At 36.5% G+C, this 142627-nt stretch overlaps 15 protein-coding genes, 2 long non-coding RNA genes and 1 other non-coding gene across 23 annotated transcripts; 13 read left to right on the forward strand and 5 right to left on the reverse strand.

The window, feature by feature from the left end:
- Positions 1 to 3958: 3958 nt before the first annotated feature.
- Positions 3959 to 6278, reverse strand: LOC130985740 (gibberellin 2-beta-dioxygenase 8-like). Of its 2 annotated transcripts, none has more exons than XM_057908845.1 (4): positions 6033 to 6278; positions 5167 to 5618; positions 4623 to 4944; positions 3959 to 4549 (listed from the first exon to the last, which is right to left on the reverse strand). In XM_057908845.1, exons 1-4 carry the CDS (start codon positions 6138 to 6140, stop codon positions 4307 to 4309), a joined length of 1125 nt encoding a protein of 374 aa, XP_057764828.1. In that variant the 5' UTR covers positions 6141 to 6278; the 3' UTR covers positions 3959 to 4306. The 2 variants fall into 2 exon arrangements, with proteins under 2 accessions (XP_057764828.1, XP_057764829.1); XM_057908846.1 differs by having other exon boundaries at positions 5167 to 5399; positions 6033 to 6175.
- An 11861-nt stretch (positions 6279 to 18139) lies between these two features.
- Positions 18140 to 21876, forward strand: LOC130985761 (chaperone protein dnaJ 50). Of its 2 annotated transcripts, none has more exons than XM_057908879.1 (10): positions 18140 to 18408; positions 18519 to 18581; positions 18680 to 18746; positions 19073 to 19132; positions 20071 to 20121; positions 20257 to 20337; positions 20497 to 20609; positions 20826 to 20943; positions 21106 to 21232; positions 21527 to 21876. In XM_057908879.1, the coding sequence occupies exons 1-10, from the start codon at positions 18290 to 18292 to the stop codon at positions 21628 to 21630; spliced, it is 903 nt and encodes a 300-aa protein (XP_057764862.1). In that variant the 5' UTR covers positions 18140 to 18289; the 3' UTR covers positions 21631 to 21876. The 2 variants fall into 2 exon arrangements, with proteins under 2 accessions (XP_057764862.1, XP_057764861.1); XM_057908878.1 differs by having other exon boundaries at positions 18169 to 18408; positions 20497 to 20636.
- Positions 21877 to 21985: 109 nt separating this feature from the next.
- Positions 21986 to 28696, forward strand: LOC130985745 (tyrosyl-DNA phosphodiesterase 1). The gene is made up of 16 exons (XM_057908852.1): positions 21986 to 22362; positions 22454 to 22636; positions 22762 to 23043; positions 23122 to 23286; positions 23461 to 23521; positions 24003 to 24079; positions 24156 to 24413; positions 25117 to 25206; positions 25871 to 26005; positions 26549 to 26698; positions 27447 to 27550; positions 27673 to 27726; positions 27836 to 27926; positions 28111 to 28188; positions 28286 to 28433; positions 28507 to 28696. Exons 1-16 carry the CDS (start codon positions 22345 to 22347, stop codon positions 28602 to 28604), a joined length of 1992 nt encoding a protein of 663 aa, XP_057764835.1. The 5' UTR covers positions 21986 to 22344; the 3' UTR covers positions 28605 to 28696.
- A 7124-nt stretch (positions 28697 to 35820) lies between these two features.
- Positions 35821 to 38398, forward strand: LOC130985773 (protein translation factor SUI1 homolog 2-like). 4 transcript variants are annotated; one of them, XM_057908895.1, is made up of 5 exons: positions 35821 to 36081; positions 37451 to 37523; positions 37656 to 37861; positions 37937 to 37990; positions 38073 to 38398. In XM_057908895.1, the coding sequence occupies exons 2-5, from the start codon at positions 37487 to 37489 to the stop codon at positions 38115 to 38117; spliced, it is 342 nt and encodes a 113-aa protein (XP_057764878.1). In that variant the 5' UTR covers positions 35821 to 36081; positions 37451 to 37486; the 3' UTR covers positions 38118 to 38398. The 4 variants fall into 4 exon arrangements, with proteins under 4 accessions (XP_057764878.1, XP_057764877.1, XP_057764876.1 ...); XM_057908896.1 differs by lacking the exon at positions 35821 to 36081 and adding an exon at positions 36784 to 37034; XM_057908894.1 differs by having other exon boundaries at positions 35854 to 36081; positions 37937 to 38398.
- Positions 38399 to 40033: 1635 nt separating this feature from the next.
- LOC130985771 (uncharacterized) lies at positions 40034 to 40906 on the reverse strand. Its single transcript, XM_057908891.1, has 3 exons — positions 40870 to 40906; positions 40628 to 40790; positions 40034 to 40554 (listed from the first exon to the last, which is right to left on the reverse strand). The coding sequence occupies exons 2-3, from the start codon at positions 40719 to 40721 to the stop codon at positions 40130 to 40132; spliced, it is 519 nt and encodes a 172-aa protein (XP_057764874.1). The 5' UTR covers positions 40722 to 40790; positions 40870 to 40906; the 3' UTR covers positions 40034 to 40129.
- A 3252-nt stretch (positions 40907 to 44158) lies between these two features.
- LOC130985762 (probable xyloglucan endotransglucosylase/hydrolase protein 8) lies at positions 44159 to 45782 on the reverse strand. Its single transcript, XM_057908880.1, has 4 exons — positions 45195 to 45782; positions 45002 to 45102; positions 44726 to 44928; positions 44159 to 44655 (listed from the first exon to the last, which is right to left on the reverse strand). Exons 1-4 carry the CDS (start codon positions 45409 to 45411, stop codon positions 44253 to 44255), a joined length of 924 nt encoding a protein of 307 aa, XP_057764863.1. The 5' UTR covers positions 45412 to 45782; the 3' UTR covers positions 44159 to 44252.
- A 1778-nt stretch (positions 45783 to 47560) lies between these two features.
- Positions 47561 to 47640, forward strand: TRNAL-UAG (transfer RNA leucine (anticodon UAG)). Its single transcript has one exon. It is a non-coding gene; the product is annotated as a tRNA-Leu (tRNA).
- A 21350-nt stretch (positions 47641 to 68990) lies between these two features.
- Positions 68991 to 70521, forward strand: LOC130985758 (thiamine thiazole synthase 2, chloroplastic). The gene is made up of 2 exons (XM_057908876.1): positions 68991 to 70156; positions 70232 to 70521. Exons 1-2 carry the CDS (start codon positions 69266 to 69268, stop codon positions 70382 to 70384), a joined length of 1044 nt encoding a protein of 347 aa, XP_057764859.1. The 5' UTR covers positions 68991 to 69265; the 3' UTR covers positions 70385 to 70521.
- Positions 70522 to 75013: 4492 nt separating this feature from the next.
- On the forward strand, positions 75014 to 77064 carry LOC130985747 (pentatricopeptide repeat-containing protein At4g21170). The gene has a single exon (XM_057908854.1). It carries the CDS (start codon positions 75044 to 75046, stop codon positions 76790 to 76792), a length of 1749 nt encoding a protein of 582 aa, XP_057764837.1. The 5' UTR covers positions 75014 to 75043; the 3' UTR covers positions 76793 to 77064.
- A 73-nt stretch (positions 77065 to 77137) lies between these two features.
- Positions 77138 to 78409, forward strand: LOC130985760 (probable dolichyl-diphosphooligosaccharide--protein glycosyltransferase subunit 3). The gene has a single exon (XM_057908877.1). It carries the CDS (start codon positions 77258 to 77260, stop codon positions 78290 to 78292), a length of 1035 nt encoding a protein of 344 aa, XP_057764860.1. The 5' UTR covers positions 77138 to 77257; the 3' UTR covers positions 78293 to 78409.
- A 2065-nt stretch (positions 78410 to 80474) lies between these two features.
- LOC130985777 (non-specific lipid-transfer protein 1-like) lies at positions 80475 to 81168 on the reverse strand. The gene is made up of 2 exons (XM_057908899.1): positions 80758 to 81168; positions 80475 to 80605 (listed from the first exon to the last, which is right to left on the reverse strand). The coding sequence occupies exons 1-2, from the start codon at positions 81084 to 81086 to the stop codon at positions 80599 to 80601; spliced, it is 336 nt and encodes a 111-aa protein (XP_057764882.1). The 5' UTR covers positions 81087 to 81168; the 3' UTR covers positions 80475 to 80598.
- Positions 81169 to 84746: 3578 nt separating this feature from the next.
- On the reverse strand, positions 84747 to 85260 carry LOC131025479 (non-specific lipid-transfer protein-like). Its single transcript, XM_057955274.1, has 2 exons — positions 84939 to 85260; positions 84747 to 84781 (listed from the first exon to the last, which is right to left on the reverse strand). The coding sequence occupies exons 1-2, from the start codon at positions 85258 to 85260 to the stop codon at positions 84747 to 84749; spliced, it is 357 nt and encodes a 118-aa protein (XP_057811257.1).
- Positions 85261 to 98768: 13508 nt separating this feature from the next.
- On the forward strand, positions 98769 to 101830 carry LOC130985772 (CRIB domain-containing protein RIC10-like). The gene is made up of 5 exons (XM_057908892.1): positions 98769 to 99285; positions 99585 to 99696; positions 99777 to 99874; positions 99964 to 100048; positions 101148 to 101830. Exons 2-5 carry the CDS (start codon positions 99636 to 99638, stop codon positions 101363 to 101365), a joined length of 462 nt encoding a protein of 153 aa, XP_057764875.1. The 5' UTR covers positions 98769 to 99285; positions 99585 to 99635; the 3' UTR covers positions 101366 to 101830.
- A 507-nt stretch (positions 101831 to 102337) lies between these two features.
- On the forward strand, positions 102338 to 105693 carry LOC130985746 (COBRA-like protein 10). Its single transcript, XM_057908853.1, has 2 exons — positions 102338 to 103148; positions 103348 to 105693. Exons 1-2 carry the CDS (start codon positions 102608 to 102610, stop codon positions 104748 to 104750), a joined length of 1944 nt encoding a protein of 647 aa, XP_057764836.1. The 5' UTR covers positions 102338 to 102607; the 3' UTR covers positions 104751 to 105693.
- On the forward strand, positions 105026 to 105693 carry LOC130985770 (uncharacterized). The gene has a single exon (XM_057908890.1). The coding sequence runs from the start codon at positions 105026 to 105028 to the stop codon at positions 105581 to 105583; it is 558 nt and encodes a 185-aa protein (XP_057764873.1). The 3' UTR covers positions 105584 to 105693.
- A 4264-nt stretch (positions 105694 to 109957) lies between these two features.
- On the forward strand, positions 109958 to 111158 carry LOC130985780 (uncharacterized). Its single transcript, XR_009089080.1, has 2 exons — positions 109958 to 110251; positions 110866 to 111158. It is a non-coding gene; the product is annotated as an uncharacterized LOC130985780 (long non-coding RNA).
- Positions 111159 to 115204: 4046 nt separating this feature from the next.
- On the forward strand, positions 115205 to 116405 carry LOC130985779 (uncharacterized). The gene is made up of 2 exons (XR_009089079.1): positions 115205 to 115498; positions 116113 to 116405. It is a non-coding gene; the product is annotated as an uncharacterized LOC130985779 (long non-coding RNA).
- A 14529-nt stretch (positions 116406 to 130934) lies between these two features.
- Positions 130935 to 132672, forward strand: LOC131025481 (uncharacterized). The gene is made up of 2 exons (XM_057955275.1): positions 130935 to 131763; positions 132659 to 132672. The coding sequence occupies exons 1-2, from the start codon at positions 130935 to 130937 to the stop codon at positions 132670 to 132672; spliced, it is 843 nt and encodes a 280-aa protein (XP_057811258.1).
- Positions 132673 to 142627: the final 9955 nt, after the last annotated feature.

Consider the following 142627-nt stretch of genomic DNA (forward strand, 5'->3'; position numbering starts at 1 on the left):
TTTCACTTGTTGATTTTGCATGTAGAGTTTGAACTTGTGACAAATGAGCTAAATGTTGTACCTCCAAGAACTTGAAAACGAAAATGAGCTTGTGAGAATTGAGCCTTTGATTGTCATACATTTACAATCTCATTTTGTTCTTGAGTGTAAATCATTTGAGCATGTGTGTTGATCTCTAGAACTTGCCATGAGTCCTCTCTTGAAAATAAAAGTAGATGTGTTGTTAATATTGAAGTGATTTAAGGCCATCCTTGTTAGCCACTTGACTTAAATTGTGTCCAAATTCTCATATGATCCTAGTTTACCCTCTTTGTGCCTTGTAGCATTTCTTTGAATTAACCAATGATGGGTAGAACTTAGATTGTTAGTGGTTACTTGGGAAATGATTGAAATTGCTTATCAAGCTTTGATTGAGTGAAAATCACTAGTCCCCTATGAGCAAGAAAAAGAAAAAAAAAAGAAAAAAAAATGAAAATGAATGTGAATAAAAGAGCATAAAGGGGAGTGATTTGCCTTTTGAATCATATCATGATAAGTATCACTAAGGGTGAAAAGAAGAAATGTGGGGATATTGGTTTTTGATTGATTAAAAAAGAGAAATGGTGAATTTGACTTGTTCATTGTGATTGTTAGATTGTGGAATATGAGTCATTTGCCTAAAAACACCTCACCTCACCAAAGAGCCCTCATTACAACCTTAAGAAAAGCCCTTGTTGATCATTATTTATAACACATTGAAGTATAGAGAGTTAGGATAAATGGCAAGCTTATGGTAGATTGCATACATTGTTTCAATTTGAGTGCAAACACGCCCAATCTAAACACTTGAGAGTTGAGTGCATCATTGAAACATCCACATTTGTGAGGATTCAAGCTTGGAGGCCATAATATTGAACTCTTCATCACTTGTGATTTCTTGGAATGCATTTCTACTTGTGATACACTTTTGAAAGATTTTTGAAATTGTTGAAGCCCTTGAAATGACACCAATTCATTCTCACATGTTTGTTATCTTTTATTTCTCTTCTCTTTGTTGTTTGGGGACAAACAACGCTTTAAATTTGGGGGCTTGACAAACATGGTTTTCGTACCTCAATTCCACATGATTTGTTGTCATTTTCCTTCATGTTTTGTTTGCCAATGCGTGTTTGTACCATAATGTTGAGTTTTATGAAGATTTGATGTCTTGGTGTAGTTTTGGAGTAATTTCAGGAAAAATCAAGGATTAATTGGAGGATTTTGAAGATATGAGATTGAAGTACGTCTCGAGAGGAATCCGTGAACGCAAACGGCGACCAAATCCGAGTCCGGACGAGGGAGAACGGAGCAAAACGAGCGGACTGTGCAAAACGCCCAGTACCCCGCGGTCACCACCCGCGGCCGCGGGGTGGGACCGCGGGTCAGCTGTTCCCGACTCCAGGAGTCACCCGCGGTCACCACCCGCGGCCGCGGGGTGGGACCGCGGGTCCCCTGAGCATCCCCCACGTTTGAAGGCCGCGGACGCGGGCCGTGACCGCGGGAAAAGGGCGGGGCTTCCCCCAAGTGGGCCCCAGACGCGATTTTAGCCCCAAAACTCCATTTTTCCCTTCTTTTCTAACATGATTCACCACACACACCCACTTCATCTTCCCCAACTCTCCAATCCCAAACCCTAGCCTCCATTCTCTACCATTTTTTCTCTCTTCCACACACAAGAACAACACCAAAATCAAAGAAAGAAGGGGAAGACTTGGAAAGGAGCTCATCAAGACTACATGATTGAAGATCAAGATTATAGGATTTGTCTATGAATCTCTATCTCTCTATATCTTTATTTATGTTTTCTTATGACTTGAGATTTGCTTTTATTATGAATATGCTTGGCTAAAATCTCTTATCTTAGGGATTAGATTAGATGGATTTGTAACCAGGGGGCTTAGCCCACTGGCCACCGGATCCTCACTTAAGTGAAGTGACCCGGGTTCGATCCCTCTTGGGAGCGAATTGGAGATTGGAGATATAAGGTGGATTTTGGTGAATGGGAGAGATAAGGTGGTTCTTGGAGTATATGGGGAACGTATTACTAACATCTAACATGACTTTGCCCGATCAAAAAAAAAAAAAAAAAAAAAAAAAGATGGATTTGTAATGGATTGATTTCTTTGTTCTATATATATCTTGATTGTGCTTATTGTTATCTTTTCAAGTCCTAGATTTATCTCTTGTATGATTGGTTGGCCACCTTTTGTGCATTTCTAATTTGTGATTTGAATCGGGAGAGGATAATTACAATAGATTAGGAGTTTGATACATATCATCTCAATAAACCGGGAGGTTGAGAGTTGGGTGAGGGCTTGTTGATCTTTTGTGCTCTTGGGAGTTATAGGTTAGAAATTGACCGGGGACGGCAATTATGACCCGTAATCTACTGTTTTAGTCGTCCGGGAGGGGGCTAAAACTAGTGGGGAGATCGCCCTAGATAAGTAGGCCATATCAAGATTAATATTGCTTTAGATTGAAGTTCATTACGATCCATCGAAATCTAGTCCCTAGGATAACTTTCATTCGAGTCATTCCCCAATTTATTAACTAAGTTTATCTTGTTGTTATTTTATTTACTTGCTTTATTTAGCTTTGTTTTAGTTCTCAATATCTCTTCATCTTTGGTTTGTCTAAATAGATTGAAAACAACTTATTAATAATATTTAGAAGTTTAAATTCACCAATCCTTGTGGAATACGACCTTGCTTCCATATATTACAACTACCCGTATACTTGCGGCGTGGTGAAAATATTAGCGAACAGTGGACAAAACAATAACTAAAACTGAATTGAAATAAAAAAAAAGGCTATATTAATGTACAAAGATTCAATTAAAAAGAAGTAGTCCATCCGTCTACATAAAATTAATGTACTCATTTTTAAATGATACGAGTTTTAATAAAATAATTGAGTGTGTTGTAAGTGGAAAAATGGTCTCACTTTATTGTGAGCGAAAAATTTATCAAAAATAAACTAGATACATTTATTATGGACGGACAAAAATGACAAATTTGATAAAATATGGACGAAGGGAGTACTACATTTATTTATGAAAAGTTTAAAATTATGGTATATTTTGGATTGATACGACTCTTAGCACAATAGTTAGTGAATATGTTTGTGGTGAACAAATTAATGATCTCGCTACATATGATGGTATTTTGGATTATTGATACAAGTCTTAGCACAATAGTTAGTGAATATGTTTGTGGTGAACAAATTAAGGATCTCACTACATATGAAATAAGCGATTGATGTTGAATTAAGTGTGAACTATAAATAATTTTTTTATAAATAAAATGTATATTTATAAAAAATAAAATATAAGGATAAAAGGTGAAATTGTGTTCTAAAAGAAAAAAGATACTATACTAATATTAATGAACGTCAATAATGATAAAATCACCATATTTTTGGTGAGGGGAGCGAGCAGAATTTCCAATAGGAAAATATTGTTTTTCACATGCAAAGAGTAATTTAATTCTATTGATTTATATTTTTTTTGATAAATTTATAATATTAAATAAAAAATTAAAAAATTGTGTCACAGCAGACTCAAACTCAAGACTTTGATTTTAGGCATTAATCCCTTGCCGCACGGATGTTGATTCACATTTTAATCATTTATCCATTGCATATTTGATATACAAATCAGGTCCAGCTGGAAAGTCTGGCGTATTTGCAAGTACTTTCTAAAACACTTGTCCATGAAGCCCCGTACCATTACCAATAAACTGGAATTGAACTTTCGTTAGTATTGAGAAATCACTTATATATCTTTGAATATTTAAAGATTGACCGTTTCTTTTTCTTAAAGGGATAATTTTAATATTCACATGTCGTCTTGATTGAATATTTTATTTTTAATAGTACGATTTCTCTAATCCACTCTTTTAATGGGATTAAAATCAAACAAAACCAGCTTAAATAATAGAAATAATTGAAATATCTCAAAGTTTTATTTTATCTAAGTAAACAAGAGATAAATATACTATTTTTATCTATCAAGACTAATCTTCCAAAATAAACTTCCATCAGCGTTTTGGAAAAAACAAAAAGAAATCACTATTGATGATAAATATGTGGAGGCCACATTGGGGATTTGGGGATCTTAATTAGGGCACAAAAATAATTAATAGCGAGCAGCAAGTAGTTTAATGGTCATAAAGAGCATATCTGAGTCTCTAGTAATTAGGTGCAACAAACCACGGCCTGCTTAATCCTTAAATACCATGCTGTTCTGTTTAATTAGTCTAACTAATTACTTGATCAGAAGATACATAATCTATTGAGTGGGTAAGAGGAACCTCTGAAGCCCTACTTTGTGCCCAATGCTCTGAACATCCACCTCGATCTGCTTCTTGTATTCTCCGAAGCTAAAACTTCGGTAAACGGCGCCTCCAATTTGGGCGCTCTGTATAACCGTGTCTCTTGGTGGACACAAGAAATAAGCCGCGGAGAATCTCTCCTTCACCGGATTCGCCACCACGCGGTGCTCCACGCTCTTGTACAGGTTGTTGCTCCATGCCTCAACCAACACGTACAATAATTAATAAAACGTTTCCTGATTTTAATTCTATTATATAGTATTCATTAATTACCTGAAACAGGTCGCCGATGTTGATGATGAGGGCATGCGGATTGGGTTTAACGGCGATCCATTTTCCGTCTTTGAGCAGCTGCAGTCCTCCGACGTTATCTTGGTGTAGTAGAGTGAGGAAGGAAGTGTCGGTGTGAGGCATCAAGCCCATTATGTGACTGTAGGTTGGGCACGCCGGGTATCTGTTCAAACGGAGGTAGCAGCTCTTTGGAAGGCACCTTTCTTTGAAAATCCCAGTCTCCCCACCCATTTCCTCCGCCAATATCTCTGCCAACTCTTTTGCGACTTCACAAACCGCCAACGCGAATTGCTCCATGCTCCACCTATACAAATCTCATCACTTATATACTCCGATTAATTTCAACCTACGCCTAGGGCATGTATGTATGTTTGGCCTAATTATAATAACAAGCTAGGCGCCACTCTTTCTAAATATACAGCAAAATGTACGTACCACAAAATTAGGTTGTTTGTCATTGTTCATTATTGATTGAAACTGGTACGGATGCCTTGAAAAACAAACAAACGAAGATAGTTTTAAAAACCTGAGGCTGTTTTGGGCGAGGGAATCCAATATATCTGTCAACTGCACATGAAAGGCCTCCGACCAAGATAGCTGCTCAAGGCAAGTAGGTGAAGGCGTCCCCCATCGATAACTTCCAGCAGACAAGTTCAAATCTTTCAAGGCTTTCTTCTCTTGGAATGGCTTCCTCAACAGCTTCATTTGCTCGCTTCTCATTTTCTCGACCACGTCCACGGGGACTCCGTGGTTAATAACCTGGAAGAAACCCCATTGTTGCGAAGCTTGAGCAATCAGCTTCTTGCATGCCTTCCTCTCCGCCTCTCCCAGCTCTAACTGCTTCATATCGATTAAGGGCAGCTCGCACTCCTCCACAACCAACATACTGTTTTGCACTGTGTCGCCCACCTTCTCCAGCAGATTCTTGTAAGCTATCTTGAAAGGTGGATCAGCTGATGATTCGCTCATTCTCACCGGCTGAAATTAGCGACTTACGTTCTTTATATATATATAAAATATGTGACCTCCTTAAATTAATTAACTTCTGCATCAATTACTTATATCTATGCCAGCAGTTTGATTAATTAACAAGTCGAATTAATGCGGAGAAGAAAAAAGTTAAAGAGCTCAAAATTTCATGAACATATGGATGAAAATAAGAGCACACTAAAAGTAATTATGAAAAAAAGAAGATGAGGAAATACATTTTTCATTTGCTCATTTCAAGACTTTTGATTTCTCGTATTTGCTTTTCAGTTAACGAGTAAATCTTGAATTCAGGTGGTAATTATATATCATGGAAATTAAAGAGGAAATACATAAAGTTTAAACAAATAAAGTTCAGTTTACACACACACACACACACATATATAGATATATAAGTTTGCTTACTTGGTTGGCGCAGCGCTCTGAGTTGCAAACAGGCACCAACATCGTCGCCGAAGTAGTAGTCTTGGGAGATTTTGTTTGGGGCTCTTGCACTAGAATTTGGTTCTGCATTTTCTAGGGCACCAAATATCATCAGAAAGTTAACATGGAAACAGTCAATTTTGACAACTACTAATTGATGAACTCTAGCTCATCCTTATCAAGAGAATCATGTCATTTTCAACGACTATACATATATCAAGTTGCCATGGGGATTTATTTCCATCACGAACGACTTAAATAAGTAATAAAATGCAATCACTACACTGTACATATATATACATACTTCTTGTGCAGGCTGAATAAGAAAAGTAATGGTGTATGACTATTGTCAAGGAAGATTTGGGAAAAAGTCATCATAAATTAAGTTTTCGAGGAGAGCCAAAAAAGAAGAAGAAAGAATAAAAATGAGCGCAAATGATTAAGAATCTGTTAATGAGAGCAATACGCGGCTCATAACATAATCACTAATTGATCAGGAAATGCTGTTCAACCTTATTCAACTCTAAATTTAAATTAACTAACCTTTTCAATTATAAGAGTCAAAATGGGAACCATCAATCTTCTTATCACCACCCTCTTAACTGAAGCATGATCATTTACCAAGTCGATGTATGATAGACATGATAAGCTAACTAGGTTGCACTCATATTCATACACATATTAGCTTGTATATTTGCACATTGTGGTCTTACGCTTGAAATTTTAAGCGAAAGTGATACAAAAATTCTTCACATATGCTAGCTAGTTATATAACATAAGTTATATTCGTTAGATTTTTTGAGATAGAGAATTCCGACGTAACTACCGAAATCTAAGGTCAAGATGAAGATCATAATTCGCAGTGATTGAACAAGACAAATCAACTAAAAAAATATAGAGGATAAAATGTCGTTTTCAGTTAGAAATATCTGAAACACCAATGTCAAGAATGAGTGGCCACTACGAGCAACCTAGGGTGTAGTCATCCCTCGTTTCAAATCAATTGGTACAAATTTTAGATGCGTTTGTCTGTTATTAAAAATTTCAATTACACGTACTAATGTTCCTTAAAGAATATATACGAAGTTGTTAAGATATACTCCCTTCACCTCTGTCAAATGTATCAATAGGTGGGCGACACGAGTTTTAAGAAATATTTGATAGATAATGTAATGAGTGGAAAAAATTAGACTCACAACTATTTAGGTAAGGAATAAAAATATAAGAAGTTGTATAAGGTCATGTTCCAAAATAAATGCAATACATTTTAAAAGAATGAACGAAAATGATACACTTCTTAGGGACCGAAGGAGTATTTAATTGATATTGTTTCACTAGTCTATCTTACTCAAGATATATAGGTATTTAATTAATTGGCATGGACTATCAATTTATTACTCCTTCATTCCGCCATATATAACTATAGTACTTTGGCTGGACGTGGGTTCTAATAAAAAAAATTGTAAATGTATTTTTATAAATGTGAATTGTTGAGGTTGAATTAAATGTGTGCCAACATTGATATTTTTGTAAATAAAGGAATATTTGTAAAAGTAAAGTATAAGGGTAAATACTGGGGTCATGTTTTTCAAAACCAACGTTTCACGCGCCCATGATTTGGAAAGGTTTGATTTAGCTCACTAAGCGGAAGAAGAGCAAGAAACTCCCTCTTCCGAAATGGATTAGTTTACTTAGATTTCTCAGCCTCGGCCCTATATCTTACATACATATTCTATTTTACTTCCCATCATCCAACTAGAAATATTATAAGAGAATCAATCTCTGACGCCCCATGCTTTCTTGTTGTTTTCCGGTCTTTCTCATTAAGACTAGGCAGAAGAAGCATGCAAAGGAAATTATTAGTATATTTTTGGCTAAAAATAATAAAAATGTTATAATTATAACAGATCGGTAGGGTAATAGAGAGAGTAATATTTTGAGAATACAACGTTGGATCAAGAAAGACCATAAATCAATTTAAATTCACCAATTATCAAGTCTTCCTAAACATAGAATCCAAATGACTTTTAGCATCCCTAAATATTGATTGATATATGTCGTGTCAAGAGTTAGATCAATTAGTCCATCAAAAAAAAAAGAGTTAGATCAATTAATCCCTAGCTATAGTAATAGATACCCCAGCATAGTGATGCATACCATATCCCACCTGCAGCTGAAGTTTCTTTTAATTGGTTGTTGGAAAAAGTCAAATTCCACCATGTAATTGAGAGAGGGACTGAGAGAGGGACAGATTCATAAAGAGTGTCGGACCCAACTGTAATAACCGGCATATATAGCATCTGAATCCATGTCGGCACGGACTACTCGTGGCCATATGTAAGAAAATAGTCCTTCGTCACATGCTTAAACCTCAAATCCCACGTGATGTAATGCGCCACATCCGAAACTTCAAAGAGGACTAGCACGAGCCCCTTCGAGGGAATTCATGTGCTTCCCCTACATGTATATACCCCACTTCGATTTCATCTTTAAAAAAAAAAACTTCGATTTCATCTTTTAGGCACTATCCCCTTTGTACTTTTTCTCATAAATTCTCATTAAATTTTGCCTCCTTTTATATTGGACTTACTTCTCTCACTTGTGAATTGTGATTATCATAGCATTTCATTTGCAACAAGACAGGACATTCATCGTGGATCTTAATGATCGAATGACTAAAAATGTACTCCCTCCGTCCACCAAAAATATGCCACTTTACTTTCGGTACGGGTTTTATTAAAATGTGAGTGAAGTTGGTAGTGGAGTAAGGGTCCCACTTTAAATGTGAGTGGAATGGTGTGGACCCTATTACTAAAAATGGATGTGGCATATTTTTTGTGGACGGACAAAAAAGGAAATTGTGGCATATCTTTAGTGGACGGAGGGAGTATATATTAATTATTTTCATTCATTCAATTATCAAGATATACGGTATAAGCATCATCTTGCTGGATGAATGAATCACATGAGTTAGAATTCTAGAAAGATGGAATATTCTAATTTTTCTGAGTACATTATACATTATTATAGATTAAAAACATTAATTACAATGCTTTTCAAATTTTTACTAAAAATATGATTCTCAATATAATCGCACTCTCTCTCTCTATGTATATACGCCATCAACTATATGTATAGTAGGCGACATGTAGGCTTATGCGGTCACACGTTCAATCCAAGGAGCATTATTTGATGACATCCTGCCCTACCAAACCACTCCCCATTTCAAAATGAACATGAATTGACGGTAGAAAAGGCCAACTCTTTAGTACTGTGTAGTTTTTTAATATTTCCTCCTCACATAATAACCAATTAAAGTCTCCAAACTAAATACCTCTTTTTTCACCTGAATTTAACATTTTTCACAGACGTTAATTTCCTATGTGACACTGCGCGGTCCCAACCAAAAAAGCGGGAAGTAATAAAGAAATCGCGTTTTGGCATTTCTCCTATACTTTCACAGACATAAGACGACAACATTTTAATTAAATCGATTCAACATCAGTCAAAAATCGAAGAAGCAAGCTATAAGTATATATTTTCTTAAGCATGCCATATATTTATACAGGGGCCGCTCCAATGAGACCCCTTAATTTTAGTGAGATTTAGGGCACGATCTGGTACATTTATTTTATCAATCCTATGCCATGATTTGTATAATAACGACGTACTCCATATATATATATATATATATATATATATATATATATATGAAGTACGTGGTTATTATACAAATCATGTTTATCATATAAAAATAGTCTATTATAAATCCGCTATGAAATATTATGAATTCAAATAAATAGAATTTTTTGCCATCTATGAAATATGAACCCTATAATGTGAATTTATTTAACAATTAAAATCATAAATTCACTGTAAATCTTCACGATCTAAGAGTTGAAATAATTCTTCTTATTTTTATATGATAAATATATGAACTCATTCTTCCCAAAAAAATATCTGAACTCATTTAAACCATATATGTATGTGTGTGTGTATAGCTAGCTGGGAATTAATGTTCCGAAAAGAAGGTGCATAAGTAAATATATAGTTTTTTTTTTTAAAGGTATGCATAAGTAAATAGTTAATAAACCATACCTCACCTCGATGGGCAGCAAATTCATCTTTTTGCCCGAAGAAATAAATTGAATATTGGAAAACAAATTACACAATAGAGATTAGATGAAAAAGGCTAATGGTGGTCTGAAGGAATTAAGCTAGACTTCGTTTTATTTATAGGAATAGAGATGCATATACTGATAAGTGGTACATTCCTTCAATTTTATTTAACACTTTTTGCCTTCTTCTTTACACGGAAAGAAAATTTAGTCCGATATTGCAATAAAAGTTATTTATATTATAAGCTATAGAATGGAAATTAATTGCGTGTAATTTAGGGTTTAATGTTCTCTGGTTAAGAGGATTCGGTCCAAAATCAACTTGTCAAATGTCATTTCGGCCACATGATATCACCTATTTCACATTAAATTACAGTAAAATTTAAGTTGTGTACATGTGCGATAGACGGAATTTTAATTGTTTTGCTTCAAATGAGTGATTTTTAGGATGCATATAAACCTTGGTAAATTAATAAAATTTGCATTCTGTCAATCAATTATACACTAATATTATTTATTGATTCAATTACTTTTAAAATTCGACCATATCGTACATTAGACATGTGGATTAAAAGATGCAGCTCTTTTTTTTTTATATACAAGAATGATAGGGGGGAACTAACTTACAAGAACATTTCCGCTAGACAAATTATCGCCAAGGTATGGCACTGACCTAGTCAGACCCTTGCAAGACAGTATATGACATATTATGTGTACATTTTTATGAGTACTGTTAAATACACATAATATGTGCACACATAATACCCTTGAAAATTTATTACCTAATTTAAAATTATTAACATTACTAAAAGATTCTAAGGATTTTTTGTTTCTTTTTTTACTTCAACAATTTTGAAACAAATGATTGACATGCCCACTAATCACAATCCTATCTATTGACATTAGAAACATCAACGGGAAAAGTATATATATAATACTAAGAATCTTTTAAAATATAAATCTTTTCACTAATCATGATCTATCCATGATATATTTTTAAAATAAAAATTCATTGATACGACTTATTGTTTTTACATATCTCTAAAAAACATCATAATATTCCTCTAATATTTAATTGTACCTATAATACTTTTTGTTTTGTTTTTCTTTTCATTTTCTTTTTCATTTTTGTTTTAATTTGTTTTGTTCTTTTTTTATATATATATTTACATTTTTATTTTCACAATTATAGTAATTCCTTTATATTTTATTTATTTTGAATTCATTAAATTTATTATAATGTCATTTGTTTGAGTAACTGAACGTTGTGCTCAACGTATGATATTATTTTTATAATTATAACTATTTTTTATATTTTTTAATTTGTTATATCAAATTTACTAATTTATTATATAATATATTGTCTTATAGTATATTTTTTTTAGTTATCGATCGATGTACTCAACATATGACATTATTCCGAAAATTTTATAATCATACATTTATATTTTATAAGTTTTATTTTAGTTTCACTAATTTATTATGATTTGTTCATTAACCTATACTTTTATGAAATAATCAAAGAATGTAGTTAACATATGGTTCTAAATATTTTAGCAATTTTTCCTATTTTTTATATATTTTATTTTAACTTCGCTAATTTATTGTAATATAATGTCCTAAATTATAATTTCATTAGTGATTGATCGATGTGTCATCATATGACATTATTTTTGCTATTAGTAATTTCTTTTAATGTTTTAATTTTTTATTTCGAGTTCACTAGTTTATTATGATATATTGTCCTATAATATATTTTTATTAGTTATCGATCACTATTCGGCAAGGTGACAAAGGATTAGAATAATACATGATTAAATATAACTATAATATAAGATTGATTGATTGATTTAATTTTTTAAGTGTTTTTTATTTATAATTTTTTATTTTAAATTGTCTTCAAATTATTTTATAAAATATTTTTTATTTTTTCAGAACTTAAATTGCATAGATGTATTTGTTCAAATTAATATACTACTATTAAATTTCAATTTATTATTTTTTATTTTTTTACTATATATAATCGAACAATGTGTGTCACTCTTCTTAATTCTATATCTATGCATATTGATATTCGGTTATTTGGAATTCAACTTTACTAATGTGTAATGTTGTTATTTCGCTATATATACTATAATTTTATATAATAGTCGAACAATGTGGCTACGAGACTCTCTATAGTGTTAGTATAGGACTGTAAATGAACTAAGCTACTCGTAAGTTATTCAAAGTTTGGTTCAATAAAAGCTTGTTCTAACTTGTTAGTATGAAGTTCGTAAGTTAAACTAGTCAAGTTTGAACAAGGTAGTATTTGGCTCGATGAGTGATTTACCAATAAAATATAATTAGATATAACTCATAGACTGACTATATTCTTTAATTATTATTATTACATTAGAAATAGAAATGAATTACTATATAATTTTGAGAAAAATATCATAAGTTGACCGGATTGATGGATTAAATCACACTTTGAATTACTATAATTATAGTCATTTATTCATATTTTCTAACTTTTATTTTAATTTCACTATATTTTTTGTAATAGACTATAATATTAAATAATCAAAGAATGCGGCCAACTCACAGTTATAATAAATCTTTTTTATTTTGACACTAAAGTAATGTCATATAGTATAATTTTGCGGAGTAATCAATCGATATGCTCACCGTGTGATATTATTATAACAATTTTAGCCATTCATTTGTATTTTCTAATTTTTTTATTTCAATTTCACTAATTTCTTATAATATAAAGTACTATAACATATTTGTAAGAAGTAATTGATCGATGTGCTCAACGTACGGCATTATTCTCACAATTATATTCATTTCTTTGTATTATATTTTAAATTCAATATTTATAATTTCTTATAATGTATATATTATAATTTTATAATTTAATCAATTGATTTGGTCTCTTAATCAATTGATATTGTAAATGTAAGCCATTAATTATTATCACAAATCTAATCAATGATTAGGTATCATATTGACAATAACTTGTACACATATAATTGAATGAGTAAATTTAAGCATATCATAAACTAAATTAAAAATAAATGTTACAATAAATTATTTTGGAATTTTAATAACAGTGAAAACAAAATAATTAAATTAATGACAAAAATAATAAACTACATAAAAAACATGATGAGAAAATAATAAATCACATAAACAATAATAAACCACATAAGTTGAATGAGTAATGCGTATATATTGCAGTGCATATAATGATATAATCCATAATTAGTTGAATGGATAGATAAGATGAAGATTACTATATTGTAATAATATAATTTTATAATCAACATTAGTTATATTAATTTATAGAAATAAAATCTTTTAATACTAAGGAAAGAGTATAAACTCAATATTATTTCCTTAATTACTGTAAAGGGTAACTATGTAAAATGTAAACTTCAATTAAAATGAATTAATTACTCAATATTTGGAAATATTGAAAAATGACAAAAATATCCAATTATGTACGCACATATTATGTGTATTTAGCATTTTCCTTTATTATAATATCTTATTTGATTCATAAATTTTGTTTGCTTATTATAGAAAACTTTGTATGCAGAGGTGTGCATCGGCTCATAACCGAACCAACCAATGCCTATTTTTTGAAATTGAAATTGAAATCAAACCGAACAAGGAAAATGAAACTGAGATGATCGAAAAACCTATTGACCAACCTAAATTGAACCATCAAATTTCGATCGATTTTGATCCCTTTAAAAGAAGTCTTATTTATGAATAAAAAATCTTATTTGCCCTTAATAAAAGTCTTATTTATATTTAAGCAAAGTTTCATTTACGAATAAAAGTCTTATTTGGTATTGAAAAAAGTCTTATTTATTTTTAAGAAAAGTCTTATGTGATTTTATGAAAAATATTAATTACATTTAAACAAAGTCTCACTTACGAATAAATTTTTTATTGCTATTATGAAAAGTCTTGTTTACATTTAAGCGAAGTCTCATTTATGAATAAAAAAGTCTTATGTAATAAGAAATAGTCTTATTTGATTTTATGAAAACTCTTATTTACATTTAAGTAAAATCTCATTTAAGAATAAAAGTCTTATTTACTCTTAAAAAAATATTATTTCAAACACAATTTTTTGTGAAAAAAATAAAAGTATGAACAAAAGTCATTAACGAATAAAAAGTCTAATTTATAGGATATGGATAAAAATATGAACATAAGTTTCAGCAAGGAAAAAAATATGGATAAAAATGCATTAGGATCAAACTTAGGATATTTAGATCTACAAACAAGCGACATTATCCATTAAGCTACAAAATCTTTGTTGACTCTTATTATAAATTTTATTTGTAAAATTAAAATATAAATTACGAATAAATATAGATAAAAGCATGGAGAAAGGACTTCAATTGGGGGTTGAACTTTAGATTTCTAGTTTCATCAATCAATGCATTAGAGCACCCGCAACGCGGGTACTCGAGTGGGTACTCGAGGAGAGGGAGCCGGTCGAGGAGCGCGATGCGGGGGGGAGCTCCTCGAGGAGTTCTCGAGTTATCGGGTATGCTCGAAGGGGGGAATGAACCCAATTAAAAAAAAAAAATTGGAAAATTCGAATTTTATTCGAATTTTGACTGCACCTCTTCGATTTGCGCACCTTTGACCGACCGTTTTCAATTTTTTTTTCCTTCTTCTCCTCTTTAAAAAACCCCACCTTCTCCCCACCATCTTCACACCTCTTTTTTTTAGGTGTTTTAAAATTTTTATGTATTTTTTTTTATGTTTTAAGTAATTTTAAATTTTATGTTTAATCCAGTATTTAACTATTACAAAAATATGCAATAAAATTTAAATGAAAAACATAAAATCAAAACTAATATTATCAAGTAGGCTATCAAGGAACCCCAATGCAGCACTACCTACTCAATAACACAAACACTATCAAGTAGGCTATCAAGTAGACTATCAAGGAACTCCCATTGCGGATGCTCTTATCCATTTAACCATAAAGGACAATTTTTTACACGTAAATTTTGTATACACCTCGCTGCGTCAAAAGTGGCCCCACTGACCGTATCTTTGCTACAGTCGCGCGGGACGGGAGTTCTTCTGATTATTTAAAAGTACAAGTATATCATTCATGTATTAAAAAAAGGTAGAACAATATAGGTAAGTTATTAAATGGCAAAAAGTATAATGACAAATCCCTCGAAAGAAAAGGTAAATGACCAATTAAAATAATTGCAATAATTCAGATCATGAATTGTGATGCAAAAGCTCCCCTGATACGGAGATATTCTACATTATAAAAAAAAAAACACTAATTGCAAGCAACAGGAGAAGTTTGCAGTCACAACCTCGCTGATATTACAATTACAGAATAAAAGTAGGAGTCAGACAAAAAAAAAAAAAACACTAACTGCAAACAATAGGAGAATTAAGGTTGCAGTCACAACCTCGCTGATCACCTCCTCCTCTAGTCGCCACCGCCTCCGACCTAGCCGCCCACCTGACTCCGCTAGGTTAGCTTTATTTTGCTCCTAGTTTTTGTGTAATATATAGTGCTCGAATTTTCTTTATTACTTTTGTTGTTGTTCAATACTTGAGTTATTGCGCATGGTTGTATTAAGAGGGTGTTTGGCTGAGCTTATAAGCTCTTTAAAACAGCTTATAAATTGTTTAGGAACTTATAAGCTCCTTCAAAGTGTTTGGCAAAATAAGTTCTTGAAAAATTAATAAGCTAGGTACAAAAATAAGCTCTAAGAGCTTATATCTCCCAAAAATGGCAACTTATTTCCATATATCATTCTAATTTCATCTCTTTTTAATTTTTTCTCTCTAACTTATAAACTAAATTATCCAAACATTTTCACAACTTATAAGCTCTTAAGAAACTACATCTTATAAACTCTTCAAACATCTTATAAGCTCTTTAAAATAAGCTTAGTCAAACACCCTCTAAGAGTTCATTAACATAGAAAATATTACTTCTTTCCTCTACAAAAATAATCTTAGAAGAAGACGACGTAAGTGCTAATAAAAATAGTTGAATGTGTATATATATATATTGTGAATTTAATAATGATAATTAATTGTATTGTAAGTGGAAAAAGAGCTCCATCGTGTGATAGAAAAATTTCAAAAGTAGAAATGAATTAACTTTTGTGGAGTTTTAAAACGGTAAAAATGATTGTCTTTTTATGGACGGAGGGAGTACTACTTATTAGGATGTATGGGTGGCTGCTTAGGGGTGTGAGCATCGGTTCGGTTTGGTGCAAAATCGAACCAAAAATCTAAAATCGAAAATCGAACCGATGGTTAAAATTGAAACCGAACCGCACCAATTGGGGGTGCCAAACCGAATCGAAACCGAACCGGTAAAATCGTCGGTTTTGAACCGGAAAAAACCAATTAAAATAATGTAAAAATATAAATATATAATTTTCAGATAACCAATTAATATATTAGTATAAAATATATAAAATATAAATATATAATAAAATATTATAAAATATAAATATATAAACCAATTAAAAATTAGAAAATTAATTATATACTATAAAATATAAATATATAATAAAATATTAATATTTATCGGTTCGGTTCGGTTTAAAACTGAACCAAAAACTGAAAACCGAAATCGAACCGAAACTTATTTGTTTTTAATTTTTGGAACCGAACCAGTGGAATCGGGACCGAACCGCACCGAAACGATTCGATTCGGTTCGATTTTGCATTTCGATTTGGTTTCTGCTCACCCCAACTGCTAGCATGCTACATTGGTAAATATAGATAGCACAGGCTTGAAGCTGCCTCAATTATTTTCCTCCATTATCTACACGATGTTGTGGTATGTAAAATGTTTGTGTAATACAAGCTGTCTTGATGTTTTTCTTTTTAGGTTGCGTTCTCTTTTGTTGTAAATTTATCATGGGAAAAGGAAGGGTAAACAAAATTTCACCCTTTAAATCCTTCATTTCATTTCCTACATTTAATACTTGACCCTTACTCATTCCTCATTTACACTACAAATGAGGGATAATATTATCCCTCCAAAAATAGTGTGATAATATTAAATTATGTTATTCGATTAATCAGTTAATTGATTATTCGTCCCGATTAATCAAATCAGTTAACCGAATAATAATGTTGTGCAAATCGAACCGTTAAGCAAGACTACTACACGTCATGGGCAGCAAACAACTGATTCTGCTCTATAAATTAAGCAAATTGGAAAAGGTAAAATAAAATTCTATTCAAGAGCTTGAAATTGAAAATATGCGAAGTACATTGATTTCAAAAATGGCTCTAGATTCCCTCAAAAAAAAAAAAAAAATGGCTCAAGATAAATGAAATTGGGTCCATCAACTGATAGCCCAATGCTCATATTTTGTCTTTTTTCTTCGTGGCCCAACATCAACTGTCTAGTCATAGGGAAGTTTCTATTAATGTGATCAACAACATTATCTGAAAAATTGGGCCCAAAATAGTAGGTATCCAGCACATTTCTTATAATAGATTAACCACATGAGTTATGGAGCCCATTTTTTTATTTTAATAATGAGATATGGAGCCCATTTTTTGATGATAGATTTAGGAGATGAGGTGTGGAGCCCATTTTTTGATATTAAAATTAATAATTCTATTTATTTATAAATTTCGTATCTATAATTGAAAATTCATCGTGCTCAGTGTATCAAAATAGATGATTTTTTTGACTTTGGAGAGGGAGAGCCGTGAGGTGAGGTTTGAACTCTGGACCTCAGAGTTTGTAGAAGGAGTTCGCACTTGTCCCTTGGGACATCAAAATAGATGATTAAATAAGACCTCTTAATTTTAATTTTAATAATATTAAAATAGCTTCCTTCAAAAAAATAATTTCACAATATCTATGATATAATGAAGTTGATTAGAATTATGTTAAAACACGGTTAAAAATTGTCGCTACATCACATGGTCTTTTTCATGGAAATATATTTTGATGCAAATATTCCGGTGAAATATAATGGAGGGAGAGAGAGAGATTTATTAAGGAGGATATAATCGTACTTTCACTTTGTGGAAGGTATGCGCCAGTAACAAATTCCCAGTTCTGGGCGCAGATCCTTCTCCGAGTCAAAACGGCGGCTAATGGAGCCGTTAGCTTCTATCCGCTGGAGCTTTTCCACATTAATCTTCCTGGTCTTCCTCCTCATTCAACCATCTCTTTCGATCTACTGCGACGAGGATGATTGCTACGATCTTTTAGGGTACGCAATTGTTGCTCTCGCATTCCTCTCTACGCATCCCCTCTCTTCATTTTCGCTTATTATGTATGGATTCTTTCTTATTTTCTCTCCGAATTAAATTGTAATTGAAGGGTCACTCAGAGTGCCAATGCCTCCGAGATCAAGAAAGCTTACTACAAGCTCTCTCTTAAACAGTAAGTCTTTTTTAAGAATTTGGCTTTTTCTGGCTTGAATCGTTAATTTGTTACTTCTTATTGATTACTTTATCTTGTCAATTTTGATTGCCGTGCAGTCATCCGGATAAAAATCCGGATCCCGAATCGAAAAAGTTTTTTGTGAAGATTGCAAATGCTTACGAGGTACATTCAGATGTTGAAGTCTCAATGGATTGTATTTAATTTAATCATTTGCTTACTTGGCTATTTGAATGCCGTGCAAATACTTGAGTTTTGAGGTTGATATTTGTGGTATTACTTCAGGTGAAGCATATATTTCTGTGTTTCTCATGGTTCTGAAGCTATTTTAACCTATCAAATTGAGAGAATAAGAATAAGTCACTGAGTTTACAAATTAAGGTTTTCTCAGGATGTAAAACTGTTGTTCCTAAAATGCTTTCCTGCAGCAGTTCTATTTGAGTTGATAGTAAAGTAATTCACAGTTGCACTCACTTCTATTAGTTTTCCAGATATTGAAAGATGAAGCCACGAGGGAGCAGTATGACTATGCAATTGCACATCCAGAAGAGGTTTGTTTGCTCCTTTCTGATCTCGTGAATCTATAGTGGATCCCTGTTCTTGTGTTGGTTGGGATGCATCATGCATGCAAAAGGTTTTAGTTGATCATAGTTTACAATACCTATTGTTTTGAGTGTGAAAGTGAACTCTTGTCTCCTTATCAATTCTTTGAGTTGAAGATCTTACATCATTTTAGGGTAGTAATCTATGAAAGGTTCAATGGTTCTATGATATTTTTTAGTGCATGTATAGAAGAGGCTTGAGCATTCACAGGACCACTGCCATTCTATTCAGCACCATAAATGTTGAATCAACTATTAGTTAAAGGAATCAGATTTTTCATTGTATGCCATGTCGATTGAGTTTCTTGGATTTATGTCTCCCTACATCAACAGAAGGTGAACTAAATTGCCTCGGACATGCAGGATTGCATCAGTGTATCAGTTATCTTCAATTTCTGAACATCAGCTTTTCATTTTGTCTGTGTATTTGATTGATGTTTATAACAGTTGATCAGACAGTCAGTCATTTGCCAATCTTGGGTTTTATATCACCTTTCTCTGCCTTGTAATTCACAATATTTGTTATGTGCCTTTTTTTTCCCCTTGTCACCCCACATTTGCTTTTTCTGCCAGCAACATGCCAAATTCAATTTCTGTCATTACTTTGACTTCTATATATCTCATCATGTAAAATTACCAAGAAAACTAATTTTTCGTTGGAAACATATCATTATTTGTTATTACTGCTCTTTCCCTTTCTCTTTGATACATGCTTGAATGCTCAAAAGGTCAATAATACTCAGCGTATTTGATGATGAAATTATTGTCATTAATGTAATCCACTACCAGAAACTAACTTTTTTCTCTTTTATACTTTCGTAATGTTTTTTTTTTTTTTTTTTTTTAAATTGATATGCATCAGTGCTAATTCTTTACTCCTCGTTTAGGTATTCTACAATACGGCAAGGTACTACCATGCTTACTACGGCCATAAGACAGTAAGTTACTTTTATTGATGTATGTTTAGTTTAGTCCTGCTGTTACAGATTGGCCCTAGTATTTGAATTTTGAACTTGATTTATCTGTAATGCTTCCATCAAGCATATTGGATGTTAACTATTTCCTTTTCCTAGGATACTCGTGCTGTCCTTGTGGGTCTTCTTCTGATTCTCTCAGGATTTCAGTATCTTAACCAATGGACAAGGTATAACCAGGTAACTGAAGTTATATATGTGATGTAAAAGGTCATCATTTTGTTATTCATTTTACTGGAAGAAATGCTGTCACTGCCTATATTAAAGCTTAAAGCATTAGCTACTAAAAATTATTGCTTCAATCTCTGCCGCTGATTCTATATTGTTTTCTTGTTTTAGGCCATTGACATGGTGAAGAAGACTCCAGCGTATAAAAATAAGCTAAAAGCTATGGAACTTGAACGCACTGGGGGAGTAACAAACAGGAAGAAGGGTAACAAGCAGATTAACAAGTATGACTTGCCTTATATTGATTCTATGTTAGTTGTGCGGTCAGCAGATCTCTCTATCCTATGATTTTTCTTTCTTTGTATCATAAATGAATGCTTATCCTGTTCGTTCTCTGGTGGCCCTATAGCTTTGTTGCTAATGTTGTGGAAAATATCTCGTCAAAAGAATTTCTTTTGCAGAAACGATCCAAGTTGAAATGCAGTTCTCTTTCTTTGTAGGCAAATGGTGGAGGATCTTAGCAAGGAACTTGAACTGCAGATAAAAGGAGCTGAAAAGCCTTCTCTTTGGGAACTTCTCGCTATTCGTGTCATTTTACTGCCTTACACTGTGGGAAAGGTTATTTGTTGCAGTTACCTTTCCTTATATATGTTATATGGAAAAACCATTAGCAGTATTGGCAAACCTATTTAATTTATTCATTATTGTCCTCTACTAGAGTTGACCTAAAGCACAACTAGAAAATATTGTTAAATATATATTGATTCATTTTGTATACAGCTGTTACTATGGTATGGGCATTGGTTGTGGCGGTACCAGGTGAAACGAGAACGATATTCGTGGGAAGATGCCTCCTATCTTACTAGAAGATCTCTTGGGGTACCTTTTGACTCATGGAGAGACATAGGTAGTGATACTTTGTCTGATAGTAATCTTCCTCTTGCTTTTATTCCCTGGCACATAGCTATGAGTTTAGTTATTACTAGAAGGGCTACTGTAGATATGGTTTATCTGCCCGTTTTGAGTTGTTCTCACCTTTCTGCAAATTTGATTTGGAAATCTGATATAACATGGCTATGGGTTGTGTTTTGCATTCTTGATACCTAAGAGAACAAATTGACTAGTATTGAGGTTTAACCACTTTTGATTTGAAGCGATGATTCTAATAGTGAGCTAACTTGAGTTTGGGTGTGTATCACAGATGAATCAAGAAAGGACGATCTTGTCCAAAGACGTCTGTGGGTAAAAGCCAACTTGGACAGCTACCTCGCTGAGATGAGGAAAGAATCAAAGCGCCGAAGATAGAGTTAAGATACAATTGCAGCGTTGGTTGCCCAGAGCACTGGGTTTTGTTTGTTCTGATTTACTTTGGAGAGAATTTTGGTGGAATGTTTTGATGGTGCATGTAGCAATAACCTAATCCTCATTATATATACAACACACCCCCCTAATTAATATACCAACAAGTTAATCGCCCTACAGGTTACTAAAATTGTTGTAAAATCTCCTGATGACAATAATTTGAATTTGATGAGCAATACGCTTTTTGCATCGTGGCGTCATTAGTGTGCAGTTTTTGCAATACTCTACAATCAAGGGGAATTGTTATTTCTTGGTTAACATTTCCAGACACTAATTGATTGATACTTTAATCGACAGCCAAGCTGTTTCACAGATCGTTACCATCCTAATTCAGTCTTACAAATTTCTCTAGGCCAAATTGTGTTGATAATTGTTACAGTTAAACGTAGTCTCGTTTCACAGAAAATTATTGAATTAGAACAATAGAGCCGGCCATTAACATAATGATTTCAGTATGGATTGATTTGAAAATAAAAGAAATAACATTCCCCACCGTTGGTGTTCTTTGGACATCTTGAAGTGAGGAGTGAGGAGCAGTCATCTTTTCCCCAATCCTACAACCCTATTTTTTTCTTTTTTTCTTTTGTAGGTTTATTAGAAATATTTTTATTATTTTCTTCTGCATGCTCTTGACCACCTTAAACCCGGAAATCAACTATGGCCGCTGCTCCACCGGTACACAAACACAATCGTTTCTTCGATTATTGGGGTTTTGTATATATAATTTTGAGATTATCGGCTGATAATTTTCGTTTGGTTTGGCAAGGGTGGGTTCTTGGTGCCTTTAAATGGTAATTCGAAGGAAGGCAAGTGTTCAATTCCCAAAATTGTACTTTCACAGGACACCACTTACATAGGGCGCGACATCATTCCTGTTGCTGATAAGCGTCTCAGCCGGAGACATATTGCGGTTACCACCTCTGCTGATGGCTCTGCTCATATTCTCGTCGTACGTCTCTCTCTCTATCTCTAAATATATGCAAATATTGATGCCTCGACTGCTGCTACTTGAAGCTTTGACGTTCTGCACATTCTCATTTTTGTCTGTTAAATATTCAATATTGAATAATATAGGAAGGATCCAACCCGGTTGTCGTACAATCCAAAGGTCAAAGAAATAAGCTTTCGTCTGGAGCAAAATGGAAAGTTCAAACTGGTGATGTTATAGAATTAATACCTGGGCATTACCTTTTCAAGTATGTTGCTGCCAATGATACTATGGAGGGAAGGACGCCAACTATTACTAGAGAGAAAAGGCCTTCAGGTGAAGAAAGTAGTAAGGGCAAACAGCTTGCTCAAAGTAGGAAGAGAATGCACAGAGTTCCTGAGGAAGAAGCACGGACTGAAAACTCTAATGTACTGCCTTTCTTTTTATGGCTTACTGACCTACATCTAAAACTGTTATTTTCAACTCTTTCTGGCCCTGGTCTGCAGGATGTGCTGCAGCATAGTAATCAAGAGCCCAACACTTCGTTTGAGGGAATAAGGAATTTTCAAATTTCTAAGAATAAGCTACCTTTAACTTTTAGGCTATTGCGAGTGAAAGAATTGCCAGAATGGGCAAATACTAATGCTGTTTCCATCAATGATGTGATTCAGGTAAAGTTCTACAAGCTTTAGAGCACAGTAGTCAACGTGTCTCTTGTTAGAATACGATCATGCAATAGATTTATTTTGTGTACATTTGCTAACCCGCGATCCAGGAAGCTTGGGTTTAGGCTGTTCCATCACCATCTGGATGATACTCAAACTTTTTTTTTTCTTTTTTTGAAGGGGAACGTGCTTATGGCTGTCTTATCGAATTATATGGTTGACATTGATTGGCTACTCTCTGGTGGGTGTTTATTGAAATGACCTTGCCAACTGATTGTTGATATTCATTTTCCCTATGCAAGCTCTACGAATGTCCCATCTTTGTATTTATATTATCCGAATGATGTGCCTGAACAGAAGGTAGTGGTACAAGACATTGTGCAACAAGTAAAAGGAACAACATATGTAGTTTATGAGCTTAATATGATAGCATCTTGGGATTGTTAGTTTGTTTATTCTGTTTTTATCCTGCTTATGTGACTGATTAAAGCAAATGCAATTCATGATTGGTCGACTTAATGCCATTTATCATGTCCATTGACTTCAATTATGGATTAGTAGCAATAATGATGTGGATCCAGTCCACTAGGTTTGCAGACCATGGGATGATTGTCACATTTTTATCCTTTGAGGGATTTTGCCTATGCCCTTCTTTTCATTTTCGAGATTGTGTTATAGCTTTCGTTTCTTGTATGCTGATTAGCTTATTTACATTTATGAAGAATGTCCGATGCTTAAAAAAGTCCACCATGTACTTGTCATCCATGGGGAAGGTGATGGTACCCTTGCACATATGAAGGTTGACTTATCTCTTATATAACTTTTGATGGAGTGGTGTTGTATTTGATTCAACTTAATTTTCTCATTCTTCCTAGATAAAGAAGCCTCCTAACTGGATTCTCCACAAGCCTCCATTGCCCATCTCATATGGAACACACCACTCAAAAGCAATGCTTCTTGTCTATCCTCGAGGAATACGCGTTATTGTACATACTGCAAACTTGATATATGTTGACTGGAACAACAAAACTCAGGGTTTGTGGATGCAAGATTTTCCATGGAAAGATCAAAACAGTACTAGTAAGGGATGTGGATTTGAAAATGACCTGGTTGAATATCTGGGTACATTAAAGGTATTGCTGCATAGGGTGTTCAGTAGCTCCTGTTATATGTGAAGTACTAGATAATAATTGTGAAAAAGCTGGTTATGGTCTTCCACCTATTTCCTGAGGTGATTATAATGATTCAAAGACCTTTAAAGTTTCCGTCGGGACTTACAGCAGTTGTTCATTGAGAATTTGTCTCAAATTACTACTTTGTTTATGGATGAAAACTAATTTTTTAATCTATCTTCCCGTACAAGATGTACTGTAAAGTGTAAAGTAGTATATGCTTTATTGCTTACCATGTTCTAAGTTCCTAGCTTAAGCGTTGCTGTTGTCAGGTTGATCTTGCTTTTCAAAATGTATTTCAAACTTAAATAACCAACAGTAGTGGAGTTTGTTGCTTGAGGGGTTGGAGAACATATATTATGAGGGACAACAATGTGTCTGCTTAAGATAGCACAAAGTCAACTCTTCTCATTTACTTGTAAAGCCAATTTGAAAGTGATACATTACTGACTTGACTTTTATTTCTAAGAATTTTGTTACCTGCAGTAGCCATCCTATAATGGAGAATTGAATTTGTTTCAACTGCCTTTGACTAAGTTCAAAGTGTTCGGACTAACATGTTATTCTGCTTTTGGATTCAAGGGACATGCCTAATAATTTTGTTTCCATGAACTTGTGCCCCTATTAACCATGTGATTCCATTCTATTGTTTGTGTTTTTGCAGTGGCCTGAATTCAATGCTAATTTACCGACTATTGGCAGCTTCAGTATAAATCCCTCTTTCTTCAGAAAATTTGACTATAGCTCTGCAGCGGTAATTATGTTTTTTAAAAAATTCAGGTCATATGGTGTCTGAGGATTGCTCTGAGGGTTGTGTTTTGAGTCCTTTAAAAGTTATCTTCATTTGATTGATGATTTGATCTATTTGTAACTTTTCTATAGCCTCGAATCCTTAGATATCATTTGATTTCTAGATGCAATCATGATGCTCGATATTCACTATTTTTGTATGCATTTGATTTGCTCCAGTTAAATTACAAAAAAGGAACACTACACTGTGCTTTGCATTCATGTATCATTGCTGTTGATTGCATATCTATTATCTCCAGAGTGACGCATGTGTTCGTTTTAAGCGATTCACTTTTCGTCTAGTATATTTCAGAGATGATTTATAGGATTACTAGTTTCCTTGGTTTTGGGCCACAATTTCTGAGATTTACTAGTTTCCTCAAAAGGGCCTGAAAACATCCATTAAACCTAATAATAATAATAATAATAATAATAATAATAATAATAATAATAATAATAATAATAATAATATTGTTATTATTATTATTATTAAATTATTGTTTAAGCTAGATTATATATATTTTCCGGATTGTCTGACGTTAGCTCTTTTATGTAAACTTTGACATTTTTAATTTTGAAGCTGTACACTGTGTTGACAATGGGATGCTAAGAATAATTTTATCTGCCAGGTTAGGCTCATTGCATCTGTCCCTGGGTATCACTCTGGCTCCCATTTGAGTAAATGGGGACATATGAAACTAAGAACTGTTCTCCAGGAGTGCACATTTGAGAATCAGTTTGAGAAATCTAATCTTATCTACCAGGTAACAATCATTCATCTTGCATGTCCAGGAAGCCCATATTTATTTCAAAGTGTGTTATGCATTTGATTGTTATGTAGGTAACAAGATCTTCTCCTACATGACATCTGAAATGTCAAACGTACAATTATGCTATGTGTTAGTAACTGAGATTCCAGGAATAATCTTTTTAGAGATTGTGCAGCATCAGTCAATGCAGAGATTGAATCTTGGATGATAGCAGTAGCACATATGAATTGGAACTAAAAGCATATGGGTTCTGTTAAGAAATCTTAAATTGTGTCTGGAGTCGACATTGGTTATTTTTTTATCTAAGCTGCCAGCAGTTACCTGGCTCCATTATGCTTACTGAATTGTGTTCTCTCATTGTTTGGACCTACACAAGTTATAAATAAGTTGAATTTATTGTAGCTGCGTTTGGTCCTTCCTGTTCATTAAGAATAAATGCATTGACTCGTACATTAGTATTGAATAATGGAGAAAGTGTCCATGCATCTGCTCCACTTCTAATATTTTATGCTGTTGTGCTATTGCCTGCTGTTGTAGTTTTCTTCACTAGGTTCGTTGGATGAGAAATGGATGGCAGAGCTAGCATTTTCAATGTCGGCAGGAATGACACAAGACAAAAAGCCATTGGGTCTGGGGAAGCCCTTAATAATATGGCCATCAGTTGAAGATGTCAGATGTTCGTTGGAGGTAATGCGAGCATGTGTTACCTGCAATACACTTTCCAGGTTTAAAAGTTGATGGAAAAATGAATTGATTAAAACCTTTACGCATTGTAATTTTAAAATGATGGTTAATTATAGGGAGTTCACGAATGCAACTAAGTTCCTTGAAAAAGTAATGAAGTATACATGATAAAATCTAACAAAACAAAACTCCCTTCCTTACTCTATCTCAAGACCAATCTGTGATAGTGTAACTGTTCTTGGTATAACATGATATATCAGAGTTAATGACATTCTTCATTCTTTTACCTGGTTGTTCAGGTCTGCTGTTTTGAATTTCTAGGATCCTCGGCATGTACCTGTTAGATATTAGAGCACTGCCACCTGTTCTCTTAGACCTAGTTGATAAATAGATTTTCTATAGTAAATGATGATGGAAACTTATATGCTTAAGGAGCTGTCCCTCATCTAAATTAGATTCTGCTTTTTGTAGAACACATTGTTCTATACAATTCCCTTGTTTACTTCGATGGATTGAAACTTTGGGATATCCCAAGGCCCTTGATTATTTCTATCATTGAAACTTTGGGATATCCCATTGAAAGGGTGGGATTGGAGAAATCCTACTCTTGAGGATAAAAATACTCAATCATGCATCTTATCAAGCATGCAAAGTAAACGCCTCCTTAGAGGTATAAAGATCTACATAAAACTTCATTGCTTTTTCACTTTTGTTATTAGTGACATTGTCTATGTATATCTTGATTCTCAAGGGTTATGCAGCTGGAAATGCCATTCCAAGCCCTTTAAAGAACGTAGAAAAACAGTTCCTAAAGAAGTATTGGGCAAAGTGGAAGTCAAGCCACGCAGGTCGCTGGTATGAATCAGTATGCAACTGTAAATCGATATCCCTGTGCAGCGCTAGTCGATGGATGTAGTTATTCAATTTCTGTTTGTGCATTGATTGGGTACATATACTCACATTTTGAACTGTTGCAGTCGGGCAATGCCTCATATAAAGACATTCATGCGTTATAGCGGGCAAAACCTTGCGTAAGATTCCATGCCAGACTCAATTTTGAATAAGTGCACACTTTTCTCCTATCATTGCATGTCTGGCTTTTGGCTATTGAGGACGTAGCTGTTATGTTTTCTGGAACAGGTGGCTACTGCTTACTTCATCAAACCTCAGCAAAGCTGCTTGGGGAACTCTTCAAAAGAACAACTCTCAACTGATGATCCGTTCATATGAGGTAATCATATTTCTTATGGATGACTACAATTTTTTGAAGTTAAAATGGTAAAAATGCTGAGGTTCCCAAATATGCTGAATATTATTTAAAACTGCTAAATGTTGCATCCATATGTCAGTTTTAAATAATTAATTCCTGTTTCACTTGCATGAAATGACCCTTGTTATTCTGTGTGCCATTGTAGCTAGGAGTGCTGTTTTTACCTTTTTCCAGGAAATACGAATGCAACTTTTCTTGTATAGATGATGGACCTCTTTCAAAGGTATAATTTCTTAGGGTTATTATATATTTGTCTGGTAACACTTGAAGCTGTGCTCTGAAGCTAGGTAGGGGAAGGAGCTTATTTTTCTGGCTTTCAGGATGTGTTGGCGTCTTCAGGAAGTTCGGAAGTGAAGCCAACAAAACTGGTCTCCCTAGTTTGGAAAGGAGACGAAAACAAAGAATGTGGTGAAGTCATTCGATTGCCCGTGCCTTACGAACTTCCTCCAAGGCCATACTCATCTGGAGGTTTGTCAAAGCTATTTCATACTGACTGAGAGAGCTATATATATGTATCTATCTAACCACCTTTCAATTACAGATGTACCCTGGTCCTGGGACCGTCGGTATACTGAGCATGATGTGTACGGTCAAGTTTGGCCCAGGCAAGTAAAGCTGTATAGCTCTCAAGATCTCTGATCTGCTCTTGTTTTGTGTTCAATGGAGATTTTAGCTACGGTTAGTCTGTTCAAATCATTTATTAATTTATTAAAGATGATCAATCTTCACCATCTTGCTTTGCGTCTGTGGTCTCAGTTTTGAAAATAAAGAGAAAAGTATGAAACAGCTTAGAAGGTAATCACTATATAATTGTGGTATGAGTAATGGTGTATTCATGCTAGAGTGGTGATGCAAACCAGTCGTTGGGTTGACAGAACACATGCAAGTCTAACAATGGTAATAAATACCAGCTTTAGAAAAACAAAGATAAATTATACCCACTAAAATTAAAATATACTCCCTCTATCCCTTAAAATTATTACATTTATATTATTTTTTGAGTGTGTTCGTCAAATATATCCATTTTCTATATTTTGATACTACCTCACATATAATTTGGACAATTGTATCCTTACAAGTTACACTTATTTACCCATGATCAACTTAATAATACGCTCACCTGCTCAATCTAGCATCATGTGTGTGAGCGTTTTGAGCAATAGTTCAAACTATTGCTCGAACGCTCGATCGTGTAGAGCAATAATTCAACTCACATGCTCGATTGAGCGTCGAACATCGAGCGTATGAGCGTGTCGAACAATAGTTCAATGCTCTACATTTGAACTATTGTGTGTGAGCATGTTGAGCATCGAGCGTTCAAGCACATCGAGCAATAGTTCAACGCTCAATTTGACGGTGGTGGTGGATTTGTATCACTCATCAGCCTGTAGTAGTGGGGTCCTTTTTTTATTTAATTTTATAAGATAATCAATTTTGAATTGAAATAAGGGTAAAATAGTTATAACAGGTAGAGTTTATATATTTTGTAAAGGGTTAACAAACTATATTTTTTATTTTTGAAAATGAGTATATATCATTTTACCTTTAAAAAATATATATTAAATTTTTGCTAGCATAGTAGCATTGTAACTCCTCGAATTAACATTGTTAATTAGGATTTTACTTGTTATAATCCAAGAGCACCATTTGCCCCTATTTCAACGTATGTAACGGTCCAGAAAAAATTTTTTAGATACAAAATAGATACTCCACATCAAATAAATATAAACTATTGATAAAAAAAGTTAGGGGTTATTACCAGAAAATACATATACTTTGTCAATTTTCTGGTTTATATCATGACCTTATAATTTGGCCAGAAAATACATCAATTTTCAATTTAATAGCAATTATAACATGACTTTATAGTTTGGCCAAAAAATACACCAAGTTTCAATTTATTCTCAATTATAACATGACCTTGTAATTAATTTAGTATAATAATATCAAGTTTAATACATTAAATATTTTTAATTTTCTTTTCATCTCACAATATACTATATATAAATACATATATATTTGATAAATATACATCTATATGTAAATAATATATAATATTATTTACTTTTTAACATAGTTTCTATTATATATGTACGTAATTTTTTTAATTGGTCCTAATATTTTATAATTTCACAATTTAAATAAATAAATACTTATTATATATATAATATATTAATAGAATATTAAAATCAAATATATATATATATATATATAAACAAGATATTATATTATGAAATAATTATTATGAAATAATTAATCATCTAACTTAATTTTTATAAAAATTAATCAATCAATTAAAAATATTTTATACATAAAAATTTAATATAAATACAATAAATATTAATACATCTATGATGAAAAATAATCTAAATAAGGTTATGTTATAATTGAGAATAAATTAAAATTTGGTGTATTTTCTGGCAAGACGATAAAGTCATGTTATAATTGCAATTAAATTGAAAATTGATGTATTTTCTGGCCAAATTATAAAGTCATGATATAAACCAGAAAATTGACAAAGTATATGTATTTTCTGGCAATAACCCCAAAAAGTTAATATAAACTAGATAAACAACTAAATAAATGAAAATGCAATCCACATAATATTTATGGAACTTGAAACAATGATCTCTTATAAGGGTGCGTTTTCTTTGGTTGTAAATTTATCATGAGAAAATGAAGGATAAACAAAATTTAACCCTTTAAATCTTTCATTTCTTTTTCACATTTCCTACTTGACCTTTACTCATTCCTCATTTACACTACAAAGAAGGGATAATATTATCATACCATTTTTGGAGGGATAATATTATCCCTCATTTGTAGTGTAAATGAGGAATGAGTAAGGGTCAAGTAGGAAATGTGAGAAAAGAAATGAATGATTTAAAGAGTTAAATTTTGTTTATCCCTCATTTTCTCATGATAAATTTACAACTAAAGAGAAAGCACCCTAAGGGAAGATTATAGTGCTCAAGTTTATCATTTGGATTAGGCCTCCGTCGTGCAGAAATTAGAATGGAAGAGAAATTGTGTGAAGAATGAGCGGCCGCTGTTTTCTTAATTTCCTATATGGAGTAATTTTTTTTTTTATAAGAGTAATTTTTTTGTTAAGCCTACATTAGTTTAAAAACGAGGACCTTTTTTATTATCATTATTTTTATTTGAGGTAACTTGTGCATTGTTTTCGAAAGAGCAGAACTTTAAAAGTTATTTGGATTTTTCTATGGATTTATTCGGTAAGTTTATGTGGATTTTTGTTTGTTGGGACACTAGTTTAAGTTTCAGAAATTTTATTTGAAAACATTCTTGGTTTTATATTATATAAATGATTCTTTATGTGAAAACATTACCTAAATAGGAATGTGTTGTATAATCAATCCATTCTAATTTTCCTCAATTTTCATTCATTCTTATTTTTTTTAATTTTTAATCAATTTTCATATCCAAAAACTATTAAATATCTAAAAATCATTATATAACTTTTTTACTTTAAAATAATTTTATTAAATTCTCTATTTTTGTGAAAAATAATTCATGAAACAAAAAATACATTAATAATTTCATAAATTTATATTTTAATAGACTCCGTCGGGTCACTTACTAGTATAGTACTATAGCTTATATGATGGTGACTTGGTGAGTGTTGTTATGATTTCTGACAATTATATAGCTTTTTTTTTTTAGAATAACAATTATATAGCTTATTAATTGATGCATATATGGAAAAAGGCGAGAAACCTACGTGAAGCTCGTACCATCAAAGTAATGGTTGAAATAAAATTATATACTTATTTAACATACATTTTCTTAATTTAGATAATCAGCATAAAAATGTTTTGCTAACAATGGACAATGGTTGCCTCAAAATACATGCCCCATTAATTTCTTATGAACTAAAATTAGCGTCTAACCCGTCGAAATTCGACGGAAATTATTTTATGTTATTTTTATTATTATAGCATATGAAATAATTTATATATAAATTATTTGTTTAATTAATCTGATACGATCAAATTAAATTAGTAGTACAATATTTGAAATAATATTAAATATAGGTTGTGATAATAGAAATACATTTTTTATATAAATATTCATTTGATGAAGTTTATAAAAAAATTGATGTGGGATTGAAGATTTTAGAAGAAAAAAATATGTAAAATTAAAGTATGATATGATGTACGATTAATGTGTCGCATCTCTTGTTAATCGTATATCGATAATATTTACTCCATCCGTCCCTCAAACAGTTTCCTCTTTTTTCTATTTTGGTTCATCCCCAAACCTAATTTTGAAAATAATTTCACTAATTATTACTTTTACAATTCCACTTTTTGTGGGACTCGTTCTCCACTTTTACTACTATCACTCTTATAATTTCACTTTTTGTGGGACCTATTCTCCACTTATCAAATACATAACTAACTTTTATTAAAATCTGTGGCATCCTCTCTTAGGAAGATGTTTGGGGGACGAAGGGAGTATTCAGTTTGTACAAATTCTTTGAATTTGACGGATAAGAAATAATTTAATTAAACATATATCATCTAAGTATCATCTCATATGGACATAATAAGACCAGATAATCATCTGAAACTCTAAAGACCACATATGACATTTGAATGTCAAAATTCTGAAAATCATATTCTCTGGAGTTTGAAATACCATACCTGACTTTTGAGTATCATTTTGTATGGAGCTTGAAGATTATAACTTACTTGTGAGTATCATTTTGTCTAGAGTTTGTGAAACTATAATTAAGTTATGAGAATAATCTCGTTTGGCGCTTGACATGCCGTCTCTGACTTTTGAGCACCCTCTCGTGTGGAACTTGAAAAATCACAACTTAGTTTTGAGCATCATCTTGTCTGAAATTTAAAATGCCATAACTGAGTTTTGAGCATTATCTTGTCTGAAGTTTGAAAGATCAAAACTGACTTGTGAGCATCATCTCGTCTAGAGTTTGAAATATCATAATTGAGTCTTCGTAATCTCGCCTGTTACTTATGAGCATCATCTCTAAAACTTGAAAGACGAAAATTGAGTTATGAGCATCATCTCGTCTCAAACTTTAAACAACATCGTCAAATTTGAAATCATATTCAATCATCTATAATGATCAACTCTTTAGTAAATGGAATTCTAACAGCTTAAATAATACTCCCTCCGTCCGCCAAGATTATGTAAAATTGCTTGGGCATAAGATTTAATAAAATTGATGATGATTTTGATATAGTGGAGAAATGGTCCCACCACTTTATAAGATGTGTGGTTGAGATTGAATTTAGGGTGTGTTTTTTTGTAAATAAAGAGTGTTAATTAGTAAGGATAAAATATTAAAAATGGTGGTGGGACCATTGCCTTAAAAGGAAAGTGACATAATCTTGGCGGACGCCCAATATAGTAATTTTTACATAATCTTGGCGGACGGAGGGAGTAGTAATAATTAAAATTTTAAATACTCCCTCCGTCCATGAAATAGATATATATATACAAAAATATATATAAATAAATAGATATGCACACAATACATAGATAATTAGTCATTTAAATTAGTAAATTAAAACTATCTACATATATGTGTAATATGTATATATATATATATATATATATATATATATATATATATTTATATATAGTTAATTGTTTAAGTAATTACATCTATATATAAAAATATTATATATATATATATATATTAATTTGTGAGTATGAAGTGATAAACTTAAACTAATATTATATAATAAAATAATACAAACATAAATTTTTTTTAGATATGGAAATTGATTAAAAATTTAGAAAAAAAAATAAGAATGAATGAAAATTGAGGAAAATTAAAGTGGTTTATTTTGCTATTATATATAAATAGATATTGATTCAAATTCAATGTCTCTTTATCAAATTATTTATTTTAATAGATCATTAATAACATTTATAATCAAAAACTGAAATTTTATATATCCTGTTTTTGTTTTTATCGACCCTAACAATCAATCATTAAGTAATAAATCTGATGAAATCAAATGCTAAAAATAATTATGTTCCAAATATATGTCTTTCCTGTACCACCATATCCATATAGAAATCAAAATTCTCCTTCACTTTTATCAGCCGCCGTCATTATTGTTTCATAAAACATTCTTTGTTCTTCTGTCAAAGAGGGATATAGGTTAGCGTGCTCTTGTTTCATTTATTCTATGTTGTAAGACATCTCTTCTAATATCTGTAGATTTTCTGAATTAGATATGACAGTTTCATTTGGTAACGGCATGCCAGGAAAATTGACTAAACTGATGGAATTAGCAATAAGCAACTAATCTGTCAACTGCAAATCTGTTTAATAAAAGTCATTAGAGCAATGTAATATCTAAATCAAAACTATAAACTATAAATCTTAGATAAATTGATGCCGAGTCAATATATGGCTCCAGTAGTTAGTATTTAATGATATACAACTAAATATTAATAAGATCATATTATGTTTAGTTCAAAATATTAATATTTTTTTTTCTTACTTTGTGTATGAAACTGTCTTTACGTACTATTATTTTGGGTATTAAACTTATTAGTACAATAGATTAATGTTCTTTGAAATTGATGCTTAAATTTTTATTTTGATGAGTAATATATTGATTCAATTCAATATCTCTCTATCAAAATATTTATTTTAATAGATCATTAGTAACATTTATAATCAAAAAATAAAATTTTATACATCCTATTTTTGTTTTTATCGACCCTAACAATCAATCATTAAGTAATAAATCTAATGAAACCAAATGCTAAAAGTAATTATGTTATCATTTGTAGGATAATAATTCGTCCCTCACTAATATCCATTACATCAATTTCATTAAACAAATTAGATCGAAAAATCTTCAAGTTGATCACTAAAATCCTTTTTCTTTCTAATTTTTACTATATAATGTATTTTCTAAATTCGGTTATATCCCAAGGTGGGTTATATCACGTCAAGTTATTTTTAGTTTATATAATGCAAACAGAGATGAATAGATAGGTTCGAATAATTTTGGATGAGAATAGTTCTAATTGAATTTTATTAATGGTTATTTAATAAAATTAAGAGATATGGAAAATTGTTGGAAACGTTGATTAAAAATTTAGAAAAAAAATAAGAATGAATGAGAATTGAGGAAAATTAGAATAGAGTGATTATACGATGCCACGTAGGATAGAATTTATTTTGCTTTTATATATAGATACGCGTGTCTTAACATTTAAAAAACATACGCTATTTCTTTTTTTTTTTTTGAGAAAAACATACGTTATTTCTTAAATGAATAAGGGTTGTCGTAATTAAATGAAAGGTTAACGACCAATAAAGAGATTTTTTAAATATTAGTCCAGAACTATAAATAACCATTTAATTAACTTATTCAAATTTTATCTTTATTATATGTGTACTTATGTATTATTGCATTTAATATATATATTATTTAAACCAATAACTTGGTTTTATTAATTAAATTACAATATCTAGATTTTTTTTCCTTCTGAAAAATCCTCTTTAATTTGTGAATTTAATGATCATATTTCTTTACACAAAAGGGTAATAAAAGTTTAGAAAACATTAATTTTTTGAAGTTAAAATGAAAAATAGTTCCTCATCAAAAAAGGAAACATATTTAAATAACGAAGATTAAAATAGAATATTTTTCTAATATAAAGTTCATATCATTTTATTGTATAGTTTTTTTTTAGCAGTAAAGTTAAAAATAGAATAAGGGATGCAAAGTTCATACTTTAATGTAAAATAGTATCAATAAAATATGCAATCCAACAAAAAAAAAAAAAGAAAAAAGAAAATATAGGTGACGACTGACTGAAGCTGAGCCAACAATTGTTGAGCCCGATGTTGATTGAGGAGCACATTTCATCCTTATTTAGTAATTTTCAAATGAATTATTTGTTTTCCCAATGCTGCAACTGCGTTCCGTTCCCTTTAAATATCACATATAATGCATATAGACATATATATGTAGAAAGAGAGAGGAGAAAGATTGTCATTCCCCCTTCTATATCTCTCGCCTTCTCTCTCTCTCTCTCTCTCGATATTTTTTGCCTCCGATTTTCTCTACCGAAACGTTTCCCTATCTGATAGGTAATTCTGTTGCCACCCCGATTATTTCTGTATGTATTTCGTAGTCTTTCATTTGTATTATTGTGGTGACGCCTTCATTCTTATGCATTTGTTTATTCAATCAATTGCTTGAATGCCATATTTCCTGGAGAATCGACCTATTCTTGAAATTACGGTTTTCTTGATTTCTTGTTTCGATCACGTCTAGTTAAATAGAAACTTGAATGCGTATTATCGTTGAGCGCCCTCTTCTTTAGGATAATACTGGAGAAGGAGAGCGGAAGAAACGCTTAAATTTTTCAAACAATAGCACCTCTGATGACACGTTGTTTATTCTTTTACATATATCTTTGTTTCGGTCCGTGGAATTTTTCTTTCTAAACTCAAATGTTATGATTCTTTCTTGGAGTGAATCATGAGGATATTGAGAATCGTTGCTGTTTTGAGGAGATAGCGGTGCGCGTGTATTGATTATGAACATGATGGATGCTATCATCAGGCTTTCGGTTACTGTCTAGAGTCGACATGCAGAACCATCCTCATGAGGATATCAATTGCGGGGATTCCCATTTTCTGTTGATTGAGTTGTGTGCTGAATAATAATAGATCATGTGCTAGCTAGATGTTGATAATGTTGTTGAAAATTGCAATGGCGCTATGTGCAAAATACTGAAAAGGTTCATCTTTTAGACCTATGTGAAATAAGTGGTCTTGATTAGCCTCCTTCAAGATAAGTGTTATCTGTGAAGCTAGTGAATATGTCTGATAATAGACTTGCAATCTTGACTATTCATGGATTTTGGACATTCTATAAGTACTTAATGTTGATTACTTGCAATATTTCAGCTTTTAGCATGAACATGCCAATATGAAAAAGAAAAACTAATGGAACAAAAAGTTGAACTGGGGTTACTGTATTTCTTTTGAAGGTTTTTTGTGGTCCTTATGTTCGCAGGAAGTCGAAGTTCCAATTGGTGTGTGTTACTATACATCTCTTAGCTCAAATTTGTTATGTCTTAAAGCTGTCTCAATATTTTAGTGCCATTGATGTATTGCCTTTTTCTGTTCATTTGCTGTGAGCAGAAGTCCCTTCACTGTTCTAAACAAACCAAGATATAGTAAGGCTGTTCATTTAATTAGAAGGAAATAATGCATCTTTATGGCTAATTCTGTAAAGGCCACATGAAGCTATTTCTTAAAGTTTCAAGTGATCCTATTGACAAATGCCTACATTGTACAGCCTAATGGAAAGATACATTTTGTTTGATTTTGTATAGCAGACATAAGGACCTGTTTTTACTAATATTTTGTGCGTATATCATTATGAACTATTGTTACTTGCTCATATAAATCAGTTGTTTCCATCTTTAACAATGTTTTAACATGACAGTGTTGGACTCGTTGAACTCTCCGTCAGTTAAGTTTCATGTCTGATTTTGAAGTCCAAATCCCTGGCTCCTTTGGTAAGTCAATTTGTTTGCAGTTTATTGTATACATGTAGATCTTTTTCTCCCCCTTTTCTTTATTCTTATGTTATTCATATTCATTCTACCCTGTTATTGTTCTCTATTCATTGCCCTGATTTTGTGTACCAGATCCTTTTGCCGAGGCAAAAGCCGAGAACTCGGGTGCAGGGTCAAAAGAATATGTGCATATTCGCGTCCAGCAACGCAATGGTAGGAAAAGCCTGACAACTGTCCAGGGTTTGAAGAAGGAGTTCAGCTATAACAAAATTCTCAAGGACCTGAAGAAGGAGTTTTGCTGCAATGGTACAGTAGTACAGGACCCTGAGCTAGGCCAGGTCAGTATTCTCTATCACATTTGCTTCTGCTTTTATTCTTTCTGTTTTTATCCTGTAATGTGTGGTGCGTTACAGGTTATACAACTCCAAGGCGACCAGAGGAAGAATGTCTCGACGTTCCTTGTTCAGGTATCTCTTTATATATTTGTTTCTCAAAATAACACTTCTTATAATGTGTGAAGATATATATGTTTCTCCATGTTTATCTCAGGCAGGCATTGTGAAGAAAGAACACATCAAGATTCATGGTTTCTGAAAAATTGCAGCAGCAGCAGCAGCCACCGCCGAAACTGAACTCCCTATGTTTGCTGCTGCGTAGCCTGCTTTAACGAACAGCCTCGACGACGCTTTGTCTAATCATAAACTGATAGCTCTTCTGTTTTTTCCTTTTGTGTGTTTGTGTGTGTCTGGATGTTGTATATTGCCACTCTGCTATTGTATAGAGAGGTTACTGTGCTCTCCATGCAATTTCTGCAGGCTCAGGACATGCTACCACTCTTTATCTTCTTCATATAGCAAGATTATGGTTTCACCCTTGTGTATCCTGTGCATCTTCATTTTACATCTTAGGTCTCACCTTTTTTGTGTTATATCAATAATATTTGTGGTGTGCCCCAAATGTAAATTCCAGTATCATCTTCTTCTATCCTGCAATTTTCGACGATTTTTTCGTCGATTCCCTTATTAAATTTTCATAATTAGGGAGTGTTTGGTTTTGATGGTAGAATTAATAGATTTGGAGAATGTTTAAATAATTCATTCAATTTTAGGGTTATAAATAATTATGCAATTTGATGATTAAAATATGGGTCAAGTTATCATGTTAATTAAACACTTAATTAAGATAAATTATTTTATCAATCATATTTTATAACTCAAATCAAATGCATCACTTATAAATAGTTTGTATGTTTTATTTTTAGACGTTATGACAATTTACATTGGTAAAGAATACATGAAGGACAACATAAAATTGTAACGAGTCGAATTGCGTAATATGTGTAAATACTATTCTCTTCGTTCCAACGAAATTGAGTCTCATTCCTTTTTAGGACGTCCCAACGAGGTTGAGTCGTTTCCTTTTTTTAACAAAAAAAAAGGCAATTTAAAGCTTTAATTAACAAAATTAATTACACCCCTTATTTTTTGTTAATTAACCCAATTAATAAATAAATTATTTTCAAAATAAATAAATAATTATTTATTAATTTCAAAATTAATAAATACTAATTTATAAATAAATAATTAATTTAAAATTTTCAAAATAATTAATTATAAATAAATAATTCAATTATAAACAATAGATAAATAAATAATTTTAAAAAATACTAATAACTCATAAATATAAATTAATTTTTTGATTTAGTAAAATTTTAAAAATATTAATTATATAGATAATCACTTAACCACAAATCTACAAACATACTTAAACAACTAAATACCAACTCTTTAATTCTTGTGCCCAGAAAAAACGTCTCAACTTTGGCGGGACGGAGGGAGTATAAAACACCGCACAACTGAATAATGGTTGAAAATAAATCATTGATTAGTAAAATAAATTGTAAAATCGATCCAAAACTTAAAAGTTAATGAATACTCGACTATAATTAATTAAATATCTAAACTAACCAATGAAGTCTAGCTCAAGTGGCAAAAGTGAGGCACTCAAAGACTTTTCTTTGTGAGAGATCTTGGGTTCAATCTCATCTGCGTGCGGTATAGTTTTCCCACTTTTGTGTAGGTAGTGGTCCCACTTACGTGCGGTTATTTTCTCACCTTTATATGGTGTAGAGATCCCGCATGCGTGCAGGTAGCTTATTTAATTATATAATAGATACATTTTGAATGAGAGATTTTTTGGGCAGAACAAGTGCAAATAGGGCATAATATTGTTGCATTTATCTAGATAAGTATCAAATCACAAGAGTTTTGAGCATGAAGCAACCGGACTACAAAGTCAAAGTTCTGAAGTGAAGTTACTCAAATATTTCAACCATTTATCCAAAGTATCGTGCAAAATTCAGTAGCATTGGACGGAAGGTCCAGGATAGAAATAAACACAATAAGTGGACAGGGGCGGATCCAGGAATTTTGTTGGGGGGGGGCTGAACTTGCACGGGGTCCGGGGGCGGTAGCCCCCGGTTTTTTTTTTTGGGATATAATATATAGTAATTAATAAATAATTGTTTTTTTGTCATTAGATTAACAACAATAATAAAAACCTACAATAGTTTCATTCATTACCATGTCTATTACATTACAAATAATCTATGAATAGACACTTGGCGAACCCGAGCTAGTCGTCTCTGTTTGAGAAAGAAATGACAGTTGATTTCGACGTGTACTCATTGACTGAAAACGTTGCAAGATCTTCTCGTTGTCAATAGTTGAGAAAATTTCCTTCTCAATATACACGACCAAACTGTCATTCATCCACTCATCTTTCATACGGTTTCGCAAATCAGTCTTAACAATCTTCATTGCAGAAAATGCTCTCTCAACAGAAGCAGTAGCTACGGGTAAAACCAATGTCAACTCAATCATTCGAAAAACCAATTGAAAAACTAAATGATTACCACTTTTAACCATTTCCTGAGCAAGACTTCCCAAATTGGTAATTGTTGAAAATCGAGAATCATTCCGAACAAATGCTATGAAATTACGGAGTTGTTGTGGAAGACATAGACAATCACCTAAAGAAACAATGCACAAAATGCACATTAATAATGAAATCAAGAAGTAATTGTGGAAATAATAAATAATCACCTGGCCCAAAGTCTTCGGGATATAAAGTAGTGAAACGCATGAGTTGATCAATGTTGAATTGGGAGAAATTATTTCTCGGATCAAGACACGCCATGCATCTAAGCAAATTAGTGCTAGCTTCGGAAAACCGAGTGTTTAGCTCTTGTATTGTTAGATCAACAACCTAAATATTAAAATTTACTGATAAATAAAAATTTAAAATAAATGAAATGAATCAAATATTTAAAAGCACAAAATAATACCTCATTAAAAATCTCCACACGATAATAATGATCATTGGTGATGTTTAGAAAAAAAACGTTCCATTTCCTATAAAAAAATAAATTAATCCAATTTAGCATTCATAACCAACAACTCAGAAATATACAATTCGCTAATTCACAATTTTATTCCACTGAAAATTGACTAAAAAGTATCAACTGTATTCAAATTTCAAAAAAAGCAAAACTATAATCTAATCGGGTAATGGACAAAAAGCACAAATGTATTCTTCTAAAAACAAACTCAAATTCCACTCAAAAGTCGGCTAATTGACAAAAAGCACAAATCTATTAGCAAAAATAAATTCCACTCAAAAGTGGGCTACCCTTGTCCGGACCTCCACGGACCACTACCATTCACAAAAAGAAAAAACAAACTCAAATTCTTATCTAATTGAAAAACATAGGAAAATTTGGGGGTTTACAAAATGAAAAAAAATTCAAACAAAAGCAGCGGACGCCGGACCAGCGGTGGTACCTCAATCTTCTCGACGCAGTAGACTGGAAGCGGCGGTGGTTCAATCTCCTCGACACAGCGGCAGCGCGGAACGCGAGCGGCAGTTGACCGGTGGTGCCGGAAAGGGGCGACGCCGCGACTGGTCTGGAAGCGGCGCTCAAATTTGGGGGAGTTAAGAGGTTAGGGTCTCTGTCCCGACTAGGGCTGGAAAAATATACCGAAAACTCGATATACCGGCCATACCGTACCGTAAAATATCGGAAAATACCGAATTTAAGGTATACCGGTTTTTTGGTAAGGTATGATACCGTACCGAAAATTCACGGTAAGGTAAAGATATGGATTTTCCAGATACCGGGGTATACCGGTGTATACCGATACCGCGGTATATACCGGAAAAATCAATAAATACCGTATTAAAGGTATATACCTGAACACGGTATGATACCGTATTACTGGTATACCGAATATTACTGTATATACCGGTGATGCGGTATCATACCTTATTCTAGTATACCTTAATATTCCGTATATACCGGTAATAAAGTACAATACCTTATTCTGATATATCAAAATCTATAGTTTTAAAATATATAATATATATTTTTATATTTATATTTTTAAAAATATTTATAAATTTTATAAAATGATGTCTATATTATGTGAATATATACAATTGTACATGAATTTATAAATATCATCAAATGATACAAAAACAAATAAAATATAGTATATAGTATAAGTCATACAATAAAATAAAATTGTTTATTTTGATATTATAGTATAGTTATAATATATAACTAAAATTATTGTTTTACAATAGATTATACATCTAACGTATATTAGTTGCATATATAATAGCATAGTTATAATATTAGTATTATATTATAAATAATATTACGTCTAACATATAAATTAGTATGTAACTTATAACATCTATATAATTTACTATATATTACATGAATGCATATAAGTATGCGAATATAAATATCATCAAATGATATAAAAGTGAATAAAATATAATATAGTATGTAAGTTATATAATTTAATATAGCTGAATTATTTATATTGATATCATAACACAGTTATAATATAATATTCTATATTATATAACTAAGATTATTGTACAGTTATAATATAATATTCTATATTATATAACTAAGATTATTGTTCTACAATCAATTGTACATCTAACGTGTAACATCTATGTATATAATAGCATAGTTATAATTAGTAATATTGATATTATATTATAAATTAGATTACATCTAACTTACAAGTCTCGTATAACTTTACATTGATATCATTAATAATAAATGTATTATTTTTTGTTTATTTGTGATATATTTTAATTATTATGTCATTATTATATTTATTAAATATTATTCATTATCTAAACATGTTTTAAATAAATAAGTTATCAATTTTTTACCGTATTGAATTTTTTCGATTTGGGTAATACCGATTATTTTGGTATACCGTTAAACTGCGGTATACCGTGAAAGTACGGTATACCGAAATTCGGTAAGGTATACCGAAATAAAGGTACGGTAAAGGTTTTGTATTTTTTCCATACCGTACTTAAGGTATACCGAACTAAGGTATACCGTAGGTAAAGGTAAGGTAAAGGTATGGATTTTCTTCATACCGGAGGTAAAGGTAAGGTATAAGGTATGATCGATTTATTAAGGTATACCGTACCGTGCCACCCCTAGTCCCGACTCCCGTTTGTATTTCTATTACAGATTATTTAGTTTATTAATATTTTTAATTTCTATATTTAAAAAAAAAAAAAAAATCAAAATTTGGGGGGGCTCTAGCCCCCCCTGGATCCGCCACTGTAGGTGGACGTGGTAGGATTGTCATGTGCATGCAGAAGGTGATGCTGCCATCCATGAAGAGGCTGATAAGGTTAAACATTTACCTTATCCACAAAGATTCGAATCTACAGAGATTATGCCTGAAAGATATAGAAAAATCGTGAGGAAGAAGACTCCTTGATTCAGCCGACTTCTTTGGGCTAAGCCTTCTCAAATTCTGATCACATCTATAAATATTGCATGACTGCAAGCCAAATGTGGACACATTTAGAGGCTACTGCCGTAGCTTTAATTCGAGAGTTTGTGAGGAAGTAAAACTGCCAATGTTTGCATAATAGTTTATTTTGTAGTTCATATTTTGTACGACACTTTTAGCCGTAAGTAATACTTTCATCTCATAAGTTTTATTTCAATCTTAAGTATATTTTTTGTTCATTTCATTTATGTTTAAGTAAATTTATAAGTCTAATTTGAACGGTGATCGACGATTCTAGAAAGTAAGAGAGAGAGAGAGACGGACGTGGAGTTTGGAGGGAGGTGGATTGATAAGACAGAGAGAGAGAGAGAGTCCGTTTAAGGGAGATAAGTGGGGATAAAATGAAAAATCTAGTCAACTAAAGACAATTTTATATTTTAATCCTAAAACGATTATATAACTTGTATATTATAAATTAGGGTTATAGAAATTATCCTTAAAAAAAAATAAAAAAAAAAATAAGAGGCAACATTTCCCTCTTTAAGTATTTGCCGACGAAATAAGAGAGAAAACGCCCTCCAAAAAGTAGCAACATTTGTTGAGCCTGAGGCTTGTCTAAGTTGTCTTGGTAACCTATTCCCTTCTTTTCCTTTCTCCTTTAATTTTCGTATTGTGGCAGTTTGTTTTACTGAAACTATCTGACTATATTTCTGATTGCGCGCTTCTAAAATTCGTGGTACATGGTCAAACTCTTACATGTGATGCACAATATATAGTAGCAAGTCAGGAAGCATTGCATGTTGAGAATTCATAAGTTTGTATTCCAACCCTTGAGACAATGGAGTATACATATAAATTGAGTAATTAATTAGTAAATCCTGAAAAGAAATATTTAGGCCCAGGGACTTAGCCAACACTCCTGAGGCAACTCGGGATACCTCTGAGTATCCTTGCAATAATCATAAATAACAAGGTTCCTCTGCACCCACGCATAGTCCAGCTTCTGATCATCGTTGAGGTGCCACGCCGCGTACTGATCCCACCAGTGCTCCGTCGTGGTGGCGACGCAGGCCGGGTAGGGGTCCTCCCACTTGCACCCCTCCGCCTTGAACTCCTTGTAAGACGACACGAACGGCGCCTTCTTCCAGTCCGTCTTCTCCAGCCCTCCCCGCGTCGCCCAGTCGTCCGCGTTCCAGATGCTCGAGAACAGATACATCGCCTTCTCATTCGGGAAGAAGTTGTTGCTGTAGTTCGCATTCTTGTACACTCTCACCGCCACCGCGTCCACGAACCACCTGTTTTCCGCACCCATCCATTACATCCTATTTGCTTCATTTTCGGATTAACCAACACAACACTACTTACACTAATTGATGGTTATTCCAAAGAATGGAGTAAGTGTGGAAATCCTCCGTCGGATCGAACCACAGGCTGTGTCTCATCTCCCGACCGCCGGTTCCGTTCTTGTACACGTTCGTCTGGATCACGTAAGGCTGCCCGGTCCGGTTCCCCAAGAACTCGATGTCCACCTCGTCCCTCTCCGGCCCCGCCGCGTTTTCCGAGCACATCTGCGCATTCTCATCGCATCGTCAACCGCTATTCTAGAATATCAAGAAACAAGCCAATTAAATCTAGACTTACGTAATAAGCAGTGACGACTCCGGCGGAATCTCCTCCGACGAGCTTCAGTTTCATGCTGAACCACCCGAATCTGTATTTCTCTTTCGTCATAAACCCGCAACCTTTCAAGATCAAGCATAGATTAGGACATAACATTGATGAAGGTGATATTAATTTAAATGCAATAGATCATGTGAAAGTTATTAATTTATACCTGCATCTTCATCGAGGGATAGGTGCCAGATCTGCCCGTCTTCAGAAGTCTTGAAGTTCTTTGCCGGGCAGCTTTTGCTGAAGTTATCATCGAACGAGCCTTTCAGGTCAGCTGCCCGTGAAAATGGAGTGGTGACGATGACGCCCACCAGAAATGCGGCCGACAAAATAGCGCTTCTCTCCATTTTCGAGCCTCTCGGAAACAGGGATGCTTTCATGCGCTCTCTTCTTTAACCACATTTGAAATGTCTAATTATACAACTGGATACTCATGAAAATAACCATATTCTATTGTCGGCTAATATGATCCATATATTATATCAGAATCAATTATTTGGAAAAGTTTCACTGTTATACCGAGAGTAGAAATTCCAATGGAAACATTTAAATTTGATAGTGAAGAATAAAAAGGTGGGGTTGTGGCCAACATGTTGCATGAAAGAACGTGAGGACATTTGATTGGTGTTTATATTAATCAGAAAGTTCTTGGGTTTGACAACTGGAATTGTTGAGGACAGACACAATAGATCTACATCGGTTATTTAAGTGTTGCACTTTTCTTGCAGTAAAGAATGGTTGGATCGAGTTCATCTTAAATGAAGGGATTGGGGCATCTACTTATCTTTTGACTTTCCTGTTTGGGCTCTGTTTTTATTGACTTTTCGTGTTTAGAAGCTCTCACAATTAGAGTTGTCAACTGGGCTGGGCCAGCCCGGCCCGGCCCAGGCCCGGTTGAGCCCGTAAGGAGTTAGGCCCAACCCAGCCCAAGCCCACATTTGAAATGGGCCGGTCCTGGGCCGGGCTTTTTATAAAATATCGAACCCAGCCCGAATCAGGACCACATGTCTAGTGGGCTTGGGCCTCAAATGGGCCGGGCCTCACATGGGCTTATGTTGGGTCGAGTATGATGGGCTTATACTGGGTTGTACTTCGAATGAGCTTCAGTTGGGTACGAATGAGCTTTCAATTTTAGATTGTTTCAAATTTGTAATCGTTATCTTTAAATTATTTTGAGCTTATTTATTTCCTATTCAAATGGTCCTTGTCAAAATAGAAAACTAATTATAATCTGGATCATATAAATAATGTGCACGTTCATATATGGACAACCACTAAATTTTAATAAATTTAATATTTTAATAAGTTTGAATAGAAGATTGAATTGGAGACGTATTTGAATAGGAAATTAAATAGGTTTAATATTTTAGTATTGCTAAATTGTGTAGGGAATTGAATATTGAATAAGAGGAATAAATATATAAATAATATTTAACCTAAATTATCGGGCTTGGACCGGTCCTGGGCTGGGCCTGGTCCTGGTCCTGGGCCGGGCTTGGGCTGGGCTTCTAACGATCCTGGTCCTGGGCCGGGCTTGGGTTTGATAAATAGCCCAAATGGAGCCCATTTCAAAGGGCTGGCCCGGCCCAACTAACCCATTCGATCAAGTGGGCTGGTCCTGGGCCGGCCCATACCGGGCTTGGGCCGGTTCGGGCTGGGCCGGCCCGGCCCAGTTGACAACTCTACTCACAATTAAAGTTCAGTGAATATTGAGTTATATAGTTTTGCCATAAATGTACCAAAACTTTGGTTCGAACAAAGAGATAGGGTTAAGGTTAATAATTCCATCATCGATTACTTAGGAAGTTACAAATTATACTTTGAATTATCTAATGTGTTAGTACAATGAAACACACTTCATTGGAAATATATTTGCAGTCTGCAAGATTGTACTCCCTCCGTCCCAGCTTTTGGTATTCAGTTGAGAACGACACGAATTTTAATAAAATTATTGATTATTGATGTGTTGTGAGTGGAATAAGGGTCTCATATTTTATGTGAGAGTTAAAATAATTAAAGTGGAGTAAGGGCCCCACCTGCTTTTACTAAAAAATAGAAATGGATATCAAAATGTAGGACGACCAAAAAAGAAAAGTTGGATACTAAAAGTTGGGACGGAAGGAGTATTATGTTAATGTATTCTCGTGACTATTTTCAGAGTCGAGTCTTATTTTTGAGTCTTGATAGAAGATGACATATATATGTTTAGTCTCCATCATGAGGGGAAATAATTGAGGATCTTTAACGGTGTTGGTGTCGGTCACAGAGAAGGGTAGATTACATATCATATGACAGTTTTTATCCATCTTCTTTCATTTGGAATTTAGTGGACACCGAATAGATTATAAAAATTGTATAATGTGTTGGACTAAATTTGCATTGGTTGGAGAAGTGTGCGCGATCATTAATTTACTTAGTTTGACATGCCAAACTCTCACATGGCCAACAGCAGAAATTCACGTGTCACAGATGTCGGTGCACAACAAAAGTTAAGTGTAATATAATGTCTTAGAAAATTTATAACATTCAGACAGTTTGGCCGAGTGGTCTAAGGCGCCAGATTTAGGCTCTGGTCCGAAAGGGCGTGGGTTCAAATCCCACAGCTGTCATTTTTTTCATTCAAATTTGGAGATTTAAATTTTTCATGATTTAATTTAATTTTTCCTTATTGAATCAGTCACTTTTTTCATTCAAATTTGGAAATTTAAATTTTTGATGTTTTAATTTAATTTTTCCTTATTGAATCAGTGAACAAAGTTAACTTTTTGGAGATTTAATAACTATTTTTATTCTACTTTTACTAAAGAACTTTTTTTTTTCTTTAAGAAGCCATAGGGGCTCTTCAGTATAAGAGAGATGGTGCGCAACTTGGGGTCCACTTTTTAAGAGCTCATACAAGCTTTCTACTAAAGATGCTCTAACACACTCAACCAATTTCTTTAACTCATACAATTATGAAATTTGGTCAAAATTTGGTGGACGGAGGCCAGGGATGTAAACGAATCGAATCGAAATCAAATTAAATATCACTGAATTCGATTCATATTCGTAAAATTAATTACATATTCGAATCGGTATTCGAATATCTTTTAAATCTTATTTACTATTCGTATTTGATTCGTGAATACTCAAATTGAATCGAATATTCATTCTATTTTTTACAAGTATATTTTAAACAATATAAATCAAATATTCGATTAAAAAATTCCTACTATTTGATTCGACTTCTTATTGATTTTAATCGAATCGAATATATTCAATTCACAATTTTGATAAAAAAATATTCTAAAGTAATATTTCAGATAAAACATTTTCGTTTGAATTATATTTGGAATTAAAGTTTTTTAAAGCTTTGATTATTATTATTGTTGTTCATTTTTATCTAAATAAATATTCTTTTTTTGATTATTTTATTTTATATCTATTTTATTCTTTATTTTTAAAATATAAATATTATATATATATATATATATATATATATATATCAAATGTTTTCGAATACCGAATCAAATATCTTAATTCTTGAATCGTATTTGATAAGTCGAATACCAAATCAAATCAAAATTATTTGATTCATTTCCATCACTAACAGAGGGAATATATATTTATTTTACTTAAACTAAAGAAAGAAATAGGGAAATAGGGAATGAGATTCTACTCTAGAATTCCTATTTTTACTTTTGGTTAAGAAACTTATAAAACTGAAGAAATAGATGTAGAAATTGGGGGATTTAGATTTATAGTTATAGTTTTATTTTTATTTTTATTTTTATTTTTATTTTTATTTTTAATCAGGATATAAACTCTATAAAAATGGAAGGAAGAGTTGTAGAAATGGGATGTAGAGTTAATTTTATTTGACTTTTATGAGTTGGGAAATAAAATTAGATAACGAAAGAATGTGATGTTGAAATAGCGACCGTTGATCTCTTGAAAGGTAATGAATGTCACAAAACTACAAGACATGTGATTTTGATGAATTAATCGCAATTAAGGATAGGACGAGTCATCCAATTAACTTTTCCAAACTTATCACTCATTGTTGCAAAACGTGTTGAATTACATTTATCCCCGCCCAAAAGAAGCATGAAGTGGGTCGAAGGAAACTATAAAAAAGTGGATTTAATATCTAGAGATCCCAAGTTCGTAACTGGAAGCCTGGGAGGACAACAATAAGAAAATAGTTTAATGATATTTATGATCACACGGGCTCGTAGTCTATAATTAAACCCATATGCTTTTCTAATTGAATTCAGTGAAGGAAATGGGCTCATGAGCCCAAATTGCAAACCCCTAATAAACATCAATCAAGGAGCACTATAATAGTATAATTAAAACACAAAAATTCATGTGATATCGACTTTCCAATGACACTACTTCAACATATAAATGACACTTTAAAATGTTAAAATATCATTTGTATATTAAAATAGTGTCATTAAAAAGCCGATTTTACCGTGAAACTGGTTTCATAGGAGACCACCTGTAATTAAATTAATCTAGGATAGTTATTTAAATAGCCTCAAACGGTAGTTCATGTACAATTTGCATTCAAAGTGGACTAAACAATGAAATGGGTTTGTGGGTTCATGTTGGCATGAATCCTACAATTACGACGGAAAGTTGGTTACGTCTAGATTGATATGCATTAATAACTTGAAATTAAAGCACCTGTAGAATTCTCAACAAAATAGTACTCTCTTCGGCCCATTTGAAATGTCTCAAAAAAAAAGGGCACGAGAATTAAGAATTATGTGATAAAAGTGTAAAGTGAGACATTAATTTTAAATAGAACAACCCAAAATTAAGAGCAATTTTCTTTCTATTTATAGATTGGATCATTTCAAATAGGACAATCCAAAATAGAAAATGAGACATATTTAAATGGGACAGGGGGATTATAAAGATAACAAATATAATGAGCGTAAAATATATGGCTTATCCAATCAATCGGATTGATTCAAGTGAGCAAGGCAAGAGTGATTAAGCGTTGTAAAATGAAAGGTGATGGTCGTACAAGCTAACGGGGCTAATCGGATTATTGGAACCCTAGAAAATTGAGAGAGTAGAAGCGAAGCTGAAGAATGGGGAATGCATAAGTAAGATTGTATGTCAGTGGGAAAATGAATACAAGTGATTATGGATGTCCTCTGTCAGACCAAGTTGGCTAATATATATGACGGGTGAAGGAGGCGACGACTAGAATTTATTTGGAACGTGCCTTCATACCTTAACTATTCCGATTCTTTTGAATCAAATCTCCCAAGACTCCCATTAATTTGACTTCGTCATCAAGTAACCGCTACTTCTAGGGTTTTATCTAACGGACTTGTGTGTCCCTTATATATGGCTTGGTTTGCACCTTTTCATATGAAAATATTATGAGCCGTTTAACCGGGTAGACCTATTGGGCTGCACGTTAATTGAACTTGCACGGATTTTGCCCACTACAATTTATCCTGCATTTTTTAGTTGAAAGTTTATAATTAGAGAGTTGTTAGTGCAGTTGAAACTCAATCGTGGGCCTCCGTTAAAATTTGACAATATATATATATATATATATATATATATATATATATATATAAAGTGGATCATGTAAATCATTTTTCTTAATATAGTATATTGTTTTAAAAAAATATTACCAAATAAATTTTTCGGCGTCGTATTTTTGACTCTGACTTGGCACGTTGGAGTCACTTGTAAATGTATGCTAACTTCATAAATTGCTTTACACACGAGAGTCCAGCAACTGCGAGTTAAATCAGAAATATATTGTTGGAATTTTGATCTAGTGATAAACAAGTATTGAAATATTAGGGTATTCTACTAATTCAAAAAAATCTGATAGTTTCTTAAATACTTTGCGTTTTAAGCTATAGGACAAAGGCCCAAAATTATATATCAAGTGTAGGTTTCCGTCTTAATAATAATCGTAAGTTTTCCTTATTGGGATGTCCTAATAATAATGACTTGTTTTCTTTTTAGGCTATAATTAAGATTTAATTGAAGTTGCTAGTTAACCCACAAACCTTAACTATTTTCTCTCTTCATCCTAATTCATCTGCCGCTTCCTCTCCTCTTGGCCGTCCCATCTCTCTTTCTACTCATGTTTGCTGCCACCTTACATCTCTCTTCTTCTGTCGCCTCACATCCTCTTCTTCGTCGGCACCACACGCCTCAGATCTCTGCCTCAGGGAGTGTGTCTGCTTGAATATATGGGATTGTACTCAGTTGAAGATTTGTGTGCAAATTTTGAAGCTTGAATTGAGTCGAAGATTTTGAAATGGATTGAAGCTTTAATTCTATGCAGATTTTGAAGCTTTAAACAACAATTAGCTTTATTAATAATCTTTTTGAGCATGTGGGCCATCACTTTTATCTTCTTAATTTAACTTTTCTTAATTTTCGTGTCGAAAAGAAACAGGCCATAATTATTGGGACGGATGGAGTAATATTTTATTTTGTAAGAAATTAGATACCCCTCCATCCCACTATAAGTGACATATATTCCGTTTTGGGTCGTCCCACTATAAGTGTCATGTTTTCATAAATGAAAAAATTTAACCCTTAAAAAAGTGTAGGCCCTACCACTTTTAACCAATTTACACATTTTCTTTATTTCCCGTGTCGAAAAGTTTTGAGCCACTTATAGTGGGACGAATGAAGTATTAATTTTTTTTGTAAGTTAATTGGGAAAAATAGAGATGCGAATTTTTTTGTGTCCACTTTTGGTATTTAACGTAACCAACACCTAAATCTATAAAGGGAAAACATAAAATTCTACCTAATCGAGAAGGCTGGAAAGAGTAAAAATAGCTGATCGGAAACCTTGCACGAGAAAGAAAACAACTATTGTATTCGAAAATATGAGATAGCGTAAGTCACAGTACACGAGCTCGGGCCCTATTTATAGATTTACAAGCGGAGGGGTAAAATAGTAAAAACATCTGCGGTGCATGTGTCTTGCGTGATGGAAGGGTACGCTGGTAATTTCGATAATATGCGGGAGACCTTCCCGCGCGTTTGTTGGCTCCTCTGATGGAAATGTCTTCTCTGGCGAAGGCGTCTTCTCTGGTGATGTTGACATCTCTGGTGGAGGTGATTCTTCTGGTAAACACGTCTTCTCTGGCAAGGGCGTCTCCTCTGGCGGTAATGACTTCTCTGGCGTGAAGGACTCCTCTGACGTGGATGACTTCTCTGGTGTGGAGGACTTCTCTGAGGATGGTGACTTCTCTGATGGAGTTGACTTCTCTGATGACGATGACTTCCCTGACGATGGTGACTTCTCTGGCGAGTGTATCTCCTCTGCCATATTCGTCCCGCCAATGGGGTCGATTCCTCTGATTCGTATTCCTTCCCTACTCTGCACATATTACTCCTCATCAACCACTCCCCCCTCTAGTCTGGTTGAACCGGGTATTCTTCGTGTTCAACCATTGTAGTATTGTTAAAGCTGGTGCTATGATGTTTTCCCTGATCCCTGCAAGTCATAAAGATATAAACACTCTAATATTTTACGAAAATAAAGGTAAGTCCTGTAAGTTGCTCTCTGGTGTTTTTGTCACTCCCCCCCTGGTCTGGCTAGTTCACTTCTGGAATAGTGCAACTAGTCAGAGGATCCGTCCGCGTGGATGACGTCATCCGCATTAAATGCCTGCCCAGTCTACAGTATTTTCCCCGTACCCCGAGGTCACTTTTTAATCTTCGCGTCTTTTCGCCTCTCCGTAGAAATCCTCATCCGTTGATTTTTTCCGTATGCCACGTGCCGTTCATCCCGCGTGCTGGTGGTTACCCGCGTACAATTTTACTTAGTCGATTCGAACTCCCACTTTTCACTATTCTTCTTCTCCAAGCTTTCCGAACGATTTTTCTGCATTTTCCGGCGATTTCCTCACTGTTCCGGCATCCTCCCGCGACCCTTCCGCTCCAGATTTTACCGTCCATCTTTCTCTGGCCTAGGTAACTCGCGCATCCTCTTCACCGCAATTTTGTGTTTAATCGTAGCGTAGTGGTATAACTGTTGGTGCTCTGATTGAGCGTGTTAGAAACCCTAGGATTGGCATTTCCCATCATGGCCTGCACCTCCGCCCCTCAACCCTCTCGCTCGCCTTCTCCTTCTGCCCGAGACCCTTCATCTTCCTCCCCTTCGCAGCAAGATCTCGAAAATCTTCCTTCCCCCTCTGTTTCTGAGGAATCTCAAACTGCGCCCCCTCCCCCTCCACCTAAGAAAAAGGGGAAGAAGACCCCCCAACCCCCCAAAAGTGTTCCTCCATCCCGTCTTAGTGTCGCGGAGGTGGAAAAATTGAGAAGCAAATGTAGGCGTCCTGAAGGATTAAAGTTCGAGGCCTTCTCTAAGGGTTCAACGCCTCCCGAGAACCTTCGCCATCCCAAGGTGATAGTTGTTTGGAAAGCCCAGATAGATGCTGGTTTAAGGCTCCCTCCTCCTACCTTGCTGGTCGATGTTTGTAATTATTTTCACATCCCTTTCTTTCAAGTCGCCCCTTCTGCTATCCGAAGGCTATATGCCTTCCATGTTTTGTGCCGGGCTCACGGTGTTGGGGACACCGCAAAACTGTTCTGTCAGACCCAGACCCTTCGCATGCAGGGCAGTCCCCTGTATAGCTTTGCAGCTCATCCAAAACATCCTACTACCTTTCTCTCCTCTTTGAATTCTTTCGATAAGGGCTTCCTGAAGCATTATTGTTATGTGCGCACCCTTTTCGGCACCTGGCGCGATTATCACGTTTTGGAGCTGGAATGGCATAAGCTTCGCACTACTTATAAACCGGCCTCTCCCGAGGTCCCTTCTACCCGTGACCAGAGTATTATAGCCCACCTTAACGCTATGAACAAGGCCCAGCCCCTAGACTGTAGGTACCTTGCTGAGAATAATTCATCTCTGGCATACAATGGTCTATTTCCCCTGTACCCAGAGAAATCAGTAGGTAAAAAATATACATTAAAAAACATATTAGCTTTTGTTACCCTGATTTTAATGTTATGAAATTTTGGTTTGCAGATATGTCTTGGAGGCGCAAGTGTGGGGACAATTTGCCCGACATTCCCTCTCTTGCTGGCAGCGGGGAACATGGCACAGGTGGTTCTGCTTCCGGGACAAATCCCTCGGAGCAGCCTACTGGGGCCAAGCTGACCCCTATTCCTCCTGTAGTTGAAATCCCAGAGGGGAATGTGGAAGCCTCGCGTCCATTTGACACGGAGGAAGTTGATGCGGGAGCCCTTGTTCATAGGGGTAGACGCTCCAGCACTGGTGATGCCGCTGGCACCTGTGAAGAAGATATCCAAATCGTGGATATTACTGATGAGGTTCCTTCGCCCGATTCAGCTCCCGGTGCCCCCCTTGCTGAGCTTTCGAAGAAAAGGAAGAGGGGCTCCCTAATCTCTGTAGGTGAGAAGGAGAAACAGGAGGGCCTGAAAAAGGCCGGCAAATCTTCAGAGCCAGCAAGGAAGTCTGCTGGTGGTGTAAAGATTCTCCCCTCTGCTGGGGACAAGGGCAAGGGGCCAGCTAAGAAGTCAGCTGGTGGTTCTAAGGTTCTCCCCTCGGCCGGTGGAAAGGGTAAGGGCAAAGCTGTGGTGCCCTCGGCTGATGAACCAGAGGATCTTGTTCCTGGGCCGATTTCGAGTTTATCGGGGCAGGAATTGATTGATGCCTTGATAGCTCGTGTCCACTCAAAGGACCAAGAGAAAATGGAGAAGCTGTCCCGACCGGCTTTAGCTACTCAGCTCTGCCGGTTGGCTCTTCAGGTATCCTGCATCTTATACTCTTTGTTAAAAATTTTAAATTACTAACCTTTTATTGTTTTGTTGGAACCCATTTTATTTTCTTGCAGGTGGAGTCGGGGATGTGGGGGGCTGTTAAATGCATCCATGACTACGAGGTGGCAGAGAAAGAGAGAGAGAAGGAACAAGCGGACGTTGCCAAGCGTGATGATGCTGTCGCTGGGGTGGTGGAACGCCTGAGTAAAGCTGAAGCGGAGATTACTGATTTGAAGGCCCGGCTAGCTCAAGTAGAAGTAGAGAAGTCCTCTCTGGTTTCTGAATTGACCAGAACAACTAAAGAAAGCCATGCGAGCCTTGCCAGGTTCAAGGCAGAGTATGAGCAGGCCTACAAAGGAGCCCGGCGCGACTGGAAAAAGACATCTGCAGAAGCTCAGAATCGCGCTTATATCCTGGGGGTACGAGATCAGCGCCTGGAGTATTTCCTGTCTCCGCAAGGTCAACACTTCCTGGGGGTGATGCTGGAGGGCACTCTGGAGGCTTTCAAAAAGACTCCCGAATACCTGGAGGATTTCGGACCCCTTTTTGCTTACGTGATAGAGCGTACTGCTACAAAAGCATTGGAGATGGCGGGAGCCACCCCAGAGCAACTTGCTACTCTGAACCTGCACGCCTTGATGGACAACCTCAAGGATGAGGAGATAAATGCATTGATGGGGATCCCTGCGAATTATCCAAGGAAACCGGAATGGTGGTACCCAGTGCTGGAGAAAGCCATTCCCTATTTTACTCTCGGGATTGGATTTGACTCGTTGCCCTCCGCACCCATGTACATGCCTGCTTTCTCTGCTTCTCTGGTGCGCTTTGTGAACCAGCTGCGAGATCCCTCTGGCAAGACCACCCGGAGATTTTCTCAGTTCAGCATGGAGCCTCCCCTGCCCTCTACCTTGGCGCCTTCCGCTTTTTCCGACTCTGCCTCCTTCTCTGCTGCGGTGGACCAACTGTTTGAGCTGTATCGAGATGAGAATCTGTATGTGCAGGAGGCTGCGAAGCTGTTGGATCTGGGAGCTCGTCTTCCGAAAGTGAAGAAAGCTGGCATGCTGCCAGTATTTGCAGGGGGAGCCTCTGCTAGCCAGACCTCCGCAAGTGGTGTCCCTCTTTTGGTCTCCTCTGCCTCTGTCCCTGCTTCCTTTACCTCCCCTGCAGATGCCTCCGTCCCTCCTGCCTAACTTGATGACAAATTTTGTAATTTTTCTAGTTTGTATAAATTGGATACTTACTTCTCGTTTTGGGGTGTATAGCTCTGCCTCACTGGCATATTTATGTGAAGTTTTTTCCTTGCTTGTGCCGCTTTTCTCCCTTCGTTCTTTACGTTGTTCTCACTGCTCATTGATGTTTGAGTTTATATTCCCGTCTTTCCCCTGCTGATTTGAATTGACTTGTTATGCTTGTTGTTGATGCTTCTCTGATCCCCTCCCTTGGGATTTCTTTTAATTTCTGCTATAAGGATTCCGTTGACTCCTCTAGCGAGAATTGTGATGACTCCTCTGGCGAGGATTGTGATGACTCCTCTGGCGAGGATGGTGATGACTCCTCTGGCGAGGATTGTGATGACTCCTCTGTCGAGGATTGTGATGACTCCTCTGTCGAGGATGGTGATGACTCTTCTGTCGAGGATGGTGATGACTCATCTGTCGAGGATTGTGATGACTCCTCTGGCGAGGATTGTGATGACTCCTCTGGCGAGGATTGTGGTGACTCCTCTGGCGAGGATAGTGATGACTCCTCTGGCGAGGATTTGGTTGACTCTTCTGGAAAGGATTTCACCGCCTCCTCTGACGAGGATTTGGTTGATTCTTCTGGAAAGGATTTCACCGCCTCCTCTGACGAGGATTTGGTTGATTCCTCTGGAAAGGATTTCACCGCCTCCTCTGACGAGGATTTGGTTGATTTCTTTGTTAGCGATTTCGTGCTTCCCATCCAAGCTGTTTCCCATCCGCGCTGCTTCCCATCCAAGCTGCTTCCCATCCAAGCTTGAGCACTCTGCGCGGAGCATGGAAGACCCGGGGGGTGCAACCAACTTTCGCGGCTTACGATTAAATAGTAACCCTCTGCGTGGAGCATGGAAGGCCCGGGTGGCACGACCAACTTTCATGGCTTACGATTAAATAGTAACCCTCTGCATGGAGCATGGAAGGCCCGGGTGGCACGACCAACTTTCACGGCTTACGATTAAATAGTAACCCTCTGCGTGGAGCATGGAAGGCCCGGGTGGCACGACCAACTTTCACGGCTTACGATTAAATAGTAACCCTCTGCGTGGAGCATGGAAGGCCCGGGTGGCACGACCAACTTTCACGGCTTACGATTAAATAGTAACCCTCTGCGTGGAGCATGGAAGGCCCGGGTGGCACGACCAACTTTCACGGCTTACGATTAAATAGTAACCCTCTGCGTGGAGCATGGAAGGCCCGGGTGGCACGACCAACTTTCACGGCTTACGATTAAATAGTAACCCCCTGCACGGAGCATGGAAAACCCGGGGGGTGCGACCAGCTTTCGTGGCTTACAGTTAAAGCAACCTCTGCGCGGAGCATGGAAAACCCGGGGGGTGCAACCAACTTTCGCGGCTTATGATTAAGTGTTATCTCTGCGCGGAGCATGGAGGGCCCGGGCGGCACAACCAACTTTCGCGGCTTACGATTGACAGGAACACCCTGCACGGAGCATGGAAAACCCGGGGGGTGTGACCAACTTTCGTGGCTTACGGTTAAAGCAACCTCTGCGCGAAGCATGGAAAACCCGGGGGTGCAACCAACTTTCGCGGCTTATGATTAAGTGCTATCTCTGCGCGGAGCATGGAGGGCCGGGCGGCACAACCAACTTTCGCGGCTTACGATTGACAGGAACACCCTGCACGGAGCATGGAAAACCCGGGGGGTGTGACCAACTTTCGTGGCTTACGGTTAAAGCAACCTCTGCGCGGAGCATGGAAAACCCGGGGGGTGTAACCAACTTTCGCGGCTTATGATTAAGTGCTATCTCTGCGCGGAGCATGGAAGGCCCGGGCGGCACAACCAACTTTCGCGGCTTACGATTGTCAGGGACCTCTGCGCGGAGCATGGAGGGCCCGGGTGGCACAACCAACTTTCGCGGCTTACGATTGTCAGGGACATTCTCTGTTCTGGTTGGGTGTAACCCCTCTGCTCTGGTGAAGCATGATTCCTCTGTTTTTCCCTTGGCTTGCTGAGAAGCAATTTTTGAATTTAAAAATTGGGACCTACGGGTATACACCCTACTCCCCCCTCTGGTGACATGTGCAATACTCCGTTATGAACATGTTGGCCCAATTATTTCTTACTCCCTTCTTCGGCCCATAAGTTCGTGCGGGCCCATTACCCCTTAGCCCATTTCTTAAGCCCCATACTGCCTCTATATATATCCTCCAACCTTCGCGATTTAGGTTACAATTCCCTCATTTCTTTTCCGCCGCCCCAAACTGCTCTCTTAAACCCTAGATCTGCCGACATTTTGCCTCCCTAGATCGGTTGTAAAGCACTCAAGTAAGGGAAGTTCCCCTCTGAACACTCACATCCCTGAGGGCTCCGCCTTTTCCTCTGTACTTCTGGTGCAGATCCCTAACTTTGTGGTTGTAATGAGCGGACTTCCCTTGCTTGAGAGCGTTATTACCAGGTTTCCCAGATCTAGACGTTGGTCCTCCAGATCTGAGCGTTGATTCCTCGGATTTGGGCGTTGATCCCCCGGATCTAGTCATTGGTTTGCCCCTTTTCTGTATTCCTTCTCTGTAGCATTTTGACGTGTTATTTTTCTGGATATTCTGCAGGCGTGTGGTGGAGCTGAAGCAGATCTGAGAAATGAGCATGTCCCGGTAGCGAAAGAGAACTCGAAGTGTTGGATCATGGAAGAAGAGACGTCCATCCCTGATGCTTGCTTTCCCTTTGACCTGCTAAGAAGCAGTTTTTGTATTTGTTTCTCCCTTGTCCTGCTAAGAAGCAGTTTGCATTTTGAATTTAAAAATTGAGGATTATGGGTATACACCCTACTCCCCCCTCTGGTGACATGTGCAGTGCTCTGCACGAACATGTTAAGTAGCATATGTAATGTAAGAAAACGAGAATTGAAATAAACAAACACAACACCAGGGAATTCCCTAGAACCACATATCTGTTTTATTGATATTATGGCCCCGGACCTCGTTAAAACCCCTGTGGGGAAAAAGAGTATCCGGTCTACAAGTGATTACTCCTGCTAAGAAGCAGTTATACATAGAACTTTTTGAGTGTGTTTATATTCCATGGTCTGGGGAGAGCTCTGCCGTCTGAATCCGACAATATGTACGCACCGCCTCCCAAGACCTCTGTGACGATGTATGGCCCTTCCCAATTGGCCTCGAACTTGCCCACCGCCTTTAACGCATCAGCTCGCTTGAGAACCAAATCGCCCTTTGACAATTTCCTCACTCTGACCCGTTTGTCATATCCCGCTTTGATGATGCCTTTGTACTTGGCCGCTCTGATACGGGCTTCCTCCCGCTGTGCTTCCACCAAGTCCAGCTCTGCTCGGCGGAGCTCCTCATTGTGCTCAGTGTTATACGTGGTAATCCGATATGATTCTAGTCGTGCCTCTGCTGGTATCACCGCGTTAGATCCGTACACCAGCGTGAATGGTGCCTCCCCTGTTGCCGTTTTTGGACTAGTTCGGTAAGCCCAGAGAACAGTGTCCAGTTCTTCCACCCACTTCCCTCTGCTCTGAGTTAGCCTCTTCTTGATTCCCTCACATATGGTCCTGTTAGCTAATTCCACTTGTCCATTTGCCTGTGGATGAGCCACTGAGACAAACCTCTGTGTAATATCCATTCGATCACAGAAATCCGCGATCCTCTGCCCTGTAAATTGAGTCCCATTATCAGACACAATGATTCGTGGTACTCCGAATCTGCAACAGATATTCCTCCAGATAAAGCGTTCCACTGTAACTTCATCGATCTTGCTCACAGCCTCAGCCTCGACCCATTTAGAAAAATAGTCTACTGCCACAATGAGAAAGCATTTCCCTCCAGGTGCTGTAGGCAGTTTGCCGACTATATCAATGCCCCATTTGTCGAACGGACAAGCAGCATACATGACCCCCATGGGCTCCCCTGGTATGTTGATTCTCCCGGCATGCCTCTGACAAGCTTCACACTTGCGGACGAACTCTCTGGCTTCCTGGTTGATATGAGGCCAATAGAACCCGGCCCGGATAATTTTGCGTACAAGATCCCGAAATCCCGTATGCCCACCACAGCAACCTGCATGAATTTCTTGCAAAGCAAAATTAGCTTCCTCTGGAGATAAACATTTTAGCAAAGGTTGAGTGAAAGATCGTTTGAAGAGTTGATCGTTGATTAGACAGTAATTCTCATAACGGGCCCTCTGGTTGGACTCTCTGCTTAGCCGCTCCCCTGTCTTTAGGAAGTGTATGATCGGAGCCCGCCAATCATCCCTGATCTCTACCGAGAACACCTGCGAAGTCTCCATCTCTCTGGTATCACAGAGTAGAATAATCTCATCACTCCAAGTTTGCTCCACCGCGCTAGCCATTCGCGCCAGTAGATCCGCTTTTGTATTCTCCTCCCGTGAAATCTGCTCGAGCTTGAATTCCATGAACTTTTCTTTCATTCCGTTAATTTTGGTGTGGTACGCTTTCATCCTCTGATCTTTGATATTGTATCCTCCTGAGAACTGTTGAGCTACCAGTTGAGAATCTGTCCTGATGATGACACACTCGGCCTTAAGCTCTGACAAGATATGTGCCCCTCTGACCACTGCCTCATATTCTGCCTCATTGTTAGATAACCGGCAGGTGAATTTAATAGCGAACTGATATGTTCCGTATCCTGGCGAAGTGATATATACCCCGATTCCACACCCTTCTTTTGTCACTGATCCATCCACACAAGCCACCCAGAACTCTGGTATGGGACGGCGAGTTGTTTCTTGTATGAAGTCTGCCAATGCTTGTGCTTTGATTGCTGTTCTCGGCTCATATTCTACATCATATTCCCCTAATTCCACGGCCCATTTGACCATTCTTCCCGACAAATCCGGGCGCCCCAAAACTTGCTTGAAGGGAAGAGACGTGCGTACTATCACTCGGTGTGAAAGGAAATAGGGCCTCAACTTTCTGGCCGTGACTATGACTGCCAGAGCAGCCTTCTCAATCTCTGTGTAATTCTGCTCAGGCCCTTGTATGATTCTGCTGACAAAATAGATAGGTCTCTGATGGCTTCCCTCCTCTCTGATTAGCACAGAGCTGATTGACTCCTCCCCCATAGCTATGTATAAATACAACGTTTCCCCCGGAACTGGCTTGGTCAGAGTTGGGAGTTTTGCTAGGTATACTTTAAGATCCTCAAACGCCGCTCGGCATTCTTCTGTCCATAGAAACTTGGTTCTCTTCCTCAACACTTTGAAAAACGGCATGCTTCGTTCCGCCGATCGCGATATAAACCTGCTCAAAGCAGTGATACGCCCATTCAGAGTCTGCACCTCCTTGATTCCTCTGGGCGGTGTCATTTCTAAAATAGCTTTGACCTTGTCGGCGTTGACCTCAATCCCTGCTGGCGTGACCTTATACCCCAAGAATTTCCCTGTTGTGACCCCAAAAGTGCACTTGGCTGGGTTCAACATGAGTCTGTGATCTCTGACTACTGTGAAGATCTCTTCCAGATCAGACACATGATCCTCTGCCCTGTTACTCCGTACAAGCATATCGTCTACGTACACTGAGATATTCTTAGCAAGCTGCTTTTTGAAAATTTTCTCCATCATCCGCTGATACGTGGCTCCTGCATTCTTCAGACCAAACGGCATACTCTTCCACCCATATACTCCACAGCAGACGGCAAAGGCCGTTTTGGCGATGTCTCCCCTGTTCATCTTTACCTGATGATACCCTTGGTACGCATCCATCATGGATAATAAGGCACATCCTGAAGTGGAGTCCACCAATTGGTCAATCCTCGGCAGAGGATAGTGGTCCTTCGGACAAGCAGCGTTTAAATCTCTGAAATCCACACACATCCTCCAGGTGTTTGTTTTCTTGGGTACCATCACCGCGTTTGAGATCCATTCTGGGTATTGTACTTCCACAATATGCCCAGCTTTCAATAGTTCATAGACCTGCTCTCTGATGGCAGCGTCCTTTTCAGCCCCAAAATTCCTTGTCCGTTGCTTTACCGGCTTGACCTTAGGGTCCACGTTGAGGCAATGCTCCGCCAATCCTCTATCGATTCCCTTCAAATCTGCGGTGCTGAAAGCGAACACATCCGCATTTCGCCGAAGACAACCAATGAGCTCTTCTCTGACTTGATCACTCATGGCCGATCCAATCTTAGTCTGGAAACCCTCTTTCCTTGGAAATAACTCTATCATATTGCAAACATCGCTAGTGGACACCAGCGCGGTTTTCTCTGTGGAGTCTCTGTCTTTTAATAAATCCGCCAACTCTTGGCGTTCCTCTGCTGGGGCATGCACCTCGCCCACTTTCCCCTTCTTCCGGGCGTTCGACCCCTCTGTCCATCTTTCCCTTTTCTGCCCCGCTGACTGTGTAAGCATTTGCACGTGGCATGCTTTTGATGTCGTTTGATCGCCACAAACTTCTCCCACTCTTCCACCCTCGATTGGAAACTTCATTTTTAGGTGAAACAAAGAGATAACTGCCCTGAACGCCGTCAAGGCGGGCCGGCCGAGTATGACATTGTACGAGGGTTTAGGCATATCCACCACTAAGAACCGTACCATCCTTGTTTTGTTGCCTGCAGCTGTATTGCCAAGAATCAACGGCAGCTCTACATACCCCAGAGGCATGACCATCTCTCCTCCAAACCCAAACAGAGGAGCATTTGTCGGCTCAACATGAGCGTTAATTCCCATATTTTGGAGACATTCCTTATACAAGATGTTTACAGCGCTGCCCGAATCCACGAAAATACGGTGAATAATGCAGCCGGCAATGTCCGCCGTGATGACCAGCGCATCATCATGCGGATACATTAGTGTGCGTGTATCCTCTGCTCCAAAGGTGATTGCAGGCTCTTCTGCTGCATTCGTAATTTCCATGACCCTTTTAGGATAGTACCCTGTTTTTACTGCTCTGACGACTTGTTTTTTAGCCCGATTTGATGTGGGCATCCCGTTCTCCCCACAAATCATGTGAACTTCCCTTCTATACGGGGGGGGGGGAGGAAGAGCTTGCCTATCTGCCCCCTCTCTGCGATTATCCTGGTTGTCATCAGGCCTGCGATCTCTGTTGTTGTTCCCCTGTTTTCGTCGCTGATCTCGGTTATTTCTTTGATCCCTCTGATCTCGCTGATCTCTCTGATCCCTCTGATCTCGCTGATCTCTCTGATCGATCCTCCTCTGACCTTCATTTCCCCTGTCAATGAGATGGTCGAGATATCCCTGACGCACCAGTAACTCCAATTGGTGCTTAAGGTGTCCACAATATTTCGTGTAATGCCCGAAGGAATTGTGATACTCGCACAACTTATTGTTAGGCCCTTCCTGCGGCGGCCCAGTCCGGTAGGTCCCCGGTGCCCTAAAGAACGGCTGATCCTTTATCAGATGAAAAATTTCTTCTTGTGGTTTATTCAAGGGTGTGTACTCGGTGAACCGCATCACCTCATTCACAGTGCGCTGTTGTTGAGGCGGCATTCCACCCTGGGGTGGTAGTACCCTGGGAGGCAACCCTCTGAATGGGGCCCTATCTTGCTGTCTCTGTCTTTCGGGTGCTTCCTCAGCTTTCTTGACCCTGTGTTTCTCATTTTCCACCTTCCTCGCCATTTTGGCATCCTCCAACTGTAGATAACCCGGCAGCCTTGCCATGATGTCATCAAAATCCCTTGCTGGTCGGATTTGTAATTCGTCAAAAAAGATCCCCGGCCTGAGTCCTCTGACATAGGCGCAGTTTTTAATTTGTGATTCTGCCTCTGGCACCTCCAGAGCGGCAAGGTTAAACCTCGCTGTGTACTCCCGTAGCGTTTCTCCCTGCTCCTGCTTAATATCCATCAGCGAAAGGGCTGACTTCCCTACCCTCCGCGAACTCGCGAACTGACGCAAAAAACGAGTCTGTAATTCTTCGAAAGAGTGAATGGAATTTGGGGGCAGCGTCCCAAACCATAACTGAGCCGGTCCAGTAAGAGTAGTGGAGAAGATTCGGCACTTAATGCCCTCAGTGTACATGTGCAACGTAACCAACCCTTCAAACCGATTGAGGTGTACCTCCGGATCGGTAGTGCCATCATAATCCAGTGAGATGGGCTTGTAGCTTCTAGGTAAGGTATCTGCCAAGATATCGTCTGAGAAAGGACTGCGGTTGTTGATGGGATGATATCGTGAAATCCTAGCCCTCTTGTCCCCCTTTTGCCTCCCCTGCTCCCTTCTGTCCCTGGGTGTGTCATGAGCGTGGCGCTTGTGAGTTCTATATTCATGTCTGCCAGAGGAATACTCTGGCTCCCTCTCCTCTGATCTTTCCGTATATCGGGATTTCTCTTGACGGTGGGACTTCTCTACCCTGTACGAACGCTCCCATCTGTTCGACCTTTCTGATCTCTGACCTCTGTCGTCTCTCCGGGATTTCTCCCTCAGAGATTCCTCCAGATCCTGGAGTTGATGTTTCAGCTGGGATACTTGGTTTTTCAACCGTGCTTTCTCCTTTGGTCTCTCTTCCTCGAACACCAGGGAGACGGATTGACTATCAGACTCGTCAACCCTCTCCTTTCTCACAACACTGTTGAGTCTGACCCGGCTCCCCTCTGGTCTTCTTTCCACTTCCTTATCAGCCGGGTCCCCTTGCACTTCCAAGGGCATCACCGCCTGTCTGTTGATTGCCAAAGTGTTTACCTCCTGAGCAGCGGGAGGTGGGGCCTCAGTGCCCTGCAAAGTAGCCGTTCCCACCAGTGGAGCTACAGTGGGAACAGTGGACAACATGGGAGTTCCTAGTGCTTGACGCACAGCGGAGTAGTGAAGCAGCGCCATCATCTGTTCCATTGACCCAAACGTAAGTTGTCCCGCTCCAGGCGCGGGAGTTAAGCATGGCATGTCAGATCCTGGAGTCACCAGAGCAGATCTCTGGAGGCTTGCATTCAACCCTGTCAACGGAGTGGCGGAGATAGCCTGAAACCCTGGTGGGGCAGTGAAGGTAGCATTGCCCTGTAGGCCAGTGAACAAGGAGGCAGGCACCTCAGTGGTGAGAGCAGCGGAGTCGAACTCTTTCTCCAGGTTGCGGTGAGCATCTGACGATCCCATAGTACCTACATGTAAGCAAAGTGAGAAAAGTCCCAAGGACAAAAGAACAAACCCTCCGTTACCGATGGGAGTCCCAATATAAGAAATCCAATAAAGAATCCCGAGCACCGGTACAAAGACCGTTAAAAAGTTCCGAGTAATTCTACACTCTGGAAAATAAACCCAGAGTATAGATTGAGAAAAACAGAGCCCTCAGTAAAATCCAGCAGACGCGAGATACCCAGAGATAAGTACAAACAGAGCAACCACCAGAAGACATGTTAGCACGATTCATTAAACATGATAACAAAAAGAATTATGTAAAATACTACCATAATACGAAGATTAGTCAAGGAAAACATGGAGAACATGAATAATAGTTTCCCATAAGTGAAGATCGTCCACAAAACAACAATATGAATCTCACCACAACAAAGACAAAGTGCTAATTATCATATTATTGAGGTAAAGCCCTCGCATCAACGACAATAAATACCCTTGAAATCGAAGATGAGCCACAAAAACCCACATATCCATGGCAAAAAACCCCAATATATCAGGAACAGAGCATAACTTCCCAATTCAACCATCGAAATCGAAGATTAGCCACGAAAATCATGAGAAACACCCCTAAATACCCTTCCTTAAACGAAAATCATCTGTAAACTCACGGCACAGAACCAACATACCAGAAACAGATTATCACCCCCGATTCAACGATACAAAGCGAGGATTAGTCACCAAAACATAGGAAGTAACGGTAATTATCAATCGCAAACAAAGAATACCCACGGATTAACAACGCGAACCCGAGCACAACAGAAGCCAAGTACTAATCGGCGTACTATCGATGCGAACTCATGAATTAACAGTAATAACCACACGCTCCACCGAAAACAAGATAAAACACGAAGATCGCCCACAATTATCGCATTAACATGCAAAACAACCACGTACAAGCAACATAAACCCAAAATATCGGGGATCCGTAAGAAAACGACGAACACAATCGGAACAGAGCACCCAATTACAATTTCCTCATGCAAAACATTAGATCGGCGAAGAAAAACCTCAATTCTACAAGAGAACCCTTTATTCGCAGATAACTACCCCAAACAAGCGGTAAATAAACGTAAATTTCTCCTGATTCATGTTTTACGCCCGTTGCCACCTTTCCCCATGCACCCAAAACACAAATCAACGCAGAGCTCAGCAGATTAACAACATTTTAAACCAAAAAACGCAATTTAACCGATTAAACACAGCTGGGTGTCCGGATTATCGGACCAATCGGTGCCAACGCCCGCAAATCCGATTGGATTCACAGATCTGCGTACGTCGGCGACCGTAACCTCACGTCTTAATTCAGTAGCTTTCCCACAGACGGCGCCAGTTGGTATTTAACGTAACCAACACCTAAATCTATAAAGGGAAAACATAAAATTCTACCTAGTCGAGAAGGCTGGAAAGAGTAAAAATAGCTGATCGGAAACCTTGCACGAGAAAGAAAACAACTATTGTATTCGAAAATATGAGATAGCATAAGTCACAGTACACGAGCTCGGGCCCTATTTATAGATTTACAAGCGGAGGGGTAAAATAGTAAAAACATCTGCGGTGCATGTGTCTTGCGTGATGGAAGGGTACGCTGGTAATTTCGATAATATGCGGGAGACCTTCCCGCGCGTTTGTTGGCTCCTCTGATGGAAATGTCTTCTCTGGCGAAGGCGTCTTCTCTGGTGATGTTGACATCTCTGGTGGAGGTGATTCTTCTGGTAAACACGTCTTCTCTGGCAAGGGCGTCTCCTCTGGCGGTAATGACTTCTCTGGCGTGAAGGACTCCTCTGACGTGGATGACTTCTCTGGTGTGGAGGACTTCTCTGAGGATGGTGACTTCTCTGATGGAGTTGACTTCTCTGATGACGATGACTTCCCTGACGATGGTGACTTCTCTGGCGAGTGTATCTCCTCTGCCATATTCGTCCCGCCAATGGGGTCGATTCCTCTGATTCGTATTCCTTCCCTACTCTGCACATATTACTCCTCATCAACTTTGTTAAGTCAAAAATTAAAAATGTCCACTTGTTATAAAAACTTGATCATATGCCCAAAATACCTAAATTATCCTTCATATCTCAATCAGTATACTTGCAAGATAAAAAAATAATCAGTTGTCGGAAAAGTATGTTGTCGCCCGGGCAGCAAGCTACTTTTCCGGTTGACAACCTACTTTTTCTTGTAGCAAATTAAAATTTTCAATAAAAAAAGTAGCTTGCCGCTCGGGTGGCAACCTACTTTCCGACAACAAACTACTTTTTCTTACATTTTTCTTACACATTTGTACTTGTGTCAGAAAAGTGTAAGATCTTACACAAAAGTTGATGCAAAACCATCAACAGTCAAGGGCAATTTTGACTATTCACTTTAATTTGGGCATATGATCAAGTTTTATAAGAAGTGACATTTTTAATTTCACACTTAACAAAGTGGGCAATTTTGCCTATTGACACAATAACATATATAAGTATCAAAGTATGATTGAAGATGGGGCTGACAATATTGGACACGATACGAAAGTACGATACGAAACTGCACAAAATTAATGGGTTAGTGTCAAACTTTATAGGTTCGTATCCTTATCGTGTTGACCTGATAAGGACACGATAATTTGGTGTCGGGTTCATGTAACCCGTTAAAATTAATATTATTATTTTTATTATATACTTGTTTTAAAATTAGAAGTTTTGACTATTTAAAAACTTTTTTTCTAATCTCATCCTTTGTTTTGCTATTAAGGAACACAAATTTCATACCCTTTCTTATTTATTTTAATTCTTATTTTTATTTAATCAAGTTTTTACTAGATCGTGTCGTTTTCGTGCGTTATCATATCGTATCAACACGATTCAATTCATGTTTTTGTGTCATGTTTATGTATATCGTGTTGTGTCCGTGTTGAGCAATTTTTTAAGAGATCGTGTTCGTGTTTAATCTTATTGTGTCATATCGTTATCGTGTCGACCCGACAACGATTCGATACGCAGGATTTGTCTGTCTTACTTGAAGATAATAAATATTGATACGAGTAGGAATATAGTAAGAATATTCTTTTAAATTTGCAAATAAATTTATTAGTTAAAGCTAAAATACTGTTTGAGCTTCCCGTTCTCTTACTCGCTAGAATTTGGATTTTATGACGGGGATGGCATATATAAACATAAACACGGATATTTTGCTAACGTCATTTTTTTTCCCAATAGTTATTTATAGAAATTTTGTACTATATTTTCAAAAAAGTAAGATACGTACAATATGATCGACCCATTGATGTTCCATTTCGTAGGCCATATGAAAGTGTAGTAACCGTAACACCTTATAATAAGGAAGAAAAAAAATCAAGCTAGATGGAAAGATCTTGAATTTGTATATTGGGATAGGATCCTCTGCTGTGCTCCCTTGCACAACAGAGTGTGCTGTTGCACATATTAAGCATGAAACTGTGGCATTTTGACGTCTGTATATATATATTTTTTCCTTTGATAAATTATAAAATTCAATTGCAAATATAGAAATTTCATTTATAATTTGAAAACAAATACTATAATCTATCTTAAAATAATAAGTGCAGTTTGAGAGGAAAAAAATGTCAATAAACCTTAATAATAAAAGTAAACCACAATAGTAAACCCAAAGTATATAAATAAAATAAAACCATATTAAAATGATCAAAAGAGAAAAATGAAATGTTATAATAGACCGATATTATGAAAAAATTACATCTGAATAAAATGATTTACTAAAAATTAGATGTTTCCAAATATCTCGGATATGTTTCGCATCAGTGCCAATGAAAAAGTGATCTTGATTTTTGAAAGTGCAAGAAAAAAGAAAATTATTAGTAGTTCTTTTTTTTTTAAGGAGGAAAAAGATCTGCAAAACGACACAGTTTAATGGCTGCACAGCACACTGCTATGCAAGGGCAGTAGAGGATCGTATCCCGCAGAGGCATTGTGAATCGTTCAAATTTTATCTTCGTCGCACTTTAATTTAACCCCACACACCTTGAGATCTTTTCTCCTTGATTTTTTTAGCTGTGGATCGTTTCCGCCATATATATTCACACACGCTCCTCATCAACAATTATCAATAATCCTCACTCAACACTACCTCTTTCTCTCTCTCAAATAAACTCTTTTCCGGTAGTGAATCAATGGCAGCCATGGCCACAACCCTCACCTCCTCCCTCTCTAAAACCCAGTTCTTCGACAACAAGTCCTCCTTCCATGGCTCCCCCGTGGCAACACGCGCCGCCCAGCCCCTGAAATCCGCCCCCCAGAGCCTCTCAGTGACCATGTCCGCCGCCTACGACCTGGACAACTTCAAATTCCAGCCGATCAAGGAGTCAGTGGTCTCCCGCGAGATGACGAGGAGATACATGACGGACATGATCACCTACGCCGACACCGACGTGGTGGTGGTGGGCGCCGGCTCTGCGGGGCTCTCTTGCGCGTACGAGCTGAGCAAGAACCCCAACATCAACATCGCCATCATCGAGCAGTCCGTGAGCCCCGGCGGCGGCGCGTGGCTGGGCGGGCAGCTGTTCTCCGCCATGGTGGTCCGCAAGCCGGCCCACAGGTTCCTGGACGAGCTGGAGATCGAGTATGACGAGCAGGACGACTACGTGGTGATCAAGCACGCCGCCCTCTTCACCTCCACCATCATGAGCAAGCTCCTCGCCCGCCCCAACGTCAAGCTCTTCAACGCCGTGGCCGCCGAGGACCTCATCGTCAAGGGCGGCAGGGTCGGCGGCGTCGTCACCAACTGGGCCCTCGTCTCCATGAACCACGACACACAATCGTGTATGGACCCCAACGTCATGGAGGCCAAGATCGTCGTCAGCTCCTGCGGCCACGACGGCCCCTTCGGCGCCACCGGCGTCAAGCGCTTGAAGAGCATCGGAATGATCGACAGCGTGCCCGGGATGAAGGCCCTCGACATGAACACCGCCGAGGACGCCATTGTTAGGCTCACTAGGGAGGTCGTGCCCGGGATGATCATCACCGGCATGGAAGTCGCCGAAATCGACGGCGCCCCCAGAATGGTAATTAACCGCATTCATTAATTAAACCTCAATTCAGTTTCAAAATCATCTTCTAATGGGGATTTTTATCTGCAGGGACCCACATTCGGGGCCATGATGATTTCCGGGCAGAAGGCGGCGCACTTGGCGTTGAGGGCGTTGGGGCTGCCGAATGCCTTGGACGGAGTTGAGGCTTCTCAGCCGGAACTCGTTTTTGCGTCGGCGGAGTCCGACGTCGTGGAGGCATAAATCTATGAGAATTCCTGGGTTTTGTGTTCATCTCTGTGTTAAAAAAACATCAGCCTTTTTTGTTGTGTTGTTATGATTTCTAATAAATTAGATTTATCCCGACATCATTTCTTTGGCAGTTGGGCTTTATTAGATAATCTGTTTCATATTTCCTTCATTCGCCGCATACTGCACACATGATAGCAGAATCAAACTCCCCCATACAATATTATATGCTTCATCTAGTAAAAGATCAAATCCATGATACGCAGGCCGTATTACAATGTCATTCTTATCTATTCAATTCTTTCCATCCATTAATGCATTGCATCAAATTATTTATTTCAGAACTGGAACATAAACAATTAAGCCACATACATATATCTACCTGAAAGAAGAAAAGGGAGAAATGTTCTCAATCAGAAATTAGTACGTTTACAAAATCACAACTGATTTTAATATCTAATTCTTGTGGAAAAACCCTAGGAATAGGAGTGAAGAGAAACGAAGATTAAATGAAATGAAAATTTGGAGTTGTGTGCTAACAATGTTTCATTGAACTTCTATTCGTAAAATTAAGACGAAACCTAATATGTTTTGAGTACATTTTACGAACTTCATTGTGTTTTTTACCTTTTCTTTGTTTCACCCCTGATTTTTGCTCGTCTAATGAAATTCCGTGCCGGAATCCAAATTTTCTTCTGTTGTCTGATGTGAAATGAAGATTATTTTTTTCTTTTTCTAACTTTAGTAAGTCTCACATATTGTGTGCGGTTGTTTGTTTTTTTTTTCGGTGAAGATAATAAGTACTCAATCTCTCTGTATTAAATTGGGGCTTTTCATGATTCTCCGTTAAATTTAATTAGATTTCATGTTATACTACTTCCTCTATTCCAATCTCTTTTTATTTTGAATCGTCTTCAAAACATGTTCTTAACCTACTTTTAAAAATAATTGCATTCACTATTACTTTTACAATCTTCAATCTTCAATGAGATTTATTCTCCATTCATCAAATACATAATTAATTTTTATTAAAATTTGTATCATCATCCCTCAGAAAGATGTTTGGGGAACAAATTTTTATTTTTCTTTAAAACTTCTATTATGGTGTTACACTATACTCCCATACTCCCACCCACACCAGATTTTGCTTAGTGAGTAGTGCTTACTGATATAGTGCAGAAATTTGGTCACCGGTGGCAACGAAGCTTACAAATGCATGAAAAATTCCATGCTGGCTTTAGTGTAAATGCATCTCCACTGTTCATATGGATATTCGACAAGTGTTCTCAGAGTAAACGCTTGATTGACATGTGTCACTTCTTTAATCTCAAAAATGTTCTTAGAGGGCCCGCCAAAATAGCGGTGGCCACTATTTTGCCGTTGAATCATTCTCCAACAATTCCCTGCACTCTACTCTATTTTAGAGGGTCTGAATAGTATCCGTTAAGTTTAATTTTTTTTTTCTTTTCACTTTTTTATTTTTTTATTATATTTATCTTCTATTTTACTTTAAGAAAAATAATAAATTTATACAATCACTCATAAACTAGTATAATAAGAAAAATCTTGATTTATTTAATTTATTTATTAAAATAAAAATTGAATTTAGTTATTTTATTATATTCTTTACATTGTATTTATTTTTCATTTTTTAAAAAATTTTTATTTTTAATTTATTTTTTAATAAAAATAAAAAGTTATCAAAAAATTACAAAAAAATAACTACAATGTAGAGAATACGATAAAATAACTAAATCTTATTTTTATTTTATAAAATAAGTTAAATAAATTAAATTATTTTCTATTTAGGTAAATTGTGGGTGGCCACAATGTGGCTATTTAGCATCACTCTTAAAAAAATGCTTAATTTTGTTTGATTTATTAATCTATTTATAGTTTTAAAATAATATAATATATACAAAATCTAAAAGATATTATATAAAATTTAAAAATACAATAATATAAATCACATTATAAAAACACAATAACATAAAATTGCAACATAAAAATACAATAATATAAATTACATTATAAAAAGACAATAACATTAAACTAATAATATTAATAAATTCTAGTAAGGTCCAAGATCACTTCCACATCCTCCAACGTCGCTTCCTGATCCTCCAATGTCGCTTTATTTAAATATAGCACTTAATTAATTATTTTTTATTAAAAATATTTAAATTAATTTATATTTAAATTTAAATATAATTAAATAAATGAATATATATATATATATAATTATTTATAAATATATATGATATATAGTAATTAAATTGACAAAATAATATAATAATAAAAAGCATAAAAATGAAACATTCCATTGTAGAGGGAAATATAGAGTTGATTGTTGGAGATGAAAATTCAAAAACTCTACATTTTAACTCTACAATAGTGTGAAAGGCCCTCTACAATAGAGGCACCTTTGGAGATGCTCTTAGAGTAAACATATACTACTATTTGACAAGTGCTCTAAGAGTGTAAACAAAATATTGACATGTGTATAGGGGTGTGCATCATCGACCGATCACCACCTCAGAAAATACACCGACTGAAAATCAAATAGTCAAAATCTCGATTTTCGACCGATCAAACTGAATCGATCGATTTATTTCTATAAATTTTTACTTTTTCACCTATAAATTTAGAATTTAATCATTAATATTTCAACCAATAAATGTAATTCAAATTCAAAATCCAATATTTCAAAAATAAATAATAATTAAAAAGTTTAAAAGAACAATACAAATTCATTATTCAATTGAAAAATTTTCTATAAATTAATCGAATCAATTGAACCAAAAAAAAAAAAAAAATCAACCGAAAATGGTTCGATTTGGTTAATTTTTTTATTGGTTTGGTCGGTCTTTGCACACCTCTACATGTGCCCACTAAAATTAATAATCTACATCCCCTATTCTTTATTTTAAAATTTTGTTTCTTATTTTCCAAATGAAATTATACTCTTACCATCTTTATATTGTTGCTTCAAAAAATTTGGCCAAGAGAATTAATGAGAAAGTGCACATTAGTTAAAATTTATAGAATTCACACTTTTTAAAAGGCTAATTACCTTTTATAACAATAATAATGAGATAATTCAAAAGGGTAAATGAGACAAGAATAACGAAACAGAGAAAGTATTATTTATTTAATTAACTGGTGTGTGAGTTTTTACCAAAACATCGAATTTATAACGATGACGAAAATCAAGATTATGTAACGACTGCCGAATATAAGATGCATGTTAAATATTTTTCCATGAATTCTAATTTGATCATTTTTAGAAACGAATCTAAAAAAAAGAATGTGAAAATTGATCAAAGCAAAGAGAGAAAATTGATAGAAGTAGAGAGATAAATGAGTTAATTGCCTAAAAATTAAAAATCGTTTTCAGGAATTTGGGAATTGCACTTGAGCTTTTTCTTTCCTTAGGATATAAAATCTTTTTATTTTTATTTTCTAATTTTGGTTCGATCGTCGATTTTTCCAAATTTAAATCTGACATTCCTATCAGAAATGACACGTTGGACACACCGAACAATTAAACAAAATGACGTCGTCCAATTTAAAAGGAAATTAAGTCGTTTTGTATGAAATTAAAAGAAAATTAGGTTCATCATCAGAAAATTATGGTTCATTTTCAGGAAATGGCGTCTCACTCGCGCTCTCCCGTAGTCACAGGCGGTTCCGCCCCGATCTCATGGTTGGCACGAGTGATGGGGAAATATTGTGCAAGTGACAAATGACGGATAATCAGATAGGAGAAAGTGAGGTGCCACGACTATTTCCTAGCCGCGAAACCGACGACCGGCTCGTGCTGATCAATCTAATCCATGTGGACAAAGACTTCGTCGTTGACGATGCGGAGGCGATGGAGGAGATTCAATCTTCTGAAATCGATGGTGGATGAAGTGGCAGGGGAGTGGCAACTTGCCCCTTAGCAATTCGGAATTATAAATTGGGAAAAACGACGTTGTTTTTTTTAATATATGGTGGTTGTGAATTCGAGTTTTAAAGTTAGAATTCACAATTATGAATAATATTGTTTGTAAATTGGAGGTTTTTAATTATAATTCATAACTTAAATATAAATTAGTTGTCATTTTGAATTTTAAATCTATAATTCACAACTATATATAAGTAGGGTTGATTGTGAATTTGAGATTTAAAACAAGAATTCACAACTAGAAATAATATTGATTATGAATTTGAGTTTTAAAGTTAAATTCACAATTAGAAATAGTCTTGTTTGTGAATTCGAACCTAAAAACTTGAATCACAATTAAACAATTAATAGATAATTTTTAAATTTTTATCTAAAAGGTAAAATAGTATGTATAGTTAATTTTTTTTTTTTTTTATCTTAGTAAATAATTTTTATTTTTATTATTTCAATTTCAATATTTTTAAAACCCAGTCGTTTAAGTGTGTTTTTTGTTTTTAAGTTTTTGGGTAACAATCGGGCTTGCCCACAAAACTTAGAAGAAGTGCGATATTTGAGTATTTTCACGAAACGGAGTTTTAAGGCCACTTTCTCATATTATGGGGAATTCTTACACATTGAACAACACATAAAGGACTTCTTTGCAATTATTCGATTAACTATTTGAATTAGCTTCCCGTCTTATACACCCCGACTCTTGATGCTCTATTTCTTCAGCAGCCTCGAAAATGCGCATAAACAAACTTCCCGATAATCCAAATGTGTCAAAATTCTTCAGAACTACAAGCGAAAGCTCGAGTTCCAATTGGAGAACCCAAATCAATCAAACCCAATTAGTTTCGCAAGCATCCACAGTTGTCTTGCAGAGACACCCCAAATTATGGGCTTCACTCCTCAAACCCCTTCAAATTTCGTCCAATTTAACACCATCTCTGTTTCACCAAATCTTGAATAGAATCCGAACCCAACCAAAACTCTGTTTCGATTTCTTCAATTGGGCGCGGGAAAACCTCGATTTCAAGCCCGACATCGCTGCTCGATGCGAGCTCACCCGAATACTATTCGGGTCCGAATTGTCTAAGCTTGGTAAGCCAATCTTGAATTCCATTGTTCTAGATTACCCACCAGCCACGATTGTTTCTTTGTTCCAACCGCGCCGAAATGCCGACTTTCAGAATATATCCCCGGTTTTGAATCATGTAATTGAATGTTATTACAGCGAACAAATGTATTTTCAAAGCTTGGAGTTTTATCTGATGGTTAGGAAGAATGGGGTTCGATTGAGTGTGGATGCCAGTAATAAATTATTGAAATTTTTGGTTGATAAGAATGAACTGAGGTTAGCATGGTGCTTTTATGCTTCGATTATTAGAGATGGGATTTCAGGGAACCATTCTACGTGGTCTCTGATTGCGAAGATTTTTTATAAAGATGGGAAGTTTGAGAGGATTGGTAGAATGTTTGATGTGGGAGTATACACTCGTGAGATGTTCGATTTGATAATTGATGGTTATAGCAAAAGAGGAGATTTTGGAGCTGCTTTCGATTATCTGCGTGAATCTATTGGTAAAGGAATTGAGCCGAGTTTTCGTACTTACAGCTCGATTCTAGATGGTGCTTGCAGGTATAATAATAGACAAGTGATTGAGAATGTGTTATCTTTTATGGTAGAGAAGGGGCATATCTCAAAACCTCATGCTTCTGATTATGATCTGACCATCAAGAAGCTTTGTGGTGTGGGAAAAACATTTGCAATGGATCTGTTCTTCAAGAGGGCTTGTGATGCTAAAGCCGAACTAGAGCATGCTACGTATGAGTGTATGTTTATGGCGTTGCTGTGCGAGGAAAGTAGAGTGGAGGATGCAATTGAGTTGTATAACATCATGCAGGGCAAGCAAATTTTATTAAGTAAGAGTTGTTACAATGAGTTTCTGATTACTCTTTGCCAACAGAAGCCGTCGTTGCAAATCAGCAACTTGTTAGTTGATATAATAAGAAGGGGCGTCGTATCCATATCTCCGGCCAAAGAACTTTCTAACTATGTCCATAAACAGTGTGCAGAGCGGCAATGGCGAGAGGCAGAGGAACTATTGGACTTGATTCTGGATCAAGGATGGTTGCTCGATCCTGTGTGCTGTGGCTCTTTCGTGAGACATTACTGCTCAACCAGACAGATTGATAGAGCGATTTTGCTGCATTGTAAGTTGGAGGAGTTGAAGGGCACTTTGGCAACGGCAACATATAACATACTTGTTGCTGCATTATTTAAAAGGAGGAGAAGTGAAGAAGCGATAAGGTTGTTTGATTATATGAAGACATGCAAAACAGTGGATAGTGAAAGTTTTGTACTCATGATAAGAGGTCTCTGCCACGAAAAGGAAATGAGGATAGCCATGAAATTGCATGATGAAATGTTGGAATTGGGGCTCAAGCCTGATCAAATAACGTATAAGAGGTTAATCACAGGTTTCAGATGAATCGTCGAGGATTCTTCAATGATTCATCTCCTGTTAGAGAGATGCAATGTGACTCTTACAATTTCTAATTGTACAGTAAGATGAGAAGGACTAAATTTTTGTGAGTGATCCCTCTGTCCTTTGGCTATTTATGCCTTAATTTATCCTTTGCTCTCACTCTGATTTTCTTCTGTTTTTCCTTTTTGTAATTCAGTAGTATCCTTTTGTTTTTGTACTTGTAAGCTAAAAACTTGGTGATATTTACGGCATGTCGCCACTTTTGATTTGAGTAATTAATTTGAAGCATAGTCACACTATAATGAAACGTCAAGATATTGAAAATAAATTAACGTAAAATATGGCAAATCTTTTGGTAACAGAAACAGAGAAGAAAGGATCAAGGACAGAATTATATATATTCTCGAATTTATTTTAGTTGCTTTACACACAAAAACTAAATCGGAGCAATTTAGGAGTCTGACACAAATGGCTCCCCCTACAAACGGCGGCGACGGCTTGTTCCTTCTCCTCTTCCTCCTCTGTCTCTCGACACCGCGCGGGTCGTCCTCAAACTCCATTACCGCATCGCTCTCGGCCCTCCAGTCGTCCTCCTCCAGCGGCGTCATCCGCCTGAACGACACCCTCCTCCGCCGCATCCACTCCCTCCCCTCTCCCCGGCCCTTCCACTTGGTCGTCTTCTTCGACGCGAAGAAGCTCCATTCGAGATCGGAGCTCGCCCTCCCGACTCTCAAATCCGAATTCTCCCTGGTCTCCTCCTCCTTCCTGGCCAACAACCCGGACAACAAGTCCCGATCTCTACTCTTCTTCTTCGACGTGGAAGTGGAGGAATCTCAGGCCACATTCGCCCTCTTCGACGTCAACACCCTCCCCCACATCCGCCTGGTCCCCTCCGCCGCCGCCGATCTGAAATCAGATTCCATCAAACTCGACGCCGCGCATTTTTCGAGCTTGGTGGATGCCATGGGCGAGCTGATTGAATCCGAAACCGGCATCTCCGTGGGGCCGATCAATCGCCCCCCTGTTGTGTCGAGAACACAGATGATATTGGTGATGGTTGGTGCGGTGATATGGGCTCCGTATGCGGTGAGGAAGTTAGCATCGGGGAAAAGCATGGTGCATGAGAAGAGCACGTGGATGGCGGGGGCGGTTTTCGTCTACTTCTTCAGCGTATCGGGGACGATGTTCAATATAATTCGGAAGGCGCCGATGTTCATAGTGGACAGGAGGGATGGGGAGACGGTGATGTTGTTCTACCAGGGGGCGGGGGTGCAGTTGGGGGCGGAGGGCTTCATCGTGGGTTTCCTGTACACGGTGGTGGGGCTGCTGCTGGCGTTTGTGTGTCACGTGCTTGTTCGAGTAAGGGATACCAAGTGGCAGAGGATAAGCATGATCCTGGCTTTGCTGCTCTCGTGGTGGGCGGTCCGGCAGCTCATTTATTTGAATAACTGGAAGACTGGGTACCGCAGTCATGCCTACTGGTGGCGCTCCGCCTCGCATTGATATTGCTCATCATTTATTATTATTTTTTTTACTGAGTTTCCAATCTGTTGCATGCTTTGGTCAGATGTAACTACAGCTTTGATTTGTTTACTTAAACTTACAATATCATATACACTCCGAGGCTTCAATATGCGTGCGTGGTGCTCCTATTACACCATCTCCAACACTTTACATCAAATTTAAACACTAATTTTACTTCAATTATTTACATCAAACTCAAATTCAGGCATGAAATCATATTTTATACTTAAATTGTCTTTTCACTTGCTTTTTATATTTCTTCAAGCATAAATCATGTTTTTGATTTATAATAATACACAAGAAAAGATAAATTCGAGTATTTTTAAATCTCAATCATTCATCATAAAAACTGATAACACTCATTTTTATATGATTTGTAACATTCTTAAGATGTCAATTTTATAGAGAATTGAATGTATGATAATTGTTTTATACTTAAATTGCTTATCTTGTGAAACGTGATACTTGCTCGTAATTTACTTAAATTTACAGAAAAAATTTGAAGCTGAATTAGATAAAATTGTCTGAATGAGAGTTGTAGATCATTTCGATACGAGTTCGTGAACGTAAACGAATTTTAAATCGAAGTTCAAATAAAATAGATATGATCAAAACAAGAAAGTTGCGTCCAGCAATGACAGACGACCTCCAAAATAGTCGCCGATTTTATTGATTTTTCAGTGCAAAGATGACCGACGAATTAGATCGCTGTTTTCATTTGCCTTCAGTCTGGATTGATTTTATTATGTATTTTCATAATTTTTTACTAAGTTTTTCCCCTGTGCCTATATATAGGATCCCAAATACAACTTTACAAGACACAATTCATTACCTAGGTTTTAGTTTTACTTTATTTTCCTTTATTTTTTAGTTCTATAGCTTAGATTTATTTTATGAAAAGATTTATTCTGGATTTGAGTTGTTCATCGTAGATTCATCTTCGAGTTTTATCTATTTATTTAATTCAATTATTTTTCTGTTAATCTTGTTTTCTAACTAGTTTCTTTTACGATGCTAGGGATATGTTCTTCTGATGTTTACGTTTTTAATTTATTGATGCAAAGTTGTGTTGTAGTTTCTAATTTACAATTCTGTATGCCTATTTCTTTAGTGCCATCAATTTACGACTTTGCGTTCTTGTGCTCTCGATGGGTTTGTGGTGAATTATAAATGAACGAGTAAAGGATTAATCGGTGAGTTGTCGTTGAATCATGAATTATACCTAGTGTTTGATCGGAAAAGTGAGAGAAAGTAGTTGAATTGCTGAGAGCACGAGAATAAGTTGCTGTAGTATTGAAAGTAAAGATAGCGTAGTTTACAGAGTGCGTGTGCATGGCTATTTATAGATTACATGTTAGGGGTAAAATAGTAATTTCGCCGCTAAAACATGCTCCCTGCGTGGTCGAGGGTATGATGGTAAATTTGCCCTCAGGCGGGCGATTCCTCTGCACTTTGGTGATTTCTCTGGCAAGGGCCATTCCTCATGACTTCTCTGGCGAAGGCCGTTTCTCTAGTGAGGACCGTTTCTCTGACTACATCCGTTCCTCTGGCGAGGTCCGTTCCTCTGGTAAAGATCGTTCCTCTGCTCTGCACATATTACTCCTCATCAGTTTGCTTTAGGGTTTTTTTTTCCTTTTTCATCAATAAAACTTTAATTCATCTTAATTTAGATGTTAATCAAATTAGGTTTTACTTGCTTAGAAGTAATGGTAAATTTCATCGATCCTAATGCATGGGATGCGATACTGCCTCAATATTAATTGCAATTACACTGTGAAATTACGACATTGTAGGAAATAATTTATCGAGCAAGCAGTTACAATAGAGAAAGAAGGGGAATTAGTAATCAGTGTTCTTGGCTTGTGAACTATGAGTTGTTTTCTATTTAGGAAACTGTGGTGTAATTTTCATCGAGATAAATAAATCCTTCCTTTCTATAACCAAATCACATTCATTTTTCTATTTCTTGAATATTTTTCATTTCTGGATCGAGTTTAAAAGATTTTTGGTAACTGAATACTTCCAAAAGTTGTAGGTGCCTTAAGTTGTTGAATTAAATTTTTTTTGGGTCAAGCCTTGACTATACTTAATAGATTCGCAAAGACATATACGCACAATAAAATAGAACTTGTGACAATTTCTTCAATAATCCATGTTAATTCCTCGATACATGGTCGTCCATAAAACTAAAAGCTGCAGATTTATTGATACTCTAATTTGGCGACCTAACTAATTTCTGCAGTCAATTCTTTGAAACCGGGTTAGCTTCTTCCATCAAGCACGGATCATATGCTGCAAAATATAAAGAATTATAGGTAAGTAAGAAGCCAAGATACTCTATTATAGTAATAATAGTAATAAATGGTGTATATATATGCATGCATTGTCTCCAAGAAAACGACATTAATTTTATAATGCGAAATTGATGAAATGATATTGGTTACCGAGAACAGTCGACATTAGGGTCAATAGGCACAGGAACTTGGATATGGCAGTTCTGAGGAAGAGATTTAGCTCGGTCGGCTATGACATGCAAGGAGGCGGCGGCTTGCTTGAGATAGCTGCACAAGTCTCTGAGTTCGGGTTTGCTATGGACCATGCCGTTGAGCTGGCTAGCCGCCTGACAGCACGGAGCCGTCAACGTAGGCGACTGCCCCACCAGATAATCTTTGCACGGCAGCAGCATTGCCAGGGCTTGTGGGCATGACACTGCATTTGCATGGCTTGCCGCCGATGCCACAATCAATAATCCCACAATCCACAATGCTGCCATCTTAGCTAGCTACCTGTTAATTCTTTCTAATCTATATATTATGTAACTGTCGTAGGTTGTTTTTTCTGCTTGTGATGTGTTCTACCTAGTACTGTATTTATAATGGGTGTAAAAGCCTCAGAGGTGAGATTTGGTGCATGGATTACATTAACTTTAATTTCTTGATAGTGGAGATAAGGTTTGGTGTCTTGGAAAGTAGAACTAATTTGAAATCTTTCATTCATTGAGATGAGCTTTGTAGATTGATATTCCCTCCGTCCCACTCCAATAGGCTCAGTTTCCTTTTTGGGTTGTCCCACTCCAATAGGCTCAGTTTCCTTTTTAGGTAAAAAAATTGTACTCAATTGGTGTGGACCACACCACTTTACTACCACTTTTCTACTAAAAAGTAAGTTTTCTTAATCTCCGTGCCCAAATGAAGTGAGCCTATTGGAGTGGGACGGAGGGAGTATATAATTGGCTTTAGTGAGGAAAAGGTCGCATTGGGACATGGACAAAGTTATAACCCCAAATCAGAAACTTTTAACTTTTTTTATTTACATTTACTAACAAAGATTATATTAATTAATAATAAGTTTTGATGGGTGCCAGTTAAATTTTATCTATATCTATTATTTTAATATATTTTCTAAATCAACCGTAAGTTGGATTTAATTTTAAGAAATATTAAATTTGAAAAGAACTTATCTAAATTTAATTATTAAAAAAAATAAAAATAGAACTTAATTATTAGCTAGTGTCACCACGTTCGGAAAAAAAGCAAAATATAATTAAATCTGATATGAAAATGTTTGTGTGCTAGGTTTTATTTTTACATAATTTTTTCCATGAATTCTAAGAAAATTAAATTCTAACAAAATTTACATCAAATCAAATTCATTGAACTGTAATTCTAAAATTAATTTTAGTATTTTACAAACAAAAAGTAGTAATTTATGTGAACAAAGAATTCTATCAGATACTACTAGTGCTTTGATAATTATTATAGTATAAAAGAAATATTATTCATAGATTTATTATAAACATAATTAAAATATCATGATAACTGATGCAACGAAAATCGGGCTTTCTTTATCGTAGTAGCCTGTAGGGGTAAGATTGCTGAAGTACAGCGGTGACTTGGTAATGATAACGGAATAAACAGATTGGCTAATTGGGCTTTCGTAGTATCTTAAGGCCCATATTGTAGGAGTATAAAATAAATTGTCAAGTAAATAGGGCATTAGTAATGTTATTATACAAACATTCTCATAATTATAGGAAAATATTTTCTATATCTCAAGCCTAGATTTGAGCACACCATCAAATTCACTGTTCTTATTGTAGCAGTGTGCTCTTTAATTAATTGGAATCTCATCTTGAAAACCTTTCACCTTGTGTAAACGATTTAGGTGTTAGTGTTAGAAGGAAATAAACAAGTAAACTACAAGATTGTAGTCTGAAAAATGAAGGATTGTATTTGGGTGCAGTCGAGGAAATTGCTTGAACGGTCACGGCCACATAACCAATGGAACAGTCTAAACGTAACTGATTGATCAACCGATTTACAGCTTTAAAACAAAGAATTCGAAGTTAGTGGAATCTCCTGTAAACCCAGACTGTGGACGTAGGAGTGTTCTCTGAACCACGTACATAAAACTGATTGCATTCATACTTTCTGCATTTTATATTTATTTATCTGATCTGCAAACTGGCCTTATATCACAATCAGCACAAGCATCGAAAACTCCAATTTAGCATTGATGAGTTCGAGATGAATCTAGCCCAAAAACAAGAAGAAAGTGGAAAAGCTTGTAAAGGAATAAGGAGTATCTACTTTTGTATATCTTTTGAATGAATGAATAGTTAGTTAAATTACATTTGAATATTTTCTCTCTATTTATAAGTTACCTCCTAAACCTAGCTAAACCCTAATATACCAATGGCCCATTGATATAGGTTCCTTGGCCCAAGTTTCGTTAAAACCTTTTAGGCAAAAATCCAGTGGAAAAAACACCAGAAAGGAAAAAGAGTAATTGATCTAGATAAAAGAGGTAAAAATGCATATATCTTCTAACTTTTAGATCTTGCAATAGTAGTCAGCTCTGACTAATCTTCGGATATGCTCTGTATGTTTGTTACTTCTTTAACTTTGACTTTCATCCTCAGATCTGGATTCTCTCTTTCTTCAGACTTGTCCCAGCTCAGCCTGATTATAATACTCAACTCTATTGGACTTGAATTTGTAGTTGCTTCAGATTTGCCAAATGTGGCTTTTAAACCTTCGACAATATCAAAATAATACGAATATAATATATAGTTTATTTTTAGTTTTATACGACTTATATTTGGGGCTTAGGTGGATTTAGCGTATTTTATTTGGGCCATAATTCCATCCTCATCAAGCATACTTCATTAGACTGAGTCAAGTCGCTGATCATAAATTGAAGTCTGGCTAAGCTGTAAAGATAATTTAAAAAGATTTTCTAAAAGGGAGTTAACCAACCACCACATTCTACACATCAGTTAGTTCAATTGACCAGCTTACGAACAGTCAGTAGGATTGTTAAATGAACTTTCTGTTAGACCAATTTATTTGGATCTCGGTCAACTTAACTTCAGTTAGTTAATCTGTATCAACTCAACTGACTCATGATCGAGTTTTAAATATTCTTGATAACTGAATTCTAACAAATAGAAATCTCGGTCAATTTAAATGCATATATCTTCTAACTTTCAGATCTTGCAATAGTAGTCAGCTCTGACTAATCTTCGGATCTGCTCTGTATGTTTGTTACTTCTTTAACTTTGACTTTCATCCTCAGATCTGGATTCTCTCTTTCTTCAGACTTGTCCGAGCTCAGCCTGATTATAATACTCAACTCTATTGGACTTGAATTTGTAGTTGCTTCAGATTTGCCAAATGTGGCTTTTAAACCTTCGACAATATCAAAATAATACGAATATAATATATAGTTTATTTTTAGTTCTATACAACTTATATTTGGGGCTTAGGTGGATTTAGCGTATTTTATTTGGGCCATAATTCCATCCTCATCAAGCATACTTCATTAGACTGAGTCAAGTCGCTGATCATAAATTGAAGTCTGGCTAAGCTGAAAAGATAATTTAAAAAGATTTTCTAAAAGGGAGTTAACCAACCACCACATTCTACACATCAGTTAGTTCAATTGACCAGCTTACGAACAGTCAGTAGAATTGTTAAATGAACTTTCTGTTAGACCAATTTATTTGGATCTCGGTCAACTTAACTTCAGTTAGTTAATCTGTATCAACTCAACTGACTCATGATCGAGTTTTAAATATTCTTGATAACTGAATTCTAACAAATAGAAATCCGGAGGAAGATGTATTTTTTTTTTTGGGTAATTAATTAACAAATACTTCAAAAAGTTGTAGTTACCATAATTAAAACCCTTAGTTGTTGAATTAAATTAATTTTTTGGGTCAAGCCTTGACTATAAATTAATAGATTCACAGACATATATGCAAAATGAAATAAAACAACAGAGCGTTTTACGAAATAATAACAACAATTTCTTCAATAATCCATGTTAATTCCTCGATACATGGTCGTCCATAAAACTAAAAGCTGCAGATTTATTGGTACTCTAATTTGGCGACCTAACTAATTTCTGCAGTCAATTTTTTGAAACCAGGTTAGCTTCTTCCATCAAGCACGTACGGATCATATGCTGCAAAATATAAAGAATTATAGGTAAGTAAGAAGCCAAGATACTCTATTAGTAATAATAGTAATTAATAAATGGTGTATATATATGCATTGTCTCAAAGAAAAGGACATTAAATTTATAATGCGAAATTGATGAAATGATATTGGTTACCGAGAACAGTCGACATTAGGGTCAATAGGCACAGGAACTTGGATATGGCAGTTCTGAGGAAGAGATTTAGCTCGGTCGGCCTTGACATGCAAGGAGGTGGCGGCTTGCTTGAGACAGCTGCACAAGTCTCTGAGTTCGGGTTTGCTATGGACCATGCCGTTGAGCTGGCTAGCCGCCTGACAGCACGGAGCCGTCAGCGTAGGCGACTGCCCCACCAGATAATCTTTGCACGGCAGCAGCATTGCCAGGGCTTGTGGGCATGACACTGCATTTGCATGGCTTGCCGCCGATGCCACAATCAATAATCCCACAATCCATAATGCTGCCATCTTAGTTGCCTGCTAATTCTTTCTAATCTTTATTATATGCAACTCTCGTAGGTTGTTTTTTCTGCTTCTGATGTGTTCGACCTAGTACTCTATTTATAGAGGGTGTAAAAGCCTCAAAGGTGAGATTAGGTGCATGGATTACCTTAACTTCAATTTCTTGATAGTGGAGATAAGGTTTGGTGTCTTGGAAAGTAGAACTAATTTGAAATCTTTCATTCATTGAGATGAGCTTTGTAGATTGATATATAATTGGCTTTAGTGAGGAAAAAGTCGCATTGGGACATGGAAAAAGTTATAACCCCAAATCAGAAACTTTTAACTTTTTTATTTATATTTACTAACAAAGATTATATCAATTCTCATGGACAATTATGAGTTATTTTAATTAATAGTAATAAATTTTGATTGGTGCAAGTTTAATTTTATTTATATCTATTATTTTAATATATTTTCTAAATCAACCGTACGTTGGATATAATTTCTCAAATAATATAATATTAAGAAATCTAAAATTTGAAAGTAACTAATCTAAATTTGATTTTAAAAAATAATAGAATGTGTCATCAGTTAGAACAATAGATAAACAAAAAAAGAAAGCTGATATGAAAATGTTTAGGTGCGAGGTTTTATGTTTACATAATTTTTGCCATGAATTTGGTGACAACTCGATATCAATTTATTTATTTGAAATTATTCATCTTTGAATTATTTCAATTTTAATTCTTATGAAGTTATTGAAAATTTTATTTTATATAAAGTTTATAATTTGTTTAATCGCACTCCTAGTTAGATGTATGACTTTGAACTATAACTTATGCCTTTAAAATATAATTTATGTTCTCAAGTATTTCAATTTAATTTGGGCCATGAATATTTTTCATTAGGCCTTATACTAATTTGAGCTATGAAATGAATAAATCATTCCCCATAATTATTATAGATTGGGCCTTAATGAATTTCTTTTAAGGCTAAGGTTTGATATAGTTTTACAAGCCCATTTATCATCCTTTATTAGAAGCCCATATAATTTTAACAATTTACAATTGACTTATTTTTTAAGAATAGATATTATGTGTTGTTAGCAGCTTCTATGCTCAGTTAAGCCACGTATCACTCCAAAATTTTCCTAATCTTGGAAAAGGGGGAGCGGTGGAGTTTGAACTTTGAACCTCATTGTTCATAGACAGAAATTCACACCGCTTGGTGTTCCATTGGTAACAATTTTTCATGTAATCTAATAAATGATGCAGCAGAGATTAGATTCGACCGCTGAAGTAAAGGATGTGAACAACCCTGGAATTGATCAAATGAATATCAAGGTCGTGGTCATCAAGGTTGATCCATCAAGGTTGATCCATCAAAACAGGCGAATGCCAAAAATATACGATTGCTGAAATAGGCGAATGCTGAAGGCAAAATGGCCAATGCCGAAAATATGCGAATGCTGAATATAAAAAAAGGAATGCCAAAAACATGTTGTTAAGAAATCGACGCAAGAATTTTGAGTGGTTCAGTTTTTCAACCTACATTTACGAGACAAGAAACTGAGATCCTTTTATTCAACTAATTGAGAATAAGAGAAGTAAATGAACAAGAACAGAATGATTCGCCTAAAACCCAAACTTTAAACGGTGAAAACTCTTTCTTTAATTCAAATCTTGATTCTCTTTGTATTAGCAAACATATCGCGAGTTCAATAAGAAAGACGAGCTCTCAAGTTAGTTATAACTAACTTTCTTAACCCCTTAACCCCTTAAATGCAACCCTTGTATTAGATCCAACGGTCATGATATAACAGCCGAATTTACACAACTAAGAGGGTGTTTGGCTGAGCTTATAAGCTCCTCAAAACAGCTTATAAGCTGTTCAGGAGCTTATAAGCTCCTTCAAAGTGTTTGACAAAATAAGCTCCTAACAGCTTATAAGCTCTAAATTTAAGCTCCCCAAAAAATAAGTTCCTCTACCCCAACTTATTTTTTTATAATCTCATATGTAATAATTATTTTACAAATATTTTTCAACTATAATTTATTATTTTCATCATATATCATTTAAGTTCATTTCTCTTCGATTTTTTCTCTCTAAAAAAATATTTTCTCTCTCTAGCTTATAAGCTCAATTATCCAAACACATTGACAACTCATAAGCTCTAAGAAAACTACATCTTATAAGCTCTTGAAACATCTTATAAGCTCCAATAGCTTATAAGCTCTTTAAAATAAGCTTAGCCAAACATCCTCTAAATCCCTTCGCCTTTGATTAATTGCGAACAGGTCCCTCCGAACTCAAAATATGATCCTCCATATTATAAAATGCAATTTTTGTACAGATTCTCAAATAACACAAGCGAATGCTGAAACTAGTGAAAAGATAACTTGATAAAATTACAGCACATGAAAACAAGTGAATGCTAAAGTTAGTGAGTAGCCAACTCAATGAAATTAAGGCACACGAAAAACTCCATCATCTTAAAGTTCGCAGATTTGATCACCCTTGTTTTTTGTAGGGGTTGAAGAAAATTCACCCTTGCTCCTTTTACAAGGTTCAAGAAAATTCACATTTTAAAATCACCCTCGCTCTTTTGTAGAGTTGAAGATGTAGTAATCAGATTTGGGCCTAGTCCATAGATTTCGAGCTTGAATGATATCTCTACTCACGAGATCATGTATCATTTATCAACTAATTAAATATAACATCTGCGTGTAAAACCAGTTTGATGAGCACCAGGACATACATTCTTAAAATATTTAAAAAAAACATAAGACGCACTAATTGCTGGTTCTACAAGAAATCTGATCATTAAAAGTATTCAAGATACGATCACAAATTAACTGTCTGAATGTGACCAACAAATTGCCATGTCAAGAAATATGAAATTTATGTGTGCTGCATTGCAAGCAACACAACCACCATAACGTGGTTGCAACAATGAAAATAATCTGAATATATAGTAAGCATTAAAATAAAAGGAGAAGAATCTACATAAATAATAAGAGAATATCATAACAATCTACATATCTGGCAATTATTGTGTACAAACTAAAGGGGAGGAGGATTTTATTAACGGGATGGTGATCGGTGATGTAGGCATGGAACGAATTTATCATAGAAAACTGCAATTTGCAATAAATTGAAGATTTTGTGCAAAATGGGTGGGCATTATTAAGAGTTCAAGAAACAAACATCATGTTAGTTACTGACAGTTGGGATGTGCTTTGCTGGTCGGATTTTAGTGGGCTTCCTGTTAAATAAACAATAATGCATATCATTCTTTGCATTGTTTATCCTTATTCATATGTTTTCATGTATAATTACATGACTATTCGCATAATTCGTTAAAATTCGACGGAAATTATTTTATGACGCAATTTAAATTATTTTATGAATGAAAGTATCTGTATATAAATTATTTTTTAATTAATTTATTTTAATATAATAGAATTATTTTTATCAATTAAATATTAATTTTTGGTTGGAATAATAAAAAATATCTTTTTATACTATAATATTTCGTTTGATAATTTTTTATAAAAAGTCGACGTGAGATTGAAGATCTTTGAGAAAATTAATAAAAAAATTAATATAGGAATTTTAAAAAAATTGTACTAAATGCTAATACAATTGTTATCTGTCCTTTATATGTATAGATAGAATCATATGAGAACTTTTCTTCTCTGTAGGAGTATGAAAAAATAATTTTCAATTGTAGATAATAAAAAGTTGGACGGTTAAGATCGTTTATTTTTTTAATATTTAATTAATGCATTTCTAATGCTGAGGGTGTTGAAGTAATTAATTTTTTTTTATATGTAACTTTTCTCTCTTCTAAAATATGGGGATTATTGGATTCTAATTTAATTGGAAATTTATCAAAAAGAAAATGGCATTAATCAATCTACCATTGTTTTTTTTTAAATTAACCGTTTTTATTTTTGTTCGTTTTATTTTCCTTATATGAAAAGATTAAAATCATAGCACTTTAAAATATTTTTCATTTTCAAACTACAACAAAACATGCAAGAAAGCATATCTTGAGCGCATGAAGTATAATGATGTAATCAAATCGAACGTTTTCTATCGTAGTATGTAAAATTCAATTTGGATAACTAATGTTTGCATGATTTACAATGATCATCATTGATATTTTATTGTATATGAAGAAAAAAAATGCATTTTGTTTATGGCAATAATGCATATAGTCAATCATTTGAATTTTACATACTAATGGAATGTTCCGGACTGAACATGCCCTATTAACTTTTATTAGACAAGCTAAATAATACTACAATGCTATGATGAATTCACCAGTTCTATTCAATTATTTGGTTAAGCAAATTTTCTTTTAAATATTTTTTTAAAAATTCATTAAAGGTGAATTGGTACATTTACATCAAAAAATATTATTTTTAATTTTTTTATCTTCATGAGTAAATTTTCCTTTTGTTTTATGAAATGGGCTAGAGCAGTATATTAACTCCTATATTTACGTATTTAAAAACTAACGACAAAATCTTAAATAATACTAGTAAGTACTTTCCTGTCGGAGTGTATTTGATTTTTTAGTTACCCTGCTTTTTATCATAAACAAAATAACGGAATCTTAACTCACTAGACTCGTCCCAATGTCTTTTATTATTAGATTAAACACTGACCTGATCATCAGTAGAAGAAAAATAAATAAATTAGTCAATTGGTTTTACACACTTTAAGGAATATTAAAAGCTTTTACTAACAACCCTGATTTCTTGTTATCTATAGATAAGTGTCATTTTCTATCGAAGCTGGATCCCTGCCAGAAATGGAGACTGGTGAGAGCTGCTGAATTTTAAATTATTTCTAAAAGTCATATCCATATATATATTTCCAGTTTTCGTCATAATAAGAAATACGAATCCGATCTTCTCTTTCATAGGATAACAATTTATCTGTCTATATTAGATTTATTGGTAGCTGTTCCTATCTACAAGACCGTGTCTAGAATTTGTAAGGTTTAGGCAACATATAAAAGATTGCTACTGTAATCAATGTGTGACTCGAATTACTCGTACCATCACCTTATCTGTTTTATTTTACATCTTCCAGAGAAGAGAAATATTACAATAATAGAAGTTGCAAACCCAAGAAATATTCATATAGGTAAAAACTGAGAAATTTTCATAAATCTAGATTCCTATGAGAATGGAAGAGCTTAGAAAATTGAGATAGAAAAAAGTCAATAATAATATATTTTGTAGACCAAAGCAATGGCTTGTATAAAAACCTATAATAGCAATGAGTAGTATTAGAAAATTAATATCGATAGCTGTTTAAAGAATAGAGTTATCTAAGATTTGTTTAGAAAACCCTTTCTAAAAAAAAAGATTTGTTTAGAAAACAGGTAATAATAGTCTCTATATATTTAAATCAGGTACCTAGGGAGCTCCATCAAAAAATATATACAAAAACAATTTTAAAAAAATCAATTCAAATGCCTATGGGGTCCTAATATGGGTTAAGATCAGCAGGCTCAGGTCAAATGCCCCACTTAGTAACTTACATTAAGCATATTGGCATCTGGATTTCATACAAGAAAACTTATCAATGTATTTTTTATTTAATAAATTAGGACGGAATAACATCGAGTATAATATAAGGATCAACTAAAATAAATAAATAAAAAATGTACAAAAACATAATGATATGAATTAAAAGTATAAGGATCTATTTGCGCCAACAAAAAAAAGTATAAGGATTTATTAATGTGTTTTGCCTTTAGTTTTTGGTTGTAAGATGAGACTGGACTCGTATTCTCATCACCCACTCTTACAATAAGAAAAATACCATTTAATTACATATATCAATGTTATAACAAAGTAGGGGTATAAAGTGAAGTACAATATTCTGACAAATTTCTATTTTGTTAATTTAATCTGACATGTTCATATTCTATATAGTTTCGAAACTAGCTAGAGGAAACAAAAGTATGAGGTTAATGGTGATTTGTACTCATTTTTTAAAGATAAAAAATAAAAAAATATTACTATTCATTATAAAAAAAATTATAATTTTGAGCTTGAAAGGACAAAATTATCCTTATTTAATAGATTCATAACTTCATTTCGTTGTTCTATATTATTCAAATTGCGAACTTTTCTCCACCAATGTAAGTCGAACATAATTAGTGGTCGATATTTTTAAAAAATGCACTAATGCTCGATATGCTCACCCAATGTGAGTCGAACATCAATGGTCCAGTAGTGGCACAAAATATAGTAATACTCGGCATAAGGGTCAAAAAGTTAAAATTGAATTTAATTTATATACTTTGTTAAAAGTAAATATATTTTAAATTTTCTCTTTTAAAATAGCTAGATACCATTTTCACCAATGTTATCGGTAGATTTTAGGTCCAATGACAAAAAATAATGTACCTATCGATTTTTAAAAAGTAACCATTACTAATTTACTATGTCAAATTCTTAGTAATGCTTATAACTTGTAAGGTACTTCATTCATCCCAACTAACTTGATCAATATTATTTTTTGAATTGTCTCATTTAAGTGGATCAATTTTCTTATATGAAATAAATATAAGCAAACAAATATCTATTCACTTGTATCCACTTTATTACCAAACACACTTAAAACACTAATTTTTTAAATCTCGTGTGTCAAAAAAAAAGTTGATCAATTTAGTTAGGACGAAGGGAGTATAAAAGTATTTTCAAGAGGGCAGCCGCCTGCTACACCCCCTCCTCCAAATCCTAATTCCCCATCGCCCGGTAGCCTACCTTTGCAGCCGCCCTCTCTACCTTCTGATGCACTACACGCTACGCTCCGCCACCACAACCGCCCGCTGCCAACCCCCCCCCCCCTCCCTCTCTCTCTCTCTCTCTCTATATATATATATATATATATATATATTCTTCTCACCATCACCGTCTCCTGCCTCGCCGTTGCCGCCTTCAAAACCGCGACTATTGCACGCTTTTGCAAAAGTATGTAATAGTGTTTTTCCACTATCACATGATTTTCACAAAAATCGTGTAACAATGTATTTTATATTGTTAAATACTTTTTTTGTAAAAGTATGTAATAATGATAGAAATGTGTAATTGCAAAAAAGTGTGTAACGGTTTAAAATACACTATTACATATTTTTCACGATTAAAAAGTGTGTACTACAAGGATATTTTAATTAGAAATATTACTATTTTTATAATTTTATTTGTATGATTATAATTTCCTACTATTAAATTTTTTTGATTACATTAGGATGCCACCTCTTAAAGGAATGGTGTTAGATGACAAAAAATCAAGCTTGAATGTTTTTTAGCTTGTTTGGACCAAAACAAATATGGCTCGAGTCGGACAGAGCTAGCCCTTATTACCGAAAACTTTTTCATTACTTGGTTTTCAAATTTTATCACTTAATTTGATTCTAAATTTGTTCATGTATAAATATGTTTTAATATTATATTTAAAAGTGATATTCATCATTTTACTTCAACACTTAATGAAAAATCTGTTTATATAAAAAGGTATTAATAATAATTTAGAAAGAATATTTGTTATATTCTTCTTCACATAATTGTTTATAAGTTATTATGTAAATTGAGGTTAAATAACTATTTTTATGTTTTATATGGGGTCTAAGTGTTTTATTATGGAATTTTATATATATTATTATTTTTTTTATCATATTTCTTTTGGTTTGACGGACTAAATCGAAGATTAATAACTAGAATTGAAATGCCAATTATGCCTAATTTAAGTGGCAAAGCTGAGGCACCAAAGACTCTTCATTGCGAGAGGTCTTGAGTTTAATTCTACGTGGGACCTGCGTGCGGTGTAGTAATCTCGCCTGCGTGCGGTGTAGTATTTCTCATCTTTGTATGGTGTAGAGAGGTCTTGGGTTGTTGAATCCCTATTTTTCACCTTTGTGTGCGTAAAGAGGTTTTGGTTCAATCTCGTCTGCGTACGGTGTATTTTCCCAGTTTTATGTGGTGTAGTCGTCCTGCCTGCGTGCGATGTAGTATTTTTTTTTTCACCTTTGTGTGGTGTAGTGATCTCGCTTGCATGCTATGTTGCATAGATGCGGGGGCGATACGATACGAGTACGAGGATACGGGTTTCTAAAAAATTATAGGGTGCGATTCGGCAAGGATACATCTAATTATTAAAATTTTATTATATATAATGCTTATAAAATATATACAATTTAAATTTTCTTAAATTAATTATATGTAATTTACATTTTATTTTACTCAAAAGTTAAACATTTTCAATTATATAAGTTAATTGGGCAACAATATAACGATTCAAATATTATTAGTCCAATAAAATTATCAAAATCAACCTTGTGTAGGCCTTTCGTGCATGAGATACGTAAATTTCGCCTATGAAATTTGCGAATCCAGTTTATTTTTATAAATTGTTTTAAAAGATACGTCACGTGGCGAATCGGGTGCGAATCCGACGAGAATCCGAGAGAATCGCACCCCAAAAGAATCCGATTCGCCGTACATGCTAATTTTTGAAGAATCCGTGCATCATAGCTTGCATGCAGTGTAGTATTTTTCACCTTTTGTGTGGTGTAATGGTCTCGCTTGCGTGCCATGTAATGACTTATTTGATTATACTCCCTCCGTCCCTAAAATAACTTCCTCTTTTTTCATTTTGGGACGTCCCCCAAATAACTTCCTCTTTCTTTCTTTCCATTTTTGGAAACCTATCCCACCACTAATAATACTTTATTTATTCTTTACTTTTCACTTTTCACCACTCCCAATACTAATTATAACACTTTTCACAACTTCCAATAATAATTATATCACTTTTTCTCCACTATCAATACACTTTACAACTTTTTATTAAAACCCGTGCCTTCCCCAAAGAGGAAGCCATTTCAGGGACGGAGGGAGTATTATATATATACTTCATGTAATTTAAAAGTACATGAAAAAAAATAATTAGGATTGAAATCTTCGCGTTTGAAAAAAATTCAATTCGATTGATTCAAATAAATATTAACTTGAGCCCGTTAAAATTGGTCTGATTAGGTTCGGTTTGTGAAAATTTGGTTAGGCTGGAGTTCAGTTCGAGCTTTAAAATGAGCTCGAGCTCAGTTCGCCTACATAATATTAAGCTCGAGTTTGGTTCGAATTCGATTTGTTAATTATTTGTTTATTTCGAGCTCGAACTAGACTCGTATTTGGCCCGAAGTTTGAGCTCGATTTCAAATTCAAGCTCGCTCGAATTTGAGCTTGATTCGTGAATTATTAATAAAAAAAACCTATTTAACAAATAATTATTAAATTATATAGTTATTTAATCCATTTATTTATGAAAAAATATAATTATTTACATATTAAGGTTTTATTAAAATAAAAAAAATATAATTGTTCATATATTTTTAAGAGAGCGCTTTTTAAATAGCTATTTTGAAGAAGGAAACACAATATTTGGCCAGTAATTGAAAAAAGATAAAATCTGGCCATTTAAGGGCAAAACTTTTGCCCTTAATTAGGGCGGACCGAATTCGGGTTGAATTTGGATTTGCGCGTGGGTTTGGCGCATGTACCGGATTAGGGTTTTTAATTAGTGCCATATGTGCTAACCGAAAAAAAAAATCTAAGTATATGACACTAATATGGTCATAAGTACCATTCGTGCAACACTACATAAGAGAGTACATGACACTAATGACACTAATATGACCATAAGTACCATTCGTGCAGCACACTAAATGGATAATCTAAACCCTAAATGAATAATCTAAACCCTAAATGAGGAATCTAAATGATAATCTAAACCCTAAATGGATAATTTAAACTCTATGGAGAAGTGTTCAAAATGATAATATAATTGTATCCAGATATATGACACTAAAGACACTAATATGGTCATAAGTACCATTCATATGATACTAATGGCACTAACATGGCCATAAGTACCATTCGTATGTACTGAATATATGGCACTAATGGCATTAATAGTGCCATGTGTACCTAACCCGTGCGCAAACCCGAATCCGATCGGAATCTGGTCCGCCCTAATTAAGGGCAAAACAGTCCTAAAACGTAAAAAATGGCCAAAGTTTGTGTGTTTTCAATTATTGGTCAAATATTGTGTTTCCTTCTTCAAAATGGTCATGCGAGTATATTGTTTTCATTTCTAAACTATTTATGAGTTATAATTTATAATTTATTTTTAACAAATACTCCATCTGTCCCAGAAATAATGGCCGTTTCTTTTGGGCATGGAGATTAAGAAATGTTGAATTAAGAGATAAAGTGATGGCCCACATATTTAATCCTTAAAATTAGATCAACACATTCTTAATCCTCAAAATTAGATCATCAACTACAGCAACTACAACAAAAAATTAGACCAGCAAAAATAGATCAACAACTACAGCAAAAATAGATCAGGACCTATATCTTTGAAAAATTCCAGATCGAAAAATTCCCCATCCATAAAATTTCCAGATCGAAGCATTCCCCCACCCTTTTGGCTAATCTTCTCTTCCCCAATTTCTTGCACAAATTTAGAGCTTGGGGCAAGGTGACAGTGGCGCTCCACTACCGGAAAAATCTCCACCCGAGCCAAATCTCCATGATTCAACGAGGATTTAAAAAAAAAAACCCAAAATGTCATCTTTAAATATTGTGTCAAGTGTAGAATAGAGGCGGTGGGGGTGGACGAGGCCTACTCGGTGATGGATGTGTGGAGTAGAGAGAGAGGCAGTGAAGTAGAGAGAAAGGGTGTAGAGCCGGCGGCAACCGCCGGCGCTGCATGCGCTACCGCGGTTTGCAGTGGCCGCCGCGAACAATTGAGAAATGGAGAGCAGAGAAAGGGCAGATCGAAAGAGAGAGAGAAAGAATGGGATGGAATCAGCGAGGCTGGATTGGTGACCGTGGTGGAGAGATGGAGGCGGTGGCCGGTGGAGTGAGAGATAAATTGGAGTAGAGAGAGGAATAAAGAACGGAGAGAGAAAGAGAGAGTGAGAGAAATTCATTTAATTAGGGTTAGGTAGTGATTTAGATTAGGATGCTAATTTATTTTTTAAATCATTGCCTAATTATTTCTAAAAAATGAAACAGACCATTATTTGTGGGACAACCCAAAAAGGAAAACAAACCATTATTTATAGGACGGAGGGAGTAGATAATTTCTTAAGTCAGTTGTAAATTACTTTTTTAATTATGAGCATTATTTTATTATTCAGAAGATATTTAACAAATGAAATATAAAGTTATTATTTAATGAACATATTCGTGATCCTATTTGCGAGCCTATTTGCAAACCTATTCACGAATATGTTCGTGAATAGGTTCGCTAAGGTCCGATCCGAACATGTTCACGAGCTCACGAGCCAAACATGTACAGGCTCGAATTCAATTCGTTAATTTTATCGAGCTCAGATTCAGGCTCGAATTCGATTCGTTTAGAAAACGAACGAATTTCGAATGAACTTTTTTCGAGTCGAGCCTCGAATAGTTCGCCAGCGGTTTGGTTCATTTATAGCCTTACATAGTACTCCCTCTGTCCCATTGATCTTGTTCTGTTTTTTTTTTTTTTGTTTTTTTTGTTTTTTGGGTTGTACCATTAATCTTGTCATGTTTCTATATTTGATAATGGTTTTACACTACAAATAATATGGTCCTCCACCTTTACCCACTTTTACTAAATTAATCATACTCTCTTTAATAATCGCATCCAAAAGAAATGAGACAAACTTAATTAAGAGCATTGGTAACGCCCTGCTCGATCCACCCTACTCGAGTAAGGGTGAGATCGAGTAGGGCGATGCAGCGTCGCCTTACTCGAGGCTTACTCGATTGATCGAGTAGCACTCGATCTCGTTTGATATAGGCGCATTTGAAAACCGGCAGAATTTTGGCATTTTCGATTTTTTTTTTAAATTCGGTCCATTCGACCGTTTGGCTTTTTCCTTTTTTTTTCCCTTTAAATTCCTCTTTTTCCATCTTCATTTCTTCCATTTCCACCATCTTCATTTCTTCCACTTCCATTTCCTCTCCACCATCTTCAATCTTCTTCCTCTCTCTACAATCTCCATGGATGCACACAACCCAAATATATATGATCCAAATTGGTGCCCCGATCTCTCCGGCGACTATCATCCTGATTTTACGAGATGTAACTTGGGGGATGACTCTCCAACCGGCGAGGAGCCACTGACGGCCCATAGTGCCGCCAAATCGAAGAAAGGCAGCCGGATGAAGGAAATCGCCTACAAGATCAAGCATGACAAGCAGGCGCCGGAGGAGGAATGAAGGACTATCCGTCATACCTACACCCTCGAGGAGACGGACCTCATCGTCCAAATTTGGACAGAGGAGACCAATGACTCCATCCGTGGGACCGATCAAAAAGGGGAGACGTATTGGGGACGAATTCTCGCCCGTGTCAACCCCCTCATCGGCGCCAACCTCAAACCCGAGCCAAATTCAAGGGCACTGGGCGCGAGTGAGCTCGGATGTGCGGCTGTGGGAGGCAATTTGGACAGAGACGAGCACCTAGTGGCCTTCCGGCCATTCGGACGACATGCTCCGGGACAAGGCTCAAATCCTCTTCAAAAGTAGGAGCCCAACTAAGAGCGCGTTCAACTATTGGAACGCGTGGAAAATTCTCCGGAACAACCATAACCACAAGTTCAAGTCGATGTATCTTGAGGGCGACGTCCATTCCTCCAAGAGGACGAAGACTACGGAGACGGGCAAATTCACCACCTCGGCGTCCGGCGAGGAGATCTCGTCTTCCCGGCCAATGGGAAACAAGGCGGCGAAGGGGAAGGGGAAGGCGTCGTAGAGCTTGGAGCCTCCACGCGAATACGTGGAGAGGTTGGACAGATTCGACCAAAACTTGAAAGCAATCACCGCCGAGTACGCCAAGAAGAACGAGCTGAAGAGGGAGGAGCTCGATATAAAGCTTCTCAGCACGGATATTACGCACATGACGGATGCACAAACGACATTGCACAACTTCATGGTTCAAGAAGTGCTCAAGCGTCGTGGACTTATCTAGACTAAGATTTTAATTTATGTAGTTTTAAATTATGTCTTTATGTTTTTTTTTTTGTATTTTTTAGGATTTTTAAAGTAATGCAATTTCAATTTTAATTAAATTGTGTGATTTAAATTTGAGCAATTAAATTTAAATGTAAAACATAAAAATTAAAATTAAAAAAATGATGTAGGCTATCAAGTAACTCCAATGCGGCCTACTTACTCAATGTGGTCATCTCTTATTAAGTAAGTAAGTTATCAAGTAGACATCAATGCGGATGCTTTAATCGAACGGAGGGAGTATTAACTTAGAGTTTAGTTTTTCTTTAAAATTTGAATAATTTGATATTTTATCAGCGTCTATAGACTCTACCTAATTCGTTTCGCGAGATTCTTGAGACAGACAGGAAAGCAGAAAATGACCTCAGGCCGGATTCCAGTTCTTCCTACCACTCTCATTTAATCCAATTTATTATACTGAAATTTATATAAATGCCCATTCTCCACAAATTTAAATACAGTACTCTATAGAATCAATTGACTTTCATGGTATTTTTGTAATTATAGTGGTATTGGACTTGTACTTGTACCATTTTTTTTAATTATTATTATTGTTAATTTTTTATAACTAGTAAACTATTTTCTTTAATTTTCATTTTTGAGTTTTTCCTGTGTCCATGTCCTTCAAATCCACTCCTCGCCCTTTCATTGGAACATTTTCGTGGCTGTCCTGCTCTTATTTTCTCTCTCTTTCCTTTTCAGTTCTTCCACTTCTCTATCCTCAAAACCATCCCCAAAACCCTGCAACATCCAACTCTTAAGCGATAATCCACATTTTCTTGTTTTTAACATTTCATGAAATCTATGTTTAGCATATGATTCTTTAATTAAATAGCAAGCTGCAGTTTTTCCAATTCGGTTTCGCGTGCATGCTCAAGACAGATATGCTTACCTTAAATATATGACTATATGTCCGAATTATAACGAGGAGGGAAGAATTACGGAATCTAAAAAGGTAGTACATTTTAGCCCTTTTCTTCTTTTTATTCTCAGCTCTTCTTCTTCGTCTTCCAATTCTTGCTTGTAGGATTTTGGGCACACTAAAAAAGCAATCTTGCATGCGGTTGTGCCTTCCTTTTAAAAGTATCAAATCTTGATTGCAAATGCCAGAACATATTACAGTTTCATGCGCATTGTTGTGTTGTACACATGTTCGATTTAATGCTAAAGTTCTTCTGTTTGAGCCCTTTTCAGATTCCGAAAGTTTTCAACAGCATATTAATTAGTTCTTGGCTGTGTTTGATTCCGTTATAGGCAAAGTCACCGTTTCTGTTGGGGTGCTTTCTTCTGCATTGTGGTCTCTGAATGACAACAGCAATGAAAGGGATCTACAAAGGATTCAAATACACTATTTCTCAATTCTTTGGTAGATTCCCTAGCCAGATCTTGATTACTTTCTCTACTAGTAAACCCTTACAAAGTGAAAGTTTCCATAATTGTTTGCAGTTGTGAAGGAGCGCGAAATAGAGATTGGATATCCGACGGATGTTAAGCATGTGGCACATATTGGGTGGGACGGGGCCTCCGGAACGGCGCCCAGTTGGGTATGTCTCGACCTAATTATTTTGTGTTTTTCCTAATTTGGGGAAAAGGAATTCTTGTATAATCTCCTTTCACTGGTTATGGAATGCAGATGAGTGAATTCAAGACGGGGCCCGATTTCGCAGCCACATCGATCGGGAACTCTGGTTCTGCACTCTCTCCATGGTCGTCTCAAGGTATGTTCTTCTCCAATTTCATATTAAATTTTTGTTATTAGTTTAGACAACGCCATTATTGGAGTATGCGTAGATTGCAGAATGTTGACAGCTGTTGAAAGAATTGGGAAAACCATTTGAGTATTGGGTAGAAGGTGTGTCAAGGGCTAAAAAGGGGCAGTTGTCTGTCTTGTATTTGTATCATGTGCTATATCGATTTGGACAAATCTAATGGCCTTGTCACGGGCTGAAATTATTGACTGGAACAATGGCAATATGTCCTATGTGTTGTTGTACTAGTCGGACATTATTTTTGAGAGAGCACAGTTTCATAAGATTCTTTACCTCAAAGCAGGGGAAGTTTTGGCTCATCTGTCACGAGGTGTTTGGAGATTGGTGGAGCTCTGCCTGAAAATGGGGCATGAAAAAGACTGTGTTTTTTGTATGGGTCACATGCCCGATTTTCGCAGCAGTACTAGTGTCCTAGAACACCTGAAGTACCACTTATTTTATTAAGAAAATAGAGTAAGAGAATCGGAAACAAGAAAGAAAAAAGGAGTGTACTTCTTTAAAGGAACTTTGGAAACAAACATTTAGTTATATGGATAATAATTGCCCACATGAAAACAGTGCACAAACATGCATTGCGGTGTAGTATGACTGCATACGGTGTAGTATGACCTTGGGAAGGCCAATGCAAATTTTATGTTGTGTTTCTGCTAATTATGCTCCTTCATTATGTATCTGTATGCATCTTCACCAGGTATGCTGTGTCGTTCGTTGTGTATCTCTTTGTTTGTGGAGTCCAATGTAGTTTCTAACGTCAGTACCAACGCGAATTATCATCACATTTAGCACGGTTCTACTGTGTACATGATAACGTCTTGTAGGGATCTTATTTCTAGTTTTGTGCATTAAATTTGTCACTTATCACGATAAGGTGATGGTTGTTTTATTAACGTGCATTTCTTGCCTTAAGTTACTTTCGTTAAAGTTCTTTTCGGGCCAATGAAAAACAGACGAGATTGATTGTTCTCTGATGTATGTAGTATGTGCTTCTGAAAGATGAAAGAAATGATCCTAACTATTTATGTGGCCTCATTTCACTTTTTTCTATCAGATTTTGGGGAGTCCATGAGGCAACAATCAGGATCGGAGATATTTAGAGACATGCCCTCCTCGGAACTTTCTTCTCTAAAGAAGAAGCACAAAAGGAAGAAGTGCAAGTCAACTTCCTCCCCAAAGTCTACTTCCGGCTCCTCCTCAAGGTCAGCGAGAGCAGCAGCAAAGTCGAGCGCCAAATTTGTTGAGGGACCAACAAATATTGAAGTTGCATAAAATCATAGATAGAGTAAGCATGCTTATATAGCTCATGAAAACTCCTCCATTTGTACTTGGAACATCCCCTCGCAGATGCAGAGACTTGACAAAGAATAGAGGAAGCTGTAGGAAAATCTCCCAAGTTTAGCCAGGTGAATTGCATATACTAAAGGGGCCATGAAATCTAAGGCATACAAGGTATGTCTTAAGTTCAAACGCGATCGAGAGTAACTGCTAATTTTCTTTTGGTTCAGATGAGGAGGGCATTGTAAAGAGTAAGATAGTTGTTGGTTTGTGGTGGTGCAAATTGTGGGAATTGGATATATACTAGGGGACAAACCTGTATCATTAGTTATCTAGGCCTTTTTATTTATCTTGTGTTCTTGGGCTTGCTGTCTACATCTTCAAACTTAAAATCCTATTCTTTCTGATGAGTGTTTACTGCTTACAGTTCATCTGTCTATAATAAACAGTTCTATGATTCTATGATTTATAAGTTGCAATTTCTGGTTTATAATATAATATCGTCATAAAATCTGATTCAGTTACAATCCCTTTAAAGCTTTTTGCTTTCGCCGCCAATAATCCCTCTTTGATCGCCAAACCTCCGCCCAACTCAGCTGTAACCGTACCCTTCGCCACTCACAATTTTGAATGAGGTTCAACTTTTCAATTTTGCTCCATTGATTAATAAAAACGAATGCCAAATGTTATGCGAAGAATCTCCAAAATGTAATACAAGCGCATCAACCCCGCACATTATACAAATATTAAACACGATTCCATCGATTCATAAGTACTCAAATATACGAAGAATAATCATAGTGTTGTTGCGTACAAAGTGTGTAAAAATAAATTAATTTTGAAAATGGTTGTATATATTTAAAAAGATATTTTGCGTATATATTATATGTATATCTATAATCTAAATCTAATCTAAGGATTCAATCAAAAATAAATAAATCTAATCTAAGGATTATAATAAAACAAATCATAAATCTACATATTTTTTCACTTCATTTGTCATAGCTTTGTCGCTTCATTTGTGATATTGACTAATTGGTTGTGAAGTGGAGTAGTATTTTGTGGGAGTTGGTAGTTAAGTAGAGCGGCAATTTCGCAGAGGTAGAGGAGGAAATTGCATTTGACTAATTCTTCACTGAATCCATTACCATTTTCCTACATCTGAGATGGGTTTTGTTCCTCGACACCCACAATTCTACACAGGCTTTCATCTGAGAATTTACCAACCTTGTCTGCATGGACTCAAGAATGGTGACGTTGTCCATTTTGTTGAGCATTCTGGCAGTTGAAGTGGTAAGAGCGCAAGACAATGGCGGCAACGGTACGAAAGAATTAGCAAATATCGACTGCAACGGCATCTATCTCACCTACACCTTCGAATCTCGCAGCAGAGAGTATCCGTATTTGAAGAACGTGACTGCACAGCCTTGGGCCTTCAAGTCCACTGCCACAATCACCAATGCCGGATTTTATGAACTCAAAAACTGGAAAATCTTCATCGGCTTTCAAAACGACGAGATTTTAGTGTCTGCCAGCAATGCCGTTATTACAGATGTTGATGAGCTCCCCGCTGCCGTCGGCAACGGAACTACACTCTCCGGCTTTCCTCAGACGGATTTGAAGACCTCCGTCTTAACCGCTGGAGATTTGGATCAAATTCAGGCCAAAGTTGAATTGAAAGGCTCTCTTTTCGGGATCAAGCCGCCGGGATTCCCTATGCCTCGGACTATCAAACTTGCAAACGACGGATACAAGTGCCCTGCTCCAACTCGGAAAGGTTTGCACTCATCACATTTTCACAATCTATACCTATTATTATATTATAAAAGACTCTTGTTATAATCAAGATAAAATTTATCTCGTAGATTCACAAGGTGTGTTAGTGAATTAGCATGTTTTGGGCATGAATTCAGCAGAAATACAGTATTTTAATTTTTAGGCACGGAGTTAGTGATAGTTTGGCATGCATTGAACAGGAGGGACGATGAGTGCTTGCTGCGTGAGGGATTTGAAGGCAAAGCTGAAGAAGACGACGCGGAAGTACATGCCGCGGCAGAAAGGCGACCTGATGATGACGTACGACGTGTTGCAGGCGTACGGGAACAACTACCTCGCTCAAGTGACGATGGAGAACGAGAATCCTCTGGGGCGGCTGGATCACTGGAATCTGACATGGGAGTGGAAGAGAGGAGAGTTCATTAACTCAATGAGAGGCGCCTACACTCGTAAAAAGGATATCTCAGAGTGCACCTACGGCGCCGCCGGTCAGTACTATCAGGATTTCGATTTCTCCAAAGTGATGACGTGTGAGAAGAAGCCCATCATAGGTGATCTGCCACCAGACAGAGAGAAAGACAAAGAGGTCGGGAATATCCCCTTCTGCTGCAGGAACGGCACCTTGCTGCCCACCACCATGAACCACACCAAATCCAAGTCGGTCTTCCAGATGCAGGTCTACAAAATGCCACCCGATTTGAACCGAACAGCTCTCTACCCTCCCGAGAAATGGAAAATCGTGGGTGTCGTCAATCCGCAGTACAAATGCGGGCAGGTAATACGAGTCGACCCCACAGAGTTCCCCGACCCCACCGGCCTCCAGAGCGTCACCTTAGCAATCGCAACGTGGCAAGTGGTGTGCAACATCACGCGGCCCAAGAAGGGGGAGACGCGCTGCTGCGCCTCCTTCTCCGCTTACTACAACGACTCCGTGGTGCCCTGCAACGCGTGCGCGTGCGGCTGCTCCAGCACCAGGCGCTGCAACGCCCACGAGCAGCTTCTGCTCCCTCCCGAGACGCTCCTCGTCCCGTTCGCCAACAGAACGAAGAAGGCCGTGACTTGGGCAAGAATCAAGCATTTGAGGCTCCCCAGACCGCTGCCCTGCCCCGACAACTGCCGCGTCAGCGTTAACTGGCACCTGGCCACCAACCACGTCAATGGCTGGTCCGCTCATGTCACCATGTTCAACTGGGGAGACATTGATTTCGCAGATTGGTTCATCGCTGTTCAGCTCGACACCACCGCCGCCGGTTTCCAGAAAGCTTATTCTTTCAACGGCACGCTTCTCAAAGACCTCAACGGCACCATCTTCATGACCGGCTTGCCCGGTCTCAATTATTTGGTCGCCCAGACTAACGGAACGCACCCTAGTCGGGACCCTAAAGTACCCGGTAAGCAGCAGTCGGTTATCTCCTTCCACAAGAAGCACTTAGGTAGTAGGCCCACTGCAGACCGTGAATTGTTTCCTACCAAGCTCTTTTTCAATGGGGAAGAATGTGCGCTGCCTCCTATCCTTCCAGAAGCTCGCGCTTCTTGCCGTGCTGCACATTTTCAGACTGTTGCATTGCTCGCGTCTATCACCTTTTTGTTTCTCATCTTCTAGTACATCACAAATATTCTTCACTCCGCTAACTTCTAACTATCTCAAATTAATATGTTTTGCCATAATTTTTACCGTCTTGCCATAATAAAACAAATTAAGATCGTAATCAACACTTCATCAAGACTTGTCTTTCTCAGATTGTGATATAGACTGCATAGGAACTATCCCCCCTCGTTTTGGCCTTTTCTGTAACAAACTTAACAGCTAATTTTACAACCGCTAGTACTATATATCACAACCTCGAACAACTAACTCAAGAAAAAAAAAAAAAAGTGATGATGAGAATCCCAAAATCCTTAAAAATATGTGGTGGTGTCACTGCACTTGTGATAGTAAGTCTTTTCGTGATAGTGCTAGTTCTGTGGCTAACAGTGCTGAAACCTAAACAACCCAAAATCACGATGCAGCAAGCCACCTTAAAACATCTACACTTTTATGATCTCCAAATCAACGTTACGCTGGGGCTGCTGCTGACCGTGAAGAACCCTAACCACGCGAGCTTCAGGTACGAGAACACGACGGCCTACATAAGCTATCGCGGATCGCCTGTAGCTGAAGCGCCCATAGAAGCGGACACCATACCGGCGCGTAGGGATCACGACATCAGCACGGATTTAGTAGTGGACGCGGACAGATTGGTGGCTAATAGTGGTTTTCTGGGGGATGTGCTGGCCGGCTGCCTCAACTTCACGTCGTCCACCACTCTCCACGGCAGAGCCAAGGTGCTCAACTTATTCAAGATTACGGCCACCACTTATAGCACCTGTGACATCTCGGTATATATCTTTTATGGGAATGCAACTTCTGTGTGCAATTCCAAATTTAAATACTAGATCAATTTTTGTTCCTACAATAAGGTGTTGTTTAGGAAATTTATCTGATTTATGTCAAATGAGCTTCCAAAGGCTTTAAGAAAATTTACAATATATATGTTCTATTTCCTCCAGATCATTAGTAGTTGGAGAATTTTAATTATTTTTGACACTGTGATCGATTTCCAGTTCTCTACAGCTTATTATGATCGATACAATTTTACAATGTTAAAAAAAGTTATCGGTAGTTCAAATTTAATTTGAATAACTGAATCATCTGGAATTTTAAATTTGAAATACGTAAGATGTTCAGATTCTGAAATTTCTGGGGACCGGATTGTATTATGATATATATGTAGTAAACTAGACGCGAAGAATAGTATTGGTGTAGACTTTGCACATCTACTATGATTTCACAATGATTTTGATGCTGATTTACTCAGTTTTGGTCACTGCACGCACCCCCAAATTCCGAACAGCCAAATTCTTCAGAATTTGTCTAATATCAATGATTTTCGGTTTGTTATAAAAAAGTGTATTTGCTCCGAACAATTTCTGAGCAATTTATTCCTAATGTTGATAGATGAATATCGGCCGGCAAGACATTTGATATTACAATGGGGACTCTGCTTATAAGTCCTATCCATTTATTTGATCAGATTTTTTATACATATATACTAGTATATGTTTTGTATGTGGGATTTTATATATATATATATATATATATATATATATATATATATATATATATATATATAGGGTAGGGTTAATATAAAAACCCCTCTTAAGATGAAAACTAGGAACCAATTTAAAGCCATTGATTTAAATAAAATAGAGGGCTGAGATTAAACTACAGATGCACAATTTCGATTGCATAGATGCACAGTTTCAATTGCATAGATGCACAATTTCGATTTGCTTGAGTATTTTGCATTGTTGGTTTCAATTGCATAAATTGCATATTTTTTAAGTGCACAGTAAAATATAATAGATGCACAGTTTCTTTTGTTGACTAAATCCTAACCATTAGATCTAAGATTTAAAAGGTCAAGATTAGGTTCCTAGTTCTCATTTTAACAGAGGTTTTTATTAGAACCTCTTCCTATATATATATATATATATATATATATATATATATATATATATATATATATATATATAGGGGGCCGCTCCAATGAGACCCCCTAATTTTAGTGAGATCTAGGGCACGATTTGGTGCATTTATTTTATCAATCCTATGGCTGATATTGTAGAAAGTTTTTCATCGTCAAAATTCCCCTATTTATAGTAGAGTTTCGCGAGTTTCGCTTCCTGTGATGCAATGATCAAGAGCACCTTCTTGTATGTTATTTCAACAAGGATCGACTGGTTATTAGTGGGAGACGAAGCAGAAAATATATAGCCTTGAGCGATTAGAGAATCTTATTTGGGGCTAGTTCACAGAAGTTTTTATGAAGAATATGTTTTCATAAGCTGTCGTCAGCAGAAAGTAGACGTAATTTAACTATTTAAAGCAAGGAAAGAAGACTATGGTTGAATATGATTGAGAATTATGTGACGTATCTCGATATGCGCCTTATAAGGTTGACACATATAGTAGTTGTAACTTCTCATAGAGTTTTGGTGTAGTGCCATTGCTTGTTGGCAAGCCAAACATTCCTTCAACTAATGAAGATATATCTCATTTCCATTTCTTCCCACCAAACTTTTGTTTGAGATCTTGATATAATTTAGTGCTTCTTTGGTGGGCACTATATAGCGTATCATGAGCTTTACTCTCAACTGTTCAGTATTGGGTACACAACTTTTCTCAAACATGATAGCAGTACCCCTAGCTTTTTGGCAAGTATTGATCTCTTCTATCAGAATCCTGACCCGTAATTTTTCTACCTTTTCATTTTTCTTTGTATTGTAACAATTCTGATTCTCAAATCAGGAGTTACTGTTGATATTGCAATTACAGCTTCTATGGTTTGTGGTGGTAAAACCACTTCTAAATTCAACCTTTCGAATTCCTTGATCAATTTTCTTCATGGGTAAGGAGAAATCCTTAGTTAACTTGAGTTTTTCTACTCAAGGCATCCACTACTAAATTCACTTTGCGTGGGTGATAATTTATTCCACAATCATTGTCCCTTATTAAATCGAGCTATATTTTTGCCTTATACTTAGATCTTTATGCTCGAATAAGTATTTTAAACTTTTATGAGGTGTATCAATTTCACATCTCGTTTCAGAATACCATTGTTGCTAGTTCCAAGTTGTGTTGAGCAATTCAGTTCTTGTGGTCTATGTTCTCATGACCCAATAACAATAACTCTTTCACTTTGCAACAATGCACAACCAAGTCCATCTTTGATACACAGGACCAATTTTATATGGTCTTTCAACTTTGAGAATTCGGCCATATTTTAAAATAGCCTTTCATCCAACAACAGATGAGCAATTTGAGAGAAATCTTTAAACCTTAGAAGATGTGACATAGACTATTGTACTAGAGCGAAGAAGTGGCGACCTTAGCAGTAGGGACACTGGCGATCGTAAGAAATTCTGGGTTCCAAAACTCTCTTTCCAAAAATGATTTTTCAGAAGGAGCGAATTCCCCGCAAACAAGGCAGGAGACGACTATCTCAAGGTGCATCACGCGTACTCAGAAGCCGCATTATGCACTAGATTGAAGGATGAATTGGGAAAACCTTTCGCTAGTAATTGAATTGGCCTACAATTATAGCTTTCGGGCAATAATTGATATGACACCATATGGAGCTTATTGTGGAAAGAAATATTGATCTCCACTCTATTGACATGAGGTAAGTGAAAGAAAAGTAACAGGACCTGATGCGCTTGAAGAAATGATTACGCTTATCCGACAAATTCAACAACTGCTCAACGAACCTCAAGAGCGACAGAAATTTTTTTTTGTAGATACTCGTTGATTTGATTTGAAATTTTTGAAATAGGGGATGAAGTTTTTCTCAGTGTTCCGCATTCTAAGAATGCACAAATTCGATGTGAAAGAGAAGTATCTAGCATTATTCTCTGACGTAGTCAAATTTCGAGGACGAAATTTCTTTAAGGGGGAGAGGATGTAACACCCAGCATTTTCACTACAGTATATATATTATTTTCTATTATCTAAAAGAAGAAAGAGAAGTAGAATCACTGAGATGAGATGAGATATTATTAGTCGACTTATTGCTCGGCTAATTGAAGTGACGGATGTTATTTAATTATTTATCTATGAGTTTTTTTTTTTTAATAGTGATAGTTTGAGGAAATTTAGTATATGTATATAGAATTGTATTATATTTCATTGGGTGTATAATAATTTATTAATTTAGATAGCTATCAAATACTACTTGAGCTTGGAGCACAAGTTTCGTGAGTCATATTAGTGTAGAGAATTGCTTTTCTAATTTATTCTTATTTTTATTTGATCTAATTTTGAGGGCCACAAAATAAGGCTTATAGGAAAAGCCAAGTTTTCCTCTTATTATTTATTTCTTCTACAAACCTCAAATGGGCCGATCAGTAAGGGAAATGAGGTTTGAATTATATTGCTCATTTCTATAATTGGATTTAAATTTTTAATGTTTGAGATAAGCATTTATTTATTGTAAAGTGTATATATTAGTTTGAGGAGATTCATTTCCTTTTCTTCTCCCCAAAACAGTCGACCTTCTCCCCTCTCTCTTTATGGAACCTCAGTTTGAGTTTACTTTCAACCTTCAAGAAGATTCAGCCGCCGCCTCTGCTCCGACCGTCGTCGGCTGCCGTCGGGTCCAAGTCCGGCGTCTCGTCTGTTCTTCCCTGGTGCCCCTCGCACTACTCTCATCTTCTCTCAATTTAGCGAAGAACCCAAATGAGAAGCCCTAATTTCAAAATCCGAAATCGCCGTCACCCGAGCCCGAAATTCGGCAATACAGCAGCCTCCTCTTCAACGGGGTCGAAGTTCTCGCACCGGAAGTCCTCGCCGTTCCCCCTTCTTTTTCGATGTGGAGCCCTAATTATTAGAAGAAGGAAATTACTACTATCGCGACTGGAAGGCCAACGAACGGCTGAGCTTCGCCCATCTCTGCCTTGAATCCATGCTCGAGAATGAGAGAAAGGGAAACGAGCTCTAATTCTTTTCTACTTCCGCCGTCATGGTTCGGCTGCCACCTCCGCCGTCTGTGGAAGACCGGCGATTCAGCGGCGCCGCTCCATTCACGACGCCGCTACTGCTGCTACACGATCCCCTCCGAGGCAGGAAGCGCTGCTGTCATCATCGTCGTCTTGGCTCGACTGAACAGGGTAGCGTCCCTCGTCGTCGAAAAGCCCGATAATTTCTACGAGGTCACACCTCGATTAAAGCCGAGATAGTTCTTTTATTTCCGATCGAGTACAAAGGCGAGGTTTATTTCACGACTAGAATATTTCGATGAGGAAGGAAGAATCACAGTTTTATTCGACCGCGTTAGACGAGAATTAGCTAAATCTATTAACGAGGATTAATAGTAGAATTCCCGATAATCGCTCAGAAGATTAGTTCATGCATACCAGATTCATGCATAGTTAAATTACGCTTTCTCATTAATTAAGAATTTTCCTCGAGGCAATGTCTTATTTTATATTCTCGTGATTAAGGTCAAGCGCAAGAGTAAGAACTACACAAGGAGTTAGAGTACCTTAGCAAAACTTTGCTATCAGGTGGGAAATTTCTTACGCGTAAATAAAATGCTATGCATGTGTTATGCTTTAAAATGCAAATTGGATCTTCAAGTGTGGTATGCTTTATTATGCTTTACGCTAAATGATTTACGCTTGATTACGCTTGAATGCTTTACGCTGATAAGTTTATGCCTGTGATTGATGCTTGCGTCTGTTGGGGGAGGCCTCCCTCAACAGTACGATGCCGTGTCCGCTGAGGAGGGCCTTCCTCACGGCGCGATGCCCGTGTCCGCTGAGAGAGGCCTCTCTCGCGGCGCGATGCCAGTATGCCAGTGTTACAGCGTCTATTGGGGGAGGCCTCCCTCAATAGTACGATGCCGTGACCGCTGAGGGAGGCTCCCCTTCACGGCGCGATGCCCGTGTTCGTTGGGGAAGGCCTTCTCCACGACACGATGCTTGTTTATGATTGTTGATGATGAAGAATGCGCTCATGCTATTTAAGAATTTGGAAATGTTTAATGAGAAAAGGATATGAAAGAAACTCATGCCTCTTATGCGATATTGTGAAATTGTTAATGATGTTATGTTATATGCTTGGCAACTGCCCACTAAGTACTCTTGTACTTAGCCCTTCGATGTTTATGTTTGTGCAGGTTGAGCTGTGATGGGCGATGAAGTGTTGTTGCTGAGTGGAGTTTTTGTCGAACTTAAAGTAGGCTCAGAAAGGATACATGTCTTCATACATGTATCACAGTTATGCTTTCCGCTGTAAACACTGATTATTTCAGTTACGCCTTCCGTTGCAAACTCTGATAATGTTTTAGCCAAGCCCCTAATGATGCCTTTTTCCTTTTAAGGAATATAACGCGTATACAAGTTCTTTGAGTACCCTTTTTATGCGAACTATGCCTTTTTCCTTTTTAAGGAATATTTCACGCGTATTCAAGCTCTTTGAGTATTCTTTAATGCACCCCTTTCTAAACCCGCTTCTTAATTTCCCTTCCCCAGTCATGGTTTTCCCGGATTAATTATCCTTAATTAAGGCCGGTCGTGACAGAGTGGTATCAGAGCAGGTCGTTTGCTCTGAGCCTAAATATTCCTTTGAGTCTAGTCTAAATTTGAATCTTTGGACTAGTGTGAGTAATATAGTAAAAGCTCTGCTCTCCATCTCATCCAACTTAGCCAGGTACGGATTTTCAGAGTTTTGAAGTAGCATGTTACATTTTTAAACAAGTTTGAGATATGAGTTGCAGTTTTGCAAGTATTAGTATGATGGAAACTTATATATTTTAAAATGAGCATGGACAACATGAGTTATTTATGAGTATCCTCTGCCTATACGAACTTTTGAGATTTGAATGGATAAAAGTGTTATTCATATTTTAATATTTGTGTTTTGATATGTGGATGGAGATATAGAAAGTTTGATGATACAATAATGACGTATATCAGTCGCGATGTAACCTAGTACTAGTAGTGATGTTATACAGTTACGGCACCACAATTAATACTAAGAGCTTTTTGCAACATATATTCCTATCTTTCGTATGAGAACTCATTGAGGCAAATTTTCTCATGATATGAAGTTATCAAAGTGGTCATTTACTAGGTTATTATTGAGATTTACTTGCGTTTTATGACTTGAATTTTGGTGTATGAGTTTTATAACTTAGTTTGATTCTAGTTAAGTAGGAGTTTGACTTTATTGATGGGGTGAAAACTCAATTTTGGAGATTTTGTGTATTTACTCGGCATGATGTCTCAAAAGAAGAAGTGGAAACCTGCCATCCACCAGATGAACAATTTAGAGAATTTACTCCTCCCCCCTCATCTGGAAAGAAGAATTGCAGAAAGTTTTTCATCGTCAAAATTCCCCTATTTATAGTAGAGTTTCGCGAGTTTCGCTTCCTGTGATGCAATGATCAAGAGCACCTTCTTGTATGTTATTTCAACAAGGATCGACTGGTTATTAGTGGGAGACGAAGCAGAAAATATATAGCCTTGAGCGATTAGAGAATCTTATTTGGGGCTAGTTCACAGAAGTTTTTATGAAGAATATGTTTTCATAAGCTGTCGTCAGCAGAAAGTAGACGTAATTTAACTATTTAAAGCAAGGAAAGAAGACTATGGTTGAATATGATTGAGAATTATGTGACGTATCTCGATATGCGCCTTATAAGGTTGACACATATAGTAGTTGTAACTTCTCATAGAGTTTTGGTGTAGTGCCATTGCTTGTTGGCAAGCCAAACATTCCTTCAACTAATGAAGATATATCTCATTTCCATTTCTTCCCACCAAACTTTTGTTTGAGATCTTGATATAATTTAGTGCTTCTTTGGTGGGCACTATATAGCGTATCATGAGCTTTACTCTCAACTGTTCAGTATTGGGTACACAACTTTTCTCAAACATGATAGCAGTACCCCTAGCTTTTTGGCAAGTATTGATCTCTTCTATCAGAATCCTGACCCGTAATTTTTCTACCTTTTCATTTTTCTTTGTATTGTAACAATTCTGATTCTCAAATCAGGAGTTACTGTTGATATTGCAATTACAGCTTCTATGGTTTGTGGTGGTAAAACCACTTCTAAATTCAACCTTTCGAATTCCTTGATCAATTTTCTTCATGGGTAAGGAGAAATCCTTAGTTAACTTGAGTTTTTCTACTCAAGGCATCCACTACTAAATTCACTTTGCGTGGGTGATAATTTATTCCACAATCATTGTCCCTTATTAAATCGAGCTATATTTTTGCCTTATACTTAGATCTTTATGCTCGAATAAGTATTTTAAACTTTTATGAGGTGTATCAATTTCACATCTCGTTTCAGAATACCATTGTTGCTAGTTCCAAGTTGTGTTGAGCAATTCAGTTCTTGTGGTCTATGTTCTCATGACCCAATAACAATAACTCTTTCACTTTGCAACAATGCACAACCAAGTCCATCTTTGATACACAGGACCAATTTTATATGGTCTTTCAACTTTGAGAATTCGGCCATATTTTAAAATAGCCTTTCATCCAACAACAGATGAGCAATTTGAGAGAAATCTTTAAACCTTAGAAGATGTGACATAGACTATTGTACTAGAGCGAAGAAGTGGCGACCTTAGCAGTAGGGACACTGGCGATCGTAAGAAATTCTGGGTTCCAAAACTCTCTTTCCAAAAATGATTTTTCAGAAGGAGCGAATTCCCCGCAAACAAGGCAGGAGACGACTATCTCAAGGTGCATCACGCGTACTCAGAAGCCGCATTATGCACTAGATTGAAGGATGAATTGGGAAAACCTTTCGCTAGTAATTGAATTGGCCTACAATTATAGCTTTCGGGCAATAATTGATATGACACCATATGGAGCTTATTGTGGAAAGAAATATTGATCTCCACTCTATTGACATGAGGTAAGTGAAAGAAAAGTAACAGGACCTGATGCGCTTGAAGAAATGATTACGCTTATCCGACAAATTCAACAACTGCTCAACGAACCTCAAGAGCGACAGAAATTTTTTTTTGTAGATACTCGTTGATTTGATTTGAAATTTTTGAAATAGGGGATGAAGTTTTTCTCAGTGTTCCGCATTCTAAGAATGCACAAATTCGATGTGAAAGAGAAGTATCTAGCATTATTCTCTGACGTAGTCAAATTTCGAGGACGAAATTTCTTTAAGGGGGAGAGGATGTAACACCCAGCATTTTCACTACAGTATATATATTATTTTCTATTATCTAAAAGAAGAAAGAGAAGTAGAATCACTGAGATGAGATGAGATATTATTAGTCGACTTATTGCTCGGCTAATTGAAGTGACGGATGTTATTTAATTATTTATCTATGAGTTTTTTTTTTTTAATAGTGATAGTTTGAGGAAATTTAGTATATGTATATAGAATTGTATTATATTTCATTGGGTGTATAATAATTTATTAATTTAGATAGCTATCAAATACTACTTGAGCTTGGAGCACAAGTTTCGTGAGTCATATTAGTGTAGAGAATTGCTTTTCTAATTTATTCTTATTTTTATTTGATCTAATTTTGAGGGCCACAAAATAAGGCTTATAGGAAAAGCCAAGTTTTCCTCTTATTATTTATTTCTTCTACAAACCTCAAATGGGCCGATCAGTAAGGGAAATGAGGTTTGAATTATATTGCTCATTTCTATAATTGGATTTAAATTTTTAATGTTTGAGATAAGCATTTATTTATTGTAAAGTGTATATATTAGTTTGAGGAGATTCATTTCCTTTTCTTCTCCCCAAAACAGTCGACCTTCTCCCCTCTCTCTTTATGGAACCTCAGTTTGAGTTTACTTTCAACCTTCAAGAAGATTCAGCCGCCGCCTCTGCTCCGACCGTCGTCGGCTGCCGTCGGGTCCAAGTCCGGCGTCTCGTCTGTTCTTCCCTGGTGCCCCTCGCACTACTCTCATCTTCTCTCAATTTAGCGAAGAACCCAAATGAGAAGCCCTAATTTCAAAATCCGAAATCGCCGTCACCCGAGCCCGAAATTCGGCAATACAGCAGCCTCCTCTTCAACGGGGTCGAAGTTCTCGCACCGGAAGTCCTCGCCGTTCCCCCTTCTTTTTCGATGTGGAGCCCTAATTATTAGAAGAAGGAAATTACTACTGTCGCGACTGGAAGGCCAACGAACGGCTGAGCTTCGCCCATCTCTGCCTTGAATCCATGCTCGAGAATGAGAGAAAGGGAAACGAGCTCTAATTCTTTTCTACTTCCGCCGTCATGGTTCGGCTGCCACCTCCGCCGTCTGTGGAAGACCGGCGATTCAGCGGCGCCGCTCCATTCACGACGCCGCTACTGCTGCTACACGATCCCCTCCGAGGCAGGAAGCGCTGCTGTCATCATCGTCGTCTTGGCTCGACTGAACAGGGTAGCGTCCCTCGTCGTCGAAAAGCCCGATAATTTCTACGAGGTCACACCTCGATTAAAGCCGAGATAGTTCTTTTATTTCCGATCGAGTACAAAGGCGAGGTTTATTTCACGACTAGAATATTTCGATGAGGAAGGAAGAATCACAGTTTTATTCGACCGCGTTAGACGAGAATTAGCTAAATCTATTAACGAGGATTAATAGTAGAATTCCCGATAATCGCTCAGAAGATTAGTTCATGCATACCAGATTCATGCATAGTTAAATTACGCTTTCTCATTAATTAAGAATTTTCCTCGAGGCAATGTCTTATTTTATATTCTCGTGATTAAGGTCAAGCGCAAGAGTAAGAACTACACAAGGAGTTAGAGTACCTTAGCAAAACTTTGCTATCAGGTGGGAAATTTCTTACGCGTAAATAAAATGCTATGCATGTGTTATGCTTTAAAATGCAAATTGGATCTTCAAGTGTGGTATGCTTTATTATGCTTTACGCTAAATGATTTACGCTTGATTACGCTTGAATGCTTTACGCTGATAAGTTTATGCCTGTGATTGATGCTTGCGTCTGTTGGGGGAGGCCTCCCTCAACAGTACGATGCCGTGTCCGCTGAGGAGGGCCTTCCTCACGGCGCGATGCCCGTGTCCGCTGAGAGAGGCCTCTCTCGCGGCGCGATGCCAGTATGCCAGTGTTACAGCGTCTATTGGGGGAGGCCTCCCTCAATAGTACGATGCCGTGACCGCTGAGGGAGGCTCCCCTTCACGGCGCGATGCCCGTGTTCGTTGGGGAAGGCCTTCTCCACGACACGATGCTTGTTTATGATTGTTGATGATGAAGAATGCGCTCATGCTATTTAAGAATTTGGAAATGTTTAATGAGAAAAGGATATGAAAGAAACTCATGCCTCTTATGCGATATTGTGAAATTGTTAATGATGTTATGTTATATGCTTGGCAACTGCCCACTAAGTACTCTTGTACTTAGCCCTTCGATGTTTATGTTTGTGCAGGTTGAGCTGTGATGGGCGATGAAGTGTTGTTGCTGAGTGGAGTTTTTGTCGAACTTAAAGTAGGCTCAGAAAGGATACATGTCTTCATACATGTATCACAGTTATGCTTTCCGCTGTAAACACTGATTATTTCAGTTACGCCTTCCGTTGCAAACTCTGATAATGTTTTAGCCAAGCCCCTAATGATGCCTTTTTCCTTTTAAGGAATATAACGCGTATACAAGTTCTTTGAGTACCCTTTTTATGCGAACTATGCCTTTTTCCTTTTTAAGGAATATTTCACGCGTATTCAAGCTCTTTGAGTATTCTTTAATGCACCCCTTTCTAAACCCGCTTCTTAATTTCCCTTCCCCAGTCATGGTTTTCCCGGATTAATTATCCTTAATTAAGGCCGGTCGTGACAGTATAATTCGTCATGTGTCCACATTTAATTCAGACTAATTCACAAGTTAGTTTTAACTCAGCCTGTGATGAATTAGTCTGAATTAAATGTGCAAACTTGACGAATTATACGTGTAATGTTACGAATTATTATGCTTTAAGTGTATGAATTAAATGGATCATTTTAATTATTGTGAATGCTTTGACACGAGTCCTGATCATCTGTCAATGAACTATAATGTCATATTGCATGAACTAAAAGGCAACTCTGTACGTATTCATTATTTATTTTATTGCTGAACTAGTGTGAACTAGTATGAATTCGTATGAATTACTTGACGAATTATCAGTGTAACAACGAATTATTGAGAGAGAGAGAGAAATTATTCCCTTTAAATTTGGAAACGTGTTATTATGAGAGAGAAAAATTAAATTTCAGAACCCAAATATACCCTTGATCGAAAATTTGCTATGAACTATAAGTATGTGAAGTCCGAATGTAACTGCCCATCAAGATTTAATCACAGCCATTCAATAATTGATTTAAATGGTCAGGATTTGTTCTTATATTATAGTCTAAGGGAAGTTTTCTGTATAACCCTCCCCTATATATATATATATATATATATATATATATAGTTCAATAGAGAACACTAAATATTCAAATAACAGAGAACAAATCTCACCCGTTATCTTATCTAATCTAACGGTCAGCATTTATTCACGCCATGTTCAACGGTTTTTTATGTTGAACATGTAGGGGGTCGAACCCCAGAACCCCAAAAATTCAGTATATTTTTTTTAACGTTCAACGAAATGACTGATATGTTCAATATAATTTGATGAACATGGGCGTGTTCGTGTTCTCCATTGAACGCGACCATATATATATATATATATATATATATATATATATATATATATATGGGTGGACTAGAATAAAAACACTCTTAAGTGTATAAAATATAAATGTTTCTTAATGTACGAATTTTATGTAGAGCACGTATGAATTTATCCAACAGAGTTATGAATTGCGAAAAATAAATTTTTGTTACCTTTGAGATTCGAACCCAGGACCACGAATTCATCCAACAGGGTTACGAATCAACCGTAGATCTTGATGATCTAAGGGCTGAAAATCATTTATATTTTATACACTTAAGAGTGTTTTTTATTCTAGCCCTCCCCTGGGTTCGAATCCCAAAGGTAGCAAAAATTTATTTTTCACAATTCGTAACCATGTTGGATGAATTCGTAACCCTGTTGGATAAAATTCGTACATTAAAAAACGTTTATATTTATATTTTAAGAAGTGTTTTTACTGTACCCCTCCCCTATAGGGGAAGGCTAAAATAAGAACGCTTCTTAAAATATAAATTAGGAACCATTTTTAGCCCTTAGATCATCAAGATCTACGGTTGATTTATCACCTTGTTGGATAAATTCATGGTCCTGAGTTCGAATCCCAAAGGTAGCAAAAAATTATTTTTCGCAATTCGTACCTTTATACAGTTTATTCATGCGTGTTATACATAAAATTCATGCATTTTTACCGGTTCGTAATTCTTAAAATAAGGGTGGTTTATTGAATAACCGCTTCATATATATATATATATATATATATATATATATATATATATATATATATATATATATATATATATATAGGGGAAGGCTAAAATAAGAACGTATATATATATATATATATATATATATATATTGATACACAAATATAGTGGCTTGATTAATATTAAATGTTCAATTTTTCTTTCATATTTGCTGGCTGAATATTTATGAAAGAAAGAATACATACATAAATAAATAAATATGTTAAAAGTCCATATAAAATCATAAATCTTATCAATATTAATATTTTAATAATTTTATTTACGTTTAATAGATAGTTTCCAAAAATGAAAAGAGATTACTTTTTTTAAAAAAACATCCCAAAATGACAAAAACAAACTATTTTTTGTGGACTGATGAAATATGAGGAAGCTTGATTGACCAATTTAGCTGGATCTTTCTTATACTCCCCACTTATCTTCAACTTACAAATGACACTTTAAAATGATAAAGTATCATTTGTATGTTGAAGTAGTGTTATTGTGAAGTTGGTTTCACCATAAAACCGGTTTCACAGCAGTTTTTGTGTTTATAATGATACTTTTCAAATATAATATGTGGTCCCTACCTTCTCTACACACATCAAATAAGTTGTCCTTATCCACTTTACATTCTTAACCCTTTATTCTCAATCTTTGTGCCCAAATCAAATGTGTCAAGATAAGTGAGACGGAATGAGTAGATAATATATACTCGTCACACTACCAAAAAAAAAGGTCAAACTACAATAGAATTAACGACGGAAACAAATTATGTCATAAAATTATAACGAACTAACAACAAACTAATTATGACTTACATTTTCAGCAATTAACGGCGAAATTTACATCAAATCTACTACGAAATCAGCTACAAAATACCCATCATAAAATTTTACTACAGAATTATTTCGTAGTTAAAACTAAGGAATATTAATTATTTAAATAATTAAAAAAATATTGACAAAATTATTTTGTAGTTAAAAATAAATAATATAAATTATTTAAATAATTATAAATTAACGATAAAATTATTGCGTAGTTAAAATTATTAAATATTAATTATTTAACTACTTAATTATTTCATCGTTAAATTTCATAATACAAAATAACACCTCCTCATTTTCATCCTTGGGCACTATATGCCCTAATAAAAAATTCTCTGCTGCCGCCGACTCCACCACTCCGCCAAGTTCCACGGGCGAAAACCCTCCGAAGGTCTGGTTTTAATTTATATACCCTTTAGCATTTTAAACTCGATTTGTTTGATTTCTTGTCTCTGATCTTCAATGCCTTTCTTGTCTCTGATCCTGGCCACCTCTTTCTCGACTGACTTAAAGGTCCCTTCTTTTTGTTAATTCTATGGAATTTGAATCGCACAGTTTAATATTTTAGGCCATCATCTAATTGCATGTTGGAGTCGGTTAGCCTGACCAATTTAGGTTTTAATTTCAATATTGAATGCAGGATTGATTCATCAAATCATTATTGAGTTATAATGATGCACGATTTCAGCATGTCGAGTTCATTGTTTCCGTTTAATAAAATTTGGGCAATTTCACTATCTGAAGAAATATTGATATCTCTAAAATATTATTCTGTCACTGGTAACAGGAAAGACACCTTGGATATGAGTTGGTGGGATGATATACCAGAATATATTGTTTCTGTATTTCGAGAAATGTATGATTATTTATTTATGAGTTTGGGTGAGGAATTGACTATGTGATTAAACGTACTTGAACCTTTATATCAGATCATCCATACATCCTCTACTGTGTAGCAGTAAATCCCTAAATTTTATGTCCATTTTATATAACACTGCCTTATAAAACGTGATAATAAGAATGCTGCATTTTACCTTATATCACACCATGTGAGTAATCTTTTACATTTTTTTTTTTGATAAATTATACAAATAAATAAACAAATTTGATTTTAATTGTATTTGCTTCTTAATCTGTGTGCTCTGTCAAAGTACCAAAGATTGACTAGTTGGTTCCGTAAATTCTGGGAACACAGGTAGGGATAGTAGTAGATCTTGGACCCGGTCCAGATCCGTGGATCCAGATCCGTTTTTGGATCTCAATTTTTTGGATCCGACGGATCTGGATCTGGATCTAGATCTTGAAATTTTAGATCCGGATCCGGCCCAAATCCGACTCGTGGATCCGTTTTATTTTATATATATTTTTTATATTTTATATTTAGTTTACTAATAATATTAACTAAATTAAAAATAATAAATAAATTATATTCAAAAGAATAAAAAATAAAAGTAATTAGATAAAAGTATTTTGTGTTATATTTTTCATGATGAAAATTAGATGTTTTGATTTTGTGATTTTTTTTTAATTTAATTTAAAAATAGTAGATCCATGGATCTGGACCCGCGGATCTGACGGATCTGGATCCAAAATTTTCAGATCCACGGATCTGGATCTGGTATATGAAAATGGATCTGGATCTGGATCTGATATTGGCCAGACTCGGTCCAGATCCGGCCCGTTGCCATCCCTAAACACATGTCCTACATATTTAGATTTTATTTTGTTATACCTGCGCCAAATAATTTTCATAATTAGTTTTAACTATTAATTTTTACTAGCTTGTGTAATTTTTTATAGCTGTTAACGACGAAAATTTTTCATCGTTAGTCCGTAATTAAATAAATGCGACTAAATGACAATAATTTAGCTAGTTACGGAATTTTTCGTCATTAATTTGTCGTTAGATCTAGTAACAGATTATTTTTCTGTCGTTATTTTTGCTAGCGCCCATGAATCTAGATTCATAGTTCGTTGTTAACTGCCTTTAGCGACGAAAATTTTATTTTTAGCGACAAAAATTTTTGTCGTTGATCCGTTGATTTTTTGTAAGGAAATTAGTATCTTGTCGAGTTTTCACGTAAAATTACTTTATGGTATAAATTATAATTATAAATTTAAATAACAAATTAATATTTTATTTCAATGTGATTAAAGTTGACAGATCATTGGAAAAAGTGTTAAAATTAAATGAAAATATAATAGAAAAATAGGCTACATGTTTCTATATTTTTTTGATTTATATGTTTAAAAAATTTATTTATATACTCGTGACCAAATCTAATAAAAAATGATTTTATTATTTGATTTCATTTGAAGCTCATATATTAATTCCTACTAATTAAATCTCAGATCTGTTTAAATTTATAAATAAAGATTGTTACAATGATTGGGCATATGAGTCTAAATAAAAAGATAAACATTAAATAAACATTAGTAGTAAATGGTATAAATAAAATAAAGATTATAAAATAGAACAAATTCCATTGGGCATGTTGATTAATGTTTGGACCGATTAAATTTTATATACTTATACATATTTCAAATAAAATTAAAAAATAATAGTTACATGTTTGCGTCCCAAACTCGTATACTTATAGTCACTAATTACCCAAACATGTATGCTTTCGGCCCCTTGATCATTAAGATTTACGGTTGATTCATTATTTTGGTGGATGAATGCAGCACTTGATTTCAAATTTTAAAGGGATCGAAATTTTTATTTTTTTCGAGTGCAATAAATTTAGCAGCGAATGCATTTTTTTATAGTAGATGCAGTAATTTTAACACAAATATGCATTTGTGAATTATATATGCATATTTATGTTTAATATTATGTATAAATATTAAAATTTATGGTACTACAATAAGACTAAAATCTACTGGAATCTCAACCTTATATATATATATATATAGAGAGAGAGAGATATATATAAATAATGAAAGCTCTGATAGGTTAAATCTCAAAAGGTTTAAATATTCCTAGATTGCTATGCTAGGATTATGCTCCATAGGTGAATCTAGATAATATGAATTCTCAATAAGGTTATAACTATTCTTCAGACATTTACGCGTAAAGTTATTGGGCCCCACTATATACATTCATATTCCATTTCATTAATTAGGTATTTAATAGGAAAATAATATATTTTTAATTTGGGGAGTGATTTTTGGACACCTTGTGTCTTAGATCACTCTCAGCAGATCACCTAAATGCATCAGTAACTTTAAAGTTAGGCTAAAACAATTGAAAATGAGATAAAAAAAATGCATCGAGCAGATCCCCTAAATTGAATGGGGCCCATAAAAAATTTGAGTAGTGCTATTTGGACAAAATTTGTCCAAACAAAAATTAAGTTAAAAACTTTTAAAAATTAATTTATTTATAAATTTTGATTCAAGTTTTAAAAAGATTTAGTTAGTTTTATTGTTTTTTCCATATTGTAGTTTTTTCGTAATTTTTTAACAATTTTTATTATTTTTTATTATTTTATTTGTAGTTTGTGTACTTTAAAAATAACAATAATTAAAAAGGTTATTAAAAAATTACAATATAAAGAAAACAATAAAACTAGTTAAATCCTATTTTATTTTGAATCAAATTTCATAAATAAATTTATTTTATAAAGTATTTAATCATATTTTGTCCGGACAAATTTTGTCCAAATAGCATTATTGAAAAAAATTTACACCTACCTAAATTCAATCAAATTTACAACCACCCTAAATTTATTTTAAGCTTATAATTAGTAGGGCCCACACATAATTATTGTTTTTATGTAGAAAATAGGAGATCTGATGTATGCATTTATAAAATCGAGATCCTAAAATTAAATAGGGAAGCTTTAGGGAGGAATATTGGAGCATAATTTTGGGATTTCTGTTGGGAGTAGGGCTGTCAAACCTTGCGGGCCGGGCCGGGCCGGGCCGGCCCAACCCAGCAGGCCTAGGCAATTTTTTGGGCCGAGTCGGGCCGGCCCAAAATTTCAGCGGGCCTCGAACAATGAAGCCCAGCCCGGCCCTATACGGGCCGCCGGGCGGGCCGGGCCAAAAAATAATAAATTAATATATATAGGGAGAGGTTCAAGAAAGAACCATAAATAAAAGAAGACCGGAGAACCATTTTCAGCCATTCGATCATCAAGATCTACGGTGGATGCATCATCTTGTTGGATGAATGCAGATCCTGGGTTCGAATCCTGAAGGGAGCATTTTTTTTAATTTTTTTAGTGCATTAATTTTAACAGCGAATGCATTAATTTTTACAGTGGATGCATTAGATTTGATGGTTCTTCCGTTCTCACAAATAATGTAGTTCTCTCTAGAACCACACCCTATATATATATATATATATATATATATATATATGTGTGTGTGTGTGTGTGTGTGTGTGTGTGTGTGTAGTTCCAAAAATTAATAAATTAAATCAAATTTTTAAAAAAAAATTGAAGACAAATTCGATGAAATAAAAAGGGTCTTAAACAATCTACATCTAAATTACGTAATTGACTAAAATTAAATGTAAACAAATATGACTAAAACTAAATGTAAACAATATGAATACAAGTAAAAAATAAAAACTGATTGCAAAAACAACAAAAACTGAAAACGATTTATTCACTAATGAATTAATACAGTAATCAAATCAATTGGAATCAAATAACAACCACAAAAAATAATAAAAAATAAATAAATCTTTCAAGTAAAAATAATTTAATATTGATTGTTGATTGCTAATTTAAATCCTAAGTTAGACTTTGACTCGTCAATTGAAGAAATGGACTTAGATTGGGTTGGATCCATTGGGATTTGGGAGGAGATATAAATTTTTGGAATTTTCACCTACTACATTGACGGGCCGATTTGGGCCCGAAAGCCCGGCGGGCTTTTTGGCCCACGGGCCGCGTGACCCGGCAGGCAGCATGGGCCGGGCCAGGGAGGCCCGGATTTTTTTGGGCCTTGAAAATCCTAGCCCAACCCGGCCAAAACTACGGACGGGCCGGGCGGGCCCATCGGGCCGGGCCATTCTCGGTCCATTTTGACTCCCCTAGTTGGGAGTGCTCTTAGACACTTCCATAAAAAAATCGATTTTTGCTTAGTATTTAATTTGATCGATTTTTTGTTATTTAGTGATTTGTCTAAAATATTATTTCTAAAAATATATTCAACTGATTTTGTTATTATTTTTTATTTTTATATAAAAAATAAATAAATTAGTGAACTTGGAAAAAAAAATATAAAAACCGAAAATAATAACAAAATCGATTGAATATATTTTTGGAAATGATATTTTAGACAAATTACTAAATAATAAAAAATCGATCAAATTAGATATTAAGCAAAAATCGTTTTTTTATGAAGGTGTCTAAGACATCTGGTGTGCAAAAATCTTTTCCCTTTTAATTTATTCTCACTTCTGATAAGTACGCTAGATTTACAATTCTTCATTTTTGGCTACTTATGTGGATTTGAATTAATATATCTTGATTTTATAAGTTTATATTTTATTGTATCATTCCATCCAGGGATGTTGACGAGCGACTTTCACCCAAATTGATTCGAAACCACTAATTATTCATTAAGTTATATAATAACATTGCAATAATATTTTTTGAGACATTATTTTACTAGCAAATCTGAGAAAAATAAGGCCAACTGCTTTCCAGCAATCAGAATCCTTTCTTTTTTCCAGCTACGATCAAGTACCAGTGACATTCAACAACAGTTAAAATAGATTTGGGCAAAAATCTTGCGTACTTTAACTTTCAAATTGGTTTACTAACTAAATTTGGTTTCTCTAGATTTGTACTTTGTCAAGTACACACTGTGTCACAGCCCGCCCTAACTAAGGATAGTTAAGCCGAGTGATCTACGACTAGGGATGGGGTTAAAGAAGAAGGGGAAGAAAAGGGGCGTCATTTATAGCCGTAACACTTACTCATCTTAATAAAACTCGTCATTTTTATTCATGAATACTCAATTGAAAATAGTCTATGAAAGACAGCATAAAACTTAATTAATATCATTAATCAAGTTATACATCATATGAAACCATTCTCTTAAGACTCAAAGTATGACATAACATACTATAACATCAACAACATCTTGCAGCGGAAAGTAGCTAGACATATGTATGAAGACATATTCTAGACAGGTTAACTATTTATTAACAACCCTGGAGACTCCGCTCATTGCAGCACCATCATCACATCAGCTCAACCTGCACATTTAGAAAACATATGCAGGGCTGAGTACAAAAGCACTCAGTGGGCACGTATGCCTAGGTATAAAAATACATGCTTCAAAACTGTAAATTGTCATGCCATCATAAACAGTACAGCAAGGGAGTTTTTCGCTAAAAAGGCCCAAGCTTACTAAGTTCATTTGTGATTCTTAAAGTTCGTCTGCAGACTAAGTTCTCTTGTAATCTATCATATCTGGAACTTTGTGCCGGAGAGGTGGCCACCTCTCACGGTCACTTGACCGGCCAACCCGCTAGATGACTCACGGTCACTGGTGTACACTAGCCCTGGCAGGATAGCTATCAACTGCTCAGGACCCGAATTCGATTGCATCATTGGCAAAGCCAAAGCAGATAGATATCATACTAAAATTTAAACATTTTATGGCAAGACAATACTTGAAATAACTTTAACTCAAAGATTTTATTATGAAATAACTTGCTTGAACGTAACATTTAAACTCATTTGATATATATGAAAGTAATGCCCACCTGATTGCAGTGTTTTGCTACTTAAGACAATGATTCTCTTTCCTTAGCGCGATAGGTTACTCAGACGCTTTTGTTTATTTGAACCTTTAATAACACGAAAACATGTGTTCGAGTGAATAATAGAAAAGATAACAACAAATGCAGTGAATCACTATTCACTCATTTCTCTAACTACCCATATTTCCTTAAACGACTATATCTAACTCATATACAATCGTTCTTCCTTTATCAAAATACTTCATGTACCTTTGAGGATGTAGGAAATTCCATTTTATATTATTAATTTATTTATCTATTATAAATAAAGAATAATTCTATAAACATAAAACGTTTTCCTTTTCCCCATTTAAAAATGCCAATCACCAATATATATATATACACATCAATAGCTCATTTATAAACTAAAAGTGATATTTTATCAACAATAAAACTTTAAAATCCTTAATAGGAATTATTTTGAATCATTTTCATCTCAACAAAACTGTATAGGTTCAACTTCAACTAATAAACTGCTTTTACTCCGACCTTGTATGGAGTCGAATTTTATATCAATAGAAACCTCTTTGAGTCTAGTTTAATTGAAAAAAAAGTATGTTGAAAAACTCCAAGTAGTTTAAGAGATATAGCGATTTTCCCATCGCCTACCAGATTCGGCAGTTTCTGCCAACTGAAAGTCCAGATTTTTGAAAAAATAGCAAACGTTACCTGAATGAGCTCAAATTTTATATGTAGATAGCTAACACATATATATTCATAGAATAAAAATTTGAGAGCTAAATATCAACATATGGTTACTGAAATAATTAACCTAATCATCTGCCTCACGACAGTTTTAGCAGATACGGCAGTAGACTTCTCGAATTTTAAAAGGGTAGTAAACGAAGTTCAAATGATATGAAACTTTGTACGAATATTTACCACACTCCCATCTATACCCCAGAAATTTCCCATAATATAATAGAAACGGGAATGCATCGAAATAAGGGCGTCAACTTACCCTTGTCCAAGTGAGCACTAATGGAAGTTGTTAGCCGGGGGTTTTTCTGGTCGTCGTTCCGCGATGGGGTTTAGCCGCGAAGGTCTACGACTTAGTTTTCCTCGTGCGAGATAGATCAGGCTACACAACGGTGGTTTCTTGATCCTTTTTCGTCGTAAGGATAGTGAGAAACGAAGGCCGTAAGTTGGCCGATGGCTAAGTCGGGAATTCGACGTTGGCCTCCGAAGGATATTGTGGCCTTTGGTCGGGAAAATATAGAGAAGGTTTCGGCCTTTCGATTGTTGGGTTTGGTAACCTGAAGATGGAGGAACGAGTACACGTTCTCGGTTCAGAGCCTAGTGACCGGTCGGCGAATAAACGGTCCGGCGAAGGGAGCTCACTTGAGCTCTTGCAATGAAGAAATTAAGGTTTTCACTACAATGCTTTTGCGGGAGTGATGAGTACTGAAATGATAATTGAAGTTTATTGATTTGAAGCTGAATCAATCGAGTGAATTTATAGATGAATTTATGCGACAATTGGGGTAATGATAATGGAATTTTTGGCGTAGGGAGTTGGAAGGAAAGTCAGCTGCAAATCTACACTTTTGAAAAAATAAGATTTGCTAGAAATCTGCAAATCTTTGAAGTCAGAAATCTTGAATTGGAGGGGAAGGTTGAGCATGCCATCTTTGAAAATTTTGTTTCTTTCGTGATCTTCTTTTCCTCATATCTTGGCTTTTTGGATTGCATGGAAGATATTGAGACCTTGAAAAACTTGTTGCAGTATGATGTTGCGTTGAAGGAAAAGGTGGAATAGTGTAGGAATTGATGTGTTGGATGAAAAAATCGAGACATACGTGTAGTAGGATTTTGATTTTCCGTGATCTAGTTTCTCCTAGTTCTTATTCGTTTCTGTAATAATTTTCCAATTCCTGCTAATTAAATACTTGTCGTATTTATATAAATTAAATCCTCAATCTTGAGATTTAATACGTGAAAGTCGGAATTAATTCGCGACTTAATACCTTAACACATATAACGCGAAATAATAAAATTATTATGCATATGATCTCAAGTTATAATTCTAGCAATTTGATTTAAATAACACGATTTATAAAATCGGTTATAAATCTAAATTTTCTAATAATATTGATTAAATCAATAAACTGGTAAAACAAAGTCTCAAACGTATAGTTAAACCAATAAATTTAATTATTGGTTTCATTCATGACTGAATATTAAATCGCAGCTCTGTATCTCTTATACAGACTTTTGCTGAAATAATATTATCTGAACAAAATAATCACCATAAATAATTAAAAGAATTTTATAACTAATGCACATATTTAATCTAATATGTATTTAAAAGAGCGGGGCATTACACACTGTATTCAACATCTCAAACTATTTAATTTGTACCAATATATATACGTAGGAATATTATGTAAATTTGTCTCAAATCATATTACCATTGTTTTGGGAGAATTAATGTTTTCATAATTAATTACTATCATAATGCACGAATAACATTTTTATATTTCATTATATAAAGTTGATACCAATTTAATTATTACATAAAAATTATAAATATAATAAAAATATATACTACTATATATTTGAGTTTAATATAAAAATAAAATAAAGAAGAACTGATCACAGTAATAAAATTTGACATTGTGATAAACAAAAAAAAGTAAATAACACTCCAATATAAAAATAGAAATTAAAAATAGATTTATTCAAAAAAAGAGGAGAGATGGGAGAGAATTTTCTTAAGTTTTAATCTTTAAATAAATATATTTTTTTGCTTTATAATCCAAATAACAGGTATCAAATTAAAGCTAGAAGTTCACAATTTGATATACATATCAAATATTTTATAATTACTTAGCTCGAATTTCACAATTTTTAAAAGAATATAAAATAGAGAAATAAAAAGTTAAAGAAAAAGAAAATAAAATATATATATAGTTTATAAATAAACCTTCAATTTTATTATAATCACAAATTTGTCGCACAATATTAAAATTGATGTTCAATTGAAAGTTTCCTTTTTAAATATATTATAGATTATTTTTTTTATTTTTTTTACTTGGGGAGGGGGAGTGGTCAGGTTTGAACTCTAAACCTTACTGTTCGCGCTGCTTGGTGTTCCTTTAGGGACAATATATTATAGTGCTAATATATCAAAGTACCCACTTTCTTATAACAAAAATAAATTTTACCCACTCAAATTAAAACTTAAAATTTTACCCACTTTTTTGTTGAATGGACTAAATTACCCTTCTATATAAATGGGCAAACCTAATTTTCTTTCATTCTCTCATTTCTCTCTCTCTCTTCTCTCTCTCTACCCACACGCCCTCTCTCTTCTCTCTCTTTCTCTCGATCATTCCCTTCACCACGCCGCCGCCGCATGCTCCCACGGCCACCACCGCCAAGATGAGTGGAGGAAGACGGCGTAGGCGACGCTGACCTTGGCGGTGGCGTCATAGATGGCTTGACAGAATCGTCTCGATCCGCCGGCGAAGGACGCCGCCATGCGCACCATCAACTTATAATCAGATCTAGTTCTTAATATAATCAGATCTCCGCCGCCACTCGACTTCTCGGAGCAATCTCCGGCGCTCAGGAGATCGACGCAGCAGATGACTCCGGCGAAATTTCGAATTTGTATTTTTCAATTTTGTATAAAAATTGGGGAAATTAGTTAGAATGAATGGTTGTTAATTGGGGAAATTGGAGTGGACGATTGATTTCTGGAGCCGGCTTGATTCGCCCTTTCTCAGTCACCGATTTTCCATAAACAGAGTTATTGAGAGAGAGAGAGAGAAAGCTGCAATTCTATTGATTACTATTTTAGCATTTACTTGTTTTCAATTGGCGGAGGAGAGGCCTGACATTAAAGAGGCAGCACAACAGATTGAGGAGGTGAGGGAGAGAGATACAGTTTGAATTTAATTAGAGCTAATTGATTAAGAAATTAATTAAAATCGCGCAATTTTGTACAAATGTTCTTGAATTCACAACCAAGTTTATAAATTCACAACTGAATTATCGGCGTTGGTTGTGAATTCACAATTGAAATAGTGTTGATTGTGAATTCAAATTTTATTGGTTGTGAATTCACAACTTGAAAAAATGTTGGTTGTGAATTCAAATTTTATCGGTTGTGAATTCACAACTTGAAATAGTGTGGGTTGTGAATTCACGCGAATTCACAACTAACATTATTTATAGTTGTGAATTCAAACTTTAAAACTTGAATTCACAACCAATACTTGTTATTCAGTTGTGAATTCGAGTTTTAAAGCTTGAATTCACAACCAAAATTTATTTTGGTTGTGAATTCACTGGTTGTGAATTCGTGGGTATTTGTAAAATTTTTATATGTAAGGGTAAAATGGTAAATGTGGGTATTTTTTTAAGTTTTTATATTAGTGGGTAAAATTTATTTTTACTATATAAAAGTGGCTATTTTCAAAATCCACTCTATATTATATTATAGATGAATTAGATTGTGATATATATAGATATATATATATATATATATATATATATATATTGTATGTCAATTATTTTGATTTAATTAGTACTTTGTGTAATTATTTTATATTAAAAAAAATATTGAACAGTAAATTGCTTTTCTCTCAAAATGATGAACAGTAAATTTTTTGCAGAATTTTTCAAAATGATGAACAGTAAATTGCTTTTCTCTCAAGAACAGTAACTCACCGAAATCTTTTCCACCGAAAGCTCCTTACTTTCGGTCTGCTTTCCAACCTTCTCCGACGAAGGTCGGCGTGCCGTTTCCGTTCACGTCTGCTCTAGATCGGCAACAAGCACGACTCGGCCGCTGAATGATCTGCCAGCTCTGGTCTCGCACCAGCTCCTGCAAATTCCCGTCGATCACTCCCTCTCTCGTGACCGTCTTCTCCGGCTAGCTCAGCTCCAGTCCGGACGGCAGACTGTCTTCATCAGCCGGTGCCCCCCCGGTGTGCACGAGCGTCTCCTTCCAGGTGTCTATCCGGCGGCGTTGCAGCATCTCCATCGCCGCCGCTCGGACCGCTCCGCCTCCTCCGGAAGCACGCTGCGCCTTCATCAGTTCGGCTATCCGGCAGGTCCGCCCAGCCCGCAACAGCAGGCAGCAGGTTTGAAGACAGATCTGTGAAAATTGGAAACACTGTAGATGGTTGACTTGTATCGGCCATTGTCCAGAATCCGTTCCGGTCTTCCAGCCGGCGCCGCATCTCTACGATCCGTCAACCGCCTGTAGCCAGCGCCTCTCTCATTCCGATCATGTCCTCCGGTGATTTTTCCTCGATCGACAGGGGTGGTCTTAATCTGCCCCAAGTGTCGAACAACTTCACCAAAGCCTCTTCTGACGTTGCTGGCCCAGCTTTACCAACCTCCAAGGATAACACTTGTTTGCCGAGTGTTTCAGCGCAGAAGAATCAGCAGCCGCTGCTTGGTTCTTCCTCTTCTACCGCGAAAGCTGTTGGAATGGTGTCCTCTTATGCTCATGTCACGGCCCCCCAAAGGGTCAGGAAGCCGGACTTACCGGCACATAAATTCCACGCGCTTCAACCCTTTGCTCAAGGAGGACATGGCGTGCTCAAAGTTCCTCGAGAAATCCAGAATTTTCAAGCGTCAAAATTCCAACACGCGCTTATTGGTCGTTTCATGATGAATAAGGGTGAAAAACCTAGGATCACTAGAGAACTCAAGGCGGAATTACAATCGTTGTGGGCGATTAAATCTCCTTGGTTTCTCATGCCGATGGGAAGAGGATTCTATACTTTAAAGTTCCTAGATAAGGAAGATAAGGCTACCGCTAAACGACATGTGATCTGGGATCTTCATGCAGGTTCGATACGTCTTCGTGATTGGGCTCGCTGTTTTAACCCCTATAAAGAATCGTCCTCCTTGGCTCAAGTTTGGGTGAGAGTCTATTACCTGCCGGTGGAGTTCTGGCATCCGGAGGTTCTTTCGGGCATTGGTCGATGGTTGGGACAACCGTTGAAGATTGATGGTACGTCTATTGATGATGAAGTAGCTCACTTTGCTCGTATTTTAGTGGAAATTGATCTCTCTCAACCTCTCCCGGAATTCATGACTATCGATGGAGGCGAGTATTTTTTTAACATTTGTCACGACCAGACCTAATTAAGGATAATTAAGCCGGGGAAATCGTGACTAATGGAGGGAGATTAGAAGCGGGGTAGAAAGGGGATAATCAAACAAGGAAGGATCGCATTTCATCATTTAACAAAAGGGATATTTATAATATAACAGAAGTTTAGTTGTATAAACTCAAATAACTAGTAAGTTCAGATATCTCTGACTTAGCCAAATAAACATAAAACTTCTGAGTACGCAGCGGAATATGATTCTGATTACATGTATGAAGACATGTAACCCTAGAGTTCATTAATACATAATAAGACAAAAGAATCCCGCTCGTCACTTCATCACCATCTGCAGCTGCTCAACCTGCACATTTAGAAATATATGCAGGGCTTGAGTACAAAAGTACTCAGTGGGCACGTATGCCTAAATATAAAAATACATGCTTCAAAACTGTAAATTGTCATGCCATCATAAACAGTACAGCAAGGGAGTTTTTCGCTAAAAGGCCCAAGCTTACTAAATTCATTTGTGATTCTTAAAGTTCGACTGCAGTCTAAGTTCTCTTGTAATCTATCATATCTGGAACTTTGTGCCGGAGAGGTGGCCACCTCTCACGGTCACTTGACCGGCCAACCCGCTAGATGACTCACGGTCACTGGTGTACACTAGCCCTGGCAGGATAGCTATCAACTGCTCAAGACCCGAATTCGATTACATGATAAAAGTCACATCAGATAGATATCATACTGAAATTTAAATATTTTATGGCAAGACAATATTTGAAATAACTTCAATTAATTTAGTCATGAAATAACTTGCTTGAACGTAATATTTAAACTCATTTGATATATATGAAAGTAATGCCCACCTGTTAGAAACTTTTTGTGGTACAGAAGCTCCTCAATAGATTGTCAATCTCGCCCTTGACCTTTATTACGAGAATATAAATAAGATATTGCTCGAGTAAAATCCTCAAATAATGAGAATACAGAATTAATTATGCATGATCTTTATGCATGATTTATTACTCCGAGATGATATTAGAGAATTACTACTATTAATCCTCACTATCGGATCAAATAAATACCAACTAGGTTTCATCTTGCGTGGTTGAGTAATTAACTAAAATAATCCGTTCGCTTCAGGTGTTCTAATCCGCCAATTAAATAAACCCCATACCTCGTAGTCAATAGAAAATAAATAATACTTCAACTTATTCGCTTTATAACCTCATAATTAATCGGGCTTAATAAATAGGAACAAGTAATGTTATAAGATTAAATAATTAAAAGGCTCAACATAAGGCAGCCTAATAATTAATTAAACAAACATGGCTTGATTTAAATAAATCGTGGCATTCCAATAATTAAATTGAAAAGTTTAGTTGGAGTAATTCATGGACTCAAGTAATTTAAAAAAAAAATTTAGGGCCCAGTTGAATAAATAACCAAGGCCTAAAGAAAATAATTAGGAGGCCCAATCGGAATAAAATAACAAAGCCCAATGAATTAATTAAATTAGGCCCAATGAATTAATTAAATTAGGCCCAATGAATTAATTAAATTAGGCCCAATGAATTAAACTAAAGCCCAAGCAAAATAATTGAATTAGGCCCAATTATAATAAATACAACAAGGCCCAAAAATAAATAATTATGAAGCCCAAAGAAAATAAAATAAAGGCCCAAATTTTCGGCCCAACTCAAGCCCACTGTAATTTAAAATAAAATCGGCCCACTGAAACGAAGCCCAAATAAGGAGTCCAACATAATTAAATAACTCCGGCCCAATGTAATGGCCCAATTATTAAAATAAATAAAGTCCAACTCAATTAAATGAAGCCCATACAAATCAAAACAACAATTAAATCAAAGCCCATATAAATAAAATCGGAGGCCCAATCAGTAATTAAAATCGGCCATTTAAATAAAATCAGAAGCCCAATATTAATAAATAAGCCAGCCCAAATAATTAATTAAGGATGAGGCCCACACATTAAAATGAATAAGGCCCAACTACAAAACAAAGGAAGGCCCAACAACAATAAAAAGGGAAGCCCAATCCCTTACACCACCCGGTCTCTCTCTCTCTCAATGCCCAAAATCGGCACTCTCTCTCTCCCTTCTCACTCGATCTGCCTCCGGCCGATCCGCCGTCGCCGCTCCGCAATTCGGCGAACGGCCGTCGTCTGCGAACGGCCGCAATCCTGAGTCTGACGCTCGCCACCCCATTCTCTCTCTCTCAATTTCTCACTTCCAACACTCTTCGTGTAGAATCGAGCCCTAATTCTGGAAATCATCGTCGCGGTCGCGCCTCCGTCTGGAATCCGGCGGGCGGTCGTCGCGTGGAAGTGGCTGCTGCTTCGCCTGGAGTCGCCGCCGGCTGGAGTTGCTGCTGCTCGTCCGGTGGTCAGCGCCTGCTGGAGGAGCGCTGCCGCCGCCCGCTGCTTAAGCCTTCCAGCGCCGCCGTGCTGTCACTGATTTCCGCCGAGCCCCGACACCGCTGCTGCTACTGGAAGGCCGGCTTCGCCGTTGCTATCGCTGTTCCCGGCGTTGCTCCGATTTCTGGAGTCGGTCAGCTTCTTCCCCTCTAGTTGGTTAACGCCGTAGCTGTCGCCTTCAAGTCTCGCTAGCACCTTTGCCGCCGCCGCCGGGTTCTAGAATCGGCGAGATCTCCGTGCTCTCCTCACTGTGTTCGTCCGGCAGGTAGCAAGCCAGAGGCTGCCACCGCCAAGGACAGTCGCCCTCCTCTTTCTCCGGCAGTTAGGCTCGGCAGTTGCTTGGGCAGTCGGCCCATTTTCCCAAAGCTAAGTTCGATTCTCTGCTATTGTATTTCGATTCATGTTGCTACATGATGGGAGCTCTTATGGCTTTGGTTGTACAGTGGTAATATCTCAATGTATGAATCATACTACTTTCGTGAAATGCCATAAATCATGAGTTCGCATATGTGGTTTGTTATGAGCTCTATAGATATGAATACAACAGGAAAGTAACTAATGCTATTTCATATAGAGTATGTAACTTTGCTAAGTTTATCAAGCTTATTGCCATCTATCATTTGAATCGGATCATGCTTAATGGTATGAATGCAAACTGGATTGAATATGTGGTACAACAGTAATACCTTGAGAATATTTGTGTTGGTTGACTGTTGTGATATTGATGATTGAGATGAGGAATAACTGAAATATGATCAAGGTGTTATTGCTTTAAAAATGCAGATGAAAACATGGAGAAGATGATGAATCAATATAAATCTTTACCTTAATGTTGGTAGGAGCAATGAAGAAGGATCTTTGTTCTTCTGAAATTGTTAAGTGAAAGATGAAGAATATGGTGTTCTTGGATGGAGTCAACTAAGTGTATTTGGTTTACGTGAGTTGATGTAGGCTAAGTGGAAGAATTATTGTAGTGGAAAAAAAAATTGAGTAGTGGTGGGAAAAATGATGACTGATGGGGGAAAGTGGTTGGGAAAGAGTGAATGGTTGGGGTGAAAAATGAGTGGTCAAAGATTGATGGGAAGAAAAAGAAAAAAAATATAGAGAAGAATTAATGATGTATTTTCTATGTCTCGGTGATTCCGTAACTGAAATAAAATACTGGCTTCGATTCTGCTTGATACTGTATTTACATAAATCTCGATTTCGACATGTGATATCTCGCTAAAATCGATAAGTTATAAAATGAATAAAAATTAAATCCGTAGATTTAATTCGTTCGTTGTCCTAATATATAAATTAAATCCGCAGATTTAATTAACTCACGAGTCTGAAATAATCCACAACTTGAGTAAGAATAAAATCTAATTCCATCTCGCTTAAATAAATAACGTGACTTTGCTAAGTCAGTTATAACTCTGAAATAATATCATTGACTGCTTAAACAATATAAATTCAGGATCATAAGCTGAATTCATATCAGAATAATAACCATTTTCATTCACTGAAGAACATAAATAAACACTCATTACTGGATTTAATATTTATAAAAGAGCGGGTCACTACATACTACCCCTCTTAACAAAAATTTCGTCCCGAAATTTGCATATTTCTTCTAAAACAGTTCGGGGTATTTCTCCTTCATTTTGTCTTCAAGCTCCCACGTGGCTTCCTCTTGTCCGTGGTGTCTCCATAAGACTTTCACTGATGTGATTGCCTTATTCCTGAGTTGTTGTACTTTTCGATCTAGAATGGCCTCTGGTCTCTCTTCATAGCTCAAGTCTGGGCAAAGGATCATCTCTTCTTGGTGGATTATGTGCTTTGGATCGAAAACGTATTTTCTGAGTTGTGATACGTGGAAAACATTGTGAACGTTTCCAAAACTTGGCGGTAATGCCAACCTATAGGCTACTGGGCCTATTCTTTCCAAAATCTCATAAGGTCCTACGAATCGGGGCCTAAGTTTTCCCTTGACACCAAACCTAGTTATCCCCTTGGTAGGAGATACCTTTAGGAAGACCTTGTCTCCTATTTCAAAACATAACTCAGTTCGACGTGCATCAGCGTAAGATTTCTGTCTATCTTGTGCCTCTTTTATTCGCCCTCTGATCTGGCGGACTATCTCAACCATTTCATTTACCATGTCTGGTCCTAAAACTTTTCTCTCACCCACTTCATCCCAATAAAGTGGTGATCTACATTTTCTTCCATACAATGCCTCATATGGTGCCATATCGATAGTCGCCTGGTAACTGTTATTATAGGCAAATTCAATCAACGGCAGCACTACTTCCCAACTTCCACCTCTATCTAACACCACTGTTCTCAACATATCTTCGAGGGTCTGAATTGTCCTTTCAGACTGCCCATCTGTCTGCGGGTGGAAGGCGGTGCTGAAATTTAACCTCGTGCCTAACTCCTTCTGTAAGCTCATCCAAAATCTAGAAGTAAATTTTGAGTCTCGGTCTGAAGTGATCGACACTGGTACACCGTGTAAGCGTACAATCTCTCGAACATACAACTGAGCTAGCTTGTCTGACCCATGTGTGATCGGTATTGGTATAAAATGAGCACATTTTGTGAGTCGATCCACTATTACCCAAATGGCAGTGTTTCCTCTCTTTGTTTTGGGCAAACTGGTCACAAAATCCATTGCGATGTGCTCCCACTTCCATTCTGGAATTTCCAACGGTTGTAGTTTTCCATATGGCCTTTGATGTAAGGCCTTCACCTGTTGGCATGCTAGGCATTTCTCCACAAATGACGCTATGTCTCTCTTCATTCCTTCCCACCAAAAGTGTTTCTTTAGGTCCTGATACATCTTAGTACTGCCTGGATGGGCAGTATAAGGGGTATCGTGAGCCTCACTCATGATTTTATCCTTAAGCTCATCATCGTGGGGGATGCATATTCTTCCTTCAAAGAGGATAACATTATCTGATGCTTCTTGATAATTCTTGACGCCTCCTTTTCTTACTGCTTCCCGTAGTTTTTCCATCTTCCCGTCTTTTCTTTGTGCTTCTACGATCATCTTCCTCAAGTTAGGTACTGTTGCCACAACGCTTGCTATCGTCCCTGGTGGTTTAACCACTTCTATGCTCATTTTGCTAAATTCCCTTATGAGCACCGTCTCTCGAGTGATGAGAGCTCCCAATTTAGATTGGGTCTTACGACTCAATGCATCAGCCACTACGTTGGCCTTGCCTGGGTGGTAGTTAATACCGCAGTCATAGTCTTTCACTAGTTCGAGCCATCTCCTCTGTCTCATGTTGAGGTCCTTTTGCTCGAAAAAGTATTTCAGGCTTTTATGATCTGTGAATATTTCACACCTAACTCCATATAGGTGGTGCCTCCAAATCTTCAGCGCATGCACCACTGCAGCTAACTCCAGATCATGAGTCGGGTAATTCAGTTCATGTGGCCTAAGCTGTCGTGACGCATATGCTATCACTCTTCCTTCTTGCATCAGCACGCAACCAAGTCCATTTTTGGACGCGTCTATGTAGATCATGTATTCCTTATCAGCTGTTGGGACGGCTAACACTGGTGCCGTAGTTAACTTCTCCTTAAGTTCTTGGAAGCTCTTCTCGCACTCCTCTGTCCAAGAAAATTTTATTCCCTTCCTGAGTAGTTGCGTCATTGGCCTTGCAATTTTGGAAAATCCTTCCATAAACCTCCTATAGTAACATGCCAATCCTAAGAAACTTCTTATCTCATTAGGGTTAGTAGGCGATTTCCATTCGCGCACTGCTTGCACTTTTTCAGGGTCCACTTTAATCCCTTCTGATGATACAATATGTCCTAAAAACGTGACTTCGCTGAGCCAAAACTCACACTTGCTGAATTTGGCATAAAGGCGCTCTGTCCTCAACGTTTCTAGAACAATTCTCAGATGTTCCTCATGGTCTTTATCGTTCTTCGAGTAGATCAGGATGTCATCTATGAATACCAAGACAAATTTGTCTAAATACGGATGGAACACTCGATTCATGAGGTCCATGAACACGGCTGGCGCATTAGTTAGCCCGAATGGCACAACTACAAATTCGTAGTGGCCATACCTAGTTCGAAATGCCGTCTTAGGTACGTCTTCTGGTCGAATCTTCAGCTGGTGATAACCAGACCGCAAATCAATCTTCGAGAACACGCTTGCTCCCTTGAGCTGGTCGAAGAGGTCATCTATCCTTGGTAAAGGATATTTGTTCTTCAGTGTTACTTTGTTCAGTTCCCTATAGTCTATGCACATTCTCAATGTGCCATCCTTTTTCTTCACAAAAAGTACAGGTGCACCCCAAGGTGATACACTTGGCCTAATGAATCCAAGTTCCAAAAGTTCTTGCAGTTGTATCTTGAGTTCTTCCAACTCTTTAGGAGCCATCCGGTATGGTGCCTTCGAAATGGGAGCTGCCCCGGGCTCCAAATCAATGGTAAACTCAATTGGTCTGTCCGGTGGTGGCCCTGGCAGAATCTCTGGAAATACATCTGAAAAGTCCCGTACAATTGCTACATCTTCTATACTCTTTTCAGTACCCAGTTCTCCGTGCAAGTATACGAGGTAAGCTGGGTATCCCTTCTTCATCATTTTCGTTGCTTGTAGGGCGGAGATGATCATCTTTCTTCTTCCCATACTAATTCCGTGGAAATGTGACGGCTCCCTTCCTGGGGGTCGAAACGATATCCGTCTTTCGTTACAAAGGATGGTGGCATAGTTCTCGGCTAGCCAGTCCATTCCTAGGATTATGTCCACATCTCCCATCGGTATAACATAGGAGTTGTTCACTACAATCTTGTGTGACCCTATGTTCAGTTCTAGGTTCAAGCACACATGATCTACTGCCGTCATCCCTCCTATAGGTGATGATATACTCAACTCCTGGTCAGCTCTTTCCATTTTAAGTTTTAATGTATCAACACATGTACTTGAAATGAAAGTATGCGATGCGCCCGTATCAAATAGAAGTACAACAGGAGTATCGAGTAGCATGCCCATACCTGCCAGGTTTCCCTGGTTGTTCTCGGGCTGCTTCTGCCTCATAGCATAGGCTCTAGCATGACGAGGTTTTTCATGTTGTTTCTGTTGTCGCTGCTGTTGTTGGCGGGCCTGTTGCTGATACTGTTGTTGAGGTTGTGGTTGGTACTGTAGCTGTTGGTGCTGCTGTGGCTGCTGATACTGTGGTTGCTGCCTTGGGTATGGTTGGGGCAAAGCTTGGATTGCTCGCAGATGCGGAGCCTGGATAGGTGGGTTCGGCCTTGAACTCGTTCCATGTTGCTTATTCGGGCACCGGTTTGCATAGTGCCCTTTCTGGTTACAGATATAGCAACTATCACTGCCGGCCTTACAGATTCCCACATGATTTTTGTTACATTTGGGACAATGTGGGGCCCTCTGTTGGTTATTTCCCATCTGTTTCGGTGCACTCTGGCCTCCATAGCCCTGTGACTGGAAAACCCGTCCCTGCCATGGCCTCTTCTCACCTTGGTTCGGGTTACTGTTGTCCCATCTCCTCTTTCCTCTAAAATTTTGATTATGATTCTGATCATGTGAAGGTGCTGGCGTAGGTACAGTTGCAGGTCTTTCTCCTGGCATGGCTGCTTCAATGTCTAATGCTCGGCTGAGCGACTCAGTGTAAGACAATCCTCCGTGGCTTGCCAAAGCCATCCTAATTTCGTGCCTCAGACCGGCACAAAACTTTTCAGCCATCTTCTCATCTGTGTCAACTTGTTCCGGTGCATATCTAGACATATCGCAGAACATCCTGTCATATTGAGTTACCGACATCTTCCCTTGCTTTAGATTGTAAAATTCAGCTTCCTTCTTCTTGCGGTAGCTCTTGGGTATATACTTGTCATATATACCAGCTTTGAATTGTTCCCAGGTCAGGTTTTCTAACTGCTCTGCTGTCATCGTTTTCATCCGTGCTTCCCACCAGAAATCAGCTGACCCAGTCAACTGAAAGGACATACAAGTCAGACGTTCTTGGTCGGTGCAACGCAGGAAGTTGAAAATGCGTTCAATAGCGCGAACCCAAGTTTCAGCTTCTGCCGGGTCTCCTGTCCCGTTGAAAGTAGGTGGGTTCTGTCGCAAAAATAATTCTTCAATCCGTCGTTCCGGCTGAACAGGTGGTTGAACTATTTCGGGTTCTGGTTCTGGCACTGTTTCTGGGTCTCTTCTTTCATTTCGGGGAATCCTGCCCCCTCCTCTTGGTCGTCCTCGTTTTGGCGGCATTCTATTAGGTCAAAACATAAGTTGTCAGCGCATTAAAATGCAATAAGGACATACTATCATTTCTATAGTTACTCTTTAACTCATCGAGTTCTGCTCCTGTTAAAACTTAAGCGAACATATAAATAAAACATAGCGGAATGACTTGCCACGAAAGACCAATAAGGTCACCATATATAACATAGGGAAAATTGCCTCAATGAGGACTTTACATCATCATAAAAATCTAGGTTCAAAGATCTATGTAAGTACCACACATGATGAACTGGCTATCCAGCGAAGCCATTACAAAAAGTACTCAATCACAGAACGTCCCAAGGTTTCGCGTCTTCGTCCTAATATTAGTCAAAAGTCTATGCCGACACATGGCATACAAAAGCATCAGAACAATCTATGTTTCTGGAATATTTAAATATCATCCTATTAGATATATATATAAACCGGTCTAAGAAGATCGGGTACAAGATCCCTGGGTCGGGGCATGGCTGTCTTCCTCTGGATCCTCTTCCGGATCTTCCTCTGGATCCTCTTCCGGATCTTCCTCTGGGTCCTCATCTGTTTCTCCGCCAGATGGGTGCGACTCACCCCTTCCTTCACCTGCTGCCTGGCCAATGATGGCTGAGCGAATCATCTTCAAGGTGACTCGAAGAGTTGGGCGGTCGTCCATGGCCGGGGCTTTTCCCTTATTGAGGAAATCAATGGTATCGGCTAAGACTCTGTCAACGTCGGCCATAGCGGCTGCTATCTCTGCCTTGCTCAACTGCCTCGATGACAATGGTGGCTCACAGACTAATGGCACTGAACCCGTGCCAGGTGGAAAATCTCTGTAGGCTTGAGGCCTAGAGGGGCCTGCCTCAGCGTCGTGCCTCCTGGGTTGTCTTAAGATAGGGGCTGCTGGTGGAGTCGGCTCCGGAAGTGGGTCCAGTAGTTCGTCGGGCGAAGGTACTCCGACTCGAGCAAGGTCTCCCGGACGTATATACGGCCCTCGAGGAGCATTTCCCCAACGAGTGAATTGTGCCTGGATCTCAGCAGTAAATCCAGAGAAGTCATAATGCAAGTCATAGGACCTGCCAGAACGAGTGATGTAGTGAGCGGAAATCATCCTCGCCCATCCCTGCCATTCTGATGGCAGCAAATCCATTAGCCGCTCCATTCCGTCATAGTCCGATATCCCATGGTCTCTTGCAGCGACCCAGTGTCGATGGAAGCCGGCCAAGAATTGGCCTAAGTCATCACCGTGGCATCGGCGATAAGTAAAATATGAGTTCCTGATAGCATCCGGACTAGCATCTCGACGCAACGGCCGTCGTCTGGTAAAGCGCATCCTTGCCATCTATACATGAAGGTCGCATAATCAAACTCACGAATATCAAAATAGGTGGCAAAAACAGTAAGGTTCAAACATATCTACAACAGTAAGGTAATAATTCTACTTGAGGTCTCGAAATTCAAACCACGGTATTATAATCATAATAGCCTAACACTAGACTCGAATATAATTCGTGAAGTCTTAAATATGCTGCAACTAGTACTAACTAGGTTTTTGAAAAGAGATAACTCCGCTATGTTGCAGTTTCCAAACTATGTAGGGTATTCTTATTACTATGAAAAGTGTTCCCACTATACTCTGATTAAGGCAATAGTTGATTCGGTATCCGCCTCGCGTGAATAATCCGAACGAAGATCTATGCCCGTGTCACTATCTCGTGTGTGACACTTTTCTTTACTCCCCATTGTATTTTGTTTGTTGATTTCTCGTCTGGTTCACTAACTTTGTAACTTACTCATCGCCTCAATTAACAGAGAAAAGCAAAAATGTTCTTGCTAAATTCCTTCTATTGTTGTGTTCATAACAATGATCATGCATCCTTAGCGCATCTAAGTTCATTGAGTAACATCTCCATAAAAAGGCATAAGTAAAATCAACATTTGCATCAAGGCGAAATATAAACTTCAACATTCAAAACTTTCTGTTGCATTCCTTTCTGTTGAGCATAGCGATGTGATGAAGTGCTGAGCTTTTGCCGACTGACTCTTTCATACTAGTGATCATACTAGAAAAATTTATTAACTCTAGGGTTCAGAGCAAATAAACTGCTTTGATACCACTCTGTCACGACCAGACCTAATTAAGGATAATTAAGCCGGGGAAATCGTGACTAATGGAGGAAGATTAGAAGCGGGGTAGAAAGGGGATAAT

Source organism: Salvia miltiorrhiza, chromosome 5, assembly GCF_028751815.1.
Source record: "Salvia miltiorrhiza cultivar Shanhuang (shh) chromosome 5, IMPLAD_Smil_shh, whole genome shotgun sequence".
NCBI lineage: Eukaryota > Viridiplantae > Streptophyta > Magnoliopsida > Lamiales > Lamiaceae > Salvia > Salvia miltiorrhiza.

What these genes read in the sequence shown, in the direction of transcription:
- LOC130985740 (XM_057908845.1), bottom strand. Translation starts at nt 6,140, where the DNA reads ATGCAGAACCAAATTCTAGTGCAAGAGCCCCAAACAAAATCTCCCAAG. An exon ending in CAGAGCGCTGCGCCAACCAA is followed by an intron (nt 5,619 to 6,032) that starts GTAAGCAAACTT and finishes CGCTAATTTCAG; the next exon opens with CCGGTGAGAATGAGCGAATC. An exon ending in CTCGCCCAAAACAGCCTCAG is followed by an intron (nt 4,945 to 5,166) that starts GTTTTTAAAACT and finishes AGATTTGTATAG; the next exon opens with GTGGAGCATGGAGCAATTCG.
- LOC130985747 (XM_057908854.1), top strand. Translation starts at nt 75,044, where the DNA reads ATGCGCATAAACAAACTTCCCGATAATCCAAATGTGTCAAAATTCTTC.
- LOC130985772 (XM_057908892.1), top strand. Translation starts at nt 99,636, where the DNA reads ATGACAACAGCAATGAAAGGGATCTACAAAGGATTCAAATACACTATT. An exon ending in CACTATTTCTCAATTCTTTG is followed by an intron (nt 99,697 to 99,776) that starts GTAGATTCCCTA and finishes AATTGTTTGCAG; the next exon opens with TTGTGAAGGAGCGCGAAATA. An exon ending in CTCTCCATGGTCGTCTCAAG is followed by an intron (nt 100,049 to 101,147) that starts GTATGTTCTTCT and finishes TTTTTCTATCAG; the next exon opens with ATTTTGGGGAGTCCATGAGG.
- LOC130985745 (XM_057908852.1), top strand. An exon ending in CACGGACTGAAAACTCTAAT is followed by an intron (nt 23,044 to 23,121) that starts GTACTGCCTTTC and finishes CCTGGTCTGCAG; the next exon opens with GATGTGCTGCAGCATAGTAA. An exon ending in AATCTAATCTTATCTACCAG is followed by an intron (nt 26,006 to 26,548) that starts GTAACAATCATT and finishes CTGCTGTTGTAG; the next exon opens with TTTTCTTCACTAGGTTCGTT.
- LOC130985762 (XM_057908880.1), bottom strand. Translation starts at nt 45,411, where the DNA reads ATGAAAGCATCCCTGTTTCCGAGAGGCTCGAAAATGGAGAGAAGCGCT. An exon ending in ATCCCTCGATGAAGATGCAG is followed by an intron (nt 45,103 to 45,194) that starts GTATAAATTAAT and finishes TGATCTTGAAAG; the next exon opens with GTTGCGGGTTTATGACGAAA. An exon ending in TGGAATAACCATCAATTAGT is followed by an intron (nt 44,656 to 44,725) that starts GTAAGTAGTGTT and finishes TGCGGAAAACAG; the next exon opens with GTGGTTCGTGGACGCGGTGG.
- LOC131025481 (XM_057955275.1), top strand. Translation starts at nt 130,935, where the DNA reads ATGTCCTCCGGTGATTTTTCCTCGATCGACAGGGGTGGTCTTAATCTG.
- LOC130985773 (XM_057908893.1), top strand. Translation starts at nt 37,487, where the DNA reads ATGTCTGATTTTGAAGTCCAAATCCCTGGCTCCTTTG. An exon ending in CCAAATCCCTGGCTCCTTTG is followed by an intron (nt 37,524 to 37,655) that starts GTAAGTCAATTT and finishes TTTGTGTACCAG; the next exon opens with ATCCTTTTGCCGAGGCAAAA.
- LOC131025479 (XM_057955274.1), bottom strand. Translation starts at nt 85,260, where the DNA reads ATGGCAGCATTATGGATTGTGGGATTATTGATTGTGGCATCGGCGGCA. An exon ending in TATTGACCCTAATGTCGACT is followed by an intron (nt 84,782 to 84,938) that starts GTTCTCGGTAAC and finishes TATATTTTGCAG; the next exon opens with CATATGATCCGTACGTGCTT.
- LOC130985761 (XM_057908878.1), top strand. Translation starts at nt 18,290, where the DNA reads ATGGAGCCGTTAGCTTCTATCCGCTGGAGCTTTTCCACATTAATCTTC. An exon ending in TACAAGCTCTCTCTTAAACA is followed by an intron (nt 18,582 to 18,679) that starts GTAAGTCTTTTT and finishes ATTGCCGTGCAG; the next exon opens with TCATCCGGATAAAAATCCGG. An exon ending in TGCCTTACACTGTGGGAAAG is followed by an intron (nt 20,944 to 21,105) that starts GTTATTTGTTGC and finishes TTTTGTATACAG; the next exon opens with CTGTTACTATGGTATGGGCA.
- LOC130985760 (XM_057908877.1), top strand. Translation starts at nt 77,258, where the DNA reads ATGGCTCCCCCTACAAACGGCGGCGACGGCTTGTTCCTTCTCCTCTTC.
- LOC130985777 (XM_057908899.1), bottom strand. Translation starts at nt 81,086, where the DNA reads ATGGCAGCATTGTGGATTGTGGGATTATTGATTGTGGCATCGGCGGCA.
- LOC130985771 (XM_057908891.1), bottom strand. Translation starts at nt 40,721, where the DNA reads ATGGCGTGTCTTGATCCGAGAAATAATTTCTCCCAATTCAACATTGAT. An exon ending in TCCCGAAGACTTTGGGCCAG is followed by an intron (nt 40,555 to 40,627) that starts GTGATTATTTAT and finishes TTGTTTCTTTAG; the next exon opens with GTGATTGTCTATGTCTTCCA.
- LOC130985770 (XM_057908890.1), top strand. Translation starts at nt 105,026, where the DNA reads ATGATGAGAATCCCAAAATCCTTAAAAATATGTGGTGGTGTCACTGCA.
- LOC130985746 (XM_057908853.1), top strand. Translation starts at nt 102,608, where the DNA reads ATGGACTCAAGAATGGTGACGTTGTCCATTTTGTTGAGCATTCTGGCA. An exon ending in CCCTGCTCCAACTCGGAAAG is followed by an intron (nt 103,149 to 103,347) that starts GTTTGCACTCAT and finishes TGCATTGAACAG; the next exon opens with GAGGGACGATGAGTGCTTGC.
- LOC130985758 (XM_057908876.1), top strand. Translation starts at nt 69,266, where the DNA reads ATGGCAGCCATGGCCACAACCCTCACCTCCTCCCTCTCTAAAACCCAG. An exon ending in TCGACGGCGCCCCCAGAATG is followed by an intron (nt 70,157 to 70,231) that starts GTAATTAACCGC and finishes TTTTATCTGCAG; the next exon opens with GGACCCACATTCGGGGCCAT.